Source organism: Copadichromis virginalis, linkage group LG14, assembly GCF_057382275.1.
Source record: "Copadichromis virginalis isolate Kocher_CV1m ecotype Utaka linkage group LG14, C_Virginalis_male_GT1.1, whole genome shotgun sequence".
Lineage (NCBI taxonomy): Eukaryota > Metazoa > Chordata > Actinopteri > Cichliformes > Cichlidae > Copadichromis > Copadichromis virginalis.
In genome coordinates, this window is record NC_140631.1 from 34369580 (window position 1) to 34513758 (window position 144179).

General features: G+C 39.9%; 7 protein-coding genes across 20 annotated transcripts in view; 1 reads left to right on the top strand and 6 right to left on the bottom strand.

The window, feature by feature from the left end:
• postnb (periostin, osteoblast specific factor b) overlaps positions 1-10377 on the bottom strand; it is an 11945-nt gene extending 1568 nt beyond the window's left edge. The window contains exons 1-20 of one of the 3 annotated variants that reach the window (XM_085430575.1): positions 10207-10376; positions 9706-9804; positions 6618-6682; positions 6260-6417; positions 6017-6181; positions 5791-5937; positions 5453-5594; positions 4524-4736; positions 4258-4392; positions 3450-3598; positions 3169-3305; positions 2849-2979; positions 2611-2741; positions 2193-2295; positions 2029-2096; positions 1694-1739; positions 615-791; positions 494-541; positions 104-178; positions 1-11 (exon numbers count right to left, since the gene is read on the bottom strand). The exon at positions 1-11 is cut by the window's left edge and continues 28 nt beyond it. In XM_085430575.1, the coding sequence (XP_085286701.1) occupies positions 1-11; positions 104-178; positions 494-541; positions 615-791; positions 1694-1739; positions 2029-2096; positions 2193-2295; positions 2611-2741; positions 2849-2979; positions 3169-3305; positions 3450-3598; positions 4258-4392; positions 4524-4736; positions 5453-5594; positions 5791-5937; positions 6017-6181; positions 6260-6417; positions 6618-6682; positions 9706-9804; positions 10207-10325 (2319 nt within the window). In that variant the 5' untranslated portion in view covers positions 10326-10376. Of the gene's footprint in view, positions 12-103; positions 179-493; positions 542-614; positions 792-1693; positions 1740-2028; positions 2097-2192; positions 2296-2610; positions 2742-2848; positions 2980-3168; positions 3306-3449; positions 3599-4257; positions 4393-4523; positions 4737-5452; positions 5595-5790; positions 5938-6016; positions 6182-6259; positions 6418-6617; positions 6683-9705; positions 9805-10206 lie in introns of all 3 variants that reach the window. The other 2 variants (XM_085430576.1, XM_085430577.1) reach the window with 2 other exon arrangements.
• A 4960-nt stretch (positions 10378-15337) lies between these two features.
• On the bottom strand, positions 15338-25048 carry trpc4b (transient receptor potential cation channel, subfamily C, member 4b). Of its 5 annotated transcripts, none has more exons than XM_085430581.1 (12): positions 24942-25048; positions 24144-24557; positions 22758-23276; positions 19099-19441; positions 18776-18915; positions 18321-18634; positions 18021-18216; positions 17716-17910; positions 17418-17459; positions 17197-17286; positions 17040-17094; positions 15338-16808 (listed from the first exon to the last, which is right to left on the bottom strand). In XM_085430581.1, exons 2-12 carry the CDS (start codon positions 24519-24521, stop codon positions 16546-16548), a joined length of 2535 nt encoding a protein of 844 aa, XP_085286707.1. In that variant the 5' UTR covers positions 24522-24557; positions 24942-25048; the 3' UTR covers positions 15338-16545. The 5 variants fall into 5 exon arrangements, with proteins under 5 accessions (XP_085286707.1, XP_085286706.1, XP_085286705.1 ...); XM_085430580.1 differs by having other exon boundaries at positions 17022-17094; XM_085430582.1 differs by having other exon boundaries at positions 16647-16803.
• Positions 25049-29060: 4012 nt separating this feature from the next.
• LOC146694422 (uncharacterized) lies at positions 29061-30405 on the bottom strand. The gene has a single exon (XM_085478878.1). The coding sequence runs from the start codon at positions 30258-30260 to the stop codon at positions 29649-29651; it is 612 nt and encodes a 203-aa protein (XP_085335004.1). The 5' UTR covers positions 30261-30405; the 3' UTR covers positions 29061-29648.
• Positions 30406-44149: 13744 nt separating this feature from the next.
• Positions 44150-94817, top strand: LOC146694423 (FRAS1-related extracellular matrix protein 2-like). The gene is made up of 24 exons (XM_085430585.1): positions 44150-49189; positions 50290-50379; positions 67144-67290; positions 70571-70801; positions 72811-72936; positions 73461-73712; positions 81258-81407; positions 84435-84644; positions 84729-84926; positions 85102-85266; positions 85458-85640; positions 85736-85866; positions 85990-86145; positions 86395-86698; positions 86831-86962; positions 87140-87471; positions 89051-89243; positions 89368-89472; positions 89702-89829; positions 89925-90059; positions 90652-90778; positions 91381-91568; positions 91659-91805; positions 92630-94817. The coding sequence occupies exons 1-24, from the start codon at positions 44179-44181 to the stop codon at positions 93125-93127; spliced, it is 9339 nt and encodes a 3112-aa protein (XP_085286711.1). The 5' UTR covers positions 44150-44178; the 3' UTR covers positions 93128-94817.
• Positions 94818-95055: 238 nt separating this feature from the next.
• Positions 95056-112642, bottom strand: LOC146694424 (tripartite motif-containing protein 3-like). Of its 2 annotated transcripts, XM_085430586.1 has the most exons (13): positions 112506-112642; positions 103714-103886; positions 102980-103220; positions 102634-102785; positions 102331-102511; positions 101515-102244; positions 101221-101324; positions 100978-101145; positions 100712-100880; positions 100098-100157; positions 99800-99870; positions 97634-97774; positions 95056-97543 (listed from the first exon to the last, which is right to left on the bottom strand). In XM_085430586.1, the coding sequence occupies exons 2-13, from the start codon at positions 103857-103859 to the stop codon at positions 97391-97393; spliced, it is 2316 nt and encodes a 771-aa protein (XP_085286712.1). In that variant the 5' UTR covers positions 103860-103886; positions 112506-112642; the 3' UTR covers positions 95056-97390. The 2 variants fall into 2 exon arrangements, with proteins under 2 accessions (XP_085286712.1, XP_085286713.1); XM_085430587.1 differs by lacking the exon at positions 100098-100157.
• A 984-nt stretch (positions 112643-113626) lies between these two features.
• fhdc4 (FH2 domain containing 4) lies at positions 113627-121835 on the bottom strand. The gene is made up of 12 exons (XM_085430589.1): positions 121729-121835; positions 120789-121329; positions 119848-119909; positions 119066-119168; positions 118860-118945; positions 118678-118778; positions 118509-118579; positions 118310-118417; positions 118144-118214; positions 117915-118032; positions 117666-117830; positions 113627-117573 (listed from the first exon to the last, which is right to left on the bottom strand). The coding sequence occupies exons 2-12, from the start codon at positions 121134-121136 to the stop codon at positions 116335-116337; spliced, it is 2472 nt and encodes an 823-aa protein (XP_085286715.1). The 5' UTR covers positions 121137-121329; positions 121729-121835; the 3' UTR covers positions 113627-116334.
• A 2684-nt stretch (positions 121836-124519) lies between these two features.
• LOC146694426 (arfaptin-2-like) lies at positions 124520-133511 on the bottom strand. 7 transcript variants are annotated; one of them, XM_085430593.1, is made up of 11 exons: positions 133400-133511; positions 133141-133296; positions 132945-133053; positions 132173-132281; positions 131674-131736; positions 130656-130742; positions 130415-130515; positions 130062-130283; positions 129831-129988; positions 129570-129744; positions 124520-125961 (listed from the first exon to the last, which is right to left on the bottom strand). In XM_085430593.1, the coding sequence occupies exons 3-11, from the start codon at positions 133041-133043 to the stop codon at positions 125806-125808; spliced, it is 1170 nt and encodes a 389-aa protein (XP_085286719.1). In that variant the 5' UTR covers positions 133044-133053; positions 133141-133296; positions 133400-133511; the 3' UTR covers positions 124520-125805. The 7 variants fall into 7 exon arrangements, with proteins under 7 accessions (XP_085286719.1, XP_085286720.1, XP_085286718.1 ...); XM_085430594.1 differs by lacking the exon at positions 133141-133296; XM_085430592.1 differs by having other exon boundaries at positions 133229-133511.
• Positions 133512-144179: the final 10668 nt, after the last annotated feature.

Here is a 144179-nt window from a genome sequence, read left to right on the forward strand (position 1 = left end):
GGAACTGCCTTCTATAAAGGCAAAACAAACACACAAATCACACATTATTTATGAATTCTTTTCCTGCTTTCCACTTCCTAGAGACTTGGAAAAAAAAACTCACTTTGGATTATTTTGGTAAGCCTTGATGTGTCAAGATCGCTCGCTTCAATGGTGGAAACTTCTGAAAGATCGACTCCTGATGGAAAAATGAAAGTATCTTTAAAGTGATGCTAGAATATTTGGCAAAAAATATCAGATAAGCGTAATAACACATAAATTCTAACTAAATACTGTTTAATAAGATTTAAAGTCTATTATATGTATTTAAAAGTCACCTATGATGTGTGTATAAATTATCTTTATTATATTCTATATTATTTTATTTGTGATAGCTAAATTCAGAGAGCTCTAATCTTATCTAAAATCAAATCTAACAATAATTTATTAATATTATTAATTAATAATCACACAAACAATCCTTATTTTTAAGTTTCCAAAGCATTTCACTGACCTTCCAGATCAATGTTGCTGGTACCAGTGCTGACTGAGTATTGAGGCCCTGGAAACAACAACATTTGTGAGTTCTTAATATCAAGTCATATGATTGTGTTTTACACTTAAGAAATACTTACCAGAGACAACCCTGGTAACCTTTTGGACGGGGTTCTGCCTTTCAATCACCCTGGTAACCTTTTGGACGGGGTTCTGCGTTTCAATCACCCTGGTAACCTTTTGGACGGGGTTCTGCTTTTCAATCACCCTGGTAACCGTTTTTTTGATGGGTTCCCTTTGAATGACCCTTGTCACTTCTTTTACCCCAGGAAGTGTAAAAAAGCAAAGAAGCCATGTTTTACTACACTGAAATCAAGAGTGCACAGCATTGTATACTGATCAACTTCTGTACAGCCAACACACACAAAAAATAGTTTCAGTGAAAAATTTCCATGAAAGAAAAGGCGATTCCTAATCAAAGGATATCTACTAATACAATTGTGTTATAATTTTCTACAGCTTTATGATTTGCTTTAGCACAGCTTTATTTTAAATACATGTGACTATTATGTCAGTGATATCTAAATACTGTGTTTCAAAATTTGTAATTAACTAGCTTTCAGTGCATGACTGCATGTAAACTGACAAGTTTGGCTACATAAAGTACACTGTGAATTCCTGGTTGGTAATCTCATAAAGATTCCCATAGTTTTTAATGTACACTGTACCCTCCCTGCCCTCACTGTTCACCATCTTGACTACCTTAATGGAAATGGAGTGATACCAAACAATTTATGGCAAGTGGAAAGAAGAAATGTCAATGGATTAATGAATGCTAATCTTAGCTAACTGCCTAATGTTTTTTTTTTCCTCTCAGGCATTGACAGGTATTGTGTGAGTGCCTCAGGATGGGGCATTGAACAGTTAGCAGAATGTGGTAGCTAGATCAGCAGTCATAATCAAATATTACGGTTGTCATTAGATGAGGAATATATTGTTTTTATTTTTTTCCACTGGTCTTTTGAAATTCCTCAGTTTTGTGCTTGCAACAGTTTTATTAAATATAACTGGTCATACTTCACTGATTAGGAATCAAATGATGTTGATATTCTTTAATCACCATTACTATACTTTCCTGAATGACACAAGTGACAGTCCTCTATAATAACAACAGGAAATACAGAGTTATTAATGACAGTGAAACATGCAAACTACTTACTCAAAAATGTAAGGGGAATTTCCTGATATCTGAATCCAGAAATGTACTGTAAAAAAGTAAATACAATTGTTAAAGCATATTAAATGTCTATGCTGCATAATAAAGCATATAATTGCTCAGCTCAGCTGAAAAATATAAATAATTAACAACAATAATGTTCAATCAGAACCATTTTACTAAAATAACCACTAGCATAATCTTCATTGTATGTTCTATTTCTTATACTTTACATGGAATTATAACAATTTTGTTACGACTTAAATAAAGAATAAAAAAACTGCAAACTAGACCCAACCCAACATCTCGGGAACTTTAAAAACAAAAAACAAATTAACCTTAAATTGAATATAAGAGATGAGCTTCGTCAGAACCATCTGGAGTTCCTGGGATCCAATAGGGATTTCTACAAGACAGCACAGGGCGTTGACCGCAATTAGGTATTTACAGTTATCACGTTTCTTGGCAGATTTATAAGACAATAACTGGATGAAAGTTTTACCTTCAGGATACAACAGCTTGTTGACAAAGTGAATGACTCCATTTGTGGCCATCATATCAGCCTCAGGGACTTGAACAGAATTAACCTTCACAGTGTTGTTTGCCTAAGGACAACCATTTCAAACAGTTACAGACAAGAAAACCACAAAGTGTTGGGTGTGAATGAAACCACATACTAAAATATGAAGAATAATCTCTGTCCCACATTAAATATCATTAGCTTACTGGAGTCACTGAGTTTCAAAGTGACTTTTAATCAGACAATATTCATGAACACTACCATATAAAACAGTTTTACTGAATACTTAACTCTTTACGATTAAATTTAAAAAAGAAAAAGAAAAAAAGGGATTTATCTGAAGTATAAGGTTTAATAGATTAAGATATATAGTTTCCATCTGGATGCACAAAATACCTACAACTACAATTTTAAGGTTGCTGCCCTGGAGGGACTTGAGAAGGTTTGTCACCCCAGGCTCCAAACCACCGCCAATGAAGATACCATTATTGATGTGATACAGAAGGATGGTTCTGAGTGCATTTATGTCCTCTGAAATAAAGCAAAGACACACACATAAGCTATTATTGTATTTTGCATTTCTAACTAGACTTTTACTGCCCAACAAATAAATAGACAAAAATGTCTTGTAAACTTACTCTTCAACACAGCCATGTCTCTTTCACTTAAACCTGCAAAAGCCTTGTCGCTTGGGGCAAACAGAGTAAAGCCTCCCTCCTGTCGAAGCACGTCAGTCAAGCCAGCAGCTTCCATCAGAGACAAAAAGATCCTAAAGAGCAGAGAAGAAAACTGTAACTTGGCTGTTGTAGACGCCTCTAAGGGATGACATATTGCAGCAACAGCACTTTCCCATTCCCATATGTGCCATGTGGATTTAATGTAATGATTGTCAAGATGTGGTTTGAGTATTATACTGGTTTTTAAGACCACAGTCCATTTATATTACCATTGTACTTACTTGAACCCTCCGTTTTCTGTCAGAATCTCGTACATAGTTTTTTCTGCAGGTTTCAACAGAGTCCTCATGAGATGAAGGGCCCCATTGCTTCCTTCTTTACTGCCTCGTATCAGGCAGGAATTCTCGATGCACACAGCCTGCAGATGTGAAACAAGTTGAATAAAAGAGAATAAACTTGAAATCTCAAAGATTTGAAGATTGATTGAGGCTATTGCCTATAACAAGTCTTTAATGGCCTCCAGCTATAACTACTGGGCAAATCTTTAGAGAAGAGTACTCACTGAACGATAGATGAAGACCCGAAGAAGTTTCCCTCCGATGGTCTCCAGCTGCTGGCCATTGTACAGCTGTCCCAGAACAATCTTATTCTTCAAGATGTGGTTCTCCAGGATAATTTTGAGTAAGTCCTGATCCATGGACATTATTTCATCTGCAGAGGAAAGAAACAGTTTTATGATTCTCATTTAAAATTAATTACACCAGGAAAAAAATACATTTACATTTAAAGCACTGGCTTCAAAAAACTGTATTCTTACTACTTTGACTACCATTACCCTAAAGCAGTAACAGACATATTTTGACCAAAGTCGACTCTGTACTCATTGACCTGGCAGTTCTGCAGATAAACCACAAATAGTGTCCTACAAATGACGATAAATGCTCTGTAGGTCCATGTTCACAGACAGACAGAGGGAATGTTTATGGATTGAGCAAGAAATATCATCATCTGTCACAGTTTTCCTGATTTTCTTGGACGTGTCTTATGTCAAGATAGACAATAAATAGATAAATGCACAGAATAAATGTGACAACATTAATTGATAACAGTCACTTTTAGATTTTCTTATTGTGGAATTCTTTACATCCACTGACAAAAGATTATCAATATAAATAAGATACAATTTTTCCCTAGCTGACTACAATTAATTGTTTCTTAAAACATGAGAAGCATAGCGGCTACTTTTTCCACATATGACATTAAGATTTTGCATGAATTCCATGAAGCATTTTTAAAAAAATCGACATTGCCACCTGCCGAGTGGATAAGAGAGGAAGTGCAAGCGGTATAATGAGGAGTATATGACTCACCACTAAAGACACTGTTGAATGGAGCCAGTAAAGTGTACTCTGCATCTGATCTCATGCCACTAGAAAGGCCCAGCTCAGACACCATGTCACTGAAGGTTGACTGGGAACTTCCCAACAGTTCCATTACCTGCTTAGCTTAAAGAGGTAAAGGAAATCCTGACGGTTTTAGAATATGAACTATAGAAAAAATATTTACATATTCTTCGATATACATATTGTGTAATAAACAAGGCATGCCTGAATAGGAAGCAAAGAGGTGCTCTAACCTGAGTCTGGAACAAGTGCTTTGTCAATAATGTGGATGACACCATTGGTGGTGACAATGTCCTTCTGACGCACCATTTTAATGCCATTGACTGTCAAGCTTTCGCCATCACAGCCAATTTCAATGTTGTTGCCCTCCAGTGTCTCATAAGAGGTGCCAGCCAGGATACCCTCAGAGCACTGGATTGAGTCCAGGAGGTGGAAAGACAGAAGAGCTGAAACAACAATAAATAAATAAATAAATAAATAACTAAAATATTTGAGTTAATATATGATTTAGTTGTGTAAGTAGATGTTTGTCTGATACACTGGGACATTAATGTTTTTTCCTTTGTTATACCAAAGTCAAGGAGGTTATATCCAAGAAACCTGCATATCCTTTAGATCCCAGTGGTCCTCTAGTGTGGGGAACTGTTCTGATCTGAGCACGGCACAGCAAATATACATGAGGAAATACAGATGAAGTACAACTTTTTACTATCTCTTGGTGCTTAGATTGATAATTACCTTGAAAGCCTTTTAGAAATTCTGAATTCTGATTCTTTAAGAAATCACAATGTATATCTCAACACTTTAAACAACAACAAATATTACTGATAATTATACGAGTATATTTTATGAAGATACATATAGCAGTAAAAAAAAAAGGCCATAAAAATGTCAAATTATGTGTTACATCATATGTTTTCAAACTCACAATTTAATGCTTGGCTTGAAAGAAGAAAGTTTTTTTTTGGTTCAAGTTAGCTTTTAAAGCTAAATAAGCTCCAGATCTATTGTGGCTTCATCTGTTTTGAATTGGAAGAAGCTCAATGCGCAACCATACTCCCAGCAACCACTACATTTCTTTTCCAGTACTTCCATCAGTAAACATCGTTCTGCTTCAATTAACTTAACACTAAAAATAAGCCTTTGAAGAAGTCTGATTTACCTTTGAGGGCCTGCTTGTCACTCTGAATTCTTTCCAGCACATCGATGCCGAGCTGCTCAAAGGCTTCATTGGTCGGGGCAAAAAGAGTGTAATGTCCTGGCTGACCCAGTTTCTCCAAAAGCTCAGAATTTTGAAATAGATCCTAGAAGATTATTTCACCATCAATATTATATTTAGTGAACTTCATTATACTGCAAAGCAGCATACAAAGAAAATATTCACATTATAATTGTATAATAGTAATTGTAAGTGTCTTGTATTACATCAATAAGTCTTTAACAGCAGGGTTTGCAGTTTTAGTTGTTAATCATTTTTCTCCTACCAAAGCTTGTACTCACACTCAGGGTTGTCAAGTCATCGTTAACTTCAATGACATCTTGAATAGTGTTTCCAATAGTACTGATGACGCGGTCGATGACATGCACGACTCCATTTGTGGCGATCTGGTTGGCGTAGATGATCCTGGCGCAGTTCACAGTCACTATCTGTACACGACATCTGTTTCAGTGTAATACCCCTGACAAATGGTTAATGTAACATGTTAAAATAACACTGAGTACACACCCCATTGGAGTAATGGTTAATATGGAGATCAAGGTCATTGTACATGGAGGTGACTTTTATTCCATTCTTTAAGTCTTTGGTCAGGAGGCGCTTGTTGACCATATGATAATGAAGAGCGTTGTATAGTTCAATATTGACGTTGCTGACCAGCGCATCCCTCACTGTCTGTTAGATGAAAAAAATTAGTTGTTAAAATCCCAAAGATGGAGATCTTCCAGAGCTTTTTGTTTTGTACTGACTCACCATATCCAAATTATCCCAAGCCTCATTGCTGGGAGCAAAGAAGGTGAAAGATCCTGGTCCCTCAATCTCAGGTCTTAGCTTGGAAATGTCAGCGTAGTTTTGGGTTGATGAGGCCTTCACTATAGACAAACTGCCATACACGTGGTCAATCGGGGCAACTAAGAAAGAAAAAAAAAATCACAATAAGGGTCGAGCGTTGTTTTTGAAAACAGAAATAAGACACAATCTTTGAACTGATCGATTGGAAAAAAACGTGTCAACAATATGCTGTGGCACTTGCTTCTAGTTTATTTGGTCTAATCTCAAAGCTAAAACACAGCTGTTCTACAACTGTTCTACAAAACAGTACAGGCCATACCTGCAGGGCAGCCAAGCATGCCATCCATTTTCATATACCCTGGGCAGCACTCATAAATCACAGTCCTGCAGGAAAAAAACACACACATCAAAAATATGGATTTGCACATATGTTTGAGATACCAGTCATAATAATACATGCAAGAAAGTAATTTTTCTTGCTGCTATGTTTTTAGTTGAATCATCATTCTGTGATTTTCTGTTTTCTTCAGTGTTTCCAGATGTAACCCATTATTCTCTGCATTACCCAAACAGACCATGTGATCCAAAGGCTTTTGCCAAAACCTAATTGTGTTCATGCTAGCATTACAGTAGTAGATTTATATCACCAAGGCCTCCTCTTTTAAGCTACAGAATTAGTCTGAACTCTATGTGACATTTATATTAAGATGTCTGTCTTGAAAGTCTGATCAGTAATTATATCTGAGATTACAAAATGTTGGTTAACATAAAAAATGGATTTGATGGACTTAGTTTAGCTAATCTGGACGCCAGCATACACGTTTTTGAAACAGACTTTCATACTGAGAGAATAGTCATTTTGATTTATGTTTTGACACATTTTTATTTGCTGTTGGACACACATATGAAGAGCAGTGGCATGTTCTCCAAAATGCCTGAGATCATAGCCTGAAAAGACCAGTAAAATTCAAAGTGCAGCTGCACAACATAAAAGATGTCTTACATCAGCAGGTTCGACCATGCTGAAGCTATAGGATTATCTCTTCCTGTGGGAAAACTGGTCATTTGAATATATCTACTTTACCGCAAATACCTAATGAGTATTCAACAGTAAAAAGACTCCCAAGATGATGAAAACATCAGAGACATAGCTATGAGGAATAAACAATGCCATATGCACCAAGAGTTGGCAGGGGGAGATTATTGAGGTAAACTGCCCAGTTTTAATTGTCAGAAAAAATAAACACTAACAGTAGGAAAACTGCTTCTTTTCCAAGTCATGGCAGTTAGTTTATAGTAACAAGTAGTATTGCTTTTGGCAATGCATATACTGATTCCAAATACAAGAAAAATAAACTAAAGGAAAAAGGATGTTAAAGTACAAAAGTTTAGCAGTTCATTTCTATCAACAGTATTCCTGTGACAAATGCATGTCAAATCTGCCATTAATAGTTTAGAACAGTTTAGGCAAGTTTAGACAATAAAGACTGAATTTACACAAGTTTTATGGCTTTTAAGGGATACATGTGAGAAACATTATACAACATGGTGACAAGATGAATTGCATGTAAGATGATGATTTATAGTCTGGACTTTACTTTACTGTTGCTCTTATCTGATTATTATGTTTCAGCCAACAGACCCATGCTTCTTGGTCTGCATCAGAGTTGCAGGGATTGGGATGAGATCACACGAGCCCCATTGAGGCAGAGTCAGCAAAACCCTCGTAACATTGCTTTCCCACACTGTGGAAATGTGTCTGGCTACGGAATTGGAAACTTTTGATTTATCAGCATCTCTTCAAAAGTACTGTAAGTACTTCATGGACGACACAAAACTTTGTCGTTTTGTATCGTCCATGAAGCGTAATTTCAATTAAACCCACCAAAATTTTTTTAGCCTGGATTCTGAAGGTTTGTTAATATAAAGCTTCTTTAGAGGCGGACCTGCTCTGGCAGAGAATATTCTCTCAGAGGGTGAAGACAAACACTTTGACTGGCTAGATAAAGTTAGGCTGAGCACCAACTGCCATAAATGGAAAAGTTCTATTCAGGTCTCACTGTCTTTGATTATCTTGGTGAGCTAGTTACCCTGAAGTTCTTCAAATGATCACAAAAGGCACTGGTGACATTTTAGCTTAAAACGCACATGTTCTCACCTACAAGCAAAATTTAGAGCTGGTAAACAAAATCATTTTGCAGTTTTAATAAAGCACTTCTGAAAGTTATAACTGACATAAATGTTTTGCTCTAATGCTGGAGGACTACTAACATCTGGGGGATTTATGGAAGACAGGGTAGGAGGAATGATGGGAGGAGCAACAGGCTTGGTTGGAGAAGGTAATACAATTGGATGCAGTTAATGGATCCAGGAGACTTGGCCTCCTCAATCATATAACTCGTACTTTAAAAAAAGAAGAAGCTCAATTTATTTATATTCGACCAGATTATCTAGTTCTCTTCTATGGGAGAAAAGTCTAACTCAAACTGAAGTTGACTTATTTAATTTAGAAGACTGTAACAGGTTTAAATGACTAAATCAGTCAGCTTTAACTGCAGCTTTAGCCCATCCAACTTTTCATTGATTATATAGTTTCTTGTCAGACTTCCGCTAAAACACAATATTTTGACTGTTTTCAACCTTATCATTTGCCGATTTCAGTGAGCAGAGGGTATTCATCATGAAGAACTGAGCCTATTTAGAGTGCAAAGCATGACTCAGTCAAGCGCTGAGGGCAAACTCAGTGTGAGTGTTGTATGTATGTATATGTGTGTGACAGGAAGAAAAAGAGTAAAAGGGTCTGTTAATAGCCACAAACTTGATTCATGTTTAAACTAAAACTGCTGAGATTGCTGGAATAAAACCAATAAAGAGGTTTCTTATAATGGCTGAGCTAAACGCTTTTCCATTCAAGAATACAGTCAACATTTTGCAGCCACATCATATCCTGGAATCAGTGGTTCACCACTGTGGCATCCAACATCAACCGACTGCTCAAGTTATGAGAACCCTAACTTTTAGTTTAGGATCAAACTGGACTGTTTTCTAAAGAAAGAGTTTAAAGGCTGGATCTATAAATGTGTTTTTCATTTTAAGTGGTAAAGTAATTCAAAGTAAGATAACAGATGTCTATCTCTGTGGAAACATCCGAGTTTCCATGAAAAATGAGGGCAGGGGGTGATGTGTGTGTGTGTGTGTGTGTGTGTGTGTGTGTGTGTGTGTGTGTGTGTGTGTGTTTGCATGCGCATGTTGGAGGGGGTGGGGTGAGGGAGTGGGGTGGGGGTGGAGTAGAAGAAATGGGAAAAGAAAATAAAGAGAACAGTAAGCCCACATAACTGCTGAGTGAATGTATTTGTTTGAACTGGAGGTACAGTTTTTCCTGTTGGATACACAAAACAAGCACTCACGCTTTCTTTCCACAGATGGACCCTCTGTACCAGTTACGGCAAGTGCTAAAGTATTTCTTCTTGGTTCCCATGACTTGCTGGAGGGCGCAGACATTGGGTCTAAATGAGAATTTATACCAAAAAATGTGATGAAGAATTAGTCAGCAAGTAAAACATCAGTAGGAATCTATGAAATTATTCACGTGTAAAGGATTATTTAACAGCCCAGATGGATAAGACATCAGGCCGTCAAGCATGAATAATTATTTGGCAAATACTACTGCTGCTTTTGAAGCCAGACAGTTAAATATGAATAGTGATAACGACACATGCTGGATTAAACATGTCCTAAGTGAAATGCAAGATTTTAGATACCCTTCAAAAACAATACACAATTAATATTGTTGAAATAGTTGGAACTTATAGAGTTGTACAATATACAAATGTGCAAAAATGATAACAACTGTTCAATGTTCATGCATGCACAAAAAAGAGCAAAACAATATATATAGATGAGCTTACCCTTCTTTTCTGGCTCTGATTCTGCTGTGGGCAACAATTTTGTCATAAGCTGAGGAGTCAGCATTATCAAATGTACAGAGCACAAAAAGTGCACAGGCAACCACAAAAAGGAGCTTCATCCCTGATTCCTTCGCTAGCCCACCCAGACCCAGAGTAGTGGGAGCAGACGGAGAGCAGGAGTTTATATTCCACAAGTCTCACCCACCCTAGGAGGATGGCAATTTTTTTTGTACATGCATGGACCACCCAGCACTTAAAAAAAAAACCCATATGACTTAAAACATACACTGGGCTTTACCATTTATAATCAAGGATTGCAATCTTTTTTTCTATATTAACTGATCAAGGAAAAGCATTTTTAAAATAGCGAGACAATTTTTGATTGTTAGCAGTTTTACCATTTTTTCAAATTAACCTTTTTGATTCCTTGTCTAAATTTGAATGTGCACATTTGCCACAAAATGATTTCCATAAACATGTTTTAGCCATATAAGAGTGATTCTAAAAGTCCCTTTATGAGTTTATGCTTTCACTTTATGGAAAAAGTTGTATCTAAAAATCTGTTGTGTTGTATTGCATCTGCACACTGATTCAAACGAAGATTTGAAGGCTCAGCACACATTCTCAGTGCACAGATGCAAAATATTTCAGTTTGTGTCTAGTGCTTTGAAGCTGAGTGATGCATGATAGATATAGATATTGAACAGTGTCCTTTATTTGGAGTACAAACAAAGGGACATTACATAATCTCTGCTCTGAACAAATTCCAGAACTAGGATTGTGTAAATCTTTCAGAATGCTATTTGCTCCACCTTGTGGCTGTGGGAGTACAAGCACCGAGGCTCACAGTGCTGTTGGACATGGATAATATTGCCCATGATTACTTTTACATTCGAGGAGGAGTAAATATTGAGATACAGAAGTATCTGAAAGTATCTTCCTGTTTAGCAGAAAACTATTTTTGTAGTCTTTGAAGTTCAGCTCTTGTTTTCAGGTCTTTGCACCTACTATTCACTTGTCAGATGTTTTCATAGTGGAGCCGTGGTATTTTTTAAGGCTACAAAGAATGGAGTCTCGGGGCAACACTTAAGTGCTGTAACACAAGTAGTAACAGGACAACAGGAAACTTGCACTGGCATGTTAACAGAAGCGTCTTAAAAACAACTTCACATATACAGAGCACAGGAAACGATTGTCTGGGAAATGTCTCAGATGTGGAAAATGTAAAATCCCACAACTGTTACAAGGAAATGATAACAGGCTGTATCTTGAAGATGAACAGCAGGAACCCATGTGCTAAGCATATGAAAGCAATGTATATGTCATCTTTTGTTATTTCCAAAAGTTGCAGCTCTCTTGACTATTAATAAGCTAAATGACTCATGGTGCTGGTTAATGATCATTATTTGTTTTCACTTTGCAAATATCAACAGTTCTGGAATTGTAATTGTTATTTGTACCGTAACCAAAGGTTTTAGTTATAGAGTTCTGTTTGGCACATGTTGTGAAACCAATCTGGTTTTAACCAGATGCTCTAAATAGGATAAGGAAAAGATTGTCTTAACCAGCCAAGTCAGCGGATTTTTTTTTTAAAGACCCTAAGACCCAATACCGTGCAGACATTGACTCAGTTTAGTTTTATTTATGTAACATCAGTTCAAAACTGCAGTTATCTTAGTGAGCTTCATATTGTAGGTAAAGATGTAGGTAAATATTAGAGAGAAAAGCTCTCTCTAAAAGTTCCCCTTTTAGCAAGCACTTAGGAAAAAAGAGCTCAGTCTTAACAGAACGAGACCTCTGGAAGAACCCTGTTCGGGGAGAGGCAGCCATCTGCTGTGACTGGTTGAGGGGTTAGAAAGGGAGGATGGCAAAGAAAAGCAAACAGACAGACATCTGGAGCTGAAAATCAGTGGACTGACTTTGTATTTTCAAGTTGTAAGCCTGAAATGAAAAAATCAGCCAATCACATTTAAAAAGTGACAGTTTGAAGGCCCAAGCTTCTTATCACCTTTATTTAATGCATTTAGAAAGCCCCTTAATCCTCTAAAATCCAAAACACTGAAATACAGTTACTATGCAGTCCCATCATCCTATTAAACAGCCAGTGAGAGATAATGGAATCGCCACACACTCGTTGCAGTGATAATCAAATGCAGTGTGGCTTTTGCACTTTGAATCAGAGCACGCTCTCTCTGAATCAGTCCTTGACACACACGCTGGCACCGACACAAACATTTCATGTGCCACAAAGAATAAAGTAAGTCTTGATCCCAAGTACGGGCTCCTCTCGTTTTACTTTTAAGTGGAAATTAAAGGAAAAGGTGCAACAGCAATCTTAACTGAGTGAGCTTTTCAGATATAGTACAAAGACCCAAACACTTTGTTGATTGGTTTCTAAAGATAGCAGGGCTACTATGGTAACAGAAACTGACATCAGTTTCATCCAGCACCTAAGGTTGCCTGCAAGCTTCAATCCATGAAGGTGTGAAACGGTCTGAAAATACAAACTATGAGTAACCAAGCACCAGTAGCACTGATTCACAGGCACCTATTAGCTCAGTTAATCAATGTAGTATCTTACCTCTATTAAGCACTGTGTTGTTGACTACAGGTTAAAAGTAGCAACACGATAGGCCTCTGTGTACCTGAAAGGTACCATCATGACATGTTTTTCACAGGTTTTCTACTTTAAATAGTATGATTAGTTACATAGTCATTACACAGAGGTACCATAGTATTGTCATTAGCCAACTACGCTTGTTTTTTTAATATCCTCACAGATCACTAGATGGTGCTTCATCTCCTATTTGGAAATAAACCAGTTTTCTTCTAACCACAGAATCTCTAAATCATGAGAGAGAACCGGAAATGCTAAATTATTAACAGTGGTGAAGCTCTCAAATGTACCAACAGCCTGTAGTTTTACTGCATCAGTTTCAGTGATCAATAGTGTAAAACCATACAGGTTTCTCTTCCATTTAGGTCAAGGTTGGCAAAAGGTATACTGGGCTTAACAGCTAATTAAAAATGACTTTTAATAACCTCTTACAAAGAGTCGTGGATGTAAGAGTTTTATTACTAGAGCAGTCATACTAAAGCACTAACATTCAAACAGTTGTTCTTTTCTGTAGTTCTTCAAGGCAGACCTCATTTTACAAGTCGATTCACAGTTAAATCTACAACATGTCATATTTATAGTTGTGATGAGAAGAAAACATATATGGGTAAAAAAGCCACTTGATTTATCTTAAAATGAATGACTGTTCAGCTCAACTGTTCTTGGTCTTTGGTTAAAATAACAATTACAAAAATGGCCAAAACTACTTTAAAAGGTTTTTTTTATAAGAAGAGCTCCAAATGTAAGAATTTATAGTTCATAACAAAAACAGAATTAGCATTATTTGTCATATATGAGAAAGAAAAATATGCCTTTAGTGTTTTTTTTTCCTCTAACACGTCACACAGTCTGTGAGAAAAGGAAACATATTGAGGACAGCTGTGCAACACTATTCCATAGAAGAAGGACTGTATAAACAAGTAGAGAAAAGGTAAACTATTTACTAAATTCTTTTCTCCAAGCACAAACAAGATTTAAGCAATTAGGTTTGGTTTAGTTTATTAAGATCCTCATTAGCTAAAGCAGCTACTCTTCCTGGGGTCACGGGTCTTTAAACTTTAACAGTGCACTATTACAATCTCCACACAGATGTATAACATCATAATAAAAGCATAAGAGTTAACTGTTTTATAACATTTAGAGAGGTTTTTTAAAAAAGAAATCTCATCAATATTAATTGGCAATAATTAAAATCATGAAATGACCTGGTTGAGCCTGGTCTTTTAAACCCAGAAATCCCATTTCCTATTTTAGCAACTATCTTGATATGTTCTGTCCAGGATAATTTACTAAGATTATACACAGTACAATGGTCTCATGAACTTGGTCAACAAACACACCATTAATAGAAACCTTTAAATTTCGAGTTTTTCAAATAGAAAGGTTAGAACCAAGTATAATGCTATTTGATTTACAGACACTCAAAATCACTTTATTGCTCCTTTTCCACTTAACATTTAACTCTTTCTTAGTGGTAACTAATATATATATTGATGAATAATTTGGATACATAGAAATAATAGCCTTATTAAGGATGACTGTTATGCCATTAGGAAAGATAACATACAACAATGGGCCAAGACATCTTTCTTGGGCCATTACACACTTAAAACCCTGACATCTAAGTATGTCCTATTTCCTGTTACTTAAACAACTCCGTCCTTAATAATACAGAGAGAAGCTGGATGGCTTCTATTCTACTGCTGTCTCCAGGCACATGTGGCTAGGCCTACAACACATCGCAGACTACACAAGCACTACCAGCATCACCAGCTCCATAGACAGCGTGTCCAATGACCTCAATACCTTCTACACCTGTTTTGAGACCTCCAGTTATAACACAGAGAGGAAACATACACATAGGACCACCTGCCCCTCATCACCTCGCCTAACAATCTCATGAGCTCAGGTACACACAGCAGTGAGGAAGCTCAACCCCCATAAGGCAGCAGGACTCTCAGAGCATGCCAGCGAGTTAGCTGATGTTCTCTTCTTCATCTTCAACCTTTCCCTCGGCCAGTGTGTCAGGATTAGTGATGGAACTTTAGCCAGCATTACTACAAATATAGGCATTCCACAGTAAAGTAACTAAGTAACATTTTATTTCTATAGCACCTTTCAAGATAAAATCAAAAAGTGTTTCAGAGAGAAGCTAAAACATAAAAACAGAAATCAGCCAAAAGCGAATTTACACATTCCTCACCCTTGCTGAAGATACTGTACCATTGAACCATTCATTCTCAAATGTAAAATCAAGATGTGTCTCTGATTATCTGAGAAAAATTTAGTTTTAGCTGATTTCTAATAAGAAATAAGTTACGTATTCTATTTCTAGAATATGTTTCTATTTCTACAGTATTTATGGGTCCTATCATTAATCCTTTTCTCAGTAGTTTAGAAGGCCCTGACATAGACCAAACACACAGAAATGTCATTGCTTACCAAAAGACAACCAAACAACTGGAGGACTTCTAACTGAAGAGAGGCACATGTGGTAGCAAGACAAGATAACACTTACATTAGCATTTGATTTTATTTATTCAGAGCAATTTAAATACATGTGACAAGTTACTAAACTGAAGAGTTATCACATATTTCTAGAACGCCTTTAACCTTGCAAGCAGTGTTATGAAAATGTAAATCATACTGAAAGAACTGGAAGAAGTACACCTAAATCAACACATGAAGAAATTTGTATAGAGCCCCTTTTAAATATAACTTCAAACAGATTTTTTCTTAAAAAAAGAAGATTAAACTGGCAATCTGCATATGATATGACATTTTAACAAAATATTTAAAAAAAGAATCATTGCACACACTGGCACACTGGCCATCACACAGTTGCCTAGGAACTCCAGGTGGGGATGAAACAGCATGTAAAACTCTTTTGAAAAAAAAAAAAACCCATCACTTTTATCACTGACGATGTTGCTTAGTGAACGCTGGGCAATACCACCCTGCTATACCTAGTTTAAAAGCTGGTTGACTGCAATCGTAAAACTGTTTAAATAAATGGGTCAAAGTTATAGCTTTAACAGCTAAGCACCCACAAAAACATACAAATGAAGTGCTTACATTATTGTGGATCAACTGAAAGTTATTGCAAAATAAGTTAAACTATAAATTAAGTTAAATGTAGTTCACTAGTCCGCAACACTGCCTGCAAGGTTACAACAGTTACTACAGGACCAAATCTAGATTACATCATCTAGATTACATCGTCTGCTACAACTGCAAAAATAAGAAAAAAGCTTTCCCTTACACCTCCCAGTGTAGGAGAGAAGGTGCTTGTGTACTTGATAGAATGATTAAATTTCAAATTACCTCCAGTACTGAATACAATATCAGTGTTAAAACTGTTGATTATTTCTTTCGTCCAAATAACTGGATAAGATACAGTATTTTTGCATAGCATAGTAAGTAGGCAATAAAAGAGTAGAAGATAGGCAGTGGGTTGTAAGGATTCTTTGGAATGAATTGCTCAGTTTAAAACATAAATTAGTAATATGTTTGGCAATTGCTTGAGCATCAAGTCGGCACTGACGCCTGTCCTCACCACATATTTTTGTGGTTGTATGCATGTCATATAATTTGTGATTGTCTAATACCATTATACACTGGATAGAATTCATGATTAAGCAGAATAGGTAATTTACTACAGTACAGTTTATCACAAGCAAACTTATTTCAATAAACTATTTTAAGTTTTACTTGCTGGCAGATTAATTGTTATATTTTGTCGGCCCATCCTTATCAAGTTCTTTGCAAGAAGGTTTAATGTCCTTGAATTCCTTCTCATCAGTCTGTGAAACGTCCACAATTATGTCCTCAGTCTGATGTTTTCCTTGCATTTCTTCATCAGTACCCAACATTTCTTCCTCTGGCAATGAACATATTTCATCACATTTCAGAGAAGGGAGTTTTTTCCTTTTGTGAAGGGATCCAGGGTTTGAATCTTCTTTGGCAGCCTCTTTTTGAGTCTGTCCTGCAGTAGACAAAATAACTGAACCACTGGTTTGGCTATTAAAGCAAGCAGACCTGGTGATTTTGGCAGGTTGTAGGGTGGTGTTGGTAGTGTTGGTAGTGGCAGTGAACATATCAAAGATGTCCTGGTTCTGTTGAGACTCATCAGTAGGGAATTTAGGAGAATATTTGAATGGATTTCCAGGGTAAGCCAAGGTGGTACTTGCAATATTACCTGCTAGCCCAGGTTTACCTTTCATCATTCCCAGAACTTCAAAGCGAAAGCTGGAGATATCCTGTTTGAGCTCCTATCAATTATTGGGAATCTGAGATTAAACAGTGGAAAAAATATATGGAAAACATAATGCAACTGGGTACTTAAGCTTAAATGATAAAGAATTTTATGCTACCTTGAAATTTTCCTCTGTCAACCCCTGCTCTGTCTTGGCATCTCTAATCATTGCAGCCACATATCGTTTCATGAGGTTCTTCAAAACCTCCTAAAACACATTATTTTTAAACAAGCAAAGAGTTATGTTTACATTTAACCAGTTACATTCAATCAAAATAGGATAGTAAAAAAACAACAAAAATAATAAACAATACAGTGCAATATAATACAAATTATTACCTGATACTCATGGCTTAATTTTACATTTTCAGCTGCACGTCTCTGCAATTACAAGAAAAACAAAAGGCTCATTAAGACAGCACCGGGTTATTTCCATTTTCACTGATTAGGTGATTTTTTTTTCTTACTTGCCCTTTTTCAATAGGTAATCGTTTGACACACATTAACATGGATGAATTCATTTTCGAAGCCACTTAGAGGCTGTAATAGTAGACAGGGTATAAACAGGCATGCATGAAAATGTATAACATGCAGTGGTGACAGTACAGGTCAGAGAAAATCTCTGGAAACACTTTACCCCCAAAGTTTCAAAGGTTTCAAGACGTTTTGTGCTTGGTCTCCTAAACAAATGTGTTTTTATCCATCCAATTAGATAATAAACTGACTTTGGACTGGGTATTAAATTGAATGGAGATGGCAAAGTTCCCCCTTCTTCAAAATAGCTCATCCATAATTTTGTTCGTGCAAATTTCCACTCTATGTCTGCATGATCCTGAAAAGAAACACAAACAATTCATAGAGCAGATTAGGCAGATTATTTTGATAACTCTAATAATCTAACTCTAAAATAAATAATTGTGTAATCTTTATTTTGCTACTTACAGCAATGTGCTGGTATGAGTTGTTCATCATTGCAATTAGCATGTTTAGAAGCACTACCAGGGAGATGATATTATAGGTGCCAAACATGGTAGAGCCGACAAATTCTGTGAATGTATGGTCCGGCTCCACGTTCGTCACGTACAGGTTAATCAGCCCAAAGATAGACCAAAATAATGACTGCAGTGTTTCGAATAGCCTAAAAAGAACACAACCATACATCACAGCATGCACTGTTGGAAAAACAAACATATTAATCAAGTCAGATTTTCAGGGGTAATTTATGTAAGAATTTCAACTTGCGTGGAGAAAGCGTTGTTTTGCTGATTACAGCGGATGCCCTTGCAAGTCCCATTATTTGTTTCATAGTAAAAATAGAGCTGGTTGAGGCCATTGGCAAATGCTAGCAGCACTAGACAGTAGATGAAGAGAAATTTAAGTATGTCCAGAAGCATGCGGCCCAATGAAATCTGTAAAGGCCCCAAATGGGAGTTGGCAGTGAAAAGACTGATGAGACGCAAGGAGCTGAAAATGTTGGCGATGGAAAACAATGCCTCTGCCACCAATGTTGGGTGCCACGTTTCCCAGGTGTCTCTCAACTGGCACTTTGCACTATACTGTTGAAAAAAAAAAGAACAATAGTCAAACATGCTCAATATTGATAGCACACAATGTCAATTTTTCCGGCATGATGGTTGCTCCAGCACAAAGTAATAAATAAAACAGACAGACAGATAGAAGCCTTTAATATAAATTACCTTAATATAGGCAACAATCTTCAGTGAAATTGTTGCAAGATACAAAGAGTTCATTATGAAATCCATCAGGTTCCACCAGTCATCTATGTAGTCCTCAAAACCACTATCCCACATCTGTTTGATCTCAGCCCATAAAAAGCCTTCAAGGAATGAAAATAAGACGTGTCATTGTTGTATTTTTGCTCAGGTATTTGTCCCGAGGCAAACACACATGAGACGCAATGAATGAAATCATGTGACAAACCTCTGCTTAGACTACAGTGTTCATGTACACAGGAGTGCAGTCTAAAAAAAGAGTCTGCAATATGTGTGTGTATTATTACCAAGCACCCAGGGCAGGATTATCCATTCCACAATGGTGGGTGGTGGGCCCTGACGGTGTTCCAACCGATCATCACTCTGTAGATGCTGCGAGGCCAAGAAGAGCAGGAAGAGGAAGGTCAGGTAGGAAGCAGTGTGACAGATGAACTTGATGAAAGGCTTACGGATGAATAAGCCATAGCGGCTCTTTGGAGCGATCAGGTAGAAGATGGATAACAGTGGAAACGCAAGGCCAATGAAGATACAAGTGATGAGCTTTACTGCCCAGTGACGCCTCCTCCAGCCTGGGAATTCATCATACCAGCGAGACGCCAGCAGCTGCTGGCAGTTGGGCTGAGCAACAAACTAGGAGACAAAGAGAGAGACAAATAAAGATTACAGATGTTTACATGAAATAAATTGTTTTTTATTTACCCATCTGTCTCTCAGGTCCAACCAAAAACTGACTAAACAGAAAAAACGGTAATTAATGGTACACAAAAGATGTGCAAGTTTTTTGCCACAAAAGATCAAGAACTGCAAAACGACTAGAAACATTCATTCAAAACAAAGAGTTTCAAAAAGGTATTTCTAAAGTGATGTTCAACGCTCTGTTAAGAAATGATTGCCAAATCTTTTCCCCATGCACATTTTCTCTGCTCTATGAGATTTGATATAAAAGTCTGTTGGACATCTGCAGATGGTGATGGAATTCAATTTCAGCGTAACCCAGTTATGGCTAAATGGATCCCAATTATGGTACTAAAAAGCATTTTGTTGCGGGTGATGAGGTCATCTATCAGTGCAGAATCTGCCTTTTCAAAGTTTCCTTCAGTAACTGTCCTGGACAGATTTGAACTTACATAAAATGACTGGAGGCAAATGGTGACATCTGGAAGGAACAGATTGTGTATGGGGACATTTTTTGAAGGTGAAAATGACCCTACACAGATCTCACGCTAGACTCCTACATCAATTAGTGTTCTTACTTCTATTTCACAATATATTGCAAATTGCATCATACAGAACATTGATATTCACTCTACTATCTAAAAATTCACAGATAACACTACCACTATTTTTAATAGTTACTGAGAATCCAAAATTCAAAATCAGTTAAATATATTTTGTACTTTTTAAACACTTAACACTTTGGATTTGGAGTTTGAGCTCAGGTTTAGAGGAAAATGTGCAAAAGCAGAGTGAGCACAGCAAGTAGCAAGAAAAGAAACCTCCAGAGAAATCTCCAAAGAATACAAGAAAGAAGACTTTCATGATCCTAATATTGCTGACATCAAACAAGTTCTAGTTTGTGTAGTCCAATTAATATTTAAGTGAATTTTATTTTTTAAACCCTTGAATCACATGGCTCTGTGTCTGTCTTTTTAATCTGAATTGTTATGATAATTGCTATTATTGTTATTAATAAAGAATGATATTCTACACTCATGAGCCACTCTATTAGGTCCATGTGTACAACATGTTACAACAAAGATTTCTAATGATGGCAAACATGGCAACAACTCATGGCATGCAGACATGGCCAGAACAACTTGCTGAGGTTCAAATGCGCACAAGAATTAGAAATGATTTAAGTGACGTTGAATATTACATGGCTGTAGGTGTCAGACAGGGTGGTCTGAGAAAACTCCTGATCTACTGGGATTTTCCCACACAGACTCTTCTACTGTGCACAGAGACTGATGCAAAAACAAAAAAAAGCTAAATATCCAGTAAGAAGCAATTTTCTGATACAGTTGGCTGAGGAGAATGGCCAAACGGCTTTGAAGTGATAGACTAGACATGGTATGGTCAGAATCTGGCATAAGCAACATGAAACCATAGCTTTTCAACAGTCCAGGTTAGTGATAGTGATGTATGGTGTGGGCGATCAGCATTTAAACACCACAGTGTACTTCAGTGTTGTTGCTGACCATGTTCATCCCTTTATGACCACAGTGTACCCATTTTTTGACGATTCCTTCCATCAGGATAACTCTGCATGTCACAAAGTTAAAATCAAGTCACCAGAATATTGGAAAAATGTTACCTTGTCTCATGACAAGGTATCATAATACAAAATAATACAGAGACCCCCTATGAGCAATAAACAGTGAAAGCAAAAACTACCTTTTAACAGGAAGAAACCTCGGGCAGAACCAGGTTCCAGAGGGAGACACCATGGTTGGGGGTAATGGGAACAGTTTTCTATAAGGCCCATTAAATATAATGCTAATGCTTTTTTTTTTTAATGTGCTGATGTAGAATTTACAAATAATCACATAAGCTGAAAATCAAATGTCAAAAATGTTTTTAAAAAAAGAAAGAAAAAATCTTTTTCTTTTTCTTACCAAGATCATTATTCTCACTTCAGGCTCACTGGAGTTCATTTAGGCCAAATGATTAGATAAACAAAATTAGTAGGAAGACCTGTCTAAAGCCTTTTCCATGGAGATAAATTGTAGCACACAGAACTGTTGGCAGTCATACTGATCTTTCTTATTCATGTCACCAACTGTGTCATCAAAATACTCTTAAAGCCTCAATTCTAAGACTACATGGGTGGTATGAGCCATTAACTCTGCAAATACTATACAACTGCTGTACACAAACAAGACCCAAAAGTTCCACACAGCCTCTTTAATGAGTGGAATAAATGAAAGACACCCGCTGAGTGCACGCAATGTGTACTTTATATTCCAGTCTGTTATCCAGGAAACACCAAAACAAACAAAGCAATCCTGAATTTGTAACAGTGTAAGTCGAGTTAAACCATATACCAGAAATAGCTGCACGAGAAAACATGAATGCCAGGTGGATTGAACATTAACTGGTGTTTACTCTAACAGCTTCCTGATATAAACGCCATGTGATGCACCGATGTGACAATAGCACTGGTCACTGTCAGGTGAATTCACAGGGAGCGGGTGGGGTCAGGTGACCTGCCTCTGCCTCTATACATGCTCTACAGAGACACCACCCGTAGCAAAACAAAACAGAGTCTGAGGGTGACTGGATTCTCCCAACACTATCCGCCGTTTAGGTGTGAAAAAAAGACCTGACACCAAAAGCACCACCTTTTAAAAACTTGTTGTCACCTGCTCTGTGTTAGGTTGATATTCATGCAATGTACCGTTATACTCCAATATAAATTAAATATACATATAATTATGAATGACACAGATCTTTGTGTGAATGCCAAGGTATCTAATTATTAGTAGGTTTTCTTTCATTTGCAGCAAATAATACAAAACTAGTATGCAATTGATAAATATCCAGAGAATATGTTAAAAGACACTAAACGGTCCCCACCCAGTTTAAAATATTATGAGTTTGTATTTCAGGGAAATGACCATTACTTCTCCCATCATTATCCTCAATTATCCAATTATCATGGGATTCTCTAAGAGGGTTACTGTAATGCATCGCTAAGAGCCAGCCTGGCAATTACATATTGCTCTAAACTCCCACAGGACATCTCCACCCAGGCCATTTACAGCTCATCTTGGCGCATTTCTTGTCATCTTCAAACAGGTTGATTCTTATTACTTGTTGCCAATCTGCATGTGCACTGGTGTAGACAAATACCTGTATTCATGTCTTTTTCACCTTAAATATATCCAGAAAAAACCTTTTTGTTCCAGTGTGACAAAGACCACATCAAAATCAAATAAAAGCTCACCTCTTTCTGGGAATATTTGATAGCCAGTTTCAGTCGGGCAAGCTCATTAATGTTCTCATCCAGCAATGGGTTGATGTCGTCACGGTAATTAAGGATTACTTCCAGCTCTCTGGAACTACGAGTCTGGTTCAAGAGGTCCTTTGCAAATTGTTTACATGTACGGGACAGCTCTTCATACTCTGATTTAAATTCGTTCTCCACCGTGCTGAGCTCCTTCAGCTCCCAGCTAAGCTGAAATGCCGTGAGGAAAGGATCCTCACTTGAGAGGGCAATGAGTGACGGGCTGGCAAGGGCCTTGTAGATGTTTAGACGAGAACGGGAGTGACGCAGGACATCCACGTCTGAACTGGACACACACTCCATACAGTTGCAACGTATAGCGTGTGGCTGGGGTATAGAAACCCCTCGCTGCAAGAGCAGTTTGATGATCTCATAGTTGTTAGTTTGAGCTGCCAGGATGATCGGAGTAATGTCTGGGGTGAAGTCTGAAAACTGTTTGTCCAGCAGAGCCGATGGAACCTTTTGAAGAAACCAACAGAGCAACACACAAATGAATAGACATAAAATAACGCATTTATGGTACACAAACATTTTATCACAAAAGTACAATGCTTTTAAACCTCTTGCAGGAACTGAAACAACTCTTTGACTGGATCTAATTTCATTTGTCTTCAGTCTCTAACCATCTTGTCTAACAGCAAGCACACAACTAATGGCTTGTGGTTCAGCTGGCCTCAAAGTGGCTTCCTGGTTGGAAGCAACACCCTGTTTTTCCCTTTTCACAGAATACATAGAGAGAAGCAAGCAGTACTGGAAGACCTCATTTACAAAGATGTCAAGAAGCTGAACACAAGCGGGGCCTTTCTCAAAGAGTCTGATAAACAGACTGTGGAGAATGGCTAATTTGTTGTAAAAGCTGTAGCAGAAAGGCCCACGGAAGTAGGGGTTCGGTAACTTATGAGAGAAGATAATAGCTTTATTCCCTAAATCATCCAGTCGTAGCTAGAATACAAGGGCAAAGAACACACTTATTTGCATCTTATCTCTTTCAGAGTCAGACTAGAAAATAAAATGATTTTTCTCACTGCTCCTACTTAAACATATGAGGAGTTTATATACAAATATTTAACAACATATTTCTGTATACAAATATAACCATATAATAATTAGTAGCTTGTAGTAAGACATTGAGACACTTCTGCTCAAATGTAACCTTGCCACAACATGTCTTTATACAAATACATTACAAAATATAATATAACATAATTTACATTAACCACATGAGGCTCGCAGATTTTCCCAATGCCAGGCTGAACAAATAAATTAATTTAAAAAAAAAATATCAGTATGTTCAAAGGTCAGCAATAACTGCAAATCAGATGGTACCTGCTTTTCCCTACGTGGCTTCTTGTGGTTGAGCAGCAGCTCAACGGCCCCCACTACCTCTTTACGGATGGCATGCAGCAGGGCATCACCCACGTGTACATTATAGCTGAGGAGCAGCTCAATAATCTCCAGGTTCTCGTTTTCAATAGCAATGAGCAGAGCTGTGCGTCCCAGGGGGTCCACGCAGTTGATATTGATCCTGAAGTAGATCTCAGCCTCTTCCAGAGCTTGCTTCACGCTGGCGTAGTCCCCCTTCTCTACAGCCCCCAGGTAGGCCCGCTCCAGAGCAGAGAGCTCCGATTCTGCCCGCACGATCCGCAGAGGGATGCGGTCCCTGTACGTGGAGCTGTCAGCTTTCTTATAGTACAGCTGAGACATTGCTGCCCAAACTGTCTCAGTCTTCACGGAGAATTACTGAAAAATAAAGACAAGAAAAAATACCAAGTCAACTACTGACAAAGACTGACCGTGTTATACTTCTATACACGAAAAAGACACATTTCTGCTCACATGACACATTTTGAGATGCCAGTGCGTAACCAAAAACAAATCAAACAAATTAAAAAAACAAATAAAAATATGTTTGCCTTTAAAACATTGTAAAATATATAATTAATCACCCATACTAACACAACGAATAACAATAACATATCATCGTCATCTAAACGATGATTAAAGTTGTTTTTCGCTTAAAAATGCACGAAAACAAGCGACTAAAATCCTTTAGTTTTCGTTTAAAGTACCCTAATACTTGTTTAACTGTGGCTTTAATAATGCACGAAGGAATACAAACTTTACCTCCTGATGTTTTCCAGTTGTAAATCACATGAATCAGTCGACGAAGCTCCGCGCACAGCTGCAGTCGGAAAGGGAAGCTGCGTGCTCTGATTGTTTTTAATCTCTGAAGTCTCCACCAAAGAGTCTGCAACTTAATGGCATGTCAGGTCCCCTGCCCACCCCTTTCCTTCAATTTACCGCATATTTCTCTGTAAAATACACGTAAGAAAACAGCACGTGACGTTCATCCAGGCGCAATTTCTATACACGGTAACTTTCTTTGTAGATTTAAGGACATTAACAGTGGTGTAACAGGTGTCGGGGATAATGCTAAATAAACGAAGGAACAAAACGAGGAATAACGTTGCCTAGAAAACAAAAATCACTAGTCTCCTAAGGGCGGGATTAAAATCATACAAAATAAATAAACTAAAAAAAATAATAACAGTTAAAATTTGTTTATGTGAGCTATACTCTCACACGAACAAATTGTAACTGTTATTATTAGATAACGGCCAAATCATTAGATAAACATTGCTACTCGTTTGGACCCTCTTTTGCCTTCAGAATTGCCTCCCGCAGAGATTTTGTTTTTGGTAGCTGTGGCGACCATTTGAGCAGCGTGAATTGATTGTCATGTGCAAGAAACCAGTTTTAGATTAATTGAGCTTTGTGACTATAGGCGCCTTATCCTACTGGAATTAATCTTCAGAATACGAGTACACTGTGATCATAAATGGATCGATATGGAAAGCAACAACACTAAAGTAGGCTGTGGTTTTTAAATACTGACAATCCCCCACACCACTACACCACCACCACTAGCCTGAACAGTTGGGGGGAAAAAAGGCACAATGGATCCATGCTTTCATATTGCTTGTGCCAAATTTAAGACTACCATGTAGTTTTGTTGGAGAAATCAAAAGTCATCAAACCACACAATATTGTTAGGGGTTGGTAAAAACGATCGCCTCAATTTCCTGCTCTTAGCCGACAGAAGTGACAGCCACTGTGGTTTTCTGCTGCTGTAACCCGTCTGCTAATGATGTTTCCTGGAAACCACAAGGAATAGATATACATCACTGCGGAGCAGATACCAAAGATCTTTGATTTCCCTGGAATTACCAACTCATGCAAAATTTGCCCTTTAGTAACATCACACATTTACTTTAAAAAGCAGAGATTTGGATCTGTGCAACACCCTAGCCTCCCACTTTCATCTTTGTAGACTCAAGGGTTTTACAGACATCCAGCAACCACAGACTACTATAAGAGCGTCTTTTTTTGTATTGCAAAGTTTTTGGTTATTTAATAAATGTTCACAAGAATCTACTTTACTAGTAAAAATTGCTGTTCAAGAGATCTTGTAAATTCTCTTTATCCCTGATATCCACTGGGCTGTTAAAGGATTGCTGTTTGAGTTATGTGAACAACAGCCAATTGATGTAAGATGGTTAATATGAGTCTTTAGCTGGCTAATGCAAACACAGAAGTGGCTTAAAAAATTCTTTCAAAACCACCTTTTCTTCCACAGCCATCGTCGGTGCTTCCTCCTTTGAAATACAGCTATGTGGGATGACTTTGCACGAGGTACTTCTGTACTTTTGTGAGGTGCATACTTGTAAATTCCTTTTACTCGTCTTTTTTCAGCCTTTTGGTTTTGCTCCGAAGGTATATTCCTGACATTAATCAGTTGCAGGCATCGTGAGAGGACAGTCTTGAGATGATGGACTTCATCAAGTGATGTTCTATGAATCATGCACTCACATTTAGTATTTCCTCCTTTTCTTTGTAGTTGTTGCAACTTGCATGTGTAAGAGTGTTGTGTGATTTTAACAGATACTGTATGTGTGTGAGAGAACACCGTGTATGATCTGTCAAATTTCCCCTGCTTTGGAATATCTCACTTACAGGACTTGGGATCACTGTTATTGTTATAACTCCAGCTGTTATTACATTGCACCTGCAAGAAATCTGCAAAACAGCCTGCTGTTTTGTGCATTTACTAATGCAATTATAACAGTGCAAAGAAAGATTTATTACAGTATATGCAGATGGTGTAGCTTTCCTTTTTGCGTCCTGTTGCTCTCAAGTAATAAAGAGTGTGGCTGGGGCCGCAGGTGTACAGTTTTTACTGCAAGCAGTCTGTGTAGCATGATTTCCAACACTAATGATCAAATATAACCAGGATACAGTTAGACAAAAACAATTTCCGGTTAACTTGCTTGCCATAATAACGTCCTGTATGATCAGCTCATGTCCCATATTTTATTATAATGCACTTTTGGTGGAGATTAGCTGACAGAGAGGGCTGATGCATGGATGCAAGCTGGCCTTCTTTATATTACATTCCTTTATATCCTACAAGCAAACTGTAATGCACTTATATATATATGTTGTTTTGGTACATTTTATTTAAGACAAACTGAGACAGAGGAAGGTGGTTTGCACTGTAGTGTCACAGCAAGAAGGTTCTGAGTTCGAATCTACTTTGCTGGCTATGGTCTGTTTGAGTGGAGTTTGTCTGTATGGGTTCCTTCTGCTTAATCTGGCTTTCTCTCAGAGTCCAAAGACATGCTTGTTAGGTTAACTGGTGATTCTAAATTGGCTCTAGATGTGCATGGTTATCTCTCTCCCTGCGTCAGTCCTGCAACGGACTAGGAACAGCATACCCTGCCTATTACCCTTTGGCAGCTGGTATAGGCTCCAGACCAACCATGACTCTGAAATTGGATAAGTGGAAGAAAATAGATGGGTGGAAGATAAGATTATTGTCTCCCATAGGAGAAAATCATCCTGGATCAGGCAACTGCTGCATTGAAAATCAGACAACAAAAATCAAGACAAAAACCTAAAATGGGCGAACTTTTAGTAAATACAGATCACATAACAAGTAAAAACTTAATAAATAATTAAAAAACTAATATTTCAAAACCTCTTTACACTGTCATTCAGTCATGAGTTGTCCATTCATCAATTTAACCGACAGAAGGAGGAATAAATACTCTAATTTATCAGATATATTTACACAAAAGGATCTCCAACCAGAATTCATCAGCCAAACTGTGGACTGTACACAACTTTCTTGGGGAATGAGAAGTTTTGTGTGCTGTTCTTATGATCTTTCCTTATCTTTTAACCAAACTAGAAATCTGAACTTTATAATTAGCTGTTATACAACAGATGTAGCAGCACTGCATAACATTTTCTCAGTGGAATATGAAAACCCAGATGGCCTCTGGTATACACACCTTAGTATGAACAAGTATTGGCCCCTTTCTTGATTTCTTAGATGCATATTTGTCATGTGTTTGTTTTAGATTATCAAACAAATCTGACTATTAGACAACGATCAAATGCAGTTGTTAAATGATTGTTTCACTTATTAACAAAGCAATCCAAACCTACTTCACTCTATGTGAAAAAATTATTGCCCTCTAAACTTAATAACTGTTTGTGCCAATATTTGTAGCAAGAGCTACAACAAGCATTAGCAAAGATCTAGCAGTGAGTGTTTTTACATCAGTGCAGAGGAATTTGCAGGACTGGTTATTATTGTTATTGTTGTCATTGATCTGCTCTGTTCCGAAGTGTTTTAAATCAAGCACTTTTCTGGTCGAGAGCAGAATTCATGGTTTTATCAAAGACAGCAAGGCATTCAGGTTGTAAAGCAGCATACAGGGAGTGCAGAATTATTAGGCAAGTTGTATTTTTGAGGAATAATTTTATTATTGAACAACAACCATGTTCTCAATGAACCCAAAAAACTCATTAATATCAAAGCTGAATGTTTTTGGAAGTAGTTTTTAGTTTGTTTTTAGTTTTAGCTATTTTAGGGGGATATCTGTGTGTGCAGGTGACTATTACTGTGCATAATTATTAGGCAACTTAACAAAAAACAAATATATACCCATTTCAATTATTTATTTTTACCAGTGAAACCAATATAACATCTCCACATTCACAAATATACATTTCTGACATTCAAAAACAAAACAAAAACAAATCAGCGACCAATATAGAATCAGAATCAGAATCAGAATACTTTATTCATCCCGAGGGAAATTAGGGGTTACAGCAGGCAGCACGCTAATGGCGCATGCGCACTCACAAAGGAACCTTCTGACCGACTTTACACAAACATCACATTGGGCAGACATGTCAGAAGGTAGGCTGATAGGAAAAAAACAACGAAAATACACTACATGAGGTAAGAGGAGGAGAAAAAAAACTCCACTCAGACTGAGCTCCTAGTGGGAGAACAGTTTGATAAAAGAAAAAACACCTCAGCACAAAAGCACATGACTATCAATACACCATAGAAACACGAGACAAGCAACAGGGGCGGGTAAAGGGTAAGAGAGAGCCGGCGTAGACAGCGCATCCGGTCCTGCAGCATCTGTGCTGGTCCAGTTGACTGCTATCATCCCCGGTAGGGCACAAGCATCGAAGGCGTTGGAAAGGGAGGGGGATGAGTGAGTGCTTATCAGTGTAAGTGTGTGTGTGTGCGTGTCCATAGTTTAGCTGAGACAGTGTCCTTCGGCCTATCAGGCTAAGTAAACAGTCCTCCAGCCAATCCAGGTGTCCTTCATGGGGCGGGAAGAATAGTCATCACACAGTCGTTATCAGGGAGTTGTTTTGGTGGGCTCCAGCCTTGGGCCTGCAGCTGGGGCCGTGGTGTCCAAATGTTGAATATTGTTGATTTCTCCTTTGTGAGCAGCTCGAATTCTAGCACTCCGAGGCTGGTCTCTCGATCTCCCGTTGAAGAGCTGCGAGCCTCCCCATGATGGTATCAAACTTCTGTTCCGTGGTGTTGTCAGTCTTTTGATTCTGAGACCTCACAACTGCAGTGATCCGTTCCGCGATGTTTTCCAACTGTCGCTCAAGGGTCTCATTTTGAGCAGGCCTCTCTCTGATGTTTCCCCTCCTCATACGCTCAATGGTGTTGTTTTGAGCCTTCACAGCAGCTGTAAGCGTCTCCAAGGTGTTGACCATATTACGTTCGTTGTGAGAGGTCGCACCTCGTCCCGTCGCTTCGAATCCAGCGGGCAGCCTTGTGGGGGTTTGAACAGCCGGTTCCGCTTTCTTATTTCTCTGATAAACCAGGGCTAAGCCAACGCCGATCAGCATGAACCCTGTTATCATGGTTCCGAATAGGTAGATATCTTCAGCGTCCTCGATCGACAGTCCCGCCAGGCACACGGTCCTCCAGTTCTGCCACCCGTCCATCGTGTAACCGGCAGGGAAAGTCCCTCCAGGGCACTCAGGCTCTCCCGAGCCCCGACTTCTCGTTGAGAAAAGGGTGTCAATAGCACTCAGAGACCAGTTGATCAAATCCATAATTCTCTTTTAGGTTTAGAGAACGACAGTGAGAGACTGTTCCAGGGAAAGTAAATTCACACAAGACAAGACAAGGACATAGAGGCGAAGCAGGGAAGATAAGGGTGAGGAGGAGAGGAGAAAGTGCGACCGCCTTCGCTGAGAGCTCAAGAAGAACCACCTTTCTTTGCAAGGACACTCAAAAGCCTGCCATCCATGGATTCTGTCAGTGTTTTGATCTGTTCACCATCAACATTGCGTGCAGCAGCAACCACAGCCTCCCAGACACTGTTCAGAGAGGTGTATTGTTTTCCCTCCTTGTAAATCTCACATTTGATGATGGACCACAGGTTCTCAATGGGGTTCAGATCAGGTGAACAAGGAGGCCATGTCATTAGTTTTTCTTCTTTTATACCCTTTCTTGCCAGCCACGCTGTGGAGTACTTGGACGCGTGTGATGGAGCATTGTCCATCCATCCATCCATCCATCCATCCATCTTCATCCGCTTTGTCCGGGGCCGGGTCGCGGGGGCAGCAGCCTAAGCAAAGAGGCCCAGACCTCCCTCTCCCCAGCCACCTCCTCCAGCTTATCCGGGGGAATACCAAGGCGTTCCCAGGCCAGCCGAGAGATATAATCTCTCCAGCGTGTCCTGGGTCTGCCCTGGGGCCTCCTCCCGGTGGGACATGCCTGGAACACCTCACCCAGGAGGCGCCCAGGGGGCATCCTTGTCAGATGCCCGAACCACCTCAGCTGGCTCCTTTCAATGTGGAGCAGCAGCTGCTCTACTCTGAGCCCCTCCTGGATGGCCGAACTTCTCACCCTATCTCTAAGGGAGAGGCCAGCCACCCTTCGGAGGAAGCTCATTTCTGCCGCTTGTATCCGCGATCTCGTTCTTTCGGTCACTACCCACAGCTCGTGGCCATAGGTGAGGGTAGGGACGTAGATCGACCGGTAAATTGAGAGCTTCGCTTTTACACTCAGCTCCCTCTTCACCATGACGGACCGGTGCAGCGTCTGCATTACTGCTGCTGCAGCCCCAATCCGTCTGTCGATCTCCGGCTCCCTTCTCCCATCACTCGCGAACAAGACCCCGAGATACTTGAACTCCTCCACTTGGGGCAGGAACTCATCCCCGACCCGGAGTTGGCACTCCACCCTTTTCCGGCTGAGAACCATGGCCTCAGATTTGGAGGTGCTGATCCTCACTCCCGCTGCTTCACACTCGGCTGCGAACCGTTCCAGTGCGAGCTGGAGGCCCTCACCCGATGAAGCCAACAGAACCACATCATCTGCAAAAATCAGAGATGAGATTCTGAGGCCACCAAAGCGAAAGCCCTCCGCCACTTGGCTGCGCCTAGAAATCCTGTCCATAAAAATTATGAACAGAACCGGAGACAAAGGGCAGCCCTGGTGGAGCCCATCACCCACCGGGAACGAGTCCGACTTATTGCCGGCAATGCGAACCAAGCTCTTGCAACGGTTGTATAGGGATCGAATGGCCCGTAGCAATGGGCCAGACACCCCATATTCCCGCAACACCTCCCACAGGACACCCCGAGGGACACGGTCGAATGCCTTCTCCAAGTCCACAAAACACATGTAGACTGGTTGGGCAAACTCCCATGCACCCTCAAGTATCCTGGAGAGGATAAAGAGCTGGTCCAGTGTTCCGCGACCAGGACGAAAACCGCATTGTTCCTCCTGTATCCGAGGTTCGACTAACGGACGAACTCTCCTTTCCAGCACCCTGGCATAGACTTTCCCAGGGAGGCTGAGGAGTGTGATCCCCCTGTAGTTGGAACACACCCTCCGGTCCCCTTTCTTAAAGATGGGGACCACCACCCCGGTCTGCCAGTCCACAGGTACTGCCCCTGATCTCCACGCAACATTGCAGAGGCGTGTCAACCAGGACAGCCCTACAACGTCCAGAGCCTTCAGGAACTCGGGGCAGACCTCATCAACACCAGGGGCTCTGCCACCAAGGAGTTGTTTAACTGCCTCAGTGACCTCGCCCCCGGAAATTGGCGGGTCATTCCCCTCATCCCCAGACTCTGCTTCCTCCTCGGAAGACGTGTCAGTGGGATTAAGGAGGTCCTCGAAGTATTCCTTCCACCGCCTGACAATTTTCTCAGTCGACGTCAGCAGCGCTCCGCCAGCACTATACACAGTGCAGGTAGAGCACCGCTTTCCCCTCCTGAGACGTCTGACGGTTTGCCAGAATCTCTTCGAGGCAGTCCGAAAGTCTTTTTCCATGGCCTCTCCGAACTCCTCCCACACCCGAGTTTTTGCTTCAGCCACTGCCCGAGCCGCATTCCGCTTGGCCTGTCGATACCTGTCGGCTGCCTCCGGAGTCCCACAGGCTAACCAAGCCCGATAGGACTCCTTCTTCAGCCTGGTGGCTCCCTTCACCTCTGGTGTCCACCATTTGGTTCGGGGATTACCACCACGGCAGGCACCAACCACCTTGCGGCCGCAGCTCAATGCAGCAGCATCGGCAATGGAGACGCTGAAAATGGTCCATTCGGACTCAATGTCCCCAGTCTCCCTCGGAATGCTGTTGAAGCTCTGCCGGAGGTGTGCGTTGAAGATCTCGCGGACTGGGGCCTCTGCTAGACGTTCCCAGCACACCCTCACTACGCGTTTAGGTGCACCAGGTCTGTCCAGCGTCCTCCCCCGCCACCTGATCCAACTCACCACCAGGTGGTGATCAGTTGACAGCTCAGCCCCTCTCTTTACCCGAGTGTCCAGAACATATGGTCGCAGGTCTGCTGATACGATTACAAAATCGATCATCGACCTACGGCCTAGAGCGTCCTGGTGCCACGTGCACTTATGGACACTCTTATGTTCGAACAGGGTGTTCGTTATGGCCAAACTGTGATTAGCACAGAAGTCCAATAACAGAGCACCGCTTGGGTTCAGATCAGGGAGGCCGTTCCTCCCAATCACGCCCCTCCAGGTCTCGCTGTCGTTACCCACGTGAGCATTGAAGTCTCCCAGCAGGACAACAGAGTCTCCAGGTGGAGCACCCTCCAGCACCCCCCCCCAGGGACTCTAAGAAGGCTGGGTACTCTGAACTGCCACTCGGCGCATAAGCGCAGATGACAGGACTCGTTCCCCGACCCTAAGGCGCAGGGAACAAACCCTCTCGTCCACCGGGAAAAACCCCAACGTACCGGCAGCAAGCCGAGGGGATATTAGGATACCCACCCCAGCCCGCCGCCTCTCACCAGGGGCAACTCCAGACTGAGACAGAGTCCAGCCCCTCTCCAGGAGACTGGTTCCAGAGCCCAAGCCATGTGTAGAGGTGAGCCCGACTATATCTAGCCGGTACCTCTCAACCTCACGCACTAACTCAGGCTCCTTCCCCACCAGAGAGGTGACATTCCATGTCCCTATTGCCAGTCTTGGCAGCCGGGGGTCAGTCCGCCAGGGCCTCCGCTCCTGGCCGCCACCCGACACACAATGCACCCGACCCCTATGGCGCCTCCTGCGGGTGGTGGGCCTGCGGGAGGATGGGCCCAAGTCTCCTCTTCGGGCTGTGCCCGGCGGGCCCCATGGACTAAGGCCCGGCCACCAGACGCTCGCCCTCGGGCACCCTCCCCGGGCCTGGCTCCAGGGCGGGGCCCCGGTAACCCTATCCTGGGCAGGGTAAACTGTTCCCTCGGTGTCCTTTTCATAAGGGTCTTATGAATCGCTCTTTGTCTGGTCCCTCACCCAGGGCCAATTTGCCATGGGAGACCCTACCAGGGGGCAAAAGCCCCCAGACAACATAGCCCCTGGGATCCCTGTGACACACAAACCCCTCCACCATGATAAGGTAGCGATTCAAGGAGGGGATGGATGGAGCATTGTCCTGCATGAAAATCATGTTTTTCTTGAAGGATGCAGACTTCTTCCTGTACCACTGCTTGAAGAAGGTGTCTTCCAGAAACTGGCAGTAGGACTGGGAGTTGAGCTTGACTCCATCCTCAACCCGAAAAGGCCCCACAAGCTCATCTTTGATGATACCAGCCCAAACCAGTACTCCACCTCCACCTTGCTGGCGTCTGAGTCGGACTGGAGCTCTCTGCCCTTTACCAATCCAGCCACGGGCCCATCCATCTGGCCCGTCAAGACTCACTCTCATTTCATCAGTCCATAAAACCTTAGAAAAACCAGTCTATGCTAGACGTAATAGGACTCAAACCTTCCAAACTCAGTCCACACATTATTTTCCCAGAGGTTTTGGCAACCGTTAAGATGTTTTTTGCCAAATGTGAGATTAGCCTTTGTGTTCTTTTTGGTCAGCAGTTGTTTTTGCCCTGGAACTCTCCCGTGAATCTCATTTTTCTCCAGGTTTTTTTTCTTACTGTTGAATCATGAACATTGACTTTAACTGAGGCAAGTGGGTTCTTGTGATTTCCTACTCATATTTCCTACTCCTACTTCATGGATGGGTTGTCAGTGTTCTTTTGAAGTAATTCTGGTAGGCCAGCCATTCCTGGGAAGGTTCACCACCGTTCCAAGTCTTGTAGATAAGGGGGGTAACCATGTTTTGCTGGAGTCCCAAAGTCTTAGAAATGGCTTTGTCACATTTGCTATACTGAAAAATGTCCCTTACTTTGTTTCTCAGCTGTGTCTTTCGATTGTGGCGTAATGTGCTGCTTTTTGAGCTCTTTCATCCTGCTTCACTTCAGAGGGGTTCTATTTAAGTGATTTCTTGATTCAACAAGTCTGGCAGTAATCAGTGCTGGGTGTGGCTTGTGAGATTGAATTCAGCTTTCCAAGTTGTTAATCAAATCATCATTTAACAAAGGCAGCAATCACCTTTTTACAAAGAGCCAGACAGGTTTAGATAGCTTCTCCCCCCCTTAATAAATGACATAATTATTTAAAAACAGCATTTTGTATTTACTTGGTTGGCTTAATCTAATATCAAAATTTGTTTGATGAACAAATTGCAAAAAAACAACTAAGAAATCAGAAGCTAAGAAATGCATTTTCAAGGCACCATATTTGCCAAATAAGTACATTGTCACCGTGTTCCCCTAATATTTCTGCTCGCTAAGTGCATTGGCTTCTCTGGTGGAGAGGTCTGATCTCCACCAGATCTGGGATTACTACAGTAATTTCTTTCATTTTCTGTATATCAGCCTGTCCTGTCCAATCCTGCTTTAAGCTGGGAGCTTTTCAAAAAGCTTGATAAAGTCACAGACCTGGACACCTGGTTTTGAGGGCAAGCTCATAATCAGAGACGTTTAAGAGACATGAGCCCAATACCATATTCAAAGAAAAAACTATCAACATCATAAAAATGTAAAGCTTGGTATTGGAAACTATTATCCCAATTTCTTTTATCACTAACGCTAAACAAAACGGAAGCCTATGAATGTTCTTCTTGGCAGTGTTTGCAAGCACATAAGTGAAATGGGCCCACATCTTTTTAGATTTATTTTAGGACATTTTGCTTTTATTTGATAGTCAAACATGAGTAGACAGGAAAAGGGGGCGAGAGAACAGAGGAAGATATGCAGCAGGTCACAGACTCAAACCTGGGCTGCACTTAGGCATATAGGCGCCTGCTCACCTGGTGCCCAGATGTACATTCTTTTAAATTTATAAGCCACACCCTTTAATTATGTGGGATTTTACTGGATAGAAATTGTGATTTAGAGTTAAACAACCCTCACCAAGTCACTTAATGCATTTGCCACTAGAGGGCAGAGGGATGTTGCCTTCTCTTAAGAAATCCTAATGACCTCTTAAATAATGTTTTTCTTTCTTTCTTTCTTTCTTTCTTTCTTTCTTTCTTTCTTTCTTTCTTTCTTTCTTTCTTTCTTTCTTTCTTTCTTTTTTTTACGCCACCAGGCTACCAGGCTACTACAGTTTTTTATTTTTATTCATATGTATATACAGTGTCCAACAAATGTATTAGACCACTTGTCATTAAAACAAGAAAACACAAATATTTTAGAAATCTGCCAAATGTATTTGACTAATTTATTTGTTCAGGAATGCAAGTAAATAAGTTTCACTTGGTAGTTTTTACAAAATCTTAATGTGCTTTACTGTTTTGTATTTGTTTTTGTAAAGCAGTGAATTTGAAAGTTCATTGAAATTCATTGAAAATATCATTAGCAAGCTCTTTAATCATTTTGATGAAAGTGCTTGTGGATACTGATGGATTAAGCATAACAGAAATATAAAAAATGATTTTGGTAATTACTAAAATTGCAATTTAGGGTAAATCTGATGTAAGCCTTTCACTGACTTGTGGTCAAATTTTTAAGCACTGAATTTACTTACAAGATCATTTTAAGACAGTTTCCAACCAGTGAATTACAGAAAGGCTTCCTTAAGACTTCCTTAACTTAAGGAACTTCCTTAAGAGGAGAACGTTCAATGAGAGTTAGAAATTCTAGGTCAAACGTTTGTTAATGATGTTTGTTGTTCCTCTCAGACTCCTGCGACCCAGTTCGGCTTGTTGATTACTATTTTCACTTTTCTCAAGTATGCAATGACTCTTATTTTCTGTGCCAGCACCTGGGATTTATGTGTTTAATCTGCACATAATTAATAACAAGAACTGCCGTGCACTTACAAAAAAAGGTCTCAGTAGTAAACTTTTGATCAGGTTTCTGGTGCACCAGCCATCAGCAGATATTTCTAAAGTTATGAGATTGTATTAAGTATGTCAGGAATATTGATACACACATTGCTGTATCACTGTGAAATTGTACCACTATGATAAATTGTGCTTTCATCATTCAAGACAAATGTATTAACAATATATCAATAGATTTTTTGTATCTGTTTTAAGGGTTACAGTTGTTGATTTTGTTGTTGGTTGCTTTAATGAGAAAGCTACTGTATGACCAGGTTTTGACCCTGCTTCTATTTAGTCATTACTTGATAAACTGACTGAACTTTGCCTGGTACAGAAGACCAGACATATATAAGCCCTCCTTCTACCTCACATTAGTCAGTCACTATTTGGTGGACGTTTCCTCAGTCTGTTTAAAAGTCATGACTGAATTAAATAAGAACAAAAATAAATGATTAAATAAAAGAAAAACTGAAATAAACAAAGTATACACCGTTTCCCATTATTGTGCGTTATATATGCTCACTTTTAACAGGACCTCAGGGCATTTGCTGTGCCTGTGGGTGTAGAACTCATTTGGCATTGCAGTCCAGCTTCTGTCAATTAGATGTGGTATGTATTGGCCAGGTTCTGACCCTGCTTCTAAAATTGAACACTGATGCAATAGTCAAGCTAGCAATAGAAGTTCAAAGTCATTTGTTGAGATCTTGAACTAATTAAGCCCGGCAGTCTTTCAGTAGTGAGAAAACACAACTATGGAAAATAGCGTGACTGACAAGCTGAACCAAAACGAACACGTCTGAAAATTTCATTGTAGCACGGTTCCCATCTAATTATTGAAAGATCCATGCATGTACGTTTTCACTGTATGCACGTGGATGAAATTGTGCTGTAAAACATAGTAAGTTGTAATTGCCTTGTTCAGCTTAATTTTAATTCATCAAGACTTAAAAATAAACTACATTTTTGTATCAGTTCTGCACTAGAATAAGACTTTTTTGTCTGTGTTTCTTAACACTGTATCATGCTGTCACACAATAATATATTTCTGATGCAATACTGTACGCTTTACTGTATAATGTGATGTTGCCATCTTCTGGTAGTGGCAGTGAAGTAAATAGACATGTATTCACGCATATATATATATTCAACTTTGTAATAATTTATATTTTGTAAGCTAATTTTGCATGTTCAAATAATTTAAGGAAATATAAGAAACAGTTCTGCTTTCTCTCATTCTACATATGTGGTTTTGTCTCCTAGCAAGCTGCAGGGACTTGTTATCTCTGTTTGCTACCTGTGGAGAAGTGATGATGCGTGTAGGTTAAAGGTTCTGTTTATTTCTGTCTACAGGAGTATTAACAAGCTCAATGAGATCAGCGGTGCCCCATAACCTGAAAAAAATGAAGAATTTGTCAGTTTGTGTGCTGCTGCTTATAAGAGCTGTCAGCAGGGAACATACAGGTACGCATGAGGAGGTATGCATGAGTATGTGTGTTTGTGTGCTGTGCCGGCGGTCAGGGGGTTAAAAATCCCCCTTGAGTCTTCACATCTACCAGAAAGCATGAAAAGCACCTTGTTACAGCAGTTAACTTTAACAGATGACAGCTGGCTTTGGCAACTAGGGGCTAATGGAAAGATTAAGTCAATTACAGCTTGGCAGGGGGACTTAGAAATATTTGAGACATTCCCCAGCATATTGGAACAATAGGCATCTACATATGTGCTCTCACTCTAAGGCAGTAAATGTCATTATGTCAGAGTAAATAAAACAAAAATGTGCTTAGTTCGGTTTCTAAAATAGATTAATCTGGATCATATCACAACAATCACAACATTGGAATGCAGACAGAGTTAAATTGTTATTATCTCCACATGTGCTGTGTATGCAGCTTTTTCACGAGCATCTAGTGATTGCTCTCTGTTTCGTCCTGATGGTATCGCCGATTTAGTCCCCAACTTAGATCAAACAGAGACGAGAGGGAAAACACATTTAGCTCATCATAAAGTGGAAACTGAAAAGTTTAACAACCTTAAAAGACTGCCTAAAATGAAGTGTTTGGTCCACTTTAAAAAAGATCTGGCACTTAATAAAATAAAATAAAATCAGTGCAGAAGATCATGAACTAAAATTTGTAATTTCCCACACCGATTACTCTGCTCAACTTTTTCCGCTCATGACAAAATGATGTGCAGAAGTCACGCAGTGACTCTCACCAGCTGAAATCTCATTTCTCTTTCTTCTTGTGCAGCATAAACGAGTTCAGCCCACACGGTGGGCATAAATGTTAAGTGCCTCGTAGCTTGAAAACTCATCAAGAGTAGGAAGGCCTGTGGGGTATCCGGCAGCAATCCGATTAACTGATGTAACCTTTGACCTGTAGGCGACCACATCTCTACAGGAAGCCCATAATTTTGAGTTTTAATAACACATAAAAGACTGCACACAGTTTTCAGTTACAGATGAATGGGTAAATGTGCTTGTGTCCTTAACTGGCACTATATCAAGCCAAGCCATAATGAAGGCAGTTTTGACAGTAACCTGGTGCCCCTCAATTGCTTTAGCATTGTTGCACTGTGGAGGATTTGTAACACAGAGTTACACATCACACTTGATTAAAATCTCATTATAAAATGGTTACTTACAAGAGGGCAACTACATCAAACAATTAGCAGCACATAGAGGAAATGGTTTTATTGTAGATTGGAGACTTGTGAACTCAGATCAGACATTTTATTATTAATCCAAGCTCTGTTTCTTTTACTCTGTTGGTTCACATGTTCCAGACCAGATGTTTTCCACTGGGCCACATGCCATCAGACTTTTCCATAGGCCAAGGATTCCCCACACCACACTGCATACATATTGTCATTTACACTTATCCTAACATGACCACTAACAATACTATATCCGTTTTTTTTCGTGATTCATCTGATTGTTTTATTCATTCCTTTTCCCATTTCTTATTTTTCTCATGCATATATTTTTCAGCCACTATCCCTTATTCCTTATTCCAGGTTCTTTGCATGATTTTTTGCACATTTTTTGACATATTACTGGTTAATGAACCAACTGCATTGCTGAACTAGATTTTTTTTCCTGCCCCATAGACAAACCTGGTTATGATCATTAATAAAAAGTACAATTTTTCTTTCTTGATTTGCCTCATTTGCAAACATCTTCAACTTAAATTTCAACTTTTATGCAATTTTTTTCTGAAGTCACCTGAAATACCATGTTTCATTAAAAATCAACATCCACGAATAGCTATAATTTTAAAAAAGACAAAATATAAACACTGCTATTGACTAAAAGAAAATTTAAAGTCTGTTTTTTCATTACACAATTAATAAATGATGATCTCATTCATAATTCTTTAATTTTCTGAATTGTTTTATTGCTCAACAAACTTCATTCTGAAATCGGTGGAGAATGACGTTCTTCTACAAATACATCAGTCACACTGGCACCACTTTTCCACCCATGTATCCAACCTGCTAAGGCTAAAATGCTATAGTCTGCAGTTTTCCTGATTTAAGTGGAAGTCAACATAATGTGGCCAACCTATATTTTATACACACGAAGGTAGCTCCACATGCACATAAAATTATGTCTCAGTTCATAAAATTGGTTCTATCTGTTGATTATCCCTGGATTTTTGCAAAGTACTTTGCATTGTAGCTATTTATTTAAAAGAATGCCATAAATATACTTGACTTGTTTTGCAAGCAGTATGTGTGCTAGGGCCATATTTTATAGTCTTAATTCATGGGTTCACAGACACCTGGGGATTTGGGAGTGCAAATAAAGAATATGATTACACTTCACTAGATCAGCTGCCTTTTTGTTCTTTAGTATCCCAAGAGTAAAATAAATGAGAGAAGATGGATTTGGCTGCTGGTAGGCTGTGCATCGTGCTTTTGTGGGTTATACTATTTACTTTTATAGGGAAGGGCAGAGAAGCTGGCATCTTTTCAGCTTAGAGGTTCAACTCAGTGTTACAGAGAAATGATGAGCTAAAATAGCCCTAATGAGATCACTGAGTCCAGGGTTGCATTGTCTCTAGGGAATGACCACCAGCAAAAATAGTCCTGATAAGTCAAGGCAATTGTTGGAACAGAGTCACTTATGAACTCTGAAGCAAACACAGTAGTGCCAAAAGAGACGTTTATCAAGAGCACAAGGGAGAAAGGGAAGCGGCTTAATTAATTTCGATTTAATTAATGCATTGTGTGGTCTATTAATTACAATATTGCTTTTTTAACAGTTGCATTCCACCCACATTTAAAGGGTATAAATCTCAAATGATGTTAATGCCAGACATAGTGGTTAATGTTAATAATGACAGAATACACACATAACAAAACAATGTGAAGAGTCTGTTTGGCTCCAGATTTGAGCTCAGGCTGAAGGCACAGATGGTCCATCCTGCAGCGCCTCATTATCCAAGTATCAGGTTGACTTGATGTCACTTCTCAGAGCTCAAGGCACCTTACATGATGTATATCTCTGTGAAAATGGTTAAAATAACAGTGTTGTTTCTGACAGGAGGGAATACAAGTCTTCCAGTATTTAGCCTGTTGGGAGGGCATCCAGCTGAGAGGAAACTGGAAGCTAGGTTTTCAGTAAACAACAAGCAAAAACATGGCATTTTTGGATATATGATCCACCTAGTGTAAATATATGTATCTTTTTGTTCTACATAGACACTGTCTTTGGACGGCTGGTAAAAGTGTAGTTAGCTGTCACCAAAGTTGTCTCGAAACAAAGTAAACCAAGGTTTGAGTGTTAACAGCGACAAACAAAGAGTAGTCGAACTCCCGAACAAAGAGCCTGGAAACTTTTGTTGTCAGCTGTCAGCAGCGTGAAAACTTGAGCAACCTGAAATCAGCTCCTACTTCGATAAACACAAGTGGTATGTGAAATTGAGCCGAAGTGCAATTTTTAAACCTCAGTCCCGGGCCATGTGTTACTACCCAGCAATAAATCCTCTGCACATCAGGAGCATGATTACAGTCTTCAGTTGCTGCATGGACTGACAGTTCTATCTACTAAGAATGATTGGTCATTTTCAATAAATTTGATATAAATGTGATATGACAGAATATCATCAAACTTCCCCAAAATAAGCCTGAAGGTTTGGATATGATCCAATACCTTCTCTGCCATTGCTGCTGTCAGAAAGTCCTATTCATCTTCTTTTTCATTTTCTCTTGTAACTGGGAGCTGTCAAGGACTGGGAGCTTTGCCTTGCAGTTTGCTGGGCTAGATTTATAATTGGACCCTGTCAACAGTGTCCAGTGCAACTCAAGTGCAACGTTTGTTATGGCAGCTACTGTGTACTGATTTCAACACATGCCAGCTGCAAGATGGTTTGTGTGTCATTAATGCATAACTATTGGTAAGTGCAGACACAATGTGTGCGTCCACAAGCTTGTGGATGGAATGAAAAATCATCTAAAGGGGATCAAAAGAGAGGGAACGCAAATGAAGTCAGATTTTTCCAGGCACTGTAAAGCTCTAGAGTTGCTGCCTATTTACAGGGAATCTTAGGTATCTGTATACATACTATATACACAGATGAGCAGCTATTCCTGCAGGTGGGCTCAATGAATACCATGGCTGTGTTGTAGAAATCTGTCTTGCTGACATTTTAATTGATTGATTGATTGATTGATTGATTGATTGGTAATTTATTTCAACATGTGAACAATATACAAGTACATTTAGAAAAGAAATGAGAGAAAAAAAATATACTATACAAATTACATACAAAAAAAACATTCTGATTAATTTACATGTTGAAAGGGAGTGGGAAGAAGTATACACTTATTTAATCCCACCCCTGTCCCATAAATTATCAGTGAATATTTAGTCAGCTTCCTTACTGATATAATTTGTAATAAAAATAGTGAACAGATTTCTGATATACTATATACTATAATATCACATCATGAATTTTTTGTTTGTTTGTTTTTAAATAGAGACATTCACTTAATTTAAATATTTTCCTTTTCTTTTCTTTATAGATCGAGAAGATCATATTTTTATAACTCTTTTTTGAATGTGAGAACAGTAAAATACCACACGTGTTCAAGATTTTTCTTTTTTTTTCTTTTCCATACACTCCCCTTTGGACGTATGTCTGATTCTACCAGACAAATTTCTTAATCTACCAGATTTGTAATTCTTATCTGACTGTGCAGCAGTGCTCATGGCACCAAAATCAACCCTACTTGGAATAAAATTCAGTCATTCTGTCCTGCCCTGCTGTGTAGTGCAGTATCTTTGTGGGTGTTCTTTTCATCAACACTGGTTCTCCAGGTAAGTGGTACAGAGAGAGGTTCATGACTGGGCTTGTCAGCTTGTCAGAGGAAAGTGCTCTGCTGGGGAAAGCACCTGACATCTGGAGGACCTCTGCGATTAGATTGCCCTAGCAAGAAGCAGGACAATGTTCCCACATGATTTGCATAAATAGAACTTTTGATCCCATTAGGAGTGGATTGTGAGCAGGGTTAAAAAAAAAAAAAAAGAGTTGAGGACTGCCTTCAAGGCATAATTTGAATCTCTAGTGACAAAAACAGTGACTTCTTAAATAAAACAGAAAACATTAAGACAGTTAATCCTGCAAATTGCAAATTGCACGAGATATTAATATAATCATAGACCAAATTTTCCGAAATGGATTAAAAACAAACAAACACAGTGAGTATTAAAAAATGTGAGTTTGGAGGGTAATGAAGACGTGCAGAGCATATTCACTCCAGCGCAACCCAGGAGAGGGAGACAAAGCTCTTCTGCACTCACATTGATACAGCTGGACTTCTCATTCCCTTATTAATGTGGATATTTTGGAGTAATTCAACTATATTTGAATGTATATTTAATAAAGACCGCTAGTCTGCTTTTGGCGTGTTTAAACGAAGTAACTTGCTCACATATCTTATTGCAAGTTCTGCTGGGGACATACGCAAAGTCACGTCTAATACATAAATAGCACCACATTCTTTTACTAAATGAAACTGAGCGTTTATCCGACGCGACATTCTTTTTCCACCCAGAATGACACAAACCACGTCCATTTAAAACCTGGCTAACGCGCTCCGGAGGAGAGATATCGACCAATTGGCTGAGTGGAGGGCGTGGCTCTCCTTACTCCAGCTAGGCAGGAGTATGAAGTTTGGACTATCAGTGCACAGCTACTGTGAGAGAATGGTGCACCTCAGTGCTCACAGGTGCGTGATATTATCCAACTCCGATTTTGTACTCTTGCAACTTTAACCGAGGTACGCGGTTTACAAGGTTGCATGCACAAAGTTGAAGGTGTTTCCTCTGCAGTTCCACTCTACAAATGGCTTGGATTATTCACCCGCATCTGCACGGGACTGGCGCCGCTCTGATTCTGCTCGCAGTTCTTCTGACAGGTGATGTGGTTGCACAGGTTTTTGACAGCTATGGATTATCATACGCTTTGAGGGCTGAGCTGTCAGAAGACACGATATTGGTTGCCAATAATGGGATACGCGTGCCTTTCGGGAGATCAGTCTTCATTGATCCCATCAACGATTTGGTTATCCAAGTTCAGCCCGGTGATAGATGCAGCATAACAGTCCTAGACAACGATCCTTTGTCTCAAAGGCCTGGACACCTGTCTCCGAAAAAGTTTCCGTGTGAATTTGGTCCCAATGACGTGAAGTATTCTCACTTTGGCTCTCGGAGTCCCCCGAAGGATAGAGTGAGGTTACAACTCAGGTACGACACGCAAGCGGATACAATTATAATACCTTTTATGATGGAGGTGGAGGTTATTTTTACACAGCTGGAGGTGCTGACGAAAAACATGCCGCTCACTGTTGAAAAACTGCTCGGCACAAGTAATCCCATCGATAAGAAAATTTTAGAATTCACCTATGATAGAAGTGCGCATCAGTGCAAAATAGCTTCCCTCTCCAGTGGCAATGTGCTGCCCAGGTATGGAAAACTTGTGGATGAAGAGAGCCTCGGAACAATGGTGGACTGTGATGAGTTTATTAAAATGAACACCCGTTATCAGCACACTTTCGCTTTGAAGTCACCTAACAGAGATTACATTCCGATGGTTGTGGAATTACATGATAAAGAAGGCAATTTGCTCAAGCAGGAATTTTTCCAGATTCTGGTCAGAATCAAAGAGGGTGAAGACAACATACCTCCTAAACCCAGCTTTGTTGCCATGATGATGATGGAAGTAGATCAGTTTGTAATGACAGCAATAACCACGGATATGCTGGCTGCAGAGGATGTCGAGTCTAATCCTGATGAATTAATCTTCAATATTACATCTCCCCTGTCCTTTGAGGAAGGCTACATAGTAAGCACTGATGATAGGAATTTGCCAATAACCTCATTTTACCAAGGAGACCTCAAAGAGCTGAAAATTGCCTACAAGCCCCCTGCTGTGGATTCGGACACTGAGAGGATTTTCCAGATTGAGTTTGAGGTTGTGGATGGAGAGGGAGCTGTGTCAGATCCTTTTGCTTTCATGATTGTTGTAAAGCCTATGAACACGCTGGCCCCTGTGGTTACTAGGAATACTGGACAATTGCTGTATGAGGGTCAGTCCAGGCCTCTGTCCAGTTCACAGAATCTGGAAATCAGTGATGAGGATAATTTAGAGAAAGTCAAAATGACTGTTATTGATGGCCTGAGGCATGGTGAATTGACTGTTCTTGGCTCCAGGAGGAAATTTTTCACCCCAGCTGACCTTGATGCTGGTGTAGTAATTTATCAACATGATGGCAGTGACACGTACAGTGATAATATTGTTTTCAGAATGACAGATGGCACAAATGAGGTGGAGTTTCTGTTTCCTATTACTGTTGTGCCGACAGATGACGAGCCTCCCATTATAAATGCCAACACTGGTTTGGTTTTATTCAAAAACCAAATGATGCCTATCACCTCGCTTATGCTCAGTGCAGCAGACATCGACTCAGAAGATTCCACAATTAAATTCACAATCGAGCCTCCTTTTTCCACACTGGGACAGGTGATGCTGCGTCAGTCTGAGGCCCCAGAAGACCCATCAACCTGGAAGTTTAATACAGAGGACGAAATGTATGAGAAAGTAGTGACTGAATGGCTGCAGCAGGATATTACTGATGGTAAACTGTTTTACAAGCACATTGGACCTCACAGTACCAGCACAGTCATGGATCAGTTTGTGTTTACGGTTCAAGATGACAATGACCCACCAAATCAATCAGGTCAAAGCTCATTTGACATCAAAATTCTCCCTGTTGACGACCTTCCACCTGAACTGTACCCTGGGGCGACGCTGCAAATGACTGTGCATGAGTATCAGCTTACTTACTTCCGAAAGAAATTCCTCCGTTACACTGACCTCGATTCAGACGATCGTGATCTCAAATATACAATCGTGCAGCCACCGACAGACACAGATGAGAACAGCCCTGTTGTACTCGGAGCTTTGGTATTGACTGAAAATCCAAACACCGAAGTCACAACTTTCACTCAGGCTCAAATCAATCACCACAAAATAGCTTACAAACCACCTGATCTTGAGCTTGGAATTACCACTCATGTTTTGCAGTTTAGATACACTGTTGAGGATGTTTCTGGGAATACTGTAGAAGGGGTTTTCACTATATTTTTAAAGCCTGTGGACAACAAGCCGCCTCAAATAAAGAACTCTGGATTTACTGTGCTTGAGCGTGGCAGACATATCCTTACGAGTGCTGAGCTGGACACCTCTGACACAGACACGGAAAAGAAAAAGATAACCTTCACCTTAACTCAGCCACCACTGCATGGTCAGGTCCAGTTTACATTCATTGATATGACCAAAGGAAATGCTTTCAGTCTAGAGGATATTGCAAATGGCCTAATTTCATACATTCATAATGGAGATGAATCAACAGTAGATTCCATACAAATAGATGTCAGCGATGGGGTGCACATAGTCCCAATTACTATAAAGATCAATGTGAAGCCAATTGATGATGAGGCTCCAACTATAAGTCTTCCTGCTGGCACAATTGGCTCCTACATAGATGTACTGGAAAATGGAGCAACAGAAATCACAAGTAATGTCATTCAAGGAAGAGATGAGGACACAGATGACCTCAGATTAACCTTCATAGTTGAAGACCCGCCGTCATTGGGTGAAATCCTGGTTAGAGGTGTTTCATCGGGCACATTCACCCAAGCTGATATTATTAATGGCTTTGTGGTCTATGCTCACACAAGTGGGGAGATAGGCTCAAGCACAAAGGAGGACTTTTTCAATCTCACTTTGACAGACATGTCTGATGAGTGGACTGTCGGAGGAAATAAGATCACAGGTGTCAGAGTGCATGTCACCATTCTTCCTCTGGACAGCCAGGCTCCAGAGGTCTTTGTGGGGCCGCAGTTCACTGTTGTTGAGGGAGAGAAGCATGGCATTCAGATTCTCCACATAAGCGCAGATGATGTCGACACCCCCAGCGATGACCTTCTATGTACAATCATCGTACAGCCGACTTCAGGGTATGTGGAAAATATTTCCCCAGCCCCAGGCTCAGAGAAATCCAGGTCTGGAACAGCTATTAGTGCTTTCACCATCAAGGACATCAAACAGAATCACATTTATTATGTTCAAAGCATTCACAAAGGAGTCGAGCCAGTAGAAGACAGGTTTACATTCAGATGCTCTGATGGCATCAATTTCTCTGAAAGGCACTTTTTCCCCATCTCCATAATCCCCTCTAATGATGAAAAGCCAGAGATTTACATGAGAGAGTTTGTGGTTATGGAGGGCATGAACATAGTTATTGACACTCCCATTCTGAATGGTGCTGATGCTGATCTCCCCTCTGATCAGCTGACATTCATCATCACCAAACCCCCCAAGCATGGATTTATTCTCAATCAGCTCACTACTGGCACCGTCCCTGTGTCTAACTTTACCTTGGATCAGATCAGGGAGGCCTCCAGCTACGTGTATGAGCATGATGACTCAGAGACCACAGAGGACAGCTTTGATATTGTTCTTACAGATGGAAAGTTCAGTGTGGAGAAAACAGTCATTGTTATGATTATCCCTGTGGACGACGAAACCCCAAGGATGGCAATCAATGATGGCCTTGAAATAGAGATAGGTGATGTGAAAGTCATTAACAGCGATGTTTTAAAAGCTACTGATCTGGACTCTGAGGATAGCACGCTAACATATATAATTCGATACGGACCCAGTCAAGGGTATTTGCAAAGAGCGACGCCTTCAGGGACGTTGCAAAATATCACAGTTGGAATGAATATTACACAAAGCGAGGTGGATCAGGGTCTGATTGTGTACATCCACAATGGACAAGAGGGAATTCGAGACCTCATCAAGTTTGATGTGACTGATGGCATCAACCCTTTGATTGACAGATACTTCTATGTTACAATCGGCAGCATAGACATGGTTTTCCCTGATGTGGTCAGTAAAGGTGTATCTCTTAAAGAGGGTGGCAGGGTTACTTTGACAACAGACCTCCTCAGTACCAGTGACCTCAACAGCCCAGATGAACACTTAGTTTTCACAATCACCCGGGCACCAGTCAGAGGACACCTGGAGTGCACAGACACACCTGGGATGCCCATCTCATCCTTTACACAGCTCCAGCTGGCTGGCAACAAAATCTACTACATTCACACATCGGATGACGAAGTGAAAATGGATAGCTTTGAATTTGAAGTGACTGATGGCTATAATCCCGTGTTCCGCACTTTCCGCATCTCCATCGCTGATGTGGATAATAAAAAGCCTGTACTGACGGTACACAGTCTGGCAGTGACAGAGGGAGAAAACAAACTCATCACACCTTTTGAGCTAACAGTTGAAGACAGGGACACCGTTGACCGTCTCTTGAAATTCACAGTCACTCAGATTCCAGTTCATGGTCGCCTGCTCTTTAACAACACCCGGCCTGTCACCTCATTCACAAAGCAGGACTTGAATGAGAACTTGATCAGCTACAGGCACGATGGCACAGAGAGTACAGAGGACAGTTTCTCCTTCACTGTCACCGATGGCACTCACACAGACTTCTATGTCTTTCCCGATACTGTATTTGAGACCCGAAAGCCTCAAATGATGAAGATTACCATCCTCTCCGTGGATAATGGTGTACCACAGATTCTGGTTAATAAAGGTGCTCCAACACTGCGGGTTTTGGAGACAGGCCACTTGGGCTTTGTGATCACTAGTAAGACCCTGAAAGCAGAGGACAGAGACAGCATTCAGGACTCTGTGACCTTTAGGATTACTGTAGCCCCAAAACATGGCTACCTTATCAACCACGCCAGAGGAAATGCAACTATCAACAGCTTCACGCAAGGTAAGAAGGCTGCTCTTTAAAACTTTTCAGTCCTGTGACATTCTGATGGATTTGCAATCTCCTGCAGTAAAACTCACGTAGAAGACTTTTCAAAATATTCGGAGCAGTCTGATGTGAATTTAATCTTACCCTGCTTTTACTTAGACTTTTAAATGGCCTTACTCCAATGGTCTTAAAAATCATAAACTTTTTGTTTTCACTCTAGAGAGCGCCTGTTTACAGAAAGAAGTATGCTAGTGCCTCAGGCTGACTAGTTCGCTCTGGAGGAGAGCATTTTTCAAACAGTGCCTAAAACATTTCACTTTGGAGGAAACTTAGGGTGGTTTGTGCTTTACCAGAGGAATATAACAGTAGACAAGAGAATTACAGACGTGATGATAAATAATGTGAAGATGCAAACATGTCAGAGGGAGAGAGATGCGGTATTCTAGCTCCCAGCAAATCACTGGCTTTGTAAATAACATGGTGCAGTACAGAAGTTACATTTCAAACAGACCAGAGGGGTGTCTTAGTAATGGTAAATATCAGGATAGCAGCCACAGTCAATATCCACGTATTCCCTGCTTTTATTTACTAAGCCACTGTGAGATGCTTTCCCCTAGAGGCCTGTTCAATATTTCAAGAGTTCTCACAAGAGTAAACAGACAGTAAATAAAGACACTATCTCCTGGGCATTTGAAAGTTTAGGCTACACATTTGTATGCATCTGTCCCTTTGAAGGGAGATATTCTGACATAAAATATTGAACGCAGCAAGTGGAAACTTTGCAGTTTTTAGTGCTATAAGGAAGCTTGTCTAGCACCATGCTATCAAGATGGCAAGCAGACAGACTGCTGTGATGGCATCCCACGAGTCAAGCTGGTCTTAATGTCCGGCATCATTCAAGAGTCTTATTTGTTTACAGCCCTTTCAGGCAGTTCTTTTTGCTCGGATTCCCCTGGTGCTGTCAGCGTGCACATTTAGGCACACAGGCACAAAGACACTGACAAGTAGATAGGAACAAACTGAACATATTTTGTTAGTTGTTTTTGCCAAATAGCTGATGCAAAATTTTGTGAGCAGGATTTTTCTTGTACTTATGTAAATGTGCTCTTTTTCAGCTGAAATTGACGACATGAGCATATGCTATATTCTGAGGGATGGGGACAACGCGACAAACGACATCTTTCATTTCTCCATTGAGGACAGCGGTAAGTTCCTCAATTTAAACATCCACTCTTGGAGTTATATTGAGTGATAGCCGTTAAATTTGAAATGAGTCTGTGACACGCTCACTTTTGAGGATGTTACAGTGAATTTGTCACGCTGTTGCTGTTTAATAAATTCAGATTTCTCTAAGAAGGATAAGGCTTGAATCCACTCAACAATGTGCCTAATTAGGCAGAATTACAAATCAAAAGGCATCTGCAAAGATTGCAGAGATTTCCATTATTTCAGCTTAAGTAAGTGAGATAACAGGCATGCAGTGAAATAGAAGGAAAGATGTACTGTTTCTGGGTAGCTTTTGTTTATGCTCTGGTGAATTTCATTCCACCAGCATTTCGGAGAAAAAAGGAATATTAGATCTTTTACGCCTATTAAAATTTTATTCAAATATTTATTAGTATATTCATTAGTTTGTCCTACTGCAAATGATGCCATAGGTAGGTCAGTCTTTTAGCACCTAATGTAGTCGCTCATTATTTTTTAGAAAGTAATGATTGATTTAGCCAGTTACTAATTAGTAGAGCTGTAGATATGTAATCAGATGCAGGCTCTGTGAATGGTTTGAGGCAATCATGCCGGTGTTGCCGATTAGCAGAAGCAGTGTGCCTGACAGTGTGTCCTTTCTGCTATCCTTCAGCTGTGATGAGTGAGCACAAAGGACAGCTCTAATAGGGGCCCTCTTTTCCCACAAGCACCTCGGCGAGCTCCCATTCTCATTTCTCATTTTCCGTGCCTTCGGTTTGATATTTGACAGGTTAAAATCAATCTCAACAGGTGGATGGGGCGCTAATAAGAGATGACTCAAATGCAGGAGCTGGTACTGAATATCAGCAGTTGAGCCCATGCAGATTTTTTTGTTGCTGAGTGAGGGCTCAGTCCCTTATTATTGTCTCACTTGGGCTTTCTTTTTTTGTTTTGTTTTAATGGATCTCTGTGGGCCTCTCTTCCTCTTTGTCACTTTCTTTCTCTGTGTACCTTGCTTGATGCTTGATGACACACATATCCCCACACTGGTAGTTTATCTTCCAGACTGGCAATTAGATTCACTCCTTTCAGCGCTCACTGCGAGACTTCAAAACAGCTTTTGTCTTATTCCGTCCTCAATCATAGTTATGTCCTCAAACAAAACAAAGCATAAAATGGCAACTATCAGATACAGTGCACCTCTCTAAAATGTCATTCTTTGATATGAAAATTGTACTTTATAGTGGCACCTAAAGAGCTTAACAAATTGATGAATGATCTCATTGGATGGCTGATCCATAAGGACTCACCACGTACTGCAGTGCAGTTTTTGAGGCAATCAGTGAAGATTTTTTTTTTTAATAAGATTTAAGCTGGGCTGGTGGCTGCCCTAAATCCCTAGACAGAGCCTGCAGCTCTTTGAACAGCCGTGTTGTGGAGGAGCTGAATGCCGTACACTGGCACACAGCTGCACTATGTCATGTTCAGCAGTGGAAAACATTCTCTTTCTCGCTTCAAGTTCATTGGGAAATTTACCAAATGCACTTGGCAATGCTATGAGTGTGAAAAGTTGCTTTTCATGTTGCAGCTGTTCAGTGAGATTCCACGGGTTTATGCCAATAGTTGTGACGAACTGTGAATGTAGTCACATTTTCGAGTATGCGCCTGCTGCTGACTTCTGATTACCATAATTTGTGTGCTTAAGCGTGCTGGTCATTGTTTAAACAGCACATGTGCAAAGCTATTGGATTTATTTATTTACTGTTTTTCCCTCTTCCAGGTGAGGTCATGTATTGGGTTTTAGTACACCACACAAAGGCCTATAGGATTTCTTCTGGTTCCATTGTCAGTCCAAACATAAAGTGACTGTCTGCACTTATTACAGGGCAGTACGCTAATTTACTCCTGGCATGTATTCTCACAAAGGAGGATGAATGGAAAAGTAAAGCCATTCATTGTGCTCCATCTAAATACTTATGGCAGTCTCACTTCTAACCACAAGCTTGCTTTAATTGTAGAAGCTGACATCATAGTTTTCCTAATAGATGGGTTGTCTTGTTAACCAGGGTACAGTGTTGGATTTTAATCTGAGCTGCCAGAGCGTCAGTTCCTCTTTGCAACAATGTATTTTCTGACTTCTACATGTTTCTAATTGTAAATGGTGAGTTCAGAGCCCAAATGTGAAACTGTGCTAGACCTGACTCGCTCTCATCCATTGTGTAGCACAGTTGTATTAGAGTATCGACTAAAGTAATGACCTGTGCTTTAAGCAGGCAGATATTTTGTTTACCTTGATTAATTATGTTTGTGCAATTTAGGCGGTTTCACTTGATTAACTCGGCCACATAAAGAGAGGAGATGGACTTTTTACTACAAGTAAAAACAACTGGGCCACATCCCAAAGTGCTTAGCATTTTTAATTAGTGAATAGAGTTTCTTACAAAGTACAACTTTTAATCCTGTTAGTGTATAAAAAACAGAATAATATTGAATTTACTTCCAAATTATGCTGCATTTTATGTGCAGTGGTCTACAAATGATTTGTGCATTTTTTTTTAAATCTGATTTATTTTCCTCTTGAATTTCTTTAGCATCTTAAAGTTGATACTGCTGGCTTTTAAAGCTGCATTTAAGGTGTTTTTGCCAAAAAGGAGACCACAGGATGAATGTTACCAGTGATGCTTGTGTATAATTTTTTGTCATCCTTGTCAGAGCTTTAAATTAATCATTCCAAATGACTAAATTCACACATTTTAACTTGTAGAGATGTCTGCTGTTTTGAAGAAACTGTTGCCCAAATGGAATGTCGATTTTTTTCGGAGGGGGGGTTGTATCTGTGTGCCTGTATGTGTGCTGCCCTTGTTATTCTAACTCAGTTAATTGTTGTGTTTTGATGGACTACAGCTCTCCCCTTGTCTCCTAGGGATTCAGTTGCATTCAGGTGAGCTTACCTGAGCACACACGAGCCCTCGCATTCCCAGGCAGTTGTTTATGGAGCTGATTCCCTGTCTGCTTCCAGCCAGTCAGTCAACCTCACAAATGTTCTTAATGACAGACACAATGTAGTACTCTTTGTTTTTTATTCCAGGCGCTCAGTGCATTTTTATTTTTTATTTTTATTTAAGTGAGCTACAAAAAGGCAGCAAAAGATCATTAATAGTTTGGGAAAAGAAACTTATTTTTAAGGTCAAACTCTGCAGGCATGCACAAAATGTCCATGTTTTCCTCATTTGACTAATGAGACTCGTTCGCTGTAAGAAGCATAGAGTATGTAAGTCAATAATTTCTAGTGAAATGGGTCAGCAGTGAAAAGAAAAATAGAATCACTTTCTGTCTGGAACACATTTTCTCACATGGAAAGAGACAATAGGGTGCATGTCTGCAGAGCCCACCTCTACAAGCGTGTTTTGTTTGTTATTTCTTCTTCGTGTAACAAGATAAGTTCAGGTCACCGTGCATACCTCGACCTAATAAATCCTCCAAACCATTTTTCACCTGCAGTAACATCTGATATGTATGTTGTCAACATAACTTCCATGTTATCGGTGTGTAATCTCTTGTGACAATGGGTGCATACTCCATCTTCTTTGTCTCCCCTCCTAATTCCAGGCTTGGGGGGGGGGGGGATTATCTTACTCCCCATTGCGTGCTAGAGTACAACAAAAGTAAGTGTAGAACATGCACTCACATGCAGTTGTGAGGTTAGTATAGCTATATGCTATAATATCCCCATCACCGCACAGGAGATGACTCTGCAGTTTTGCAGCGTTTCTAGCCTGCTATTAATGAAACTGTCTCTTCTATACTTTCTTGTGGGGTATAACATTCCTCTGTCCTTGGGACCACTGGTATGAATCATATTCATAAAGTATGCTTTAAGCTTCAGCAAATTACATAGCTGGTCTCGTTGTAGTGATAGTTTAAAGGGGTTTCAGGGTGTTCGGTTTTCTTCACAGTCCAGCTGTGCTGCAGACAATAAAATAGGTGAAGTCGTTTTATTGTTATGGAAAAAGCATTTACTGATAAAACATCTGGGCTTTGATTACAGAGCTGTTCCTGAAGCACAGCTGCTGCACTTTGGGGCTGAAAAACTGAATTACAGAATGGATTTAGACTAATCATTTTAGTTGGAGAGTGATTTGCGTCCCTTATGTCGTCAGCAGCTAACTTTGTGTTATAATTTTCTCACTAGTCTGCATTGCAGTTATATTTGCAATGTTTACCACCCAGCAGCAGCCTTCTCTATTCAGCACAGCATAACGAGGTGTATGTGCAAGTTTGCTTTCCTTTAATGTGTGTATGAAGCATAGAGACGACTTAAATGAAAGCATATCCGCAAAGAGCTGCTGCGACTAACCAAACAGATGAAAAACCTGTGCTCATCTGTGAGGGGATCAAACATTCGCTGTTATCTAGCAGTCTTGAGCCAGCGAAATACTTTAAAAAAAAAAGATTAAAATGCTTTTATTGATGATGAAAAGATGATAGTAGAATTCTCCGAGGCAGGAACGCCTAAATATGTTTCAAGAGGTTTCATTGTTCTGAAATGATTTAGGCACTGAATAAGCCAATGAATTCTCTTTTTTTTTTTTTGTTCAGATTTCTTTGCCCAAGTCTGTTGGATCACTTTCAGGCCGTCTGTTAGTGCTGTGCCTCCTTTTTTTTATTGCTGTTCATTTTGCTCCTGAGTGCAGATTACAGCTCCGTATTTACAATCTATATTTAGTCCAAAAGGCATATTCTGCTGCCTCAAATGCATCAGAAAAAGAGAACACCAAATCCATTAATGATAGATAATGATTTGGAGCAGCCATGACAATGTCACATTTATTTTTCATTGTGGTGTTTGTGCTGATTACAGCAAAGAATGTGGGTGATTTGTTGCTTAAACATCTAGGGAACTTACTGATTTATTCTGATCTGCTTTAATTTTCCCATTAGAAAACAGAAGGGAAACCCTGTTTGATGATTTTGCTCTCTCTGTCTTTATGTGCTGCCAAAGTGTATGTTGCCAAGGTTAACAAAGCAAAGGCAAATTCCCAAAAGTATAGAAACCTCAGGCCCAGGCTTGTTCTCCGAATGATGATGTGTGTCGTCATTGCTGCCTTAGGTTATCAGTCTAGCAGAACTGAGATTCCTCTGGTGAAAATCCCCATTATGTGGAAAAAAAGGGTTAAAGTTTGTGTCATCGGGTTTTAGGACGGCCCCAGACAAATTGAGTCATACTTAAAATAAATATAACAGGGGCAGAACAAAAAGGAAATAAACTTTAGGTCAAATTAAACTATTCAGGAATTTATTTTGCGTTATTATGTCACAATATAAAATATCACTTTCTTTTCATGCTCTGCGATGTGTCCTGTGTGATTTTTGGCCTCATGAAATCGCCCGATGGGACTGTTTTGACAAACAGCAGGGAATCTGAGTGTTTGTGATGCTACAGTTGCTGCTGTAACAACTCTCTTTTCACAGGAGTAGAGCTTTTGTTCACTTTTGAAAAATCACTCTGGATAATGTGTTTCTGGCCCCTGAATCCCAGCAGTGGACCAGAGCTGCTCCTCTCCGCCCTGCCGCATGATAAACCACTGACAGCTGGGCCGAGGCTGTAGTGTGTCACAACTCTCTCCAGCTATACTTGGGTTTCATGATTGGAGCCCTTTGCACGCTGCACCTCCTTTGTACACATTTTTCATGCACGTTCACATTCGCGTACACAAAGCATTGACCGTCTTTCCATCACTGGGCCAGCTGTCTGATTTCATAATCAGAGATGAGGCTGGCGCTGCTAAAATGTTTCATCAAGATGCTTGGCATCAGCTACAGTTTAATTGATAACGGCTTTGTCTTTGATTTCAAGCTGTTGTCTCTTTTGATTAGAGTGCTGTGATGTAGAGCAGAAACAACACCAGCTTCTTTCATTGTGATATCATCAGCATATTATTGAGGAGGGACAGAGGGGTTCAAGTTAGGGGTGCGAATACATCACGGATCGGTTGCACTGGTGATAGACAGATTAATAGATGAAGTCAGGCAGGAGTCTCTTTGGACTATATTGTTTGCAGATGAGATTGTAATTTGTAGCGAGAGTAGTGGCACGGTGGAACTGAGCCTGCAGAGGTGGAGGTATGTTCTGGAGAGAAGAGGAATGAAAAGTAGTACATGCAAGACAGAATACATATGTGTGAATGAGAGAGAGAGAGACGGATGTAACAGTGACCCTACAAGGAGTAGAAATAATAAAAGTGGATGAGTTTAAATAGGTGAGGTCAGCTATCCAAATCAGACCATGTACACGGGAGGTGAAGAAGAGCGTATTGACATGGTGGAGTGACTGGAGATGAGTGTCAGCTGTGATTTGTGATGGATAGAAGCAACAGTGAAAAGGATGGTCTGATGGTAGATGTTTGGTTTAGAGACAGTGGCACTAATGAAAAGACAGGAGGCCAAGCTTTGGAAATGAGTGCATCAGAGGGACAGCTCAGGTCGAGTGGTTTGAAAACAAAGTTAGAGAGGCAAGGCTGAGATAGTTTGCACAGGTGCAAGGGAGTGATAGTGGATATATTGGACACAATATGTTGAATATGGAACCACCAGGCAGGAGGCAAAGTGGAAGACCACAGAGAAGATTCAAGGATGTAGTAGAAGGAGGACGTGCAGAGCGTTGGTGTGACAGAAGAGGATATTAGGGACAGGGTGAGGAGGAGGCAGATCACCCGAAAGAAGAAGAATAAGAATAAGTTTAGTATATAAATATGCAAGGGAAATATATACAGTAGAGAGGAACTGAAGATGATACGCATTTAGACACAGATTCACTTGAGAAGGTTTTTATTTTCGCACATGGTAGGAGTGTGTCTCTGGGCTCTCGTCTCATGAAAGGTGCTGATGAAACCCTTTGGGAATTCTGATCAAGCTCCCACTCACCATCACCTCCTTTCTATAAGTGTAGCCTGATACTCAGGATATGAGGAGTCATCGTGTGGAGAAATGGATTGGGAGGTGGGGGGGTAGTCATAGGAGATGAAAGATTGAAGTGCTTTGTTGGTCCCTGTATTGGTGAGGGCAAGGCGTCAAGCTGCTTCCTGTCGCCTGTAGCGACGGCATGAATGTGCTGATGTGCACTTCACTCTCTAAACACTGCCTGTGTTGACAAGGTGTGAGAGCGCAAATGTAGTAGGTAAACTCTGCATGAATTCAGCTGGATCTACATATGAATATAAATGATTTAGAGTTTGCTATAGATTTGATTAGCCGTGAAGAAATGTTATGTAGTCAGTAAGTATCAAGCTTCTCTCCATTTCAAGGAATGTATGACAGCCTCAAACTATGGTTATTTAATTCAGACAACATTCCCGTCGCTCACTTCATCTATTCTCTTATATTTTTTTACAGAGCTGAAGGCAGTGCATATCAGTATTTTTCCACTACTGGTCAAGTAATATGTCCCACCAAAAGTTGCATTTGATATGTGAATCAATTCTTAGTTATTTGTCTTACATTGCATTTTCTAAAATTTGTTTTGGCTTATATCAGTTTGAGAAGCACAAAAATAATTCAAAGACAGCCGTGGAAATGTCCAGCACTCAGATGAACCCTTCCCCCCATTAAGAAAACTCAGGAATGTCTTGCTGCCAGAAATTAACTAGACCATGCATGGGCTTATCTTGGTTTTCCAGCACATGAGCTTGGAGTGAAGTGAAGAGTTACATATTAGCAAGAAAATGGGACAAGAGACAGAAATAAAGGCCAAAGGAAGCAAGTTGAGACAACTGAGCAGTCTGGTAAAGAGGTTGCATTTTACTGCTTATTTTTTCAGGCGACTGGCTAAAGCCACTATCCTCGCCACCAAACATTACTTCAAACGTAATCAGTGGTTAATAAGTCATATGTATGAGCAGAAAATATGGTGCGATTAAAGCTTCGAAACATCAGGTGCAGATTTCATTTCAACTTTAAAAAGAGGTGATAATGTTTTAAAGAATATTCAGTGTGAAATTTAACAAAGCAATCTGAAGGTAAGAATGACATTTCTGCTCTCTTGTAACTCCAACATTCATCTCTTGTCCTTCATGTCTAATAGTTTTCAGTCTGAGAAATATTCAGATTCATTACATCGCATTACTTTATTCCATTCCACGGGATGCCAGGTAATTGTGCTCCCTACAACACTGTGTGCTTTTATGTGGTAGCACACAACACAGTGGTCTCAGAAGAGAATAAATTTAAATGATAGTATTATGCAATGTGGTATACTCCGAATAGAGGTCTTGCAGCACAGAACTCATCCATGCAACGACAAGAGTGTATCTGACTTTGTACCAGAAGTCGGTTTTCATATCATAAGGTTCACTTTCGCCAACAAAGACTTCCAGAAGCTATTTTGACAATGATTCAAAGGCCAGAAAAAAAAAGAAAAATCCATTTGATTGCCTATATTAAATGTTGCAGGCATCCTTAGAAGTACTCTTCTTTTAACATGCCAGCAAATATTTTTTAACCCAGGGCTTGTTCTGCTGCACAGACTAATCTTCAGTCCAATATTAAAAGGAGAAGACAATAACAACACTAAGTCCTTAGACATTTTCTTCGCTCTTTTCATGAATGCAGAACAGCATGCTTATCTTTAAAATGCAGGTTTGCACAGTTCTACTCAATGGCTTCTTTTCATCCATCATAAACAAAGGGCCAACAGTTATTTAACACTTCTTTAGGAATTACCATTTCAGCTTTTTAGGGAGCATTTCGCTCCAAGGCAAACGCTTTACTACATGTGAGGATTTGCAAGTAACAACTGTGAAATGCAGCTGAAACATGTTGTTATAGCCGAAGCCAATGGAGGCCGGCCCAACAGACTCGAGAAATGCCCGGCTTTATTAGTATGGAGCGCATGAGTCTGGGGGACTGGGATGGGGTTTTTTATTCTGTGGTCTCACACTGCTGCTTTCAGCAAACAGTCCACCATTATTCGGTCTGACAAGAGAGCAAACACTGAGCATTCAAGGGTCAAGAAAAAGCACGCCCCCCCCTCTCTTTGTCAACTCCTGTCTTCCTGCATCCTTATGTTTCTTTGTTTTCCCTCCCATATTCGCACTTAGCCTTGTACCTCCTTGTTATTTTGCTACCTTTGTTCTTCTGTTCAGTCGCCAGCAGTATTTGAGAGTTGGGATACATTTTGCATATGCACCTGTAACAATGTAAGCTCAGGCAGACACATTTTCTTCTGCCTGAGGTTGAGGCTAAGATAAGCTCAAAAGGCATGTTATTCTTGTATTCTTTACAGCATGCTATTTGGAAAGGTGTTTTTTTTTAAAAAATAACTCCATGTAAACGGAACTCAAAGGCTTGCTAAAACAATTTTTGGCACCAGCTTCACTTCACGCAGCTTTTTCAGCAGGTCACAGAAGATTTGCACATCTACCTCAGCAGCTTATGCGCCACGGTGTTCATACTGTACATAATTGACTGGTAATGAGCAAAGAACTCCTGATTTGAAATCCACTGTGACCTTTACTTGTGAATGTTGAAAAAAAGCCCTGTAGTTGCTAATTCAGCCTTTTGTTGTAACTTCCCTTGCTATTGAGAGTTCAGGCTTATGCTCCGTAAACCGTGTGGCTGACTGTTAATTAAGACACTCGAGGCCACGTCCTCTTCGACAGGCTGGAATGCTATTCAAGGGCAATCAATGAATACTTTGTCTGAGCTCACCTATACAATCAAAATATACAAAGCCCTCAGAAGAGGCTTTGATACCTCTTTTGGAAAGAGATATCCTTCAGAAATGTGATGCACTTTAAATTCCCTGTGTATTAACTTTCATGGTTAAATTTCTAAACATTTGTTAAATCTTTATATATTGAAATTTATAACTTGAAATCTATGTCGATCGTGATTTTGTTACACACTGTATTTTCATCAAATATAAGAAAAATGTAGAAAGTATTAGCCGTAAAGCCATGATAGAGGTCCTGGGCACTGGTATAGCTCACCCATATGCTGAAAGACTACTGCAGCGGCCTGGGTGTCCTCACTTTCCTGTCTGTTTTACTATCCTGTCAACATGCCTAAACACAAAAAGTACCTCTAAAACTATAGAAATAAGTCCTCACCTTGAGTGCTTGGCACAGTGCCCCATGTTGTAAAATCACAAAGTGCAGACATGCACTGCAGAGTTGGCTTCATGCTGCTTCTTAAGATTTCTGGAAATATTCTAATTGAACTAATATTTCCTCCCAAGGCTAATAGGATTGATATAAAAAGCCTGAATGTTTTCATTTGCAGTATGAGATGTCAGTGGTTTGTAAATTTTAGAAATGGTACATTTGTCTATTGTCAGGATAACTGGAAATTGGAGCTGCCCATGCAAGTCTATACTCTGAACTTGATAACTCTTTAAATGTTTTCATAAATAATTTATGAACTTACATATTTGAGAATAATAAACCTTTAAATGATGGCGATAATTTGCTAACATTTAATTTGTAAGATGGATGTTAGATTTTAATTAATTGTCAACATAACTGCCAACATATAAATGTATAAATGATCTGAATTTATACAGGCAGATTTGTGACTTTGAAACTGGAAATACAGTAGACGTTTTACGACGGATGTTTTTATTCCAAAAATGTATTCTTACCAGTTATTCTCATGTGTCTTTGTGATATCTGCACCCACAAATGACATCATTTGTGGCAGTGTGTGAAGACACTGGAGTGTGAAGAAGATTCCCAGGGAATGGGTGACCTTTCCCTACAGTCACATTGAACTGTACTTCCTCTGCCACATTTCTTTCCTGGGGATGAATAAAGGAGCCTCGTCTGAAATAGGAGCTCTGGGAATTGCTCATTGCCTTTTTACACATGCGAGTGGCTCACTGTGCAGTTTCCACAACAACCTGGTGCTGCAATTAGGAATCAAAAAGTGTAAACAGGATGACTGCTTAAAAGGATCCTTAGTGTCAAGAACAGGGTAGAAGAGAGTATTGAAATCATGATGTTAAGTGTTTTGAATTTCATTCTGCAGATGCTGGGTAGAATTTTTTTTTAATTTTCTGATTCTTGTGAGGAGCTGATAATTTGATTCTGTTTTGATTTTGTAAAATGTTTTATGAAACTAAAAAAAATGCCTTTAAGTGTAATCCAATCATGGCCAACATAGTTATAGTTGTCACCCCATAAAGTCTCAGAGCAGAGATGTAATGCAATAAGGAGACATTAACCTTCTAAACAGCTTTAAAAAAAATCAGGATTTAGTCACTAAGGACAGGTAATTCTAACTGCTACACTTCAAATTTGGAAAGAGCTCTGAGAATTTAATCACCTTTGGGTTCAGATGTTAATCTCGAAGAACTTTCCCTACTGAGAGCAAAGCATTGCTTGCTTTAAGCCTTGCATGGCTCTCTGACCTGGCACCTTTGTACAAAAGCACCTCTCGCCTTTCTTTCAGCATTCACAAATCTTGCCCCAGAGTGACCACAGTGTGTTGGAGTGGACACAGAGGCAACAGCAGCCAGAAGGGACGCTGCTGGAGTGGCCAGATTTATGGCAGACCAGTTCCCTGAAAGTCTGTGCTTATAGAAAAGGGTTTAGGACCTGTGAAATCATAACCATTCTAAATCTTTCAAGCCATGGCCAGCTCTCCACTCGTTACTGTGCATACAAGGCTTAGGGAGATTAGACCATATCGCTCTCTCTCTCTTTCTCTACTCTGCCATGTGCTTTTTTTCTTTCAACAGGATTATTAAATCCCTTTTCCCTTAATTGGAGAGGTGAAAAGTATGCTGGTATAGTCTCACACACCATGGACCTAAAAGCAAAGGTCATTTTATAGGAGATGATTATATAACATGTTTGCTTTCCATCACAGAAATTAACCATTGAAAGAAAATTAGGTATTGATTTGTCTCTTGACTTATATGTTCTCAAAGGCGACATTGCCTCCATTATGCAAATTAATTAAAGACGATTATACTAAAATCGCTAAAACCCTGGTTTCATAAAATCGATTACACACTAGAGATAAAATAAATAGCATGATTACATCTTTGAGGACACATTGGATTCTGATGAAATTTTAACCTAGCTGTAAGATTGAGAAAGCAACCCAAATTATTCAAAGCAATTTTCAGTGTGACCATAAATATTCACCAAATGTAGCCAATTACCTCAAAGCTTGATGGCAGCCTGATCATTAGATGAGGTGTCTTGCTAATGATCCACATGTTGAATAGACTGACTGATTTACACTTACCGACATTTTTTGATGCTAATTAAAAGATGGCACGAACAGTAGTTGGGGTTTTTTTTGTTATTGTTTTTTTCTTTCTTTTTTTTGCTGCTGGTGATTTAAGAAAAATAGGACTGCATGATAATGTTTTAGAGGCACTGATTAATAGTATGAATGAATTTGGTTTAGCAAATTGCTTCAGGAGACTTTATGCCTCGCACTGCAGGTGTGGAAACATCATTTTGTTATCCACACCAGCGCAAACAAATGAAGTGTAGAAAAACATTATCTGTGCAACACTGAAGCAGAGTTTGTAGTTGGAAACATCTGCATATGAAATACATTTGAACTCATTCCTTAAATATTTATTTCTTGGCTTTTCTCCAACATATAAATGCATAAAAGTCAAATAAAATGTTATTCTGCACTTAAACATGCTCTGCCTTCAGTCTCTGATAGCTGTACAGAGCTGTGAAGTTATACTTTACAAGTTATTTCATGCATTTATTAATAAATTAAAAATAAATAAATAAATTGAAAAGCTCTTGTGGCTTTTTCTTGTAGTGGGGTCTACTTGCACTCGGAAGCTTTGAAACACAACTAACCAAAACACTTAAATTACTTTTCAGGTTTGGTGCACAATTAGTTATCGAGCTATATTTTTATTAACATTGCAGTGCTGATATGTGCAGAATGAAAGAGAAGGAGGATTGATTAGCACAGACTGTCTGTGTTGACGTTTCATGTTCCTCATGTCCCTTTTGGAGTTCCCTCAGGTCCTTTGGCTTCTGCTTCCAAAATCTGCATCTTAGATTATAAATTAGCCACGTGCATGTAAGATAGACACAGCTAGTGCTTAAATACACAGAATAAAATGCGTTATGAATATGAGTGAAAAGGTGAATGTGGCTTATAGTGTAAATTGCTCAGCAACACCTCAAAAGCACTGTATAAATGCCAGTCTATTCCATTACATGACAGTGAATTTAGAGTACATTTATTTTTAGATACATTTTGTCTTTTGAGTCTAAAAGGATTCATCAGTTAGTCCCAGTTTATCCTTCATAATCAGCGCAGTGCAACTCTGTGGGCAAAGAGCCGCCTATCTGTCTGCCTGGCTGAATCCATGGGGCACTCTGGCCTGCAATGCTTGACGGTGACCAAATAAGGGCTGACTGCAACATGTATGCAGGGAGGAGACCATTTTGTAAGTTGGCACAGTGCAGCCTTTCACATTCTTTGGCCCCACTCAAAAGGCTTCTGTCCTTCATCACGCATCCACTATGTGAACGGACAGCAGCTACATGAACTGTACAAGAGGGTTTCTCAGATGGTTCATGTATGAGGTTGGCTGTAGTTAAGTGCTTGTTTGCAGAGTCTGACAGTTATCTCTAATATTTAGAGTGACATCCACTGCCAGCGCTTAAAGGCATACTGTGAAACTAACAAAGACAGAACAAAGGCAGTTTGTCAATCTGGTGAATTCATTAAGATTATCCAGGAAAAATAAGGATAATGTGGAAATATGGTCTAATATTAAATCTAAGACTAGCGCTGCAGAGCAGACCCAAACATAAGTGATACAGATATTCACTAAATTCTGTCTCACTACTGTGAGACCTAGTTAAAAATTAACTTGGATGTTTTCCTTTGGGCCTCTTTGAAGTGGAATTAGTCCAACCCCTGCTTATCTTAATTAGAAAGAAATCTAGGGGAGTGAAGTGGCCTTCTGGAAATGAGCACCTCCACTCCCTGAAGCCCATACTAAAGCTTAACAAGACCTTGAGGAACGCTAAACTTAACGTTTTCTAATGTCATTCTGGGACTCTACCTATAATATACTCTGGTATAAACTGTGAACATGAATATTTTTCTTCTGATGTTTGAAAGTGCGGGTCAGTGCTGTGTCGTCCTCGGTCTCTTATGGATAGGGAAAGTGAATAATTAATAGAGCTTGTTCAAGTTTGTGAATAACGCTGAAGGTGAACAGGTGTTTAATGTGAGTGATCCTGAAAAAGAAGGGAAGAAAATCCTCCTTGAGGCTCGGTTTGTTGCGTAGGCACTTTTTTGAGTGTCATGTGAATACTTATGCAAAACAGAACATGAATTGGTGTGCATCTGACTATATTCTGTTCCACTCTCTAGCTGAATATTTTAGTGTGCAAATAATATGTTACCTTCATTTTCTATACCTACATAGACTCTATCTAATGTAAGGTTCAGATAAACAAATGGTGGCAGAAGACTAGCCAAAACCTCTGCTTCCATTGCTTCCGTGGAGAACAGGCGCCACAGCTCAGAGATCACACACACAGTGTTTATTGGTGGCATGAGTGACATGCTGCTGGCTTTAATCCAAATAGTGTAGGGAGGCCCTGTCATACATAGGTCACCTGTCTCCAGAAGAATAATGCGGAACACACAGGAAGCAGAAAGCCTACACTGTGGTAGACCTCAAGAATGTGTGTCAGGTTCCCATAGGATGTTGTACTGTCACTTAATAAAAGTTACGTGTTACATATGTAATATTTGATGTATTTTGCCAGCAATAGTTTTCTTTAAAAGCATGTTTTCTCTGCACACAGAATTTTATATTTTAAATGATGTTGTTTTTTGTACTGCTAGTGTACTGAGAAGCATAACAGAGCTGAACAGCTTGATTTTATTAGTTCAAATTTAATGCCACATTGACTTCCCAAACAGCTTTTCACTCAGGAATTGCCATTTGTGTCCTGAGATCAGTGATGGAAATTTTGTCATAATGTGGTGCAAATGTTTTGCACTTACCTTGTGAGCTACTTGATCTCATCATCAGCACCGGTGGCTTTGCCTACTAAAACAGAAAAGCGAGGTGTTCCACAGTGACATAGTGCCTGAGCAGACAAACAAGTGAATGCTAGCATTACAAAATGATTAAATGTTATTACACTGCCAGATAGACCTTTTGATCAATATTAGATAGCTACAATTTTCATATTTAAGTATAATTTAAACACAGAGGGAAATCCACAGTATTTGAACTTTCAAAACGTGATTCTGAATCAGAATGAGGTGAGAAACAGCCGTGCTTTGAAGTTGTGTGTCAACTAAAGGCCATTTTTTGTGTGTCAACTAGATATGCCTGTTGTCAAACAGAGAAATAAATACTCAGAGAAAATCTGCTTTCTACTCAAGGTTCACAGTTCAGTCCTTTCCATCTGGATCTGTAATTTTAAGGAACCTCAGCATCTGTCTTGATTTGTCTTCTGTCTTCTTTCGGAATTTACTGCATTCTTTATCTTCTTAACTTTAAACACCCTGTCTGGTTGAAAACATCAAAGTAAATCAGTGTGTTCATTATATTTTAATGACATAAATAATACAACGAGTTTTCTATGAGATGAGGGAAAAATAAATATTTTTTGCTACTTGTCCTCATGCATCACACTGACTTTTTATACTTTCAAGCAGTTAATGCCGCATATTGTCAAATGGGTATTTAACACATGGGTATTAAAGGCCTGGTGTTGCTCAGTGCGAGAAAACATGTACAATAACATCCAAAGTAACAGGTGCAGAGAATATTTAATATGTGCGCGCACCCACTCAAGCATGCACAGAGTCACCGAACCTCATAATGCATGCACCCTCACACATAATAAAACACCCAGGGTGAATGTATATAGGTTTTACCCTTCACAGTTAGGAAGGAAATGGACACAGCAGAGTGGTCTGCTGGACGTGACAGATTTACTGGCTGTACCGACAAGAATAGGGAGGAGTTGAGACTCTCAGTTGTGCCTAACATCTGCAAAGGCAGCACTTTAAAATCTCTGAACAATGTCCCTCCTGACAATTTCACTTTTATATCACTACTTTCTGAACTGCCAAATGTTCTGTGGCTCATGCATCTCCATCTCACCATCCTCAACCATTACAGCACCAGCCAGACAATTTAACTGTGCAGTCTGGTGGATGCATTTGGATTTTTTTATTAACCTGTGTTTCATTATTTAGACTCCCAGCCATCGCACTGGAAATGACCATATTAAAATGCGTTCCTGTATGAGTCCGTGCGTGCATGTGTGCCCATTTTGGTCTGCCGGAGTTTGTGTATCTGCGTTTGATGCCTGTCTATGTGGTTCTGCTTTGAGTCTTTACGGTCAAATAGTTGCAGACATGCCCTCCAGGACTATAACGTCGCCCTTTGAGTGCAGCTTCAAAAGGCATGGATGAAAAAACCCAGTTCAGACAAGAAACAGACACCTTTTATCTTAATCAGAAATGAAGCAATTAGATGGCACAAACTGTTTTCCTTTTGCTTAAGGGCTGTGCACACCGCATACCCCTCACTGAGAGCAGGCTAGAAGTCAAAGTCAAAACCTGGGTGTATGCAAGAACCCATCCTAATAGAGGGTATTGAAATTTCTGTATCACCTCTGAATCAAAATGATGTGCCCATTTTTGGACCATTTAGTCCTGGTTAGGGTTTTTAATTCGTCTTCTTCTGTGTTTCTATATTAGGATTTCTCAGTAGTCCTTTTTGAAGAAAAAAAATAAACTTTTTCTTTTTGTAACAGGCGGCAACAAACTGAAGAACCAACAGTTCCGTCTGAACTGGGCTTGGATCTCCTTAGAGAAACAACACTACGTGGTGAACGAAGAGGCCAAGTTCCTGGAGGTGGTGCTGAAGCGTAGGGGCTACCTGGGAGAGACATCATTCATCAGTAAGCAGATTTTACATCAAGTCACTTAAAATGTCTTTAATTCATCTTAAATGTTACCAAAAAGCAATGAGAGGAGTTGAATATGTTCATCTTATCTTAACAAAAAATGTTCCCCATTTTCTGATTCTGGATATTTTCAAAATAATAAAGGAATAAATGCTGAACATGTTACATGTTTGTGCATTCTTTGGTCAACCACTGATGATTTGCTTGCTGCTTCGCTCCAGGATTAACTAAAGATTAACTCACCAAATTCCACAGAGTCTGTTAAGTTGTTTTGCAGTTAAATTCAAATACACAGGGAAGCAAACATATAGCCCTTGTTGGAAGATATTCACTTTCTCAACACCCGTTTGTTTAAGTCTGTTTACTTGAGTGTCGCAGGCCACCATATCGTCAAGCATTCACCGACTCAAAAGCCCACACGAACGCGCATTGTTATATTTCAGGACAATTGCAAAGCTGGCCTAGATAGCCAATAAGGTCACACGGGTTGTGACCTTTTACCTCTCTTTTCTGGACGGTATTTATGTTCCAGTCACACAATAGCAGAGGATGTTCCCTCAGGGACTCTGCATGCTCATGAGAAAGGTCAGCTGAAGTTAGAGCCTATGGAGAGGTGCCACTGCAAATGTTAGTCGAGGCAATCTAGTGTACAGAACTAAACGAGCAATAACTGTTAACACTGTTTTTTAAAAAAGAGCTGCTGTAAGCATTTATGAGTGGCAGGAATTCTTACAGCTGGCACTAGTAGCCTGTTTTAGTGCTGCCATTTATTCTGTCCATAAAGATGAGGTGTAATTAAATGGCCTCATGCTGAAGGTCAAACCCCATAGGATCATTTACTGTACCGTCACTGCAACTTCGTACGCTCAAGAGCCCCCAGACTAATGAAACATCTCTGAGGGGATATGCAAATTTTACTGACCTTTACAGTGTCTCACACTGCACGGCATAACTGCTCTACCTTAGGGACTCAGTGAAATAAAAATATAATATCTTTGTATTATAAAGCTAAATGCCATAAAATGTATATGTTATGTAATGTTATTTTATGGCCTTTTGCGCTTATTAGAGAGGTGCAGTAGAGTGAGAAAAAGAGGAGGAGAAAACTTGCAGTGAAGATGTGATACATGTGGTAGATCAGAGTAAGAAGTAAATCTAAAACTTATTACAAGATTTAATGTAATTTTCCTGTTCACGTTGAAAGATGCAGAACAAAAGATGCAAAACTGATTGTGTGTGTGTGGTAACCCAATAGTGATCTGTCTGTGGGATGATTTTAAACAACAAAGTAAAATATTGTTTATAAGGAGGTTGGGCAAACAATCAAATAGTTGCTGTTTGCTTTGATTTTCTGGAGCACTGGTGCTGATTTATTAATGACTTCATTATCAATTAAAGAAGTTCTCCTTTGAACTTTGGATGCACTGTTTTCATTGCCTAAAGAAAACAAGGCTTGCATTATGTCCAAAATTGCTGTTGTGTTATTGGTATTGCGTGCTAAGGTTTTAAAAAACAAGTTTTCTTGTTACTGCTGCAGCATTAAGGTGGATGATAATGGACGGGAGAGGATGATGTACCTCTCCGTAGAGGGGTACAGGCAAAGCTTGCCATCGTGCTTTTATGATACCCAGAAAAAATTACAAGAACTAAAAGCAATAGTTTCTCTTACTGAATATATATCATAAATGCTTTTATTGTCTCTGTTTCCCATATCTATACATTTGCAATCTTCTCTTCTATTTTTGTCTGATCAAATAGTCCTGGACGGATTTTCTGTTTTTTTATTTCTAGCCATGAAAAATAGGTAGCCTCAAGTTCATCAGACATTTAGACAACCTTATTGACATCTCTCAACAATAACATCCATGCTGTCGCACTTGCCATTGGTTTCAATTTAGAACTTTATATTTTTCGGTTAAAAATATCTATTTTTATTTTATTCATCAGTTATTCTGGTGCTTCAACATCTCTGCACTATTCCGCCTCCAAATATCCTGTCTTAGAAAGGTAGTGTCCTTCCTTGTAACGGAAAACATAAAAAATCCCAGAGCATTCATGTCATTCTTACAGGGATCATTTATAGTTTCCTGCCTCCTCTGCTGTGATGGGGATAGCAGAGTAAAAGTAGCAAACTGTTCGGATTAACTGGCATAAGCTGGCCACCAGAGCAATGTGGCACCTCAGACTCTCTGCCTCGGTATTGTGATAAAATACCACCTGATCTTAGGTCAGTGCCTTCAAGTGAAGACAGCATATTTTATCTTGCCTAACCCTGCATGAGTGAACACTAATCTGAGGACCCAAAGGATGGGCTGCTTCATCTCTAACCAATGTGCACAGTGCAGTTCACACCAGTAAGGAGGCTACAGTGAGCCCAGCTGCTGCGAAGGCTCAGAGTGACCGCTGTGAATGGGACCAACCAATCCAGCTTGAAGGAGATTGACTTAACAGTACATCATTGTGTCTCTTTTCATACTCTTTGAATGTTGACGATATTTCAGGATCCACTAAACCTTTTTTTTCATTGTATCCACTCATTTTTCTTTCTTATTTTCATTTAAAAACACTACATGAAATTTAATTTTTCCTAATTCTATCTTGCTCAGTATTTTTTAAAAAATCCTGTAATCTCAAAGGTTCAATTTCCAGTGATATTATGGTTTTCTGCATTTACAGCAGCTCGCAGGAATTCCTTGTTTTGTTTAGGGTTTTTTTTTATTTATTTATTGCCAGAACCCTGCTGTGTGTTGTGTGGCCAGTTAGCAAACACAATGGAATGGCTGTGTGACATTTCACCAGCTTCAGCGCTCCTGCTCAACAGGCTTCCAGCCAGTGTCACAGCAGTAGTGACTGTAAGCTCCATCAAACAGCTCTCATGCTGAAGGTCAGACAGTGCAAGTCAGCCTCCAACCACTTCTGCTGAGGCTGGGCTGACATGAGGGATAATGGTGTTTATTTCCACCATGATCATCTCAAAGAACGGTGGCGGGAAACTGCACCCTGGATATGGACAGATATTGTTGTGTTAGACCAACTGGGGTGTGAGATTTTCCAGGTGTTACGGGAGGTGAAAAGCAGTTTAATTGTATGTTTGTTTGGTTTTTCAGCTTTTATATAGCTATTCATAATCACATAAATATTTACATTTGTAAATGGGCATGCAGTAAACAAAGCAAAATGTTAAAATTAAACACAAAAGCCGGCAGATGGTGAGGTCATTTTTACAGAATTTTCAAATGTTAATTAACAATAACTTTGTAATGCCCTTTCTAAGGTATTGGCACAAAGGATGGCACTGCAGAAAAGGACAAAGATTTCCGGGGGAAATCTCAAAAACAGGTGCAGTTTAACCCAGGCCAGACCAAAGCCACCTGGAAGGTCAGGATCCTGTCAGACGGGGAGTATGAAGTGTCCGAGACATTTCAGATTGTTTTGTCTGAGCCGGTGATGGCAGCCCTTGAATTCCCAGAGGTAGCTACTGTAGAGATCCTGGACCCCGATGATGGTCAGTATTGATTTTACTTCCAGAGATTCTTCCTTTCTTTCTTTTTTTGGGGGGGGCTGAACATTTTTCATTAATGTCTGATGTAACTGAGTGTTTGATATCACGTGTCTGAACATTAACGCTGATCTGTCATTTTTGCAGAGAAAAAATAATGTCGTGGTTGTCATGGTTGTGTTGATCACACCCATGATAAACTAGTTGGCCACATAGCAATGCATAATAATACGCACCCTGCCTCTGCAGGTTGGAACATGAAAAAGGAATTTCAAAAAAATAAAAAGAGAGAGCGAGATAATGCATTTACAGGATAACTAGGTAAACTAAAACTGCACAAAAGTGGTTAAAGTTGACAACACAACGCAATTTCATTGTTCTCTGACAATGACAATAAATACTTAAATGCTCAAATACTAAGCTATGCTTATGTTTAGGGGATTAATTTGGGAAATTTAAGGTCTGGAAAAAGACATCAGAGCATTTTAAATGTAGCATTTAATCTCAAGTACACTGAAATTATAGATGAACTAACTCTATCTTGAATCAAAAATGAAGATTGGCAGACAATAAAAAGTAAAAAAGTATATTCTTTCCACTAGAGATGTAACATAGTGTCAGAGGGATATGAAATAGAGATGGCCGCACTGACCTGAATGTGAAATTATCGTACTGTAAATATGGGCGAGGCACTGCCTAAAGAACTGAACAGATGTTTCTTAAAACAGCTTGTCAGTAACAGAGATGACACGGAGAACAGCATGATACAAATGTGGATATAAATATGGATAATGTTTCTCCTCATCCCATAGGGCTTCAGCTAGTGAAAGCAAAGCATTTGCTGTCAACAGTGTAAGCTAATGATCGTGTTTAGGTGAAGCTTGTTTTGCAAAACTCGTGTCTCTGGAGGGCAATCCCCCCCTCCAGAGACACGAGAAAAAACAAGAAGAAACCCTCCAAAAAACTGACAGCTATCTATCTGCAGTTCTATTTTTGTATCTTCATGCCTTGCACAGACATCTTCTTCGTCTTCATACGCCCATGTCCATTATCATATCATTACACTGTTCATGGTTTCTAAAGTTTTAATATGTGTTTTAACCTCTGAAGGTCAAATATACTCTGCGGGCTTTTAAAACTATATTTCATGTTTCTTTTAACTGAGAGCAGAAAAATTTTATAGCCCAAGGGCACCAATTGAATCACTTGTATCGGTGAAAAATAAATAATTTCAGACCATACTGACTAAAATAGCTCAGAGGGACGAGAGGTGAAGTGCAACCGCATAATCCAATGCAACTGTTTGCATAGGAAGGGAAATGACAGCTCAAGTTCTAATAGCTTTTCACTGTGGCCAAACATGACACTTACTGAGAAGAATACAAACCATTTGTCTGTGGATTTCATGGCCGAAATGATAAAAACTCATTACCTCGCTAAATGTCACACATGGCTAAGAGATGGAGAGAAATAGATAGAGAGATGCCCGTAAAACTTTAAAGGAAAACAAAAGGTTATACTTTCACGTCTTCTAGCCAATTTATGCGGGCTTATTATTTTCTAAACAGCTTAATTCTTCACGTAACAAATTCCATATTCATCTGCATCAGTTACCAGGTCAATAAGCAGAACTGTTTATTTATTATCCTGTGGAAGCCAATTATAGGTGAGATATTTACTGCGGATAAACAACAAATAGTGTCTGATAAAACATGATGGAAGCACCATCAGCAGAGCTGTAATGAAAGCTGTTGTTGGTCCCAGCGCACACGTCTGTCTAATGAAGGGTTTTGATGCAAATAATCAAAACCATACTTTGATATTCTGAAGCGTTTCCCCTTTCATTATCGCCAGTGCATTTTTATTTCACTTCAGATTATTCTTATCATGCTTAGATCATACATAAGAGATTTCCTCAAATCAATTCTGACGCTACTTAGCTTAAATCATAACAAAACACCGTGTCAGAGTAATGATCTAATATCTTTATTGATGATTTTTTTTTTCACGCGCAGAGTCGACAGTGTTTATACCCTCCGCCGTCTACAACATAGAGGAAGACATAGGTGAGCTGCTTATCCCTGTACGCAGAAGCGGGGATGTCAGCCAGGAGCTCATGGTCATATGTTACACCCAGCAAGGTAACACAATAACTTTGTGTTGAAATGTTTGTGATAAATTGTGTCATTTCTCGAGTGAGTTAGTGCTGTCCTCCACATCAGAAGGATCCCTGTTCTCAGTACTCAGTCTGATCACCTCTTCTCGGTGAAATCTAATTTAGGCTGAGGCTGAATATCTATAAATGGCATCTTTAAAGCAGAAGATGAAGGCTGTCATATTGATAATACATCTGGAGTGCTAATGACTTTCCTCCTTGCACATCAAAAGTGGGTGCAATGTGATACTTAATGCATTAGAGGAAAAATAAAGGCCATATGCTGATCTGCTTTTAATCACTGACTTGACTTGATGAAGATCAATGTTGCATTAAATGTTTTCATTAAAGAGTGACATTAAGTCGAAAGGCACTGCCTTCTGTTATAGCTTAGTTTGAACTTAGGTCCGTTGTTCATGAAAATCATACATAAATAATTATTTTTAATGTGACGAAAAGTACACTGTTGCGTCATTTTTCTTCCTGTAATTCTGTTTTCTGTCTGCTCAGTTTCTGCAACAGGCACCATCCCCACCACCGTGCTGTCCTACTCCGATTACATCTCCAGGCCTGAGGACCATCACAGCATCCTGCGCTTTGACAAGGGAGAGATAGAAAAATCCTGCCGCATTGTCATCATCGACGACTCCCTGTACGAAGACGAGGAGAGCTTCAATGTCACCCTCAGCATGCCCATGGGGGGCTGTCTGGGCTCCGAGTTTCCCACGGCGAGAATCACAATAATTCCTGATATGGATGATGGTAAGATTACATTACACTGGTCGTAAGTATGCAGTTGAATGCAATCCAGTCTCAAATAGTCAGTGCAGGTTAAGAAATTTGACTGCGGAATCAGTTTAAGGCAATTTCTGCCTGTTTTTCATCTTCACTTTTTCACGTCTGATTAAAGCCTAAAAAAAAGTCAGCATGAATTTGTTCCTTAACTAAGTTTTATTGTATCTTCAGTGTGTTTTTTATTTGTGGGCTTTAATTTAAAAAAATATTTGTAAATGCAAATTTTCACTGCATAAACTGATTCCAAAAGATAAATTCAAACAGATAAGCAGGTTGCAAACATGCTGGTATAGATGTGAACGTGTGTTTGATTTTTTTTTCCCTGTATGTGTTTGTGCTTGCCTGCCAGTGTCTCATAGAGAAAGCATTTGAGTGTGCGATCCTTCTTCCTGAAGGCAAAGCCTTTATCTCATATCTGCAGGCTCAGACTGGAGGTCTGATAGTCTCCCATATCTTCCTGACGCCTCTTTGTTCCCCAACACCTGATGGCCTTATCCACACTTCTCTATCGCTCAACAATCTCCACAAGCACTGCTGTGAATTCAAGACTCTATGATGCCAGGCAGGCAACACCGCAGCTGAAAAAAAAGCAGCACATTTGCAGAAGGGTCTTCCCTTGAATGAAAATTTATCTGAAGCCATGTAATTGCAAATGTGATGTAACATTCAATTTAGAATTCTAATAGTCAGAAAACTTAGCCAACCATTTATTTTGTGTGTGGCTAAAGTTAGTTAGCTTCACTGAGATTTTTTTTACTACTTTTAGTTAGTTTCATTTCCCATTAGTGAAACCTCAAATGCGTTCAAATCCGCATGTTTTTTATGTTTGATAACAGTCCTGTCATTCACGCTGTTGACTTTAGTTTAGACAGCTTCTGAAATAATATTACCTGTGACCTCAAATGTTTAGCAGCACAGAAATATTCAGTGTTCCATTTCTCGACAATAAAAAAGTAGTAGTTTTTGTTTTAGATCATGGCCAAAAATCACTGCCAACAAGTGCATGAATCTGTGTCACGGTGACTCCAGCAGCAGTTTTCAATTCAGTTTAAAGCCTCAATCTGTGTCAAAGACTTTTTCGCCCATTCAGTTCCCAGGGTACCTGAGGCAGCCACGCTTCAAGTGTGTTTCTTTGACCTCCTTGAGGATGGAGGAAGTTACTAAATTAGAAAGTTTTTATACTGTAGCAGTGTGCGGTGTAACCTAAGAGTGAGCACTAGGCATTTTGACCTCTACTGCTTGTGGGTACTGAATCGAGACTGCCAAAACAGCTGCTGTGAGGTAGAAATTTTTAACTGTATGTACAACAGTTAGTCCTCACAGCAGCCATCCTGCTTCACAAAGGGATATTCTTTCACTGCAGCTATTGAATTACACTGTCACAGTCTTCGTGGACGTCTTTGACTCCAACAGTATGAGACATACATGTCTTAACAACCACCAGAGATTCTACCGATTGGAGATCAAGAAAGAATATATCTGTCTTTTACAGACTGTCTGAAAAAGTCTCATAATGCTGTTGCTTGTCTTTTAAATAAAAAAACAGGTTGTGTGGCAAATGAAGCAATTGGATTGTAACAGGTATCACACAGGATAAGATAAGAAAACTTAGTTTGCTTTAGAAGCGATCTCTAAAGACCAAAGTCCTCTAGTGCTGCACAGCTTCTTATAACTGATGAACAACATGTTTGTGCTGGTGCATTACTGAAAGCTGTGAAAGGCAAATTCCTGCTTTGAAATTATCCATCTTGCGTGTGTTATCTTAGCTGTTACAAACTCATCTCTTACCTAAATAATCCTTTCTCGTATCACCAACAGAGGTCTCATTATAAAATATCCAAAAAAATAGTCACTGTGCTAATTTGACACCTGCCTTTGCCTACATTATAAGTCCTCAGTGTATTATCAAACAGAGAAAAGAAGAAAAGGATGCTCAGGGCATCATAGGATTAACTCGACTCGGACTGACAGCCAGAATTAACAGTCTGCGCTCTATCTGCTGTCATGTTCTCTTTGCCTCTGGCTTGTGACAGTCAAAATATTCTTATGCATATCAGTTGTCAGAAAGCAATGAACTCACAGTAGTGCGCCTATACAACATAATTGTATGGAGTACAGTACACAGCACACTTTTGAAGAAAGTTCCTTTGTGTTCATTTTGCTGTTATTCTTAAGATCTGGTTCTTACTGTGGAATCTTTTAGTGCCACATGCAGCGAAACATTGCCTGGAGCTGCTGTCTGACAGGTTTGCACCTTATTACAATGACACCATTACCTGACACCTGCACATGCAAATACACACAAAAGGTGCTTATGCACATAATACGTGTAAAGTAGGCACAGCGAGTATAATTTCAGGATTAGGTACCTAATGTTACCGGCAACCACTGTATAAATGGAACGTGAAGAGCAGGGAGAAATAAGGTCATGTCGACCTTTCACTTCTGCCTGAAGGAGGTGATTATTAAATGCCTTTAATGTTGATGGAGAAGTAAATGGTAAGTAGCTCTGAGTCAAGCAGAACAAGACCAATGACATATCTGAAAGAGCAGAGAGGCGGCGGGAGATTCAGTTCCACTTCAAATTTAGCTTTTCTAGCTAGGTATTAAATTCAAGTATGCAATCCAGGTTTGCTTCAGTATATAAGAGCTTGAGGCAAATGGGAGCATCGCATCCTTCTTTGTTATCCCTCTTGTAGGAATGCTTGTCAAGCGGGTTCTATAGGAGGGAGGTAGGAGTCAGATCCTGGCTAAGCACCTGCCCCTGCCTGTGAGAGGTCTGCGCAAGGACTTCCCAGGAGGGCTCAGAGTAGGTTTGCCAGCTTGTGGGGTCAGACAGTTATTAAACATATACTACTGATATTTGCAAAAAAAAAAAGAAAGAAAAAAAAATAGAAAGAAAGAACTGAAGAGAAAAAAAGGAGGGGAAAAGCAGCTGTCTTCTTTCCAAGCTGGAAAGCTTTAGTGCTGCAGTGAAATATGAAGCACGCGCCAATATATGCACTCCCTGCTCTGTGCAAACACAATCCTGGCCACCTACTGCGGTGGCATGTGCAAGAAACCACACGTGCTGTAGAAGGTGGAGTTGCTATTGTCTGCCAGTAGTCTGATATTAATCTGACAGTTTCTGGAATTCTAAATTGATTATGTCTACAGCTTTTATGCCTAAATGAGGTGAAGTTTACTGCAGTAATAACCAGGTTTAAAGACCCGTGGCACAGAGAGAAGACCTGTTTTCTTTCTGACCAAAAAAATCATTTTACTAATTAGCACCGATGCAGAGATGGCACAGAAACATATATTCAATGTGTATAATATGCATGTACTGTGCAAATGGCATCGGGCTCCCTTTCAGAAACAATTAAACTGTCAGGCTAGAGGTGGAAATACAACAACAAAAATCACTCATAAAAATGAAACAGATACTGAGGAGCAGCAAATTAAAAAGCTAAACAGAAGCCAAAATGTCCTAATAACAAGTGAGGACAGACTGTACTAGCAAACTGAAGCCAAGAGAAGACAGCAGAACGTAACAATGAAGGAAATGGTAAACAACAAAAGAAGCTACAAACTGACAAGCTCTATAGAAATTTAAAAGGCAGCGCGGTAATTAACATGAAACGGTGCCTGCATATGCTCAGAAAGATCTAAATGCAAAGCGTTTCACAATCCTTTTCTGTTCTCTTCTCATCAACAGAAATACACACTGATGCAAAAAAAAAAATACACACTACAGAGCTACTGCCCTGTCATAAAAAACCGGAAAAATCCCTTTCGGCTCTGAGCTTATTGTTAAACGTCAGCTTATTGTTAAAGACCTGTGGCACTGACAGAAGACATGTTTTCTTTCCAACCAAAATATTCATTTTACTAATTAGCACACCTTCACCCACAGAGAGGGAATAAAAGTAAGGCAATACCGCCAGACTCTGAGACGGCACAGAAACTGATATTCTTGTTTTTGAAGGAAATTTGACTGATCCATCACTTAAAGTCTCCCCAGGTGGTCTCTGGAGTTGTACAACTTTACATATTTCTATGTTAGTCTGGTGGTTTTCTCTTACTCTCACTCGCTCTCTGTGGGTGAAAGTGTGCTAATTAGTAAAATAAATGTATATTCTGGTTGGAAACCACATATATTAAACAATAAGATAGATTGTAGCAATAAATTACAATAAATATATATGATTATTACTTTTCCTGGACACATTTAAATCTTGTAGATTATTAGCACTGAAAGGGATTAATGTTTTCAAGCTGTCCGGGTATTCTGCAGTAACAGGAACATCTGCAAACCATAGAATACCTGCTATTTTCCCAGCAGTCGACCATCTGCGCATAAACGGCCACATCCTTACAGACTCCACTCTGGCTTTTCCTGTGATGGTTCGGAGAAACTTGTCCTTTCTTGCAGCGGTAATTGCTGTTTGATATTGACTTTGCATCCGGGAAAATATTTTGGTGGTTGGGAGTGAAAGACATGAGAATGCTTGTACAGCAAGACTTGACTGGTGTGTTTATCATCTCGTGTCACTTGGCCTGTAAATTTCGCACTGGTTCTGAAGGTATGATTATGACCTGTTTGAAAGATGGGTGGGTTCAGTGCATGTGCTGTACATCCTGGATGGGGATGAATTGAGGAAGACCTCTCAAACCCTGTCATTATGTCTCACCTGGATTCCCGTTCGTTCTGATATAAACAGATGTCTTAAAGCACTTAAGCAGAGAAGTGCTGACTTCAGTCGTCGGCCTTAAGAGGCTCAATCTAGACCTTGCTTTGAATTTTCAAGCCTGCATTGCTGTCAGCCGTTGTTAAAGTTGTTGATTTTCCTGTATTGAATATGGAGTTGATTTTGTATGCATTTTCTGCTGCAGAGAGATTTGTCTAGCACACAGTGGGCAGAAGTGCATTTGCCAGGGCTCAATTGAATCTCACCATTAGACAAGCCACTTAACGCTGTGGGAATGTCATGCAAAGTTCAAGTGAAATCAAGCAGTCAGTGGGAGCGCAACAGTCTCCTTAGGGATGTCTGCGTCTCTCCTTGTGCCTCTTCTTTTATACTATGTTCACTCATATGCAACAGTAAGGATATTTCTTTGTTTGCTATTGTGTTTCCGGCATATTACACAATAATGGGACGAGCACAATGATTAAATCAAAGGGCCTCTTACTTCTGATCTACATTTTTATGTTTAATTTCAAAAGAAGAAGCCCTGTGGCTTTTTGCTTTTATTCCACATTTAAAGTTTGTTCCTCTGTTTACAAAGATATGGGATTTCAATAGTTTACATGATTTTGCATAATACAAATAGGTCTAAATGTGCATCATCACCACTAACATCCATGTAATCTTAGATGTGCTTTGAGGTATAGGAGGCTACTGCTCGTGAATCAAGGATACGGTGGCTTACCTTTCATTTAATGAGTCATAGTTCTTTGAAGCTCAGTGTTTGTCTGCTGCACAAACCTTATCTGATTACTGGGCTAGTACAACAGGGCCTGAGTTGCTGGCTGCTAACATCAGGTTAGTAGATCTGATTACTCTTCCAGTTGAGGTCCCACTGCAGGCAGCCAAAACCATCTTTGTTTGTTCTCTCTGTGGGTAGAAATTCTGGCAGCTGCAAGACTCTTGATGCACCACTCTTTGTCTTGGCCATGCTCTCAGAACAGATTAAAGCATAAAAGTCGTATGTCCTTTGCTTACACTTAGGAATAATATTACTTCAATCGCAGAGATGGTTTCTCTAAGAACCATGAAACCCCAGGCTTTGCTTAAAAGACCCGTTCCTTTTTTGAACTTGTCTTTTCTTGCTAACATCGAGCAGTTGCATCAAAATATTCAAGATCTTCTAAGAGTCAGATTACTTAGAAGTATAATGTGGTGAAAAATAATAAACACTTTTCCCTGATCTGTAATTGAGCCTGGCAGCACTATTGACAGTTAATCTCTGTCACTAATTCTCTGTTTCCTTGGTCTTGCGTTTGGTTTCACTAGATAACATAATCATAACGCATAACAGCGTGGATTTGGTTAGGTTTTCTTTTTTTTCATTGCGTTTATCGCTCCGTTCCACATATTCAGTTTTGCCCCATACTGTGTGATGAGAAACAGCTAAGTACCTTTTTGTAGGTGTATTGTCATGGAAACCACAACTCTGCCCATGGCCACTGACATTCACTTAATTTATTCATTATTTGGTCACAGTAGCTTTTGAAAGCCCAAGGTTTTTACTGCTCAGTTGTGGCTCTCATTAGTGATATTAACTACAGTACTGTGCAAAAATCTTGAGCCACCTCTCATTCCTTTATATTTTGTTGTATCTACACATACCAGACAGCTTGGCAAAGAAACAATTTACATTGTCAAAATGTATTTTTAGGTACTTTGTTACTAGCACCTTTTTGCAAAAACAGTCTGCACAGGCATTTGACAGCAACTATTATTTGTGCACCAACAAGATGATTTCCAAAGAGCTATTAGCTGAAAACATTGCATGTCTTGACATGCTGTGCAGTGTGTCCTTAAAAACAGTGAGCAAACTGGACAAATGGGGGAATTTTTTTTTACCTGATTTTTGTTTTTAAGAAAAATGAGAGCCACATATGAGGATATTTGTTTAAAAGTTTAATAGAAGAGTGGCAGTATAATGTCCTCGTAAGTGGATATCAGGCCCTTGTAGAGCAAAAATTTGTATTTTGGTCTAGACAACCCAAAATGTTATGTCCACATATGTGGACGCCAGGTCCTAGGAGGTTAAACAAAAACTGGACTGAGTGGCAAAAGGTCTTATGGAATCCAAATGTAAAACTTTTTGTTCATTCATGTCGTTATCAGTATGTTCAGTTGTGAGCGGTACTACAGGGAGTGTCTACAGCAATCTGTATTAACCCCCCCAAAATTCTTACAGCATTTTCTTAGGAGAATGTCCACCAAAGTCCAAACCATTTCACCTGCAGCATAACATGCTGGACATCATTGCGAGGACGCTGGTTCTGAAAGAGTTAACTAGAATAACAGTGGGTGAGTTTGGCTGCAGTGGAATCTCTGCTCAGCTCATAGAAACACTAATTGCAGTCAGGCAGGCCTGGGCTGGCGTATGGAGCTTTACAACCCCCCAGACCTTCTGTCAGGCCTCCTGTCTGGCTCTCAGACCCATCGCTATCAAAGTGAGCTCCACCAGTACAAAACCAGCCATCAGGTTTCTTTTTTTCCCTTTGGATACTTGTCACAGTTATAGGAATGCCACCAAAACATCGTGCCAGGAAGTTAGAAAGCACTATTTAAGGTCTACAATTACTGTGTTCGCTACCTGCTGCTTATTCAATGGAAATGTTCCTTTAAAATCTCCTGTAATCAGAGATAATTTTACAGGTTATTTTACCTATTAAAAGATTCAACTCAGCAATTACACCAGACATTCAGATATCCTGTTGTGATTCAGGTTGAAGGTTTTTTATGGTCTGCATTCTCCCACGTGCTTTTCCTCATGTTTTTTTTCTCTCGTTTCCAGATCCCGTCTTCTACTTTGGCAACACAGACTACCACGTGGATGAGAGTGATGGCTACGTGGAGGTGCAGGTGTGGAGGACAGGGACTGATCTTTCCAAAGGAGGAACTGTCACAGTGCGCTCCAGAAAGACAGATCCGGTCTCAGCTGAAGGTATCTGCTGGTCCCCTTCTCTAACGGCGTTGTCTAGTTTATTCTTAGATAAATGTAAATCACAGAAAACAAAAGATTTAAGATGTCACATTGATAGTCATTTTGAGCTCAACTGTGCAAACAGATTTCAGCACTGAATATGTTGAGTGGATGGCCTAGGGGAATGCAAACACTGGTTAAAGGTGGGGGGAGAGGAGCTAGGGCTTTTCTGTTCGGATCATGTCTTATACGCGCTGGATCTACACATTGTTGTGAGGATAATGACAGTCTGACTGAGAATAGAGCTTCAGGAATGCATGCCAATTGTTCTGCTTGTTCCTAACCGCTTTCGACTGTAAGACTGGTTGCTATCCCTTCAAGTCTGCCCTATAGCGTCTATTATCTGGTTCCCCCAGGCAGTCTTCTCTTCTTTGCACAGATTCCTAATATCTCTACTCCTGCTTGCTTTTTAACTGCAAAAATAACCAAAATCTAATCATATGCAGCATGTTAGAAATTCAGACTCACACTTACACACATAAGTGGGTCATAACACGAACACATCGGACTACAAACACGCACATTACCAACTCTGGAAGACGATCAAAGCAGCCAAACGTGAGTACAGGGACAGGGTGGAACAACAGTTTGACAACCCTCGGAGTATGTGGCAGGGACTAAACACGATCACAGACTTTAGAGGGAAAACCAGCACACCGCAGACCACGGCCTCTCTGTGTGAGGATCTAAACGTATTCTACGCTAGATTCGACACAGCGAACACCATGAGACCGGACAGTGTGCGCACCGCGGATGACGTCAGTGCGCACACTGTGTCTGAGGAGGATGTGCGGAAGTGCTTCAGGAAGGTGAACGCACGCAAAGCTACTGGTCCGGACGGGATTCCCGGCCGCGTCCTCAGGTCATGCGCGGCTCAGCTGGCTGGAGTGTTCACGCACATCTTCAACCTTTCCCTCTCTCTGTCTGTAGTCCCAGCCTGCTTCAAAATGGCCACCATCGTCCCTGTACCCAAATCCTCCACCATCTCCTCATTGAACGACTGGCGACCTGTAGCCCTGACCCCCATCGTAAGCAAATGCTTCGAGAAGCTGGTCAGGGACTTCATCTGCTCTGCACTACCCGACTCACTGGACCCTCTACAGTTTGCATACCGCCACAACAGGTCCACTGATGATGCCATAGCCCTGACACTACACGCTGCCCTGTCACACCTGGAGAAGAGAGACACGTATGTGAGGATGCTGTTTGTAGATTACAGCTCAGCATTCAATACCATCGTTCCCTCGAAGCTGGACAGGAAACTGCAGGATCTAGGACTGAGCAGCTCCCTCTGCAGCTGGATCCTTAGCTTCCTGTCTGACAGACGCCAGGTGGTCAGACTGGGCAGCATCACCCCATCCCCCATCACACTGAACACTGGTGCTCCACAGGGGTGTGTACTGAGCCCTCTCCTGTACTCACTCTACACCTACGACTGCACAGCCACTAACAGCTCCAACATCATTGTGAAGTTTGCGGACGACACTACAGTGGTGGGTCTTATCACCAACGGTGATGAGACGGCTTACAGGGAGGAGGTCAGCGCCCTGACCCACTGGTGTCAAGACAACCATCTCACCCTCAACGTCGCAAAGACAAAGGAGTTGATAGTGGACTTCCGGAGGTGCAGAGAAGTACACACCCCCATCACCATCAACGGCGCTGCTGTGGAGAGAGTGAGCAGCTTCCGGTTCCTTGGCGTACACCTGGCTGAGGATCTTACGTGGTCAGTACACACAAACAAAACAGTGAAGAAGGCGCAGCAGCGCCTCTTCTTTCTCAGGAGACTGAAAAGATTCGGCATGAGCCCCCGCATCCTCAGGACCTTCTATCACTGTGCCATTGAGAGCATCCTCACTGGATGCATCACCACCTGGTATGGCAACAGCACCGCCTACAACTGCAAAGCTCTCCAGAGAGTAGTGCGGTGCTCTGAACGGATAATTGGAGGTGAGCTTCCCTCCCTCCAAGACATCTACAGGAAGCGGTGCCTGAGGAAAGCGGGGAGGATCATCAAGGACTCCAGTCACCCCAGCCATAAACTGTTCAGACTGCTTCCATCAGGAAGGAGGTTCTGCAGCATCCGGTCCCGTACCAGCAGACTGAGAGACAGCTTTTTCCATCAGGCCATCAGACTGCTGAACACGTCATAGACACCTCAGCTTCACTACTGGAACTTCAACATTATGCACTCCACACTGTATATAAATGCCACTTGTTTTGCACATATTCAACTCTGTATATTTTATATATTTTATTATTATTATTATTATTATTATTTTATTTTATTTTTTTACTATTTAATTTGTAAAAATGTGTATACACACACACACACACACACACGTAGGAAAATATTTAGTATACACATCCAGAAATGCATACACTATTATATATTGTACATATATTTATTAGTTTCAGGTTGGCCATTCTTGTATTTTGCTCGTTTGTGTTGTTGTGTTTGCACTTCTCTGTTGCTTGTGGGGCTCGCACACAAGAATTTCACTCGCATGTGCTGTGCCAGTGTGCCTGCACATGTGATGTGACAATAAAAAGTGATTTGATTTGATTTGATTTGATTTGATTTGATTTGTTTTGATTTGATTTGATTTGATTTGATTAAGTACATGAAAAAAAAGCCTGGGGGCAAAGTTTGAGCTCTCAATACTCAGACTCTTCACGGAATAGCAGATGAATAACCTGTCAGCACTCAGGGAGATGTCCAGATTCTAGCAGTGCTGCTTTAATATCACAACAAATTCCAATTGTTCATGCCTATGAAACATGAAATAGAAACAGGGATTTTGCTAGCATGAAGTATAGAACTTTTCAACTTGCTTGCAGCCTGAGATTCACAAATGCATTATGAACATGAGAGCTGTTGTCAAGAAAAATATGGGCATGTACTGTAGTTGATTTTTGCTATATGCACTACGTTTTATAAACACTGTTCTTTGAAACACGTCTGACCTATATTGTGTTGTGGGGCAGCTGGTGTGGATTACGTGGGGATCAGCAGGAATCTAGACTTTGCACCAGGGGTCACCATGCAGACAGTTCGTGTGACAATCCTGGATGATCTGGGTCAGCCAGTGCTGGAAGGGCCAGAGAAGTTTGAACTGGTACTACGGATGCCAATGAATGGGATCCTCGGGGAGCCAAGCAAGACTGCTATCATCATCAACGACTCAGTTTCTGACTGTGAGTGAAAATATGGGATGCAATGAGAGCTTATTAACATGGCCACACTTATCTTTATGTATTATTTCTGATTTTTGGATTTAGTGCCAAAGGTGCAGTTCCGTGAAGCTACGTATGTGGGCAATGAGAACTTGGGGCAGATCTCAGCCACTGTATACCGTAGCGGTGATATCAGTTACAAGTCCACAGTACGCTGTTACAGCAGACAGGGAACAGCACAGGTCATGATGGACTTCAATGAGAGGCCTAACACAGACGCTTCTATCATCACCTTCTTACCAGGTTGTGTAGTAAAACCTTACACATGTCCTCTTACATGGTTTGTGTGTGTGTGTATTTCTTACCTGCCCATAGTATTATAAAACACCTTGTGCTATAAAAAAAAAGAATTAAATTGGAACATTCAATTCTGAAATATAGTTGGAATGGTTAATTACTCATTTGTACTTTTTTTCAGGAGAAATTGAAAAACCGTGTTTACTGGTTTTGGTTGATGACACTGAACATGAGGAAGAGGAAGAGCTCCGTCTTGTTTTGGGAAGCCCTAAGAGTGACTCTCCATTTGGAGCATCCATTGGAGAGCAAAATGAAACACTCATTAAGATAAAAGATGATGGCGACAGTAAGAATCCTTTTTTTGGGCTAAAGACAGTGTAAAGGCTTTTGATATCATTATAACACATTTAAAGTTAGATTAGATCTACAATAGTGTTTTTTAACAGATCACAAAGGTTGTGCCCACTGTGACTGTAATATATGGTATGTGGAAATGTCACAGTTATACTTTACTATCAATATTTCATGGTTTTTCAGAGGCAATTATTAGTTTTGGAGAGACCAAATTCAGTGTGACTGAGCCCAAGGAAAGTGGCCAAGTGTCTGTAGTAAGGATCCCAGTGCTGCGTGCTGGAGACACATCCAAGGTCTCTGTTGTCCGAGTTCACACCAAAGATGGATCTGCTACCTCTGGGGAGGACTACCATCCCATATCTGAGGGTAAATAATACCGCCAGGCACTTTTATCCCTCTAGCACAATTCTGAAATTTGCTCGAAAATATATTTGTCAAGTGTCTTTCCTTTCTCTCTGCAGAAATTATTTTCAAACAAGGTGACAGAGACCATTTTGTGGAGGTGGAGATTTTATATGATGGTGTAAGAGAAATGAGGGAGGCGTTCACTGTGCATCTGAAGCCTGATGAGAACATGGTGGCAGAGACAAAGGTGAAAGCCAAACTAAATTAGTGTTTACCTTTAAAGCATCTAATTACCATGTTATCACTTTGCAATCAGTAATTTGTTCCCGTTTAAGAACCTCTCTTAATTGCTCTTATTGTCAATCAGCAGATGAGTAAAGCCATAATTTATATTGAGGAGACCAACAGCATGGCAGATGTGACATTCCCCTCAGTGCCCAGAGTGGTGTCGTTGCTGCATTACGATGACCCTGATGGAACCAGGGGCTCTCTGCCTGTGGCCGGATACCCAGTCATTTGTGTCACTGTATGTCCTAACTGATGCTATGATAAATAGATAATTGTTGTCATTTTCTGTGTTAATGGTTAATTTAACAAAGCTTTGTGTCTCACAAGTCCAGATGAAATCTCTTAATGAGGTAGTATTTAACAGATGTGCACACTTTTTTTATTACGAGCTACCTTCAGGGCTCCTCGCTGGCATAAAGAAACAATTTTGCTGTAGGTTTTGGTGGTGAATTTCACTTAAATGTACTGTTTCTTTTCCCATTTCCAGGCTTGTAATCCTAAGTACCTAGACTACGACAAAACAGGCTCCATCTGTGTCAGCGAGAACATCAACAATACCCTAACTCGGTATCGTTGGCTCGTCAGCGCCCCCACTGGTCCAGACGGCGTCACCAGCCCGATGAGGGAAGTTGACTTTGACACCTTCTTCACCTCGTCTAAAATGATAACTCTGGATTCAGTGTATTTCCAGGCTGGTTCTAGGGTTCAGTGTGCAGCAAGAGCTGTGAACTCTAATGGAGATGAAGGTCTAGAACTCACTAGCCCCATAGTATCCATCAGCACGGACGAGGGTGAGTTTAGTCCATTTGCTAACTTTGAACATTTAGTGTCTTTCATAAAAAGAGTTAACCATAACAAAAGCTTGAACTGTTTTTTAGAGAAATAGAATATTTGATGTTGCTTTGTATTTGTCATGGTTGCAGGGATGTGCCAGCCCCGTGTTGCAGGCACAGTGGGGGCCGAGCCCTTCTCTGCTAAGCTGCGATACAGTGGAGCAGAAGACACAGACCACCCCAATCTTATCAAACTAACTGTCACCATGCCTCACATTGATGGTAAGCAATTCCTGACTAAAAATTAAGACTAATAGGAAATCATGCAGAGACAGAATGTTGTTTTGAAACATCATTCGTGTCACTGATCAACCATATTCTTTTAATAAGAAGCTACTTAAGTTATTCACCAATTATTAATGTGTCTGCTGTCCAACTGCTACATGTGTGTTTCTGTAGGTATGTTGCCTGTAGTATCTACACGGCCTCTGTCAAACTTTGAGCTGACGCTTAGCCCCGACGGTACCCGTGTTGGGCACCATCGCTGCTCCAACTTGCTGGACTACACTGAAGTTAAGACTCGTTATGGCTTCCTCTCTGATGCCACCAAAAATCCAGAAGTAATTGGCGAGACTGCACCTTACCAGTACAGCACTTCCCTCAGGGGATCCAGCACACTACGATTCTACAGAAACCTTAACTTGGAGGCTTGTTTGTGGGAATTCACAAGCTACTATGACATGTCTGAGCTGCTCAGCGACTGTGGAGGCACCATCGGAACTGACGGACAGGTAAGCAGTCCTGCCTTGGAGGTCTGGCTCACCTTTGAACCCGTGGCTAAAACAAGCCTTGTCCATTTGCCTAGTTGTTTTTTACTTTGAAGATGAGGTAAATCCTGGCAGATAAAGACGACATTGTCTGGAGATCTCTTCAGTTCCTGAGAGGACCATGGTTTTGTCTTGCTAAAGTAGCAAGTCTCCCCATTTTCCTTTTTTTTGCTATTGGCACATATGCCTTACAGGCATCAACACTTTTTTTCACCTTGGCAACATATTCTTAATTTAAGTTCAGTTAATTAAAACAGTGTTGATAAAGATGGTTTGGAAGCGTATGGGGGGCAAATCATGGTAAAAACCTCCTCTACAATCCATGCTGATGATTATTAATTCATGCCCTGCAGCACTTGCAAATATATTTTGGCTCTGAGGATATGTCAAATTGTATATTGGTTTGCTATTATAATGGGAGATACTTATTTTACATAGCTCCAGGTTTATTTAATAACAAGGGCATCACCCAGGAGATAAAACCTTTCTCAACAAGTGGAACTTTGTTGCCTTAAGTTATGAGATCTAAAAGTGAACATAGCAGAAATAAACACGTCTTAGCAAGTAAGCAGTCTGCTGCCAGTAACATAAACTTGATTGCATATTTCTTTATTTATTAGTGACCACATTTATCGGAGATATTATTTAAAAAAACAAACAATACATTTATAAGTTAGGAAAAGATATTAATGATGTTTTTTTCACTGGTATACATTTATATACAGGACTTGTACTGTGTATAAATTTATAGAGTCAGGCCTCACAGGTTCACTTTGAGCATCAGTGGAAAAAGGAACAGTCTTTTTTGTGGCTGCCCTGTGACCCAAGTGCTCTTCTAAGTGGGCAGGCTGGCTGATTGGAGACAACTCTGTGCAGGTCGGGGCGACTGTCATGTCACAGTGCAGGGCTTAGTGCCCAGCCTAACAGGCCACAGGAATCTATTAAAGCCCAGCAGGTTGTGTCAGAAGGCCATTCTGCAAATCGTTTGCCTGAGCTCTAAATGCCCAGAGGCGTAGGCACGTCTCCACATGAACACAGAGCCAGTGCAGGCAGGTACCGCTCACAGGTCAGAGGAAAGTGCAGATACCAGAGACTGCTCCCACTTTCACCACTTTGACCATTTTAAGACAGCTCTTTTAGAGCAGGAATGTTTCCAGTGAGTCAGTATCTCCAGCAGCAGTATCACATATGTAGAGCATTATTGCAGCCACATGACAGTTATAAAACTGCATAAAAATGCAGTCATATCTTACTACTATACATCTTAAACTGGACTTGTTGGTGTCAGATTTCCCTGTAAAGTGTCCTTTAGGTCCACAGCACACACATATACTGTACACATGACTACATGCGTGTTATTAACTTCAATAACATGAAGCATTTTCAAAATATACCTTAAAACAGCCACAATGGCAGAATATTATCCCTCATTTTCTTTGTGAGCTATTCTATGTGATGATGTCATGATGTTGTTATGTCTTTGAACCTCAGGAACAAGACCAGGTTCGCCTTTGAAGTTTAAATGTAATCTTTGTCACTGCAGGTGCTTAATCTGGTCCAGTCCTTTGTGACCCTACGAGTCCCATTACATGTGTCATATGTCTTTCACTCCCCCGTGGGAGCGGGAGGATGGCAGCACTTTGACTTACAGTCAGAGCTGAGGCTCACATTTGTGTACGACACTGCCATCTTATGGAGAGATGGAATCGGTAGCCCGCCAGAGGCTGAACTACAAGGCAAGATTTGAGCTGCTGTTTGCAACAAAGATTTAACACAATACTTTTATGTCATTTCTACAATCTAAGGCCCTGTAAATTAATGAAGTATGCAACCTAAAGTAGTCTGTCATTGTCTTTGCAGGTGCCCTTTACCCAACCAGCATGCGTATAAATAGTCAAGGACAACTAGTTGTCAACTTCCGCACAGAAGCTCGATTCAGAGGCCTGTTTGTGTTTTCACATCCAGGTATGTCACATCAGTTATACAATATGCAGTTTAAATGCAATGCTGCTCTTTAGCACGTCATAATATGTTTCAAAAATGTCAAATAAACAGATTCTAGAAGATGTTTAGTGTAAAAAAGGGTGACCACGGCTTTGCAGATTTTACCTGTGGCTTATATTTAACTAATGATATTAACCAATAAGGTTGTTTTATGTTTGCTTCTGATGACTGATGTCTTTTTTCCCAACAGCTTCACCACTCACCTCCATGGTTATGTGTCCTGAACACCCTGGTTTAACCTTTAACCTTAGCCTTGTCAGGACTGAGCCAACTTACAGCCAGCCTATCCAGCAGTGGATATTCATCTCTGATTTTGCTGTGAGGAGAGAGTTTGCTTTTAAAAACAGCCGCATTTGTTTTCTCATTTATTTTTCTTACACTTTATTCTTAATTAATCGAATTTTTCCACTCAGGTGCGTGACTACTCTGGCATGTACACAGTGAAGCTCCTCCCCTGTACGTCCCCTCCCAGCCTGGAGTACGCAGTCCCTCCTGTCTGCAATCCCAGAGAGCCTCTCACCTTTGACCTGGATATCCGCTTTCAGCAGGTAATTCCACCTTGTCTAACAAGTTACGCCTGCATCAGATTTAACCATTTATTCAGAATGAAATGTATTTGTGTTTAGTGGCTACACTGTTTAAGTGATAAACATTTTAACTACTGTGACAGCAATGAAACACTATTACAAAACCCCTAATTATTTTTTTTAAAAATGTCTTAATTAAGTGGCATACTGAACTTGGTAGTATGGTGCCAGTGGATAATTTTGTCTTTGCAGTTTCTGGATTAAATTCTGTGGCTATTGTTTGCAAATACAGATATATTTTTTTAAAAAAAAGCAAATAAAAATTAATCACGATCACGTTTTGGAGATTGAATTTCAGAAAATACAATTCCTCCTCTGCTCTCCACATTTACTGTTTGTCTACTTATAAATCCAAGTATACGCAAGAGCGATTGGTCAATAGGGCAAAAGGGAGTCCAACCTGTTACTTGTAGGGTCTGTCTAACAAAGTATCCTGTGAATGTAAAAACAAAAAAGAAGACCATTAAAATCTTCACATTTGGTAGTTAAATATCTAAACTATAAATAAATAGTAAATATGTTTTTTTGTTTTCTGTCTTCTGTGTCTTTTTAGGTTAGTGATCCAGTGGCTGCTGAGTTCAGTCTGAACACACAGATGATCTTACTTTCTAAACGGACACTCTGGCTCTCAGACGGCTCCATGGGCTTTGAACAGGAGAGTGACACTGCTTTCTCAGAGGGTAATACTGTAACATTTCTAAAACGCCTTGAAAATCTTGAAAAATAAAATAAAATTAAAATATGAAAAGAAAAAATAACATTAAAGGAAATAAATATGCTCCAAGCTCGAAATATTTCTGTGAATGTTTTCATTGCTCAGCTGCGTGGACTTCTCTTCATTCTACAGATCAAAAAGAAATCCCTGTGTGATGAATGGTTCTGTTGATTTGGCAGAAACGTCCCCCATTATTTACTGACTCAACAAAACAAAATGAAAGGAAAATGAGGGCTTCATGAAGTGCCATTCTGACTACTTCCACATCTTTTTCCTAAACAGGCTAATTATGAGAATGCCTGCATTTTGTGTCCATCAACAAGGTCTTAAAACACTTAAAGTCCTTGAAGCTGCTGTCTGAGTCAGTGTAGAGAGTGAGAGTGGCTTTAGCTGGGCTTTTAGTGGTTTTTCCTCATTATATAGCTGAGCAAAGTACAGTCATTTGAGAGAACTGAACCTGCAGGCATAATAGAACCACTTTTACTAACTTTTCATTAAACCATCAAATTTATGCTTGTAATGACTGATGTTTTACTCGTGATAAAATCTTTATTTCTTTTTTATCAGGGGATGCAGTTTATGGGAGAGTGATGGTGGATCCAGTACAGAACTTGGGCAGCTCCTTTATTTGTAACATCGAAAAAGTGTTCCTGTGCACTGGAGCAGATGGATACGTCCCTAAATATAATCCGAGCAATTTTGAGTTCGGCTGTCTGGCTGATGCTCCATCACTGCTTTACAGATTCAAGATCATTGTAAGTAATAAAAGAATATTTCTTATAGTATCACGTGTACTCTGGGCCTATTCAAACTTCATCGTTTCCTATGTAATTCTTTGACTTCAGGACAAGGCCCAGCCGGAGACACAGGCTCGGGTATTTGGTGATGTACCTTTTAATGCCTTCCTGGCAGTGGATGACCCCGGTGCTTTAGCACTGGTGAGACAACCTGGTTCAGATGGTTTCAGAATGGATTCTACAGCTCTTTTCCAGGTCAGTAAAAACAAATTGAAAACACACACTAAATACTTCACACGATCTAAAATCACAAACCTATGAGTCATTCCAGAGAAAACATTACACTGAAACTATTTAGAGCTAACTTAACCTGCCTTTATGGTGTGAGCATGGTATCCCACTCTGTAGAGATCACAGACTAATAGCTCTAGACTAATGGGTTTTTATTGCGCTGACATTTTATCCCTAACAAGCTGATAGAGAAAAAGACTTAATGACCAGACACAGTCTGTGCCCTCATGAAAAGCTCCTTATTTTGGCTTTCATAGAGGTTATGATACCAGAGTTATGTATTTTTGGTATGACTCACACTCTCCACTTTTCACCATGTCCAAATTGCTGCTTTTGGTCAGGGAATCTATGTTTCTTGGCTTGTTAACAAGGAAAAGTCAGTATCATTAAGTCTGCAGACTGGCAGGGCATTTTCCAATGGTTAAACAAGTTTTGTGCTTTTCTATTCAGTTTATGCAGTGACTGGACTGAACTGGACTGTGAGGTTTAGCTCTGTTTTAATCACAAAATAAAACTGAAGTTGTTCCTTACAAGAAAATGTCAAAAAATAAAGGTTTCATAGCACATACGTACTACTCTCTGCACGGAACTGTTAGATCTGACTCTAATGGTTATAGTTTAATAAAGCTGGCAGTTAAGGATCTCTGAGAATAGATATACTTTTAGCCTTCCACTAAAATATAGGGAGGAGGTGGCAAAAACCCCTTTATCAATTCTGTCCTTTTCTTTACCTGGGCAATTTGAGACACATGGATGGACATTAAAATAATAGCTGTTGCTCGTTTCAGGTGGCTGCAGGAAGAGAGTGGTACATACACACCATCTACACTGTCCGGTCCAAGGACAATGCTAACCGTGGCATAGGGAAGAGAAGCCTGGAGTACCACATGATGAGTCAGCACACTGATTTGCTACCGAAGAGTCAACATCGCCTCAGAAGATCAGCTAATGATGTCCTAGATATAGTAGAGGACATTGGTGTGAGTAACAATCGTGGCACCAACATCCTGCACATCGCCCTGGACCGCAGTGGCCAACAGAGGACGAGCCCGGACAGGGAGATCTTTACCAAAGGACAGATCCCTCGAGAGCTCAAAGAGAGGGACGGTGACGACAGCCTGGTTTTGATGATTGGTATCTTTGTGGGGCTGCTACTTACCGTTCTCGTCATCATTGTGGTGGTGTTACTAGTTCGGTCCAAACAAGAGAAGAAAGAAGTGCCCAGGAACTCCAGCAGCGCAGAGCCCATGATGACACAAAACATCAGTGACAGCTCAGAGGTCTAACTGACAGACTGAAGATCGAGAAAGTTATTTTATGTTGCAAGTGCCTCACATTTACATAAAAAAACTGAAGATTGCGTGTGAAACAACACAAACTACAAGAGCTTTGATTCTATTCAGAAATCTACTTGAAATATTGCATCACTCCTCATGCTGGAGAGTGGTCTGGACACTAGGAAACGGACAGTGTTAGTAGCTGTTTTAAGGCACTTGCCAAGTTGTCACTTATTAATTGGCCTTTGATGCCACTTGATCCAAAAAGGTGTTATTAGGTTTCCAAAGGTGCTACAGAAGATGCCTCTTACCTTGAATGGTGTTTGGTGTTTTGCTGAGTAGGTCTAGAGAGGCCGGATATTTTGCATTTGCTGACACTGTCCACAGTACGCTTTCACTGGAAAAACCTGTCTGTTCTTACAGAGAATGATTCGATTCTGTGTGTGCCTAAGAAGTCACAGGACTTTACGGTTTTATGATGTAAAATGTGTGTCCTGTGTGTTCAGTAAAACGCTCAATTGAAAATCATCCAAGTGAATATAATTTTCTTGTGCTTATGTTCTTGCATGCAATTAATTTTTGTACTTTAGGATTTTAAAAAAGTCTCACTGCTGATTTAAACTGGCTTGTGGCAAATGTGTCTGATCTACTGTACTTCCACATGTTTGTATTTTACAGTATATCCCATGAGAAACTGTATTTATCTAATGGTTATTGTTCTTCTCTTAGTTAACATATGACACTGAATCAGATAGGGGAACTTAAACAGTTCTCTTAAAGGATCCTGTGGTGTTACAGCAGCTTTCGGGATAGCTGGTCTGCAGTGTACAGTGTAGTGTAGTAATGGTTTCACATCCATTATTTTTAACAGGAACTACATTCATAACTGGTACGCTTAAATTCTACTGTAAGTGTTGCCTACTGTAGCTTTGTAGAGCTTGCTAAATCCCTTTCTCAACAGGGCTACATGTTGACTGTGCTTTTTTTTATGCTTTATTTCACTTAAAGGGAATGAAATGTTTAATCTGCAATCATTCTCTCTTTGATTTTTTGATATTTTGGTTTTAAATATATTTATTTTCCAAGTATTGTTCTGTTGACACAAATCAATCCTTTTCCACCTTTGATTTTGATTCATCAAATCTTTTTTTCTCAAACGGTATGACATGCTTATTATTGTGATATTGCAGTAGATATTAACAGTTTGCATTGAAAGAAAAAATGCTAAAAACTTTATCCATGTTGCCATAAAATCTGATTACCTCATACTGCTGTGTATCCTATAATAAACATCAACTTCATAATCACTTTATAAATGTCAAGTTTGTTTGCTTTTTTATTATTATTTTGAAATTGAAAACAATTCTATGCAACCTGTGATAAAATACCTTGATGAAATGTTTATCCACAGTATGATTTTTTTGTTTTTCGGTGCACATTTTGCTTGCTAATCTAGGTTTGACACTGTATCAATGTACTGTGCTTCTTTTACTATACTCTAATACGCTGAGTGCATTTTTTATGCACAATGATGTATCTATGTATATACACATATGTATTACATATAAATATACCATTTGGATGTTTTGGGAACAGTTATTGTTAAAAGATGCATACTGTATGTGCTGTAAGTATTTGTAACATAGACCAGGAAGACAACATGGTCTGCAAATAAATAATTTTTCAAGAAAATAGCATTGAACTTAATGATTTCATGAAATCTGTATAAATATAGAAATATTGGGAAAAGCAGCGTCATAACAAGCCAGTGAAATTGAAATTTGTACCCACTGTAGCCCAGAATGTGTGTCCCCAGTGCCTGTGTAAATTACAATTTCATTTTCACTACTGTTAAACGATTTGGTTTTATTTGGGGAGAAAAAAAATTTCCCTGCAGAGCAAACAAACAAATGTTAGTCACACACATACACGGCAGCTCAGTAAATCATGTGCTTTTATTACCAGTGCATATTCATAGAGAAAACAAGACTGGGTCGGATAAAATGCTTTAGACACATCTCAAAAAGATGAGCATGTCTTCGCTCCTGTTTGGCAACGAGTCGAGGTGCATGAAAACCACAGCTTCCTAGCTGACTTAACTGGTAGAATTTGAGTCATATCCTGCAGCTCAGAAAAGCTCCACACTGAAAGGTTATGGAAGTGTCTGGGTGTTGAGCATAGTACTGTGATTAATTAAGTCAGACTTGCACCCGGTCTTTCTTCTGTCGTGGCACCGTGTTTTTGTTTGACATTACATAGAATGAACAAATGAGTCCTTCATTTAGAGTCATGGCATGATGGAAGCCAGGCAGAGACTCAGATTTGACAGAAAGCTTAGAACAGTATCACAAATAGTGTACTCTTAAGCGTGAATGTGCTTGCTAGTCAATGTCCTCTCATAAACGGTCATTTCTGGTAATACATCTGTAACAGTTTCTAATATGAAAACCACAAAGCAACAAACACAATAAAACAGAATTCATCTTCCGTCCCAATAGGTATGACCTTGGATTCAGATTAAATTTGCACAAATTAACAGTTTTCTCGCAAAGCTCCCAATGTGCCTGTTCCACTATTATGTCTATGAGTTTATGAATTAAAAAAAAAACCAAAAAAAAAAAAAAAAACCAACTATTTAATATTCTTCCACTGATATTGTGAAATTTGGATGGATTTCCTGAGATATCTGTATTATTTCTATCCAGGTGGTAGCACTTGAATAAAAGCTATTGAATTGTTAAAGGCAAGCCAGTGCTTCTATGAACCCAAAATCCTAAACACAGAAACCTAAATACTGATATACTTTGTTGTTATTGTAAATAAAAACCAGATAGGGTTGTAGCTTTGGAAAAGAGCTGCCCAAGTGCACAAACACTGATCTACATTTCCCAGATGCGGGTGGATACTGAATTCTGCTTTAAGGGGTTAATTTGGGGAAAGGGAGAAAGTGTGAAGCTTGAAAGAAAGAAAAAATATTTAGAAAAATAATTTGCAAATGCTGAGCTAGTATAAAATAAAATAAATTAGCATTTTACATTGTTTTCCCCCTTCAAGATAACAGATAATAACAAAAACGATCATTGTGCTGCTTGCAATAGCAATAAATATGACGATTCTTCATTTAAGCATGTGCTGGGTATGTTTGAAAGCACACTCTTTAACAGCTGCCATACACGTGTTTAAAATCCGGGAATCCTTGACTCCTGTGATCTGGACTGCCACAAGGCTGAGTGTTTCCAAAAAAAAAAAGAAAAAGAAAAAGAAAAATCATAGCACATACATAGGGAGTGATCTAATATACACAATATACATTCATGTATATACAGTACATACAGCAAATCAATGCACAGATGGTGGTGACACTTATGTGAGATGTCAGTAAATGAGAAGTTTTACATTTCATTGCTGGAGAAGCATAGCGCTGTTTATTTCACTGTAAGCATTAACTAGTTCATGAGAAAGCAACTAATGGGTGCACTGTGTTGTTGTCTAGGTATCAAGATAAAGTAAAGTTTCATGCATCTGGACGAGTTATGGCTGATTAAATAGTTCCAACTATCTCCTACCTTGTCAGCTCTCACAGAAAGTGTTGTTTAAGAATACCATCCACGTCAGTATTTGCAGATTTTCAAAAACCAGTCCATAGCTTCAAGTCATCGCTTGTTCCGAGTTACGCTACGTCACTCAATTTTAAAGTTAACCGTCAGTTCCACAGACAGGATAAAACATGGACGTAGTTTCCAGGTAAGCAAAAAGGAAGCCAGTGCAAGCAGCAGCTTAAAGGCCATCAGAATGCAATAGATGTAATTGCAAAAAGACTTTGACCCTATAGATGTTTATGGGAAAATGGCTTTCTGTCTTGACCTCTGTAAACCCTTCCCTCGTGACTTAGTCACTCATTTTGGGGCACACTGAATAAAAAATTAAGTCTACTTTGTAAATCTTGGTCATACAATGTTTTAAAAAGGATCATTATCTGTTGATTAATGTGCTATGATTATCCCAATCATTGGCTAACCACTTGTAAGTCATTAGCCAATAAGCAAGCAGTTTCAGATTTAAACCCACCCCTCCTCATCACATCTGGTATTTTGAAATGAGATGGATGATGTCAGCGACGTCCACCTTTTATGCTGTCTATGGTCAATTCACATCATAAAGGTAAGGTGAGGCGACACACAAAAGGCTGTACTGGAAAAATCATTGCACCTTGTGGAATACATTGGTTGTGTCGTCAGTGCTTGCGGTGTTGAAGATGGCTATCTCGGGTATCTACTGTAGGTAACGGTAGACCTTGAAGCAGTGGTTCCCAGAGTCTGCCACCGCCACGTGGCCATCAGATGTGAGAGCCAAGCCCTGGGGGCCATAAAGCGGGTCCGCTGATGTGTTGATATAGGAGAGGAAAGACCCTGAGCTGTCAAACACCTGGATGGGTATGGAGAATTGAAGGACAGATTAGATGAGTGACTACTGCAAGTGTAACGCAGTTCCAGTTATTCATTTCCGCAAACTAACCTGGATCCGACTGTTTCCCCAATCAGCAACAATGATATTTCCATTGGCATCCACAGCCACACCCGTTGGAGCATTAAACTGGCCGTTCCCCTCTCCGTGTGAGCCAAATTTAAACAAGAACTCCCCATCTGCATTGTACACCTGTCAGGTAAGATTAAGCATAAAAGAAAATGGGTGAATGATGCTGACAAGTAAAGAAAAATGCCAGTCACATCCTCACAGCATGAGAAGTACAGCAGTGTTTGGTTTGGTTTGAGTCTGCCTGCCTTTTCTTGTTCTGTTGAAACTGATTGATTTTAAAATCGGTCCAAGTGCATGGCTGAAAACAATGGGGGGGAACAGGTATGCAGCCTTTATCAGAATGCTAAGCACTATTTTAAGATTTAAAAAACCTGCAAAATAAAGAGGCTATCGGAGAGGGTTGCTTCAGTTTTGGTATCTTAAAGTGACTTCAGTCCTATTGTAGGAAGAGAGTTTAGCTAACATCGCTGACTTTGTTAAACCTGAATTAAGAGAAAATCTGGGTTTTAGGCTCCAGAAAGAGAGTTGACTTGAACTCTGAACTTAACAACAACCAGTGGTTAAAAAGACTTTTTCATTCATTCCCTTGTCAACCGTTAAGGATGGAGACAGCGATTACAACTCAGACTTTTAATCAGCTCACACTAAAATCTATAGTCTCCATCTTTCTGTCTCTCACACTCTAGACAGTAATGCAGCTGTCAGACTGTCAGCCATTTTCCCCACACTGTAATTGGTCACACTGTGAAAAATGTCTGTCACAGTTGGATCTTCTAGAGGATGTGAACATTTGAGTGAAGGAGTGAAGATGAGGCTGAAATGATTTTCTTTAGGCCTTTGAGTCATGAGTTTTTAAATGCAGCTACAGACAGCCTGTGTCCTGAGCGTTTCATGTTCAGCAATGTGTTCACAGATTGCGTTTCAGTCATTAAATGCTGTCAAAGGCACAGTGTCTGAAATTCATATGCTCTGTAACAGATCAGCAAACTGTGTCCATGTTGGAGTCCACTTGCACGGCGGGACGGATCCAAAATGGATAAGGATCAGACCCAAACTCAGTTTGGCACCAGTCATTTCCCAGCTCATCCATCTGAATCAGTTCAACAGCTTAATTTCTTCTGATTATAATCTGCATTCTTTATTTAAAACACCTCATCCTAATATAATGTTTTTAAAAGCCATTTAAATTTAAACTTGTTTGCAATTACAAAAAAACCCAACAACAACTTTACATTCATTTCAATTATATTAGAAACTATTACTAAACTTTTACTATTAACAGCAACATCTAAACACCGTTGCTATGACTGTGAAAAAGCCATCATCTATTAGTGCAGGCTGAAATTAGATCAGATTATAAATGGTTAAACTGGGAACATTAAAGCAGAGGTTTTTTTTCTGTAAATTTCATTAAACTTTTTTATTCAGTAATCTCAGAAATGATGAAACTCTCTGTATGAAAAAATTAAGCTTTTTACACTCCATTAGAAGATTCAGTTTTTACTAAATAATCATTCAGACAATGAATGGTCATCACCTGTAGGAAAAACAGCTTTTATTTAATTAATCGAAATGCCCTGAAGGCGGATCTGCCCTGTAGTCTGTTGCTATCTGGGTAATTAATATCACCGGTCCATAAGTAATCTGTCTGTTATCTTTTGTTTCTTTCACTTATATTTTACCCTTCTTGGGTTATGGCTGAATAATTAGATTTGAAAATCAAATTGAAAATCAGGATTACAGATTTATCTAGTGAAAATTCCAGTTGGGATAATGATGACCACAGTCTGCCTATGATGATGACAGAGCAGACCAACCTGATTAAAGTTACTCTTTCCTGCCCTTCCATTTGAGATAAATACCATGGTCAGCACTGACGCATGTTCATATTTTTCAGTTTACTGGATTCAAATGGAGGCTTTGCTCTTTATTTACCCGTTGCCATGGTGAGTCCTGATACTGGAGCACTACCGATGATGGTTTTCTTTTTCTACTCATGTACACCCTTAATTCAGCTGCTCTGGAACCGAAAACTCAGACTTGCTGATCTCAGAGCTAATCAACTCAGGTTTATTGAACACACTTTCTGGAAGAAGTCCCAGGTTTTCAAACATAATGTTCGCACATACTTGCAACAAGCCATACCTTCACTGAATGGTTGTGGAAGTCTGTTACCACAATCTCATTTTTGTTATTTACAGCCACAAAGTGAGGACCTGAAAGCAGAGGAGACAGGGAGGGAACAGCAAAGATGAGTCATCCGTCCGTTTACAGTGTATGAGATGAAGAGGCATACTATTTCTGGACATCAAAAACAAGACACCAAGTGATCACAGAGAAACTCTCAGAGCTGAGACATGACAGGGCTGAAGCACCAACATGTAGAAAAAGAGAACAAAGATTCATTGTTTTAGCTCACAGTCACAGTGAATATATTACTTACTGAAAACAGGGCCAGATTTACTAATCTTTGTATCCAGTGCAATGTTTGCACCACTTTTCTCTAAAAGAAAAGAAAAGTTATAAGTGAGAAATGAAAGTGAACGAACGGGTGAGTTCAACTTAAATATTGCTGTACAACTGGAGCGGCATCAATGAGGGATTCCAGCAAAGCATGCAAATTAGTCCCCCCCCCACATCTGAACAACAGGGAAGGACGATCGTCAAAACTTGGCATGCAGTAGTGTACATCATGAACTGCGGACTCCAGCTGTGCTATGATGACAGGGTGTATAATTTATCATTTATAATTAGGACAATCAGTGCAACAACCAAAACATTAACTGTGTGTTAATGTCTCTAATTAAGCAAGTAGCTATACATGCACTCATTAGTTAAAACAAATGAAGGGTGCATAGAGACATGCTGATCACTAGCACTGTTCAAATCAACTTTCCTGTGAAGAAACAGAAATCAATTTTGTAAATCTGGCCCAACCACATGCCCTGATACATGAAACTTCATCTCTGTCATTTTCCGTAAGACACATTGTTAATAAAATGATCATATATATATATATAAAAATATCCCATTTATTGATTTAACATCACTCAGTACCTGCAAAGTGTCTGTCTGATGTTCCTCTGGCGCCAAACTTTGTCACCAACTTCCCATTTGATTGGAAGATGAAGACACAGCAGGCCTTATTATCAACCGTGATAATGTGTCCATTCTTGTCCACAGCCACACCTTTGGGGCCCATTAATCTTCCAGCACCAATCTTATTCTGTTACAAACAAAGTTTTGTTTTAAAATCTAGTTTCACTTTATAATCGTGCGGTTTAAAAACAAAAAACATTTCTTTTACTGACTGGAATGCCAACCTTGAACTTGCCATCCGAGGAGAAGATGCTAATCCATCTGTTGTCATAGTCAGCTACAATTATGTCCCCGTTCATGTCTACTGTGACTCCTGTGGGGCGCTGCAGCTGGCCTGGTGAACGACCTCTTACCCCAAACCTCATCTTAAACTGGCCGTCGTTAGAGAAAACCTATAAAAAAAGAAAATAAATTATTAAACACTTCAAAAAATGAATTCTTTGAAGCTAAATAGGTTAGCCACTGACCTGTATGCACTGGTTGTTGCTATCTGCTACCACAATCCGACCATTACTGGAGGCCGAGATGCCTTGAAGATTGGTGAATTCTCCTTTATCTCTCCCTCTTGTTCCTGTCAAATCAACAAAACATCACCATGTTTTTAACACTAAGAAAATATTAAAACTTTTAAGGATAAGTCACCATTTTGTGCCATTAAAAGTAAATTAAAAGCACTAAAAGCATAAAAATATGCATGGATGGAAGATTGTAAGAACAGTCAACAGTACGATTAATATCCAAAATAACGCTTTTTCACTCACCAACTCTATATATCAGCTCGTCCTCTATTGGATTTTCCTTTTTCTTGGTGGTGCTATACATGCTGGAAGGCCTGCGCACGGCCTTCTGGCGAACATGACCTCCTCCTCCGCTTGGGGACTTCACTCGTCTCTTCACATCGTCTGGCGACTGCAGGACATCTGACGGTTTGACAGCACGCAAACGGAAAGGACTCCCCCTCACAGGCTGTTCATATAGCAGCAAAGAAAAGGTGAATTCTCCCTCAGAGCGGAGGGTGTATCCAACCTCGTAGGTGCCGTTTTTGTTGTCCACCACCTCAGCTTCAGTACACACCCCATCCGCAGAGATAATCTCTGCCCTAAGAACCGCGTTACCAGTCTTCACCAATTCTCCATCTTTGTCTTTAGTGGTGACTGTGATAGTGGTGTGTTGGCCAACTAGTGCGTGTCGCAGACCTTCACCGGTGGCAACGCTGGTATGGCCTACAGCCCCCGTTGTGATCAGGACTCCTAGATTCTGAATGGAGCGCCTCAATCCATCCGTCTCCACCTGGCATTCCAGATGTCCGTTTTCATGAGGATGCTCGGGAAAGCTGTGTCTTGCCAGAGCACTCACCCTCTCACCCATTTGTTTTTGGACCAGAAGGACTTCAGTGGCGCTCCCATGGCTCAGTGCATGCTCTGTGAAGTTACAGCTACTCTGAATGTTCTCTCTGCCCTGAAGCAAAGAGGTAAGCTGAGTTTGAAGCACCTAAGAAGATGGAGAAAGTCAGCAGAGCTATCATGATTTTTTTTTTTTTTAAATGCATCAAATTTAAAATGAATAAGATCGCTGACCTTCTGCTTGGTGCTGCAGATGTTTTCCACCTCAGTAATGAGAGCAGTCTTGCGTTGGTGTAGGGCCTTCTCCAGCTCATCAAAAGTATTACTGATTTCTGTCACAGAGTCATTTTTCCTTTCTGTAAGTTGCTTGGAGATCTCATTCACAAGGTCAATGGCAGCTGTCAACTGAGGTAGTCTGCCAGAGCAAAAAACAAACGCAGATTACAGCTCTTTATACTTTTACACATCCAATTTTACTAATGTCTTCCAAAAGCAATCGCATAATAGATTATGTGTTAAAGCAGTGAAAAATCTTACCTGTTGCGAACAGTGTCCAGCTGACCTTTAAGGGCTGACTTATGCTGTTCGAGCACATCCCTTAGAGGCACCGTCACATGTTCCCTGTGTTCTCCTTCTGTACACTCCAGACACATGGCTGTTTCACATGACTCGCAGTAAAACTCCATCACCTGCAGATGGTGCAGTTGAGGCAAGTAAAGTCACATTTCTGAGGTCAAGGTTGCTCAGAAGTTCAAATGTATATATACAGAAGGCATTTCTTTTTAATCCAATAACAGTCGGCAGCCTGGTCATGAACATGCAGATGAGGTATGACAGCTCTGACCTATTTTTCATCAGCATTTTTTTATTTTTTAAAGCTTACCTTGCCCTCGTGATTAGGGCAAGAAAGGGGCTGACAGGTTGTAGCTGCGTTGGCTGACTCAAGAACATTGCCCGCCTCAGGCTGGCTGCACTCTGGGTCTCGTTGTAACACCTCCATTAGGTTTGTGATGAAGAAGTTGTTCTGCAGGGCTGCCACACCCTTCTCTGGCAAGATAGAAGTCTGTCTGCACACTGGGCAGGATAGTGTCAAAGACTGGGGAGGGATGTAGTTCTGTAGACATCTACAATCAGATAAGATGTTAAAGAAATCAGTTAATAAAGCTGCAGTCAAGCACCAATTTCAGGGTGAGACCTGATTAGAAGACTGGACAATGTGATTTGAGTGGTTACTAAGCACAACGATGTAAAAACAGTACTACTGTAGCAACACAGCTGTGGAAATCAGTATTTGCTATTACCAAAGCTGTGCCCTAAAAAAAGGCTGTGTGCTTTTCTTGTGACCAAGCTTAGAGTAGCTGGTGACTTACGTCATGCAGAAACCATGATGATGACAGAATAGCTCGCTTAAGCGAGGAGCTGTGATACCAAATTTAGAAATTGCTAAAAAAGACATTAAAGTACACTAAAATCTAGCACGCTGCATCCTATAATAGCCAAACGCTGACTCATCTTTTTTATTTTGCTTCTAAATGTTTTATGTCTGCTTATCTCTTTACTGTCACTTTGATCTCCTGGTGTCGATCACCTTGTAAAGCTAAGTGATTCATGGCTTACTTCTCACAGAAGGTGTGCAGGCAGGGTAGCACCTTTGGGTTGTGATAATGGTCCAAACAGATGCTGCAGACCAGGAACTGCTTGTCTATCTGCCTCACCACAGGGCTGGTGCTGCCAGTCTCACGCTTCGCCATAATGACAGACATTCAAAGGGGACACTGGGAACACTTAACCTGTGCAAACAAGGTGAAAGAAAGAGAAGAAAGGTCAAGAAAGCCTCGAGGAAACAGTCAGGCAGGGTGAACAGGGTGTAGTTGCTTGAGCAAAGGAAGAAATGACTCATAGTCCCGCTAACACAATAAAACCTCATCTAAATCCTGTATCCGCGAGCAATTTATGGTCTCGCTTATCAAACTATGTCAAGTAGTATGAGTTCCCTCACCAGAGGTTGTTTAACTTTATAAGTGAAACCCCCAATTGAGTTCACACAGTGGAAAGAAACATATACATGTGATTAAAACTGCAGGGTAGAACTCTTAGTGGAGACAATTATGCTGTCAGCAATAGTGTTAGAAGTTATACACAGTATAAGCCAATCAAAACATGATACTAATACTGATGTTTTACTCTTGGTGATATTTTTCGGTGTACTGTGTCACTTTTGTTATTTAATATGACTCCTAGATGAGTAGATGCCTGCTGGCTTGCAGTTCAGATGGCAGAGTTGCTGTTACATGAAATTATACCACTGGGTCAAGCAGGGATTAACTTAGCATGCCAATGTTGTGCCGTACATCTGTCATAGTGTACATAAGCACATAAAGGATTACATGGAGTCCAAAAACACAGACAAACTGGTCAATAAACACCGCTTACAAAAGTGAGTGACTCATATGATAATAAAATTCCAGCAGGAGGATTGGTGTGTTTTGTCATTTGGTTTGGCTAACACTGTAAAGAGCCCTATTGTTTTCAGTTTTTTCCTCTATAGTTTCTGTCCTACAAAACACCTTCAGTCAGGTAACTCACACTCTAGGCTCCTTATAATTTTCTGTAATGCACCATCCGCTAATAACCTTGACACTGCATTGCACGTCTTGAATTAAAGCTCAAAAAATTCATTACAAATTAACTGAATTTATCCCCTGACAAAGACAGTTCCGTGACGACTGCTGAGATGTCAAATTACATGGGAAAAGAACTCCAAGGCAATTAATTTATTTTCTTTTGCTTTTTCTTTCAATTTTCTTTGTAACACTAGCAAGATATGTTCTTGTTATGTAGGATCATGAACAGTTAGGATACCCAATAGCTTCATTAATGCCCAAGAAAGCTTAAAACAGCTATCTGATACGTATATGAGAAGGTTAATTGCTATGGTGCTATTAATCAAAGTGAACCTTTGAGCCGGGGAAACCTGACAGTTGACCTTGAGCCGTCATTTTAAACCTGATTACAGATCAAAATATGTAAATGAATGTAGCACACCATCACTGATGCAAGATGTCATATTCTGAGTAACTGACAATGTATAACATTTTTTAAAATTCTTGATCATGTTTATGAGCGTAAAAACATCCTGCTCATTGCAGTTTAAAACAATGCACACAGACCGGACAAAAGAAGGATTCACTCTATTTGAGCTTACTATCAGTTTCCTTGTTGCGTCACTATAACATGTCTCACCAAACAAAACTGTCTTTCAGCTGATGCCTTAAAAATATAACTAGGCCCCTTTTCTTTGAGAGCAACAAGAGGAAAGAGGAAGCTTTGAAATGCCACTCCCCAAATTCCTTCTAGTTCCTTCCCTTGACTCTTAGCAGGCTGAGTTCAGGAACCACCTGTCTCTCTGTCTGAGGGGAGATGGGGAAAAATTCACGGTGAGCTGGGCTCTCTGCCTCACATGAGCAAGCAGGCCTCGGCGGCAGCTGTCCCTTTTTGCAACACAGAGCAGCGAGCAATAACAATGGCATTTCAGCTCTGCTCACAGCTCAGCGCCCCACATCTCTTCCCCTCCCTCATTCTCCCTGTTTTTTTATTATCCTGTCATTTTTCTCTTTCTCTCTCGGCCACATAAATGCACTCATGACATCAGTATGCCTGAGCCCAGCCACAGACAGATGGGAATTTTCTCAAGCACGCAGACTCTATTGTTGTTTCTTCCCAAGTGATCAGAAGGCCTACTGACTAAGGAGGTCTGCCAAGCCCATTCACAATAAGCCCTTCCCAAAAAACTCTATGCCTCCCCTTCCCTTGTCTCCCCTAAAAAGCCCTCCCCTCCTTGGGCTGTCCTCCCTTTACATAGACTCTGAATTGCAGCAGCTGAACGGTGACATCAGGAGGAAGTATGATGAGCCAAGACCTCTAGGCTCCTCCCTTCTCGACAGACTGGCCACTGTCTTTAGGATTGCAACAGTCTCCCCCACCTTCCCTTCTCCCTGCCTGTCTGTCTGTTCTTCAAGCAGCCCTCCTCGGCTCAGTTACTCCCACTCGCCTCACCACAGACAGATCTTTCATTAAAAACCTTCTTTCCCTGTGTGAATTTAGAGAATACCTAATGTACAACATAAATAGTAATATATTTAATTAAACACAGACTAAAGACTTCAATCTGCAGTTTACTCTAATGTTTGAGGAAGCATGTGATTAAACAGCAATCACAAGGCTTTGTCATGAAAAGTGCACAGTCAGCGCTTCATACAGATGAGGTCAATAGTCCCTTTCCTCTCTTTTTACTGCAGAAAATCACGGCGCGAATGTTTGCAAAGTCAGCCGTTTCACTGCAAAACGTCACTTGCCACTCTCACCCTGCATTACTGTTAAGTGCCTTAATCTCCTCCTGCAGGGTCAGGTCCTGTCTGCCATCTGGATTACTGTCTCACAGATTCAGATGACACCATCATGCCCAGTCACTTCAAATTCGCTTTGAAGAAAATGCTTCATGTCCACATAAAAGAATGAAGGCTAGTCACTAGCTGTCCGAAGATGATACAGCTGTATTCCATGCTTGAAGCAAGTGTGTATGCTCAAAACCTTTCTCTTGAAAACAGACACATGTAATATGAATGATTTAATTGGATTTTAGCAACAGGAGCTCGCCTTCAGAGAAAACATTGCCCTCAGCTTAACCTGCTTAGATTTCAATCGGTTGCGCAGGTAAGGGTTTCTCTCCTCTCACTGCTCCACCGATTGAAGTGCTACTTTTTATATCTGTAGATGCTTTTAAAAAAATAAAAAAAATAAATCACTATGGTTATGCTGTCCTCTATAATGGAAACAACAACAACAACAAAAAATAATTACACATGCTTCCTAATCCAGGGCTTTTTGCTCCTCGATAAATTGGAATAAATAGGAAAGAGCAATTTCAACTTTTTTTTTGAGACGGAAAATTCCAGTTATAGAGGAAAATATAATGTTATTCTGAATACATGACTAATTCTTTGACCCACAGTTATGTGACCAACTATTATTACATTTAATGCAAAATGTCATCTCTTGGTTATAGTCAATGAGACAGAGAGCGAGTTAAAGTCTTTAAAAATAATAACTCAAAATAAGCCCCTAAAGTTATTAAACTTGACTTGTCTAATTTCAGTTAATGGTTATAAATCAGCTTGCTACCAAGATAAAACTATCAGTGTCAGCATGTCAACATGTGATTTTCAAGTACAGAGCGGCCCTGTGGTGAAGTGATTAGCACCGTTACCTCCCAACAGCAGAAAGTTCTTGTTTCAAACATGCCCGAGGCCTTTCTCTGTTGAGTCTGCATGTTCCACGTGTGCTTACAAGCATTTCCTCAAGGTACTCCATTAAGTTAAATCATGATTCCAAATGAATAGTGAGCTATTGCCTTGTGGTAGACTGGTGACGTACTCAGGGTGTACCCCTGCCTCTCACCTGGTTACAGCTGGATGTGCTCCAGCCTTCGTGCAACACTGAATAAGACTTTTGATTAAAGAAATGAACGGACCATAAAGTCGGTCATTCATTACAAACAGGCTGAAATTTATTCATTTAACTGTTGTTAACTTAGAAAAAGTATTTGGTGGAGAAGTTTCATTCAAATATCTCTGGACTATGCAGACTAAGAGAGACACAGTTAAACAAAAAAACTCTTTTATACAGGAGATGATAAGCTAATGAATTTGGCCCAATAAAACGGAACTGTCACATGACCATATGCTTGGACTGGGTATGCTAACCATACTGTACCTTGGTACAGCCCCTCACCTCTCCAACCGATCAATCGATTATTCTGATTGGCTGCCCGTCCCAAACAGAAGGTTTAGACAGCGGATGGGTGGGGCTATTGTACTCAGTCTCAGCTGCGTGTCTGAGATGACCGCATAGAAATATCTGGCACCACTAACATCATAATGAGCCAAGTAGAAGAAAACCTTTCTGAACTTCTGAGCATTTAGAGCAGCCTGGAGCTTTTGGGCGATTTCTATTTCTTATACATAAATAATATTTGAAGTTTTGGCCATATTTAATATGACCATGCACCATTTTAACAGTATATGTAGGACAGAGAATATAAGAGCAAATAAGAGCATAGATCCCATTAATGATACTTTCATGATAAATAAAATGAAAGACTGATGTTCAAGTCAAATTTTTACTTCAATCGACATAATGAGAAATCAGAAACTGGCCCTTTAAGAAGGCTGTAATTTACAGATTGTTAATACCATTCCTTAACAGTGACTATTCAGGATTCCAGGATGTTTGTGCTTCAGTGGCCATATAAAGTATTTGCCTCTTCCCTTCCTCTTTCCTTATTTGAGTAACAGACAAGTATCTTTTTCTCCAATGGTATCCAATATTTCAAATCTATTTTAAGCATTACTATCTTAGCCAGCTCAGTATTATTGAACTACAATTGCATACAGCATCTCTTGGAAAACGGACTTTGTATCCGTGTTACCATCTTGTGATATCACTTTTAAGAGACACAGCAGAGAGGAGTCTTCAGCAGTTGTTTATGTACTAGACCAGCATACACTGGTGAAAGCCTCACTGACCTGAAGAGAGAAGTGTTGTCCCTCAGTGATGTGCTCTCCAGATTGTGTTTAAATATAGACTGTAGTTTATGTTTTCTGCTACATCTGTTGTGTCCTTCCTCATGTGCCAACACACAGTAATTGTTCACAGGCTGAGCAGAATTACCCGAAATGTAATTTTGAATAAACCCAACACGCTGTTGAAAGATTTTTCTGGGTTATGAGGAACAAGGTAGACTGTTACAAAGGAATATCTGTACGCTTGACTCAGATATAAAGAGAGAAAAGACAAGTAAGAGTAGAAGTGAGAAAAGCATATGCTCCAGAGACACAGCATAAATTACATAATCACAAAGCATCTGAACTATTGTCTACATCACAGCGAATGTCTCATTGTTTGTAACTTTGTTCAGAAGACATTTGTGATCATTGTCTCAATTTGTAGCACTTTCAGGTGAACACAGGTCAAGAATAACTATTCACAGTTATATCTGCACTAGGAATAACAATGTGGAGCAGTTACACTCTTTACAATGCCAAAGTTAATGTGGACCTAAGAATGAGACATTCAGGCAGCTGGATCTAAGCACAGGGTCTGTTTTATATGTTTTTAGGGACAGAAAAGATGCCGGCTCCGTGATGACTCATCAATCATTATTCACACAAACTTCTTAAGACTAATACACCCACCACCACCACCACCACCACCCCACCCCCCTTACACTCCATCAGATGAAGAAATCTGTCTCGATGCATCAATCTCTGACAGAACAGTCACAGCATGGAACGCTGGGCTTTACATAAAAGAAAAACAGTGTCTATATATTATATGTAAGGCTATTGAGAATGATACACTCAGCATAAGAGCGGGGACACATTTGCATGCCTAATAATGGCCTAGCATAGACACTTACTGATTGCAATTAGACACTGAACTACTAAAAACTAACACTGTGGCAGTTTTTCATCATTTTGTTTTGTGTTTAGATTGATAAGATCTGACAACAGCAGATTTTTGTCTCGCCTTGTGAGCCCACACTCCTAAACATTGTCAGAAGACAATGCGGCACGCAGGGCAGCCTGTCTGCAGGCACAACACGCACTGCAGATTTAACAAAAGGTAGATCGGCGCACAAGCGGTGCCTGCAATGCTTATTCACCTGCAGTAAGAGGACTGAGATGTCTCATACTATGACTCAGTAGTTCAAATATGGTCTCATACACGCTGTACTTTGCAGATACACAGACACTGTGAAGCATTAGTGGGGTTACTCTTTGTTAAGAAAATGTAGTTCGTGTTCAGGATATTTAAGAAACTGAATGTGGTTTCGGCTTGGCAGTTTGCCGAGCGGCACAAATGTTGGTTTGATAAAATGAACAGTACCAGTGCTCAGCTGCTATGTTATTATAATAGGTAAAGAAAAAAAACTGTGACTTTATTGTGCTATATTTACTTTTATTGACTTAACCATTTTGTGCTGTCACATGTTTTACAGCGTGAATGCCTCAGTCTGTAATCTATAAATTTCGTTCATCTCTGAACTTTGCACTGTTGTTCAATATAAGAAACAACAGCACTTTAGTTCAGTAGCTGAAGGTTTACAGATGTCTACTGGTAAAGGTATTTTCCAGAAAATATTGATTATTTTTTTAGTTGAAATAAACCACTCTGCTGCTTCAGAAAGTCTCATCTAATATTTATTATCTATAGCGAGTAATCTTGATGTGACTGCATCCCTCTTGATGATGTCTTATGAAAGGCTGACGATGCCTCATAAACCACTAAACAAAAATAAAAATAATAAAAGTGCTCTTCAAAGGAGGACCGACTCAAACGTAAGCACAGAATTAGAGGATCCAATCACAAGCATTTTACCTTCTTTTGTTTTGTATGTAGTCTACCTCATCGTGGTTGTTGTATTGGTAGTTTGGTGGATGTGCCTTGTACTGGTTGATGGTCATCTGTAGCCTGTGTACTATCAGCATGCACCGGCTGTGATAAGTCATTATATTCTAATTTTAGATTGCCGTTTCAGGAACTGACCAGGGACACCAGCTGACAATTAGACTCAAGTCAAAACTCTGGCTCATCTACAGTCATTCTTCTGTTGATCAGTGAGCAATAATCTGATCCAATAAATGAATTAATAACACAAAATATGCACAATCATTTTCATGGAGATTAAACCTTCAAATATTTTGTCCTAAACTCCAAAATAAGTGCTTTCTAATTGCTTTCTAGAGCTATAAACCATAATTATAATTATTATAGTTATTACCTACAGTAATCTATTTATTCTGAATTGGGGTTTCAACAAACCTCATGATGACAACTAGGAAAGATTAGAAAGGGCGAACGATCCAACTTGTGTATTATATTAAATCAGGTTAATCATACACTGATTAGCAATTAACAGTGGAGCCAGATAAACTGATATGGCATTATATTAGATTAGATCGTTTCCATTTGATGTTGTTACACAAACTAGGAAAAATAAACCCAGGAGAACTGACTCACTGCCATGGGTCTCATTTAAATACTGATATAATAATATGGAAAGCAGGTCAATAAATCATTGAATATGAAACATCAAAAAAAAATCTAATTATCCTGCAATCTATCTTTTTATAATATATTTATCAAGTTCCCTATCCTCTCACTTGTGTTGGTGCACTGGGGGCTGATTTTGTTAGCAGGTAAGGGCTATAGCCTATAGCATATATGCTACATGTCTGCGTTTGATCGAATTAGTATTCAAAAGCTGTTGCTGTTTCTGGTCACTTCTAAGCTACAGTTTAATCTCTGTTGCTCAATATTTGCAGAGTAGTACTGTATAACCCACACAACGCCCTTGTTGGTCCCCTGGTTCTCTTGCACATGTTCCCTGTCCTGTATACCTTAAGAGCACAGATATAATTTGACTCTCTAAGCTCTGCTAACAATCTGCCCTCTGGCGCAGCATCCCGCACCGTCTGCACCCTCCCTGTGACCCAGTGCAAGCAGCCAACAGAGCAAAACCAGGCAAACATCTCTATCACCTGCACTCATTTTAAAAATTAAACTTTTGAGATACTTTTAGCCTAAAATGAGAAATATAAAACGAGCCTTTCAGAACAAAGACAATCAATACCAAAACCACTGGACCATCTGCTCACAGTCTAGGCCTGAAGACTAAAAAAAAAATGTCTTCAAAAATGATGCATTGCCTGCTGCTGTTGCTGCAGTACAGTGCAACACAAGGAGCCACAGAGTGGCACAAGAAAACAACATGTCGATTCACATGTGGCTCACAAAACTTCTCAGCAGCACACTCCATACATATTCAGATGAGAAAAACCAACGGAAGATCACTAATCCTCTAACAAACGAGCATGTATGCTTGGTTAAAAGAGCCCAGCCCTCAGACTGCAGCAGAGATGCCCACCTGCTACTGAGCCGGCAGCCAGCTAGGAGCTAAAATGGAGAAGTGTGTGGGCTGAAAGAGGAAGCAATGAAAAAAAAAATGCTTTAAAAAAAATCAGAGCAATGGAGAATTTCTGTGCAACAGTTTGTCTTAAACGGTGCTGGAATTAATTGCGTTGACTTTAAGTTGGTTGATTGTTGCAATTTTAAAAAAAGCACAAAAGAGGGGGACATCATGTTTTTTTGTTTGTTTTATTTAAAGTACAGCCCCCTCTGATATGATTTATCCGTGCACAGATGCTGCTGGGATGAAGTAATCAATTATTCATCTGCTTATAGCCCAGTCATTGTATCTCTGAGGACTCCGGATAACGGAACAAGCAGGATGAGAAAGCAGAAATTCGACACCATAAAAAAGAAGTGAATGGTTACATTGTACTCACGTAAATTCCCAACAGGAGTGTCAGCATTGCAGGCCGTAAAGAAAGCTTCCCATTGTCAGTGTCCCAAACCTCTCCAATACAGAATCCACAGACAGGGCGACAGAAAGGAAAGGGCAGGGTCTGTCTGGGAGAAGAAGGGGACAGTAAGGAAGAGGACAAGGGAAAGGAGGAGATTAGGGGAGTGGTTTATGCGCAGGATTGGTCAGAGGGCTAATGGGAGGAGTTAAAGAACCCAATAGCATATGGAGGAGGCAGGGGATATGCAAAAGCCGTGGAAAATCTGGAGAACTGACTGAGGGATAAATCTGACTACTGCAAAGGGGTTTGGCTTCCTTGGGTACCACCCATTTCCTTTAAAAGCACAACGTTTATTTCTTTACCCTTTGAATTTTGGGGATGTAAACACAAAAACGATCAGAGTAAAACGAAAAAGCACAAAACTGACGGCAATATAGTGATTTAATTATATTACATTTCCCTAAACCTTCCTTCCAGAGACTTTTGTAAAAATCGCTAAACATGTAAAATGCTAATTATTATAAAGAGTATGTTGCTCGAAAGCTGACGAGGTTTTTTGTTTTGTTTTTGTTTGTTTTTTAGAGAATGGAAGGGGATAGGTGTGTTCATTTAATAATAGGAGTCCTGCTAGTTTTAGTAATACAGCACTCTAGAGGCCAGGTGGTGGTAGAGTATGGAATATGTAATGGGATATGCTGTGTGTTTTCACTTAGAAGAGGCTTTTGAGAACAAAGAAAGACTCTGGCTTTTTGCTAGTGAATTCAACAGCTTTCACTTTGGGGGATTATTTGAAATGAGAGTATGTGTTCATGCAGGTTGAGAATTTTGAATACAAAATGATGTCACTGTATAATAAAATGCTGAAGGCCGTCAGTGTTAGGTGGCTGTTGTGTTGCAGGCTATAAGGAGTTTGTTGGGGGGTGGGGCTTGGGGGTGAGGGGCAAACAATTGTCTCTTGGTTTTATTCTGCAAGGTGGAGTTGCCATGGAGACTGCTTCCAGTTGAGTCAAGATGGCTGCAGCAGTCTGGCAGCAGCAGTGACTATAACAGATATACATAATGTAGGTCAGACTGACAACACTGACAGTGCTTTTCTCAACATGGTTTAAAATAGATAATTCAACAAAAAATAACACAACCCTAAAGTAATCTATTACAAACATTTAAATAAATAATCATTTATTTTCATTGAACTGATCTGTATTTTTATTTGTTTATGACTGACTTAGTAAGAGAAATCTAGGTCAATATTATGCCGTCAAATGATAAACAGGATGACTTCCCCTTTGAAGGGATGATGTAACAATGAAAACAACAATAACAAGGCAGCCAGCCATCACACAGCCATTACTGCACTAGAACTTTAAAGCAGGTTCAATGCATAATAAATAGAGATCTATCCGTGCATCCGCTCTTCACATCAGACGCTGTTTTTATGACCTTTTCACTGTTCAGCATAAGAAGTTTAAATAGGGATTGTTTTTCATGAAAATGATGATGAAAATCATTTACAGTCAATGGCCGACTGAAGTCTAGAATCCATGAACATCACCAAATGCTGCATTTTCTCCCTTGAGAAGCCTTTAATGCAGCTGCCTTCAGTTGATGCTTGTTTGTGGGTCTGTCTGTTTTCAGTTTGTTATTTAACAACTGAAAAGCTCTGTTGTGTTGAGATCAGATGACTGACTTGCCTGATGAAGAATCTCTCATGCCTTTGCCTTGAGAAACTCTGGGGTCTTGCAAAATGATTTGCCCATTTGCCCTGGGAAGCACAGTCTGATCAGTTGTGGAGCATGTGGCTGAAAATGAGAATATAGCCATGTACACTTCAAAACTCATCCTGCTGCTTGTATCAGCAGGCACATCATCATTAAACACTAGTGACCCAATTAGGCAACCATACACGCCAATGCCATAACATTACATTTACTGTTTACTTGACAAGTAATGTGGAATTTTTTGGAATTTTGAGCCGTTTCTCTATTTCTCTACACACTTTCCTTACTGTTCTGGTTCATGGTGATTCTGTCCAGAGATTTTTGCTCTTCAGAAATCTGCAGGCACTTTTGTTTTCTAAAGAAATCCAGTTTGGTCTTTTGTTCTTGTTGTAAATTCCCTGTTTTTGTATCTTTGAAGGCATCTAATGACAGACTTTGACAATAGTACGCCTACCTCAATGAGAGTTTTTTGACTAGCTTAGATGTTGGGAAAGGCTTTATTAGAAAAGGGAAAAATCTAGCTGACTACCATGTGCTTTCAGTCCTTTTGGTGAAAATGAGGGACTATTTTTGTTAAAAAAAAATGCTTAAATTCAAAAGCGGTTCAAGCTCACGCTTTAAATCAAGCTCTTTGATTTAAAATCTACAACTAGTGCTGTGAGAGGCGAAATTACAAAAATGTTGCCATTGTCTAAACACATATGGACTTAATGTGATCAAAGGTTAGCTGTCCATTTCAGATTGTTATTATATACCCAAACACAAGCTTATAAGGGCTTGAGCAGATAAGCATTCTGAATTGCTATTGATTATTTGTTTGTAAACATAAATGGAGTATAAATATAGTTGCCTGGTTTGAGTCTTGTACTGAAACATATTTATCACTGACCCTTTACCATATCCATGCATGCTAGCCTTATAAATATTTTATCATAGAGAATTATAAAAAACAAAAACATTTGAAATACACCAGTCTGTGTATATAGAAGAGGCTGTTTTTATTACTTCATTATTTCAAGTCAGACAGCCTGACAGAGTACCAAAAACCTAATTAATGCAACTCTGGCATCAACTGCAGAGCACTGGTTGCCGGTAGTTGAATAAACAAGGTCTAATGTTATGGTACAAGCTGTGGCCTCTTTGACCCAATGCCTCTGCTCCCACAAAATGAAAGTACTGAGGGTCTTCCATAAGTGAAATGTACCACCATTGTCAGCCACCAGGTACTGGGCCTTCACCTGTGGTGATGTCTTAAGTTAATTTGGGATCAACGCCCTTCATTTGGACTTTTCATAGTTCAGCTCTGCTCAAATACAGGCTGCCTTTGTAACACTGACCCATTTAAGATCAAACAATGGCTGAATTGAGTAAGACCCTCAAAGCAACCACACTCTTCTGCATTTTTGACATGCTTCTGTGATAATGTGGAAAAAAAAGAATTACAAGAATGTTTCACAAAAAGAGTTGAAAACAGAGCAATACAAATATACGCAGTTAAAAACCAAAACAAAAAAAGGAAATACTGTATTTAAGCATGCATTACAAGCACGCGTAGTTTAAAAACAAAAACATCTAACCAGGATTTAAATACAGCCTCTGAGCCATTTTATTCTCTCTCTCTCTCTCTCAATGACTAGAAAACAGTCATTGGTGTGTCTCCCTCCCTCTCTTTCCGTCTCTCTCCACCTTCTCAGTACCTTCTGCACGTTTTGCACGTCAATCCTTCCAAAGTTCACACACTGTAGGCATTAAACCATTTATCCCATTTTTGAGAACAGTTTAGTCAAAATAGTCTTATTGGATATGGATATAAATGCAAATACAATGAATGTGCCCATCTTTCTACATCAACCAGAAAACCTCCACTTTAAGCCAACTATATTTTGCCATCTAGTGGTACAACATACAAAATGCCTTCTCCTAAACAAAGAAACCTTCCTCACTTGCTTAAAGCTTTCTTGAATATATTCACAATTTAGGAAAAACTACCAAAATAGAACAATCTTAACACTTTGTTGTCATCATGAATTAATTGCAATTAACATTAAATTAGATAAATTATCTTTTATACATGTAAAAATATATCCCAAAGGCTAAACACCAGAGCCTGTGGGCTTATTTACAGTGTCCTTGCTGCTCTGTAGTTTGCTCATATCGCCGAGGCGTTTTAAAAAACTAAAAAATAGTCCAGTGGTCTCAGTTTTGAACACCACAGGCTTGCTGCTTGCTGGAACAGTGTCACTAGTTATCTGTACATCGTTGTCTGTGGGCTGCATGACAGGAGCTGAGGAAACAGGTGGCTTGATTGTGTTTTCTGCTGATGTGTCATTTGTGTCTTCAGCACCTGATTGTTTTAAGTTGTGAGAAATGTCAGTATAATCAAACACTGGTTTGGAGGGAGGGTGTCCGGCGCCCTCTCGCTCTGGCATCGTCCCTTTTTCTTTAGCCACATGATTTGGAGTTCTGACGGGCAGTTCAGTCCACCGATTACTTTCCCCTGCCTCGGTTTTTGGGACTTTAGTAGGCAGCGTATGGCGGCGTCCAAGGTTACGTTTAGGGGAAGGTTGAGGTTTGAGCAAAACTTGAAGCAAATCCTCATTGCTGGGGTCATCAGGATACCTATCCGCTTCCTCATCAAATGTGCGCTGACGGCGTATGGGCGCATTTGGAGGAGGAGACTTCTGATTTTCCAGAGAGTAGTCCCCAGATGAGACGCTGCCACGGCTGTTCTGAAAACGCAAAACTTTTTTAGATGCTTCACGCAGCTGTTGGGCCTCCTCCTCATTATTATCTTGCAGATCTTCCTCATTATCATCAAAAGATCTAACTGTGGTCATAAGTCTAACAGTCCTTTTGAAAGGGTTCCTAAGTCCTCTAGAGTCCTCTTCTTTGGAAGTTTTCATCTCTTCTTCATTAGAATTTTCACTCTCTGCCATTGTGTCCTCGATGTCTGACTGGGCTTTGTGCGAGTTCCGTAAGTTCGCAGTGAGTTCAACTGCTGAACTCCACTCTTTTCTGCCCATGTCCTTAGCTCTAACTGAGGCTTGAAGCTTTTGATTTACTGGGGGAAGGGTTTCCTGAGAAGTAATTTCTGAAAGGCTCCCGTTATTGGGACTACCATTAGTTGGGCTTCCACGAGTCGATGAGGGCTTTTCTGCTCTTCTCCTAGAACCACGTTTGATGACAAAGTTTTGTAGCACAGATTCTAATGCAACACTATCCATTTCCTTATCTCTACTGGAGCAGGTAGCTGTGGATCTCCGCTTGGCTGCAATTTCCAGTCTGTCTCTGTGTCTCCGTTTCACCTCTGCAGTCTCTCTAGCTTTGTTTTCCTGCAGGAAAAAAAAAAATCTCAGTTCAAACCCTTTAATTTTTCTTTTATCTCAGTATAGGAATATGCCAGCACATATAGCGCGTATATTACCTGCATAGCTCGCAAAAATCTTTCACAAAAGGAGTTGAAAATGGAGCAACACTCTTCCAGTTTAAAATTCTTGGCATCCTCACAGAAGTACTGTGCCACTCTGTCACTTACAGACTGCAACTCCTGAAGATCAGTTTCTACTTCTTTCAAGCAAACCTCCGCTTCCTAATTGGAGCCAAAACCAAAACATTAGAGCATATACTCTCTATTAAAATTCACACAAACTGGACCAAGTAACGAATCACCCACCATTAGAAAATCCTCCATCTGTGCCTTTAGGTCTTCCTGCTTTAAAGTGTTTGCATTGGCATCTTGCACTTTCTTTATTTGCTTTCGATACTCCCCTTCAATGTCACCTTGATGTATTCTAAAAGAATTTTTGAAAGCATTTCTTCTCTTATTCTGATGATACAGCAATACAAGAAGAAAAAAGCCATACAAGACACTCCTATATGGCTTTTAAAAAGGTATTGCTTACCTTGCTGCAGCTTCAATGTGTTTGAGCTGTTCTGGAAATTTAAGCAGTGCTGTGTCCACCTTCTGAGCTTGCTGTGATGAATTAGAAAGTTTGTTGAAAATCTAATTATGCAACTTCATCTTAAGGTGAGAAACACAGACTTCTCAAACAAGTAAAAGCCACTTGCCATCACAACATAGTGCATAAGATTCATTCCAGGTTTGTTTGCTTTGGTATCCACTAGTTTCAACAGAGAAGACATTTTGAAGCCAACTGCATTGCCCGCGTAGCCGCCCTATGATCAGATAAACATATTTAGATCAAACAAATATAAATACAAAGAAAAGTCATCCAAGACTCCACAAACACAATCATTATATACTCACAGCATTCATGTAATTTCCAGTCTTAAGGACCAGGCGAATGACAGCATGAAGATTATCGCAATCTAGCAGCTCTAAAAGAAAACATATATTGTTAACTCCAACTCCAAATGGGCGTACAACTCTGCTTTAATGGGTCTCATGTTTCAAACTCAAGGAATGCAGACATTACCCCTTCCAGCAGTGGTCAAAGTACAGATGAATTCTTTTACTTCATCCATAAGGGGAAAAAATTCCTCCTTCAGCACCAAGCAGCTCAAACGCTCTTCATAGCTAAAAGACAAAATGTTTCCATCATTATCACCACTGACATTTAACATGTGATTTTCATTGAATTACACTCAGGTGGCTTACCTGGGGATCTTGACCAACAGTAACATAAATTGATCTGCTTCAGGGAGAGCAGACATGTCACCTTTGAAATTAACCAGCTGCTTTACCTGCATTTGTGAAATCAGAAAATCTGATTATGTATTTGCAAAGTAAATAAACAAAGGTTTAGAATCACATGACGCAATAGACATGTTTAAAAAAACAAAAACAAAAAGCAACTACAGTACCTCCCCTTCATCCGGAAGCATCTTGCATAATTCCTGCAGTTTTCCAGTACCAAAGCCCAGGCCATTTCCTGATTTGATATCCTCAATCATGTCCTTTATAGACCTGTAATAGAGGTCAAGCGAATCAGTTATCTTTAATTATGTTTTTACTGTTGCTTTGAAATATCTCATTAGTTCTGAGTGTCTGCTTTCATATCACACTTTTCTATGCTTGGTAAAAAAAACTTGGAAAAAAAAAAGCTGCTGACACATACAAGCCTCTACCTGCTCTAATCACTTTATTTCAACCCTCAGAAAAATACATGCTGTGCAGGACATGAAAATGATGGAATGGAAATGTGCTCAGATTGCAGAAAAACATATTTGGTAACAGCATGAGAAAGAAAAAAGTAGTTAGATTAATGTATCCATATGTTGTTCTCTTGTTTTGCTGGTGACACAGTAGTTTGATCACAAACATTTTACGGATGTTAACAGTAACAGGATTGTTTTCATTCCTTTTAAGATCTGTTGTTTATGACAACTAGCTTTAGGCAATAGATTTACAATACCTCGCAAAAGTGTATCTGTAAGTTACATCAGGGAGATAACCTGTTAGAGCTGTAGAACAGTCTAGTATAGATCAGACCTGCCAGGACATGTCGGCTTTCAGAGATTTTGTGAGTATGATGCAGTCTTATTGCATACAAATATGCCTGCCTCACCTTGTCCTCAGTACAGTGTAACATGGAAAGATTATTGTGCAAAATACTCACACCTTCACAGTGCTACCACTGACTCACCGCTTGAATTGCTTTAGGAAAATTCCAATGTTCATGCTCCTCTTGGAGCTGAGGACAGAAATCTGGGGGGGAAAGGAGAACAGAGACCGGATTAAAATCTGCTTGTTAGCTGCTAAAACGGTTTCATTGTTGACTTGAGCTCTGTCTTTCGTATCACAGACATCTCAACTTTCCAAAGAGACAGTCGAATCCAAAGGTTAAGAATTCTTTGAGTTGATTGTATTGAACATTCCAGGCAAAGATGCAGTTTTTGCACCTTTTCACCATTTCTCTTACAAAATTCTAGGTGAAAGGTCAAAGTAAAAAGTTAAAATGTGTTGTTAGTCAAATCATGATTGATCTACACTTCATTAAGTAAATGTGCCTAGTGGTGTTTATTAGGGACGGTAGCTTAAATACAGAGCATGGACAACAGAGTGATGTCAGTGAGAACACAATTAGACCTTCCTTCAGCAAACAAATGAAAATAATAATACTCCACCCTTGTACTGAGTGATTTTACATCATTACATAATGTTTCTGACAGAAACATTATACTATTGTTGTCATTTGTTGTATTTATATATTGCAAAGTTGGGCCTATAAAATGTAAATTGTAAAATAAGCAAATGTAAATTGCAATTTTAAGTTTCACATAAAGGGTAATAAAGTTCCTATAGTATCACTATATTCCCAGTTCATAAAATCACCACTTCGGTCACTCTGGTTTTAAATGTTAGGAGAGGAAAACATTGCAGGGACGTCTGTTTTTTCTTATATGTAAGCTTGGGGGGGGGGGGGGGGGGGGTTAATTCAGGTCAAAAGAACTTGCTTCCATACCTCAGCAATAAACAGGAAAGAATATAAAACCTTTCAATCTATTGTACAAACCTTGGGGGTCAAAGTTCCACTACATGAACGGGTGATAGTGACACATTTATAGCCTGGCTAGCTGCACTCACCATTTCCCCTGCTGTGGCAGAACTTGGCAGGCCCCTCAGACTCTGACGGTTCAGAGCTTTGATTTGCTGCTGGGCCTGCTTGTGGCTGAACAGCTCCTCCATATGATCAGTGTCCAGCTCATATTCCCCATCAGTCTTATCTGCTGTCCAGATGTTGTGCTTTCCTATAACTGTGTGTTTGGGTAGGGTCTCCCAGTTGAAGTTGCGCATCTTGGAGCGCCGGTGCTCCAACCTTGAAATTGGACCCAGGCCATGTAGGGATGGAGGTGGAGGAGGTGGTGGCGGAGGAAGTGGAGGTGGTGGGGGTGGGGGTGGAGGTGGGGGTGCAGGAGGACCTCCTGGCTGCATCTTTTAATAAGAACCTCTCAGCAGGTTTTGAATGCATCCACACTCATATTCATGCATAAAAGCTGAATTTCAGCATATATTGGAATGCAGTGAATGTAGAAGCGATTCTGGTCGTTTTTACAGGAATGCGGTGCAAGAGTCAGTCCTGGAGTGACTTGTTCAAAGTGTTGTCAGTTAGGATGATGCATTCCGACTGAAAGAAACAAAGCAGGGTGGGGACACATAAGCTACAGATCTTCATACACTCTACAACAGTGAGCAGCTTTGTTTAGCACAGAGTACAGAATTTACTTTCTTTACTGTACATAAGATTAATTATGGGAGTGATGCCGCCGATTATTTTCATAAAAAGTTTCCTGAAACTTGTGCAAACACTATAATAATTCATGATCCACTTTGGAAACGCATAGAGGCTACTTTAAATCTGCCATAACAGTCACTTTAGGAGATCTAAACGCTCCTGGTGTTTTATCCAGTACAGAGCTATGCTTGTCCACCGTGATCGGTAAACTACTAAAACCAATGTTTGTTCAAACACTTAGCATTATTTTTAGTTAAAGACCGGAGAGAAAGAAATGAAAAGTCAACTCACCTTTGTGTTGGACTCAGCACAAGTCCCATTACTCCGCTTCCCTTTTTGTTTCTTTTCTTATGGCCCTCTTGCTGAAATTTCAAAAGTAAAGAGTGACATCAGCCTGGATAGAGTGTCGAAACTACCTGTGTGTAAATGACACGCCCAGGTGAACTCACTTAAAATCCATGACAGCCCACACCTTCCCAGGCACTCTGGGATTGGCTTATTTCTTTCTCTCTCTCTCTCTTTCTTTTCCCTTTGGAGTTTGGGGAGGCGCTGCGTTTCTATCCATCTGTCAATGAGTTGCGTGAGTAAGCGGTCAACTAGAATGACAAATATTCTGACTCAGAGAGAAAACCCATTGAACATATTTAAAATGTAATAAATACATTATCAACTTAATTAAAAATAAATTAAATGTTATATACTTTAGTAAATATTCCTGCGGTGAGACCGTCATTGATTTGAATTCATTATATATATTAATTTTCAACTAATATTCAGGCTTTAACTCTATATTATGGGAGTTCTCTCACAAAGGTAAGCGGTATAATAAGTCCAGCTCTGATTGGCTGCGTGTCGTTTGACTTCCGCAAACATAACTCGCCGCTTTGATGGAGTCGCAACCCCCCCCCCACCCCCCCACCCCACTCCATTTTTTTTTTAGCATAATTTCACATTTTAATGCAAAGGAAAAACTTAAATTCTCACATTTGTCTGTACATATTTTGACCGAGACCAGCACCAACATTTCTTCTTGGTAAACTGCTTGAACCTTGCTCCGTAGATGCTCGTTATCAGATAACGATAACGGATTGCTCACCAGTCACAAGCCCAGAATGTGTATTTGTTTTTGTGTAATAGAGTACATTTAACACCACTAATACAAATTAAGTCGACTGTTTTTTCTACGTGGTGTATATTTATCAAAATCCCACAGGATTTCGCCCTCGAATACATGCCTCAGTTTGAGCTCTGATGACCATATAAGGAAATCCGTACAACGCAATCGGACCCCTGAGCTGGGGACTCGGTACTTAAAAACTTCAGTCCCATTAATAAAACAGGACTGCAAGGTTTGGAGACCTATCTCCCCCCACCACCACTTCCCCTGCCAGTGGCGGACTCCCTCAGACATCGGTGCGTTGGTGGTTCTTTGTGTCTGGGGGTGGGCGTCCAGGTACACACCGGTTCACTCCTTGGCGGCCGCTTATCGGGGCCTGGAGCCTGGGGCTTGCTCGGGCCACTTCGGAGGTGGGGTGCCCCCGGCCTCTCGGCCTGGGGCTCGGTCACTCAGGCACAGCTGGCTGCCGGCGGAGCTCACGGGCGCGTCACTGCAACTCCCCCTGGCTTCTGCTCCGCGGCTGCTGGGTGAGCCCTCATCTGGGACTCTCCTCAACTCTTTCTGGGACAGTGGCGCGGCTGCCCCTCTGTTAGTCTTCCTTGGTCTCTTGTGTTCTGGGGGCCTCTGGATGTCTGGAGTTTTGATCTCCTCCATACCTGCTTCATGCCCTGGAGGACGGGGCTGTGGCCCCCCACACCCTCTAGCAGATCATTACATGAAGGAACCTTTTAAAAAAACAAGCGCGTCCATGCTCACAGGTGTACACATGGGTGATCACACCCACAAACTACACCCTTTTTGGCTCCTACCTCAAAGCACACTGTGTTCTGTTGATCTTATGTGCTGCACAATAATGTTTAATATTTAGTATTTACTGTCATATTCCCATATATCATTGTGATGTTGTTAATTCTATTACTCTTGTTCTCTTCTGCTTGTTTTCTTTTTTCTTTCTCAACAGGTGATCCAGGTGATCGATATATGCATTTTTTTCTCTCTTTTTTTTTTCTGCCCGTTCTGTTGGTTTTTGTTTTTTGCCCTTCTCCCCCGTCCCTCTTCTCAGCTGTTTCTCTTTCCCTCTTTTTCCCCTTCTTTCCCCCAGTCAAGTCTGTCCCGTATTCAACAAGTGAAAATAAAATACACAATAAAAGGTGAATCAAATGGACCATTATGGCAAGGCTGGGATGGTCAATTTGGTAAAGTAAATCCGTTGGGCATCTTTCTTTGCCTTTAGACAATAATTCTGATGGCAAAAGAGCCAAACGGGACAGGCAAAAAATAAATAAATAATAAAAAAAATAAATAAAACAGGACTGTAAGTCATATTATGATAGAAAATTGACATAAACATTTTTCAAGATCGATACTTCAAATCATCCCGCAAATTGTCTGCAATGCGTTAAACAGTGTTAGTATGCAAGCCATGGGATTTTCTCAGATACTGAGGAAAACTTGCATGTTGTTTGCCTTTTCCAATGGAAAATGACCTTTGGGATAAAATAAGATTTTAAGCAGGAAGTGAAAGCGATACTGAGGGAAGTCTGAAGGGACTGACAGTAAAGAATATATTTAAGACTTAATTACAAGACCAAATGTGTGACCACAACAAACTATCATATTATATAATTTATAAAGGTAAGATTAGATAAGAGTGTGTTATAATCTAATCTCTTAACCTTAATCTCTTATTCTGATTTTATCTGAGAGCACTGTGACCATTAAAAATCTATTTGTATTAATGGCAGAGAAGCTTGAAAAAGCAATCATGTCTGTGATTCTAATATTGACAGATTGATGGCTTTATTCACTGCATACACCACCTCAAAGAAAACATTCAGTTTCTTTAGGCTACTTCTGGTCGCCCTGTCTCATTCTTTTAAGCCAACATCAAAAACCTTAAGCAAACTTTCAGGAAAAAAAAAAAGGTGTATTTTAAGGAATAAGAAATAAGGTAATCCACTGAAAGCATGTTGCAGATATATTTTATCATGTACATAATTAAAATTACATACTGAATATTGTGAGTTTTCTTTACATACATACTGTGAACTGTAACCATACGAAACTGACAGCCCCTGTGTCGAAAGCACATCTAAGTGAAACAAAACATCCAGCAGACTTTATTGGATTTGCAGAAGATAAAGACAATCAGCTGACTAAAACAATCTAAGTAACATACAAATTATGTTACAAACAGGTAAATAAATAACGCAAACTATAACAAATGAACTCATACATTCTGTTTTTGATGACGCTGACACTTGTACTGTAACCTAAAGTGCACCTTGATCCACTATTCCCATTTAGTATTTCAAAAGGAAGTTTTGCAGTTGCACAATGCCAGCTCCTACAGTCACTGCAACACTGGCTGCGTGCCATGTTTTGATACGGATTTCTTTATGATTGTTGAGATCTGATTAGATTAGGAATTGATGGGGATTTGCTGTTAAACACAAATGTCATGTTTGTTCAGGCTTGTTTCCATGTGTAAACTCCAGAGTAAAAAAGACAGATAGTTGCAATGGTGCTGGACTTGATCTAACACTGTATCCAAAATTTAGGTGTAAAATAATTATGACTGTATATTAGGTTAGAGAAAAATCGTGTTTGCTAAATATATATATATATATTTACTGTATATATATTCCCCTTCTACAGAAACTGTAAACTGACCATTCAGGCAGGGATTTTAACAGTGACAGTAGAAACATAGTGGGGCAATTTTAAAAATGAATCTATATTCTGATGTGTTTGACTCAAAAGTGTTAAAATTGATCTCATGATCACATGTGCATAAGGAAAATAAATATAATTTCTGAACATTGTAGCAGTACCCTGCTGACTTGCTATTTTTTTTTTAAGAATTCCTCCTATTTGATGTACACTGAAATATTAAAAGGGAACCTTACACAACAATACAAATACATCAAAATAATGCATGTGCAAACTGCAAAGGAGAATCTCGACAATAGTTGACTATCCTGTACATATATAAGAGATGGAAATGATTGTGCTAACTAAAGAGTAAGAAAATAACATGGGGTAATTTTGTGATTTAACATAAAACAACATAAGAACAACTTAAAAAGTTGTCCATCTATGTAATAAATCATACTGAAAAACATTACAAAAGAGCTATATCTGGCTGCTACTTATTCTACAATATACTCCTTTATCCATTTAAATTCGCCATCTAACCACAATGCCAGCATGAAACTGTACATGTCAAAATGCTGAACCCTGGATGCATATTACTGCTCCTCCAGCCACGATGGCTTATCTGATCCTGGGGGCTTTAACTTTACATTGAACTGTATAAGAGTTTGTTCTAACTGCTGCTGGTTGCCAGCAAAATAAGCGGAGATGGCATTATGGAAGAGAAGCAGCTGCTTGTGCATCACCTTCACCTAGAAGAAAAGAGAGGAGAGAAAATGACATTACAAACATGGTTTCAGGTGTTTACATGAAAGCACAGCCTGCAGACATTTATTTGGATCACCAACTGCTCGGAATACATTCCTAAAAATAACTTGCACATTCCTCTGAAGCCTATTCTCAGGAGTCAAGCAGGCCGTTTTAAAGATCTCAGAAAATACTATCTTAAGTTTAACTTGAATTTATTTGCTATTTTACATTAATCTGGCAAGAATTTCCATGTTTTTTTAACAGTTCTTGTCATGAGTGACATTTCATTTTCCTAAAGCCAGATTTATTAACCAGGGATCAGAGTGCCAGGACCTTCACCACAACTACTGTCTGATCCACAAAACACCGAACTCCTACAGCCCCTTTCTGCAAGTGATGGCCCCACAGGAGGGATTGCTGATGTACTGCTTTTGGGCTGTGCCCATCCAGGCCCTGTGGTTTTAAGTATCTTGGAGTCTTGTTCATGAGTGAGGAAAGAGTAGTGCAGGAGATTGACGCTGTATTAGTCTGTTGTGGTAAAGAGAGATCTAAGTGTGAAAGCAAAGCTATCGATGTGCATTTCCACCCTTACCTAGGGACCCAACCTCGGAGTATTGACTGAAAGAGGGAGACTGTGAATACAAGTAGCAGAAATTAGCTTCTTCTGGAGAGTTGCTGGGTTCTAAAATATGGGTCACTAATTTGAGCCACTATTTATAGTAGCTGATTCGAAGCATCCTCAACATTTTACCTGCATCTTTGTTCAAAACTGTCTTTCAGTCTATCGGCCCCCGTGTGCTCTATATAACTAGTGCTCCACTGCTCTTCGGCTGAGTCTCTGCTTATTTTAAGAAAGATGCCATTCAATCTCTTAAAAAAAATAAAAATAAAATAAAAAATTGACTCTTCTCATCCTCAAAGTTATACACCAATCTAAAAATGACTGTTTATTGGTAGCAGTTTAGAAAAGGTTGAGACCAAGTAGCATACATCTCTTTTAGACAAATGCAGCATTCTTGGTACATTTAAATCTGGCTTTCATAGAGCTCATTCCACCAAAACAGCTCTCTTTAGTCTCCAGTGACATTTCTATACAAAGCGATGCAGGAGAATGTTGTTTTGCTGATGCTGGACCTGACCTCTGCCTTTGATACTGCTGACCATGACATGATTCTCCACTTCTCTTGTCTACTGTGTGTCACGAGGTTCTGTTATGGAGCTCTTATTTTGTCTATCTGTTCCATCTTCAGCATATTTTGAGCACTTTTAAATGACATTTATTGTCACTGCTACACAAATGACTTTCAGTTAAATATCTCTTCTAAGCCCAAGATGTTTCTACTGTGACTTAGACATCTTGCATAAATGATTAGACTGTATTAAAGGTTGGATGGATGGCAATTTTCTCCAGCTTACTGAAGAGGAAACAGAAGTCCTTGTTTGTGCCCCTGTCAGATCTGTGCTTAAGGTAATGGAGATTCTAGGTCCCCTTGTCACATCTGATAAATCTTCCATCAGGAACCTTGAGGTCATTTTTGACTCAGCTTTGTCCCTGGAAGCTGACGTGGTTCGCTCTTGTTTTTACCAGTTGAGAAAAATTTCCCAGGTGAGTTTCAGTCGTTCAGGCTCTAAACTGGAAATTCATACTCATGCCTTTATTTCATCACTTTTAGATTTTTGCAATTCGGTGTTTACTTGTTTCAACAAATCTTCCCGGAGATGTCTGCAGCTTGCTCAGCATGCAGCTACAACACTGCTGACTGAGTCTTCCAAGTACTCAAATGTCACACTGATACTAATTCAGTTGTACTGGCTCGCCATTAACCTTCAGAGTGCGCTTTAAGATTCTAGCGCTGACTTTTAGAGCTCTGCATGATCAAGCATCAGTGTACATGAGTCAAATTTTACATTCATACATCACCAGCAGGTCTCTGAGGTCATGTGATCAGGGTCTATTGGTTTTGCTTCACAAAAGACTGAGAACTAAAGGCGACTGAGGTTTTTCAGCAGTGTTCCCCAGACACTGGGAACTCTCTCCCACTGAGCTTAAGATCTGTGGACTCTGTGGTCTCTTTTAAAAAGCAGCTAAAAACTCATTTTTAAACTTACTTTATGTTTTTGTGATGAAGCACTTTGTGATATTTATCTTTAAAGGTGCTATATATTCAATTTTACTTTGCTTTACTTTCACTCCTCCAAGTAAGGAGCCAGTTAAGGACGTTTGGGCATCCAACTAGGACATCTCATAGTTGAGATGCTTTAGTCATTCCTGTCAAGAGGAGGCCCCTGGGCAGATGCAGGCACACACTAGAGAGATTAAGTCTCTCGGCAAGGGCAGCTCTTTTTTCTGCTAATATAAGTTCTAATTGAGGTTTTACCTTGAAAGTAGCAGAAATGCAAAAGATTCCTTCTTTTTGCTGTATAATGATAGCAGTTATATTCAACACTGTGCTCACTCAACACAGTAACATGGGTATCCTTCAAGCAACTTAGAAGAGGCATTGGCAAGACACAGTATTTTAGTATTATATTTTAAATATGATTGGGGTTTTTTTGTGTTTTTTTTCCCACGTTCAGAATGACCATCTCAAAACTATTACGACCAGCTGTTTTTAAGGAGGCATATCATACTGCTAAAGGCAGTTGTTTGTGCCCTTAATGTTTGCAAGTGCCTAGCCTGTTTCAAAACCACATCATCCATGAATAAACCCTGACTTTGGGTGTGGTTTAATCTAGGCTTTGCTTCATGTGAAACCACAATGATGTCAACAACACTGATGTCATGATGTGATGTCAATGCTGCATGATTGGAGGTAAAAATCACTGGAGCCAAAACCAGTCCCTGTACCCTTCCTAAGTATTCAACCCTCAAAAATGTAAATGTCATCACCTGCAAGCAAAACTGCAGAGCCTGAGTGTGTAATTTCACAAGGAATAAAAATGGTATGAAAAAAGGAATGGGACAGCATTTTAAACACTATAAAAAAGATTAATGAATTAAATTTGTGTGCAATAAAGGAGAGGTTGTACTGCCCTGATTTAAATCTAAATATTATTGCAACCTTTGGGTTGCCTGGTCCTGTGTGTCTGTTTGTTGTTTCCTCATACTTTTCTTTTTAAGTTTAACCTAAAGGTACCCTTAGGTATAGTCTGCAGAAATTCAGAAAGTATGCATAAGACCTCAAGAAATCTGCCAGAGAGCCCTCATGCGCTTGATTTGACAGTGGGGCAGCCTTAAGCCCTCAAAGGCTTTAGCACAAATGTGCCACAAAGTTGGTAAGTCTCTGAGTGTGGACACTGGGATTATCTCCTAGAAGCAAGGCTTGCTATTCAGCAGTGATCTTGAAATGCTTTAAGCACTTCTTTAGATAATGACTTAAAAAAAAAATACCCAAATTAATTGAAATGGTCTGGGACATAAAACCTGCATGTGCAGTGTAACGAGGAAATCTGAGGGGGAAAAAAAGTGCCAACTTTGCCCAAAAAAGTGAAGAAGTTATACTTATATCACTATCTTTCACTACTAGAGCTAAAAAGAATAATAATTCAGAGGACTGCACTCTTTAAACATGCAGGGATTTCAAGAATAAAACTAGACTGTAATCTGAACCTTGTTTTCTTCCAGGAATTTAAGCTTGATGGTGACATCACTACGCAGCCTTTCATATTTGTCTCTGTGGATCTGGTACTCATGCTGAGCCATCTCAATGCGAACCACGCCAGCTGCATCCCTTGGTCCCAAACTCAGTTCCTCCAGATCAGAGCGATAGGCATCAAACTCAAGTCTGAACACAAACACAAGACTGAGTTATTTTCTAGGCAACCATTAAGTTTAACCACTTAATGGTTGTACATCTTAGTAGTTCAATACCTTGCATTTTCGTACTGCTTAATCGTCATCAAAGTATCTTCCATTGTTTTGTTGACCAGTGTGTTGACACTGGATACGAAGAAGTTGATGGCACCAAGCAGAGCCTCGCCATTCTTACACAACAGCTTTTGTGTTTCTGCATTATACCCAAACTCATCCTGCAGAGAAATACAGAGGTTTTACCTGCCAATGTCATGACATGTCATATGGGGAGATTCTGCAATACTATACCTGCAACTCTGGGGACTTCTGGCTGAGGTCAGTGAAGGCATCTCCTAGAGCCTGCTGCGTCTGCACAATTCTTTGAAAGTGATCGGTGAGAGCGGTGGCCAGTCTTAGGATGTTTTCATACTTGCTCTTCGTGTCTCTTAACACGTCAATCTGAGCCTCAAGTTCCAGGTCTACTGTCCGTGAGCCTCGGCCAAACTTTTCTGAGAACATCTGCTTTGTACACTGCGCAATGAATATGAACAGAGAACAGCACACGGTGTCAACGCAACCTGATGTAGTCTTTGGAACACAGACATATCCAAGCATATCTATTCCATTTTAAAAACACAGCATGCACACATAGTGCAGAATACCTTGTACGTGTTTATGCCCCATTTCTTCACACTGTCCAGTTTCTCCACTGCTACACCACGAGAAACTTCTTCAGTTGAATTTGTGTTATGGTTCGACGACCCTAAAAAGAACATAAAAGCTAGAAATAAACACACAGTGTACACAGTACTGGAGCTTCTTCTATGAGGAGAAGTTTTTAAGGCAGTGGTTTACAGAAAATAAGTGAGGACAGTGTGGACAGGGTGATGAGCATGGTGATACCTGGATGCTGCTCTGTGTGGTGGGCAAGTCGACTTGCTGCAGATTGACTTTTAGGCAAGTTAACACCCCTGGATTTCATGCGAATGTCTGAAATGAACATGCCGGTGATATAGAGTAAGAATGAGAGGAAGACATGTAAAAATGACTGTAGTGAAACATGCCAGAGCAGCTTGGGAGTGAGATATGCCGCAGAACAGCAGAGCATGAAGACCGAAGCCCCTTTCTGACATGGGATTTGTAGAATTGCTGGCTTCATTAATCTGTTGAAGTAATTCAGTCATTCAGACATAGGTAGCTTCTGTGTGAATCTTCAAGCATTCCCACAATATTTGTAGAAATAACCATGGTAACTGGACTGGATATTATGTTACACAATGCTCTTATATCCAGATCAATCCTGTGTCAGTGGTACTTAAGTCATGAAATGTGACATACTGCATTCACACAACGTGTAAATCTGTGCACTTTCTTTGATTTGTAAATGATCATGGAGAAAGTGCGCTGCTATACGCTGTGCATTCAGACATGAAGCCACCCACGGAAAAGGAGTGAAAGTCCAAAAGGAGCTTAAAAACTGTTATGCTCTGCAGTGGAGGACACATAAAGAGCAGGGTTAGAGGGGTTTTGAAGTAAATAATAATCCACCAGGCAGGCTTCACATGCACAATAAAAGCATTAAAAAAAGAAGATGAAAATGGAATTCATGGGATGAGATGCAAGTACTGGCAAAATGGTCAAAGTGCATTTCAAAGTACAGAACAGAACAGATTTTTTTTTAGACATCAACACAACATTGAATGTGACAGCCCTGTAATATCTGGTTAGTTCATTCCTATTTTTGAAAGGTGCCAAAACATTACTTCTTGCTGAAGCTGTTCAGTGGCAGAGTTCGGTAGGTACAAGCAAGGTTACATACAAGTCCGCTCATCAAGCCTCAAAACCTCTTACAAGGGGGCAAATAAGACCAACATATCAAGGTTAAATAAGAAAGAAAGGGGTTATTAGAATACACAGCCACCTGGTCCTGGTGCAGGGGCTTGTCTTCTGTCCAGATACTCGGGGTTGAAGTAAACTGCGGGTCCTAAGGAATATGGATGTTTGTGACATAAACCAGGAGACTGCAGGTCAGCAGCTCTCTTGTGACACACAAAGAAAAGCTCCTGCTATTGTTTCTTAAAAGATGCACTAAGTATCAACCTCTTTCAGTAACTGAAAGACAGTACAAGCACTGATCTCTGACACAGCCTTTATCTAACAACAGCCAGAACATCGTGAAACAAAATATCTTTAAGGGTATTTGTGTCTGTCAGCCCCTGGAAAAGGAGTTGCCGGGTCAACTGTACTTATTAAAAATCCTGTTCAACTGATGTGTGCGTTTTAGCATGAAAATTACTTACTGAACAGCAACTTGTACTTAATGCACCTTTAAATTTGTAATATCCCTGCAGATATTACTTAGAAGAATAAACAACAAAGCAATACCTGCAGAGAATGGAAGCATGGTTTGCTAAAAGTACCTTTGATACTGCTGGTTGGGATGATGCCCCCTGCAGGTCCTCCATAACCTCCAGAGACAATACTGGTTTCATTCAAGTTGGGTCCAGACACCATCACCTGCTGCAGATCCTGAGTTAAAACAGATAAACACAATTTATTAGCTTTTTCAAAGTATCTGCATGGATGTTAAGGTGCACAAAAATGCTGAGCACACTTGATCATTTTATGAAACAATGTAATTTTATTTATCTTGGTCAGACCCACAAAGCAGTAATCTTAAACATAAACATAAATGTATGTCATCCATAACTTTTAGTTAAAATGAACAGAATCTATTTTTTGTAAAGCTGACGTGCAGACAGATAACATACAAAACATTTGATTATGAGCTAAAAATAATAATATTACTTGTAGTAGTCATACATTTCATTATAGAGGCCTCAGTATTGCTTATTCTAATGCTACTAATGTCATTGCTGGTGTAGCTTTCTTAATCCCAATGGGCTTTACAAATGGTGCACCAACCTTTTAATTTTACTGACAGTTTGTCATGCAAACGCTCATTTATGTCACAGTTTCCTCCTGTAGGTGCTCTGAACGATTCAACGTTATCGGGTTGGAGGTACACATCTACTGTCCCTAGCTACAGGCCTTTACATGGTAGGGTAACATTTGGCCTAACCAGCCATGAACTGTACAATCACGCAAAATTTAGGGAAACTAGATACTGTTATAAGCAAAATAGCATTATTCATTTCCACAGTGAGTGAGGTGAGATGAAGCATCACTGACCTGCTCCAGACTGTCATCCTCTGGGAGAGTGCCTGTGTCTCCATTGCTGTTAATGGGGATCTCCATGGTTGCAGCCTTGCTCATGATACTGTCTGCCATAATGAAATCTCTGCAAGAAAGACAATAGCACATAAAGCTGGGGGAGAAAAACAGAACAATGCTAGCCTACATCGACACAGAATAACAGCTGGCTTACACTGATGCTAACGTGATTGACCAATAGCAACGGTGCTGATGTGGCTTGCTAGTGGGCTACTACCTGACAGCTAGCTTCAAATCCTCACCACTGTAGCTGAGACTGGAGCCAAGTTTCAGTCGCCAGAAAGACTAAACAAGTCGCGCGGGCAGTAGCCTTGAAATACAACATAAATTAAACGGAGACACCGCTGTTTTTACTTAGTATCCCATACTACATCCATGATTACTCATCCTGAATCGTTCACATGATCATCTACCTGCTTCCATAGAATTCAGACAGAAAATCCCTGCATCCAGCCAGGTCGCAGCTTTAATAGTACGACTTCGGAATAAAGGTTTTCGTGATTTTTATTTTTGTTGTGCGTCACATTAGGTTCCATTTAAAAGCACTGTGCTTCAAGTGAAATGCACAATGTATGTTTTTAAATGTACTTTATGTGTCAAAAAGCAGGCTGAGAGGGATACTGTAATTTGATGCTCTTATTTTGAAGAATAATAACGTATCATCGTCGTCAAGCCTCCCCCATCTTCCACGTCGTACGGTGCTGACGTAGCGTTTTCCTCTGACCTGCAGTACCTGATTTCTCCTGAAGATGTCAGTAGCACTTCACGGCCCAGTAGAGAGAAACTAGAACATGGCAAATCTAGAGTAACTCAATCAGTAATATGGCTCTGGTCCCTCAAATGTTGTGAGTATTAATCATTAAAGCCTAGGTTGTTACATCTTAATCGTTCCATTGATTGCAATATCTCCTGAAATCAAACTGTATAAATACAGTCGTTTGTTTTGAGTTGTGAAAGGCTTTGAGATAGACCTCACCCTAGCAAACTGGCCGCACTTCCAATTATTTGCCTCATTTATTTCAATCAGGGACGCAAGCAAAGTGCACATGGCCTCCAAATGTAGAAGTTTTTCTGTAATTATTCCGGCTCGAAGCAGAGCACCAACCCTTCACACACGCTCACAATGTATTCCTAATGGTTAATTTTCCTCCATGCACTGATTACCTACAAGTGACATATTTTCCAGACTTCTAAAAATCTCCTCCTTCGTTTTCAGTATTCTACACAGCATGAATTTGACAAGCGCATTTCTAGGATCAAAGCAGGCAAAATGGCAAATCATGTAGGTTATGCATGTTTCCCCCCCCCCCCCTAATCAACAATCCACTTGTCAGCAGTGATTTGACTGGCATGGGTATGTGCTCCGCCTTTGATTCTCCTTCCAAATTAATATTATTTTAGCACCATCTTGGACTACTGCGTGCTGCACCAAGTATATTTTCTTGTTTCCTCAAACATTCTCAATCATGTCATCCCATGTCCAAAACGAACTAGATGTATGTAGAACCATGGTGGAATCTCGAGGTCAAGATGGTCAAACGGTATAGGTGAGCCTTTTATCCCTGCCCCAGATACACAAAACTGCAGTTGAAATTCTGCCTACATAAACTTTTGTATTTCAAAAACTGACAATCTGTCAAGCATGACCATGCCACATTGCAGTCAGCCATGTGTGAAAAGTTAAGACAGTTTTTGATGTGGTCCCATTAATCATGCATTCAGCAAAACTGCCCTGCATGCGGTCCTGAAACCGGAAGTCACTTTTCTGATGTGCATCATAAATACACATTGAGCAGAGTTATCACAAACTTTAAATAGTGGCTTTGAACGAAGGGATGTGTTCCAGGTTGCAGTAGTGCAATAATAAACTGAACATAATGATCAAACTAACTAAACCTCGACTCCAAACAAAGCATATCAGTGTTTCTGCCTATTGCATCTGTATAGTCACAGTTGGGAAAAGAAGGTGAGCTCAGACCAGTGTGTCTTCCAGAAATGGAAAAATGAATGTGTCATAGTCATAGGAGGAGTTTCAGTTCTTGTGATAATGCTCAGTTTTGGTTCCAGCTTTCATTTGTTATTGTTATGGCTTTTTTGTGTTTGCAGAGCCCTCAGTGTTTCCTTCTCTTGTCTCATTGTGTATCATCTCTCTGTTAGTGCTTTTGTCTTCCTGCGTTCTCCTCTTTAACAACATGGGTACGTTCGACTTACCTCCTACCTGCTTTTCCTTAACCTAGACCTGATGGAAAACATCAGTGAGGTCTAGGAGGAATGTGGAAGAGAATTCATGAAGACTTAGGAAAAATAAGGGTGTTATGCAGAGAATCCAACTGTTGTTACACTATACTCATTAATGATGTGACAGCTGATGTCTGTCATATTAATTAAAGACTACAAAATCTGACTTCACACCAGTATGTTCTTACACAGTTGTTTCATGCAGGTGATATAAATGAAAAGCACACAAAAAAGAAAGAAATTTATTTCCTTTCCATTCATAAAGGATGGGCCAGTGTGTCCTTTTCTCAAAGGGGGTAATATAGGAGGCATCAAAGCACCTTTCCTTAGCATTTAAAGACCTTCATTTATTATGGCTGACAGACAATTACTTCTGGCTGGGTCCTACTGAGTTAGGAACCCTCCTTAACCAAATGTATTATTCTTTTGCAGCTCTTGTTAAGTGTTAGTCCTCATGCCCCATGTTTTACTGTAAAGGTTATCATGTATTTTGCCCTAGTTATATTTCCTGTCCTTGTCTTTCCTGTGATTGTTGGCCCCACCCTCATTGTTTTCAACTATTGTTGATAGTCTTACCTGTGCCTTATTCCCAGTATTGTCTCACTGCAATATCACTTGTCTTTGTCCAATCATTTGCAAGCCAGTTATCGGTGTTCTATATTTGGATCCTTTTCACAACTCTCATAGTCCCTCTCTATAGTAGTATACTTAGCTATTCTAAGTATAATAAGCATACTATGTTTATAGTTTTAGATACTTTGTAAAAGAAAAATTACAAATGTTTTTTGTCTTCCTTTCACACTAGAGGGGCGTGCTACCAAATGAGATTAGTGGGTTAGCAAGCTATGTCAAGCTGAAAGCCACAGGGATCTGTGTCATGAAAGTGCCTCTATTTTTACCTGGCTGAATCACCATGGTAACTTACTCTGACCATATAACCTGGTCAGGAGAAGGTTATGTTCAGAATTTTGTTTTAAGATTGGCTGGAAGCACCAGATTTTCGTTGATCCTTTCATTTAAAGCATGTTTTAAGTGAAATTCGTTGTCAAATCATTAAAGCCGCTGAATGATGCACAAACTGTGTGTGGCATTGTCATGGGTCGTTTTCATGTATTAATTTGGTGAAGCAGAAAATGTACAAATGTTTTTATACTTATTATAATCTGCTGCTTAGTCTGTGTTACATTGCTGGAATTGTACATAAGGCACATCCTCTTCTGTTGATCCAAATCCAGCTGGAGCCAATCCCAGCTGCCATAGGGAGAGTGGCAGGTACACCCTGGACAGGTCACCAATCTGCCTGGTCAACCAAAAAATTAATTTCCCTTTGATCTGCTGACTAACTAAAGTAATATCCTTTATTAGGCTACGGGACATTAACCTTTAACGTCTGAATTTCTCCAGTTTAAAATTTCAGAGCTCTAATGTGCAGCCACACCTTAGAAATAAACAGGAGCCCACTCAGCAATAAATGATTACCTGTAATTAAAATGTTTATTTTACCGCTCTGTGCACTAACAGATTAAGGATTTTCTGTAGCATTAATCTCTTGTCATTTTTACAACAGTGTTGCATTTTAATGTTATCTTTTTTTTTAATCTTCTTTATAGATTTTTAATCACTGTTTTATCATCATAATCATCCAAGGATGTCTTTGATTGGGGTAGGCAGCACTCAGACAGATCATTTTGCGCAGAAGTAGAGCCATCTGACCCGTGAAACCACCCTTTTTATATGAGCGTGCTGATGCAGAGAGCCCATCTTAATGGAGACAGTTGATAACCACCATCACGATACCCGTTATCTCCAACTGGAGCTTTAGGTTTGGTCGAGGAGCATAGCTTTGTCAAATGTGTTTATTCCTGGCATACGCCTCAGGACAACATGTCTTCATATCTTCTGTTGAGAACGTTACTTTATCTGGTGAAGCCACTGAAAGATGGAAAGCAAAGATTAATTGACAGCAGCTTAACAGATCTACAGTACATACTGTTGACATGGTGACCCAATACAACTGCATGTTTTGAGTCATAAAACTACAAATATACACGTGTCTTGTAGGTCAGTACCTATAAGAGATGAATGTATTATTTTTAACAAAAGGTACACTGCTAAACATTTTCATGGTTAGCCAGCTACTATTTTTTTTCTTTTTTTCCTTTTTTCTTTTAGTTTGAGTGAATAATTGAATGGGTATGTTTTGGCTTCCCATTTGAAAAGAGTGACTGACTCAACATCCTTTAGCATAGGTACCTTTGACCTGCACATTATTCATGGGCCACAAACAGTGTGCGGTTGCTGAAACTTGACTTTTAAAATGAGTTGTTTTGTTTTTTGAGTGGAAGTAAAAAGAGATTAGGTGCAGCAGTTAGTCATTTTGAGATGTAATTAAGGCAAATTAAAGCAGAGTTTAATCACAAATTCTCTCACGTTTCAGCATTTTAATGTTATAAACTCCACAGATGTAGCTTCGTGAGAGTTTTACATTTTAACAAGGCAGCAGTGGGGGGTTTATACCAGTTGTCAGACTTCCATCTATACTCAAACCCTTCCTTGGATAGAAATTTCAGAACACCGAATTCTCACAGACGTGAATGTAAATTTAGTGTCGCCTATAAATTTAGAACAAGGCCAAATTAAATTTTAAAGGTCTCAGGCGGGGTTCCCACTGAGCATGTCACAAAGGCAGCTTATGTATGTGAGGAGAGCGTGAGACCTAAACCACAGTGCACCCCTCCCCCTGTCATTTTAGAGAATAGTTCATCTTGTTTTTAATGATCATTAAGCATGCTTCCAGATGTTGGTAGGGAAATTCATCCTCACACAGTCTCCTGTGCTCTACAGCAGAAAACAAGAGTAGAGTGATACAGGAGATCCAAGAAAACAACGGAAAGTAGTGCTGCCTGCATCTTTAATTCATGGGAATTACAAACATTGCTCAATTCTTACATTATAGAACATATGGAAGTGATTTTTATAGTATACTTAATGTGCCATTTCAAACAGTCTATCAACCTCTTTCCCAACTGGCGATTCAGTCAATGCTCTCTCAGAGACAGAGCAATTCATCATCGTAATGGGTCCTTGGATGCTGTAAATGTCAGTTATAGATTGTCTGAGAAGGCAACACATAATCAAGAACAATAAATATTTATATGCTTTCACTTTACTGAATATTGCGCTCAGAGTAATTATAAATTTATGCTTTGAAAAGGTTTCGGTTACAAAGAAAAACAGATATGGTTCCGTGTGAATATGTTTTAGAGCGATACGTCCAATTTCTAAAGACGAGAAACATTATTTTGACTGACAGATGTTTTTATATGAATTATTACTGAAAGACTCTTTGTTCCTCCTGCCTCCTGTTTTTGAAGGCTTTCATGTAAGAATAAACACAGAGCTGTCAAGAGCATTTTTGAAAATATTATTCATTTCCCAAACAACTGAAGAAAGTCATATTTTAGCACATGACTAGAAAAACAAAAACAAGCTTAATTGAATTATTTACTTTGACATCTAGAAGATTTTAAAAGTAGGATTTTAAAAGGCTATATTCAGTCTTTCAAGGCATAGTTTTTCTTCTCTATAACCATTCTCTGGCAATTTGCTACTTGACGTGAGTGTGAGGCGTGAGAGCGATGGTCCCTGTAAAATACAGGGTTAGCTATTGCTCTGATGTTTTTAATTATATTCACCTGCATAATCAGAGGACAACCAGTCAGAGGCCGCAAATAAACCGAGAGGGCAATTTAAGAATCGTAAATCCCACAAGGGCTTGTTGGCATTTTCACTGAAGTGTTAAAGTAGTTATTTGTTTTCCCGAATGCTACCTTTGGTTAGTATACAGAAGCTGTGGTTAGAAAATGCACGAAAGGCCATGTTTGGTTTCTTTATACTGTTTACTTACTTTGTCATGCAATTTTCTGTTGCAGGCTTCCAATTTTGACTCATTTTTCTTTCTGTAGCTTCATGTTTTTTCTCCAAATAAGAATATATCTTACTCTTATATACATTCACAAGAAACTTTAATATATACATCATCCTAGTACCAGGTGGGACCCCTTCAGAATTGCCTAAATTCTTCATGGCTAAGATCCAATAAGATGCTGGAGATATTGGTACATATTTTTATGCAGTTGCAAATTTGTGGGCTGCACATCCGTGATACAAATCTTTCGTTCAACTTTATCTCCAAGGTGCTCTATTGGACTGGAGACCAATGAAGTATAAAGAACTCCTACTGGAAGTAGCCATGAGTGCACTGTGCTCATAAAAGGATCGACATGGTCGGCAAGAATATTCAGGTAAGCTGTGACAATCAAATAATGTTCAGTTGGGCCCAAAGTGTGACAGAAAAATATCCTCTTCACCGCTGCAGTAGTATTACCAGCCTAACACCTTGAAACAAGGCAGGATCAATCCATGATTTCTTTTTTTATGCCAAATTCTGACCCTACCATCTGAAAGTTGCAGCAGAAATCAAGACTCATCAGTCTAGGCAACATTTTTCCAATCTTTTATTGACAAATTTTTTGGTCAGTCTGTGTTAATTGTAGCCTCAGTTTCCTGACACTCACTGGATATTTTCTCATTTTTGGACCATTCTCTAGAGATATTTGTGTGGGAAAATCCAAATAGATAAACAGTTTCTGAAATACTCACACTAGCCCGTTTGACAATAACAACAATGCCATGTTCAGAATCATTTAAATCACCTTTCTTCCCCATTCTGATGCTCAGTGCGAACTTCATCAGGCCGTCTTGACCATTTCCTAATTGTGCTGAGCTGCTACCATGAGATTGACAGAATAGATGATTGCTTTTATGAGCAGTTAAACAGGTGTACCTAATAAACTGCCTTTAGTCCTGCTAAGGCTGATTCCCATGGTCACACTAGCCTTTTTTTTTTTTTTTGCTAATAGACATAAAGAAACTAATCAATGAAATTTTCCTTATGCATATTGCATAAAATATCTTCTGTAAACATCACATAAAGAAGCCCGCTGTGTATCTAGCATGTTTTTTTCTCCTTTTGCTTATCGCTCGGGACATGATTCCTCTGGCATGCAGTAAGTGGAACAACACCTGCATGTGTCTTGCGTATTAAATCACAGCAGCAGGCGAGATACGGTAAAACAGACATGCAGCCAAGTGACATTTGTGAGTTAACAACAGTTTTACCCTCTGTCACCTTGAGTTTAAACCCCAGAGTCCCCTGAAACTGGTATAATTTCCAAAGCTACACACTAAATATTACTGTAACTCTGTCACTCATTAAGGTATAAGCTGCTTCACAGATGTGGCCACAGTGGTTAATGGCTCAACTCAGCACCTTATGCAAGGTTTATACACTTTTCATGAGGCGGAGTACATTTTGAGTGTCGCGCAGACTTCAAAGTGATATGTAAATGTGGTGAGACTTGTGCCTGAAATATTTTGTGTATCTTCTGAAGAGAAGACATTTCAAAAGGAGATAAGTAGAAATCACAACTGGGCACTATAAGAGATAATAAAAAAATACTGAGTTGATTGTGGGCCCCCCACTGATTCCTAAAACCCACAGGAGCAAAAACAAACATGTGAAAGCTCCACGTATGTCTTTCCATTCTTTCATGTTGAGCTGTATCCGAGCATGCTAACCACCCGATTATGTGTATTTTATATTTTTTACCCACACAACACTATTTGAAAGGGCAAAAACCATGTCACAAATGAGGAATTCACCATGCAGCAGGAGTACATTTGTGGAAAAGGGTTTTTTTTGTTTTTCTGTTTGGTTGTTTTGTTTTTTCCAAATAATAATTAAATCTGACTGACAGTGTAAATTAGACAGTTGTGGTTTAAACAAAGTGTTTCTAGCATGTGTTTTGAATCACATTGGATGCATTGAGGAGCTTTGTTTATTCAGGCATTTAAAACTCTGTAAAGATGCATTAGATGACAAAGATAAGGTGCTAACCTTTGGAACCAAGCGCATTATTTGTAAGAGAAGACTGATCCTATTTTACTTTCCTGAGCTATAAGGGCTGAATCACATCTCACCACCTACTCTCTGAATACTAAACAATGCTCTTTGAAGTTTCAGAACAAATTTGCAAAGCAGAGCATCACTTTCTCATCAGCACAATCCATGAGAGGATAACTGTGGCGTTTAGCAACTTTAGAAAGTTCAACTCTTATTTTGCAAATTAATACAGGATCAAAGTATGTATACGACTCTGTTATTGCACAGTTTCACATTTTGGCATGGGTTTTCTTTCAGACTGACAAAGGGCTACTTAAAGATTTTTGGAAAATATAAAATAATTTCAGGGCAGCAGCAAGAAGGTCCTGAGTTCAATTCCACCATCAGGCCGGGGTCTTTCTGTGTGGAGTTTGCATGTTGTACCTGTGTTTGCGTGGGTTCCCTCCGGGCACTCTGGCTTCCTCCCACCATCCAAAGACATGCAGTTTGTTAATCCAAATTACCCATAGGTGTGAATGTGAGCACGAATGGTTGTCTGTCTCTGTGTGTTAGCCCTGCGACAGACTGGCGACCTGTCCAGAGAAGGTCCTGGGTTCGAATCTGCAGCCTGGCTAATTTGCACTGGGTTCTCTCTGGGTATTGTGGTTTCCTCCCACAGTTAAAAATCATGCAGTTATTAGTTAGGTTAGGTTAATTGGTGATTCCCATGAATGTGAATGCAAATGGTTGTTTGTCTCTATGTGATGAGCTGTCCAGGGTGTACCCTGCCTCTTAAATCTATAACTTCAGGGTTATGCCCCCCCGCAACTCGGATAAAGAAGGATAGTAGTTGTTGTAAATCCATTTACTTTTTATGTTAACCAGACTCTAGACTTTGTTGAACAGTATGTAATATGAAGATAACATGTAGTATTTAAGTGACCAAGTAGTATCAGGGTAAAAGTTATTGAATAGTTTTGGAATAAAATGACAAAATCGTGAACGATTAAAATAATCCAAGAGTTCAACTTACTTCATCTAAACATGTTTCAGTCACATTTCATCAACACAAAATGCACAGGTTTATTGAATATGAATAAGTTGTGTTGATTTAACTAAGTTGTTTAAGTTTCTGCCAAAGCAAAACAGTTGTGTGCAACCAATGTCCATTACTGAATTAAGTAAATCCAACATGGTCCTTTTTTCAGTGTATGACAGCTGGAATAAGCTCCAGCGACCCTGAAAAGGAGAAGACGAAGCGGATGGATAAAATTATTTCAAAAGCATTTTTTCTGACATTGCTTCTAACATGACAGAGAGAAAAGATACCCCTTCTTCTTTCAAAATCAATTAAATGGCTGTGAGTTTTGACCTTTAAACGTTTGTGCTATTAACAAAAAAAACCAAAAACGTATAAATGATTAGAATGTGTGAAAAGAAAAAGAAATGTTCAGATAATCAAATACTTTATGCCAGGTAATTGATAATTTTCTGTTAACTGAATCAGATTATGGTTTACAGTAACAACATCAATGTCAGGCAAATAGGGGGATTGCTTTTTCACACAGGACCGGGTAGCTTTGGACAGCTTTTGTTCCCCAATAAATGAAGTCATATTTACTCGGTTTATCTAATATGATTTTTTTATAATAAAGTTATGGGGCCTGGCCACTGGAGCGACAATGTGCTCGGCCTCACCAGCACCAAGTGGTATCATTGATCTAAAACTTTTCATTGAATACATTCTTGTCTGAACTTAAAGTTTCGGTTTCCTATGAGTAGTAAAAAGTTTTGAAATTATGAGCCATAACTTTTATGAGATGCTGAGTGTGGTACTCCAACATCCAAGCAGACTGTGTATAGTGAACAAATTATAATGATGAGAGAAAATCTCCTTAACGTCAATATTTTTGAAGTGAATTGCAGTGTAAAATACATAATCATTCAAACACAGACAGTATCTATTTAGATGTGGAATCAAAGTGAAAGCAGATGTTACTGGAGGGTAAAATACTTTCCACTTAAAGTAGGCCACTCTTGTTCATAGCGCTCTCAGTAGCTGGGCTTATTCCAGAAACCAGGCAGGAGACGTGAAGTTCAAACTACAAGGCTCCCACTGCTTTCACCACGTTGTCTTGGGTAGAGCCTTTACAACAAAAGTCCATTTCCCAGGGTAGAGATGAAGAATGGTAACCCAAGAATCCAGATACAAATGTGTATTTATGTGAGTAGTCAAAAAAATTGCCATATTGTAAACATATATGGCTGCTACAACTGAAAAGGAGAGAGGAACACTCATCAAGAAGGCCATTTAGCATAATAAAAGAGTAATTACCTCAGCCAGAGCTAAAGCAGTGTGAAAATAACATCTCATACACATTGCAGTATACATCAAAAGTGAGTACACCGCTATGCAATACATCACTTACATTTGAAGTTATTAAAAACTGTATTATCCCAGCATACACCACCATTCTGGCACTGTGTTTCAGCTGATTCTTCCATCTTTAAAGAGATTTCTTAGTAGTTCTTTTCCTTATGAAAACATGACGTACAAAATGCAGCTCGACATATCCCAGGTCCAAAACAGAGAACCTTCCGGTGTTCATACATCATTTTATTACCACATTTACACAATTAGGATAATTAAAAACTCATAGGCTATGTTTTATTTTCAAGTTTTCTTCAGGTTGTATTTGTTTTAGTCTTCATAGCATATTTGTTCTTGATTGTCAAGTCAGAAATAATGCACTTATTGGGAGGCTTCCAATAAGTGTGTTGTACTTTTTTCCCCCACTTCTGCTGTTATACATGTGCACCATTTGTTCTGTGTAGCTACATTTACGACACTGCACACTAACACAGGTGTTTTTGCTTATTCTGTCTAATTAGGTTTATGAGAGTTATGTGAATTTGGTTCTTTTCAGCTGCTTTTTTTGCATCAAAGCACAAGGTTATATTTCAATCTTCCCCCATTAACTGCACTACAGTTAAACACTGTATACCTTTAA

Excerpts from the sequence above, each read along its gene's own strand:
- trpc4b (XM_085430579.1), bottom strand. The coding sequence starts at position 24,521 with ATGTCTCAGCTGTACTATAAGAAAGCTGACAGCTCCACGTACAGGGAC. Across the intron at positions 18,916-19,098 it reads AATCCTGCCCTGGGTGCTTG|GCTTTTTATGGGCTGAGATC; the intron begins GTAATAATACAC and ends CATTCCTTGAAG. Across the intron at positions 17,911-18,020 it reads ACTCATACCAGCACATTGCT|GATCATGCAGACATAGAGTG; the intron begins GTAAGTAGCAAA and ends GTTTCTTTTCAG.
- LOC146694422 (XM_085478878.1), bottom strand. The coding sequence starts at position 30,260 with ATGGATTTGATCAACTGGTCTCTGAGTGCTATTGACACCCTTTTCTCA.
- LOC146694423 (XM_085430585.1), top strand. The coding sequence starts at position 44,179 with ATGGCTTGGATTATTCACCCGCATCTGCACGGGACTGGCGCCGCTCTG. Across the intron at positions 84,927-85,101 it reads TATCATCACCTTCTTACCAG|GAGAAATTGAAAAACCGTGT; the intron begins GTTGTGTAGTAA and ends ACTTTTTTTCAG. Across the intron at positions 85,867-85,989 it reads ACATGGTGGCAGAGACAAAG|ATGAGTAAAGCCATAATTTA; the intron begins GTGAAAGCCAAA and ends GTCAATCAGCAG.
- LOC146694424 (XM_085430586.1), bottom strand. The coding sequence starts at position 103,859 with ATGTCTGTCATTATGGCGAAGCGTGAGACTGGCAGCACCAGCCCTGTG. Across the intron at positions 102,786-102,979 it reads GCCCTAATCACGAGGGCAAG|GTGATGGAGTTTTACTGCGA; the intron begins GTAAGCTTTAAA and ends CACCATCTGCAG. Across the intron at positions 101,146-101,220 it reads GCAACAACCAGTGCATACAG|GTTTTCTCTAACGACGGCCA; the intron begins GTCAGTGGCTAA and ends CTTTTTTTATAG.
- fhdc4 (XM_085430589.1), bottom strand. The coding sequence starts at position 121,136 with ATGCAGCCAGGAGGTCCTCCTGCACCCCCACCTCCACCCCCACCCCCA. Across the intron at positions 119,910-120,788 it reads CTGCCACAGCAGGGGAAATG|ATTTCTGTCCTCAGCTCCAA; the intron begins GTGAGTGCAGCT and ends TTTCCCCCCCAG. Across the intron at positions 118,580-118,677 it reads TTTGACCACTGCTGGAAGGG|AGCTGCTAGATTGCGATAAT; the intron begins GTAATGTCTGCA and ends GTTTTCTTTTAG.
- LOC146694426 (XM_085430594.1), bottom strand. The coding sequence starts at position 133,043 with ATGGCAGACAGTATCATGAGCAAGGCTGCAACCATGGAGATCCCCATT. Across the intron at positions 130,284-130,414 it reads GGGGCATAAACACGTACAAG|TGTACAAAGCAGATGTTCTC; the intron begins GTATTCTGCACT and ends TTCATTGCGCAG. Across the intron at positions 129,745-129,830 it reads AAGCAGTACGAAAATGCAAG|ACTTGAGTTTGATGCCTATC; the intron begins GTATTGAACTAC and ends GTTTGTGTTCAG.